The sequence below is a fragment of the Lathamus discolor genome, chromosome 1 (assembly GCF_037157495.1).
Source record: "Lathamus discolor isolate bLatDis1 chromosome 1, bLatDis1.hap1, whole genome shotgun sequence".
Taxonomy (NCBI): Eukaryota; Metazoa; Chordata; class Aves; order Psittaciformes; family Psittacidae; genus Lathamus; species Lathamus discolor.
In genome coordinates, this window is record NC_088884.1 from 109,770,594 (window position 1) to 109,914,772 (window position 144,179).

The following is a 144,179-nucleotide window of genomic DNA, read 5'->3' on the forward strand; positions in this document are numbered from 1 at the left end:
AAAATCAGAATTTGATGCCAGAATAGGGATTTTACATTAAATTTGGAATCCTAAGTGTCCGGCTGTGGATTTTTCTGTAGTATGGAAAAGAAATAAGGACAGATCTCTTAACATCATTGCACCTATTTTACAAAAATGTTTTTATTTATACATGCAAATACAAATTTTAAGATTTGGCTTGGGAATGGATTTTTTTCCAGATACCAAAGCTGGAAATAACTCCTCCACCTCATTTTTTCCCAGCTGAGTACTCATTAGCCTCAGGTGACTTTCATATGCTCAGGGGTTTTGTCATAAAGCATTTATTTTTGATAGAAAAATTTGTTTTTAAATACGGTATAAATAAATGACATACATTTAACATAATTGCCCTCTAGATAGAAGGTAGATGCAATCAACTGATTGAACACAAGTGAAATCATTATTAATATAAAAATGTGAATGGAGGGCAGTAAACTGATCCTTGAATTTCATTCTTGTTTTGTATGAAGTATTTATATGGTATCCATTGTTTGGATTCTATAAATAGCACACATTTATGAGTTGGTGTGACTCCCAAAAAATAGCTCTACACAGCGATATTTTCTTTCCTTCCTAAATAACCTGAAGATTGTCTGTAAGTGTTCAAATCCTATCATTCATCTATATGATGAACCCACAGCTGCTTTGTCTTGCTGTTGTAATGGTATGGAACATATATATGTTCTTCAGTCAGATTCTGTTGTGGAGGCTGATTTCAGGATTTCTGTAGCATCTAGAAATATCTACTTCACTGAGCTTCGTAGAGAATTTTAGACAGAAAACTGCTTATTTCTGGACCTCGATTTCTCTTGGGCACTGTCTACAGCTGTTTTATTCAGCTACGTCAAGACTTGTGGAGCAATAAAATATCTATCTATGGACAAAATGGGTCTCCAGCATTAGTACCTAACTGCAAATTCAGGGCTTCAATTTTGGGTGTAGGCATCTAAATGACACATCACTCTTCACTCAACTTTGTCTTTTCTTTTTCTCTCTTTGAGATCTGGATCTGTGTGCTTCCTTGACTCGGCTCAGGGTGAGGAAATCAGTCTAATTGAAGTTGTAACTGGATAGCCCCAACCAAGGGTTACATTCCTATGCCTAATGTCATTCCGGTTACACCAGTGATGAACTTAATGCAGGTTTAACAAACATTGCCCATCTATAAAAATGTCTTGTATAAAGCTGAAAATCCCTTCACCCAACTCATTAAACAGCCTCCATATTGAAGTCAGTGACACCTTTTTTCCAATTTGTAAACATTTGCTTCTTGCTTTAAAAATTCCTGTTTATGATGTATTCAACTGTAGATCTCATCTACAGTCCAGGGTGAACTGTATAATAACACCCTTTAAACATTGCAGTGTCTTCCCTCTAAGCTCTACTGGTTCACTTGTGTGAGCTTCTGCAAGGGCTGAGACTGTTTCCTCTAATACTTTTCATTAGGTCACTCTTTCCTGATAAACAGGACCATGTCTGGGCTAGCACTGATACCGAAGATAGTTGTTGCCTGCTGATAAGGTCCCATAAATTCTCACAGAATTCTTTAAACAGCAGAACTATCTGGGGCTTCAAGTTTGTTCACAGCGGCCCCAGAAATATTTGACTTTCTGGAGGGTTGTAGTCATGATTTATATCTTCTTTATATCTACCTTGAAATGCTGGACTTCATGTGGACAATATTGTCCTATGAATGTCAGAAAAAACAGAAGCTGCGCTACTGAACTTCTTATTTCTTAAAGTCACTGTGTCTCAGACAGTGTGTTGTGATCACTGGGGATCAAACAGGAGGAGCCTGCGATCTTTACAATTGAGTCTAATATCCACCTTGGTGTGACTGATGTCCTGTCAGCAGTTAAAAGCAGCTTTTCTCCTGGCTTATGTAAACATTTAGAAAGAAAGGCACCACAAAAAGAGATCCATCTGCAAAAGGTTTGAGAAATACTGCTTTAGAGCTTGTATAAAAAATGGCACTCAGTTTCCCCAAAACTGATGGTGTTCATGGTCTAAACTCTCAGAATAGAGTCATACAAATGAAGAACCTAAGAATTTATTGAAGGAGGTTAAAAATAAATCCCCAGGATCTATCTGAAATATCCTGACTGTAAATGTCTATTTTGAAGGCACTACTCATACACTTCCCGTTCTTTGTGAAGTTCTGAATTTGTTTTGATTTAGTACAGTTAACTAGACCTACGCAGTCCGAGTTCGTTTCTGAGCTTTTCAAGACTTTTCATCCTTTCCTCAGTTTACAAATCAAGCAGGAGACTTTCATTAATAGTTGTCAGAATTATTCTTCCTATTCCCACATCAAAACTAAACAATTGCCCTTTTCAGTGTATCCTCCACACTTTGTTTTTCTGCTGTCAGATAGCGCAACATAGCTGAGGGGAAAAAACTCAGTGCGGGTGATTATTACACATTACATTCCGTTATCCTTGTTTCTGTCCTTAGCACAAGAAATAAAAAGGATTGTGAGACTGAAGAGAACTGATAAGAAAACCTGCCCCTTTTTGCTTGGTGAACAAAAGAGAAGCAGGTGGAAAGCAATTTGCACGTAGCCCACTGTTAGCTGCTCCCATATAGCAGCACCCTTTAGCATGGAAGCCACTGTTTTCATTTTGTGATTGCTTCTATAGAGTACTATCTTGAGAAAATAAATCCTTTTGTGTTTCTTTAATGGTGCATTCGACTTCTATGCCTTTCTTTGGGCTCAGTTTATTTAAAGCTTCCTGAGCATTGAATCTCTGGTATGTGAATAACCTCAGGCAGTCCAATTTGTCTGGAAGAACACCTCCAGTTATTTGTGTTTCTAAAATGGCATATATGGAAAAGCAGGCTGTGAAAAATATCACTGCATAATAATGTTATATAATTGTGTTTACCATAAAGAGAGCAATGTGCTATCTACTCTTAATTGCCACTTCCACTACAGTATCTCAAGGCACAGATCTTTCTTTCAGCAGTACTATTTGTTTGCTAAAACAGTAACTCTCAGTCAGATAAATGGGAATTAAATGCAACCTCATAGTCATTTTGTATGTGCAGTATTGGGGCAGGATTTCAGACTGCTTCCTTTAGCCATGTGTGTTTCCCTTTTGTGAATAGCTGTGTTTCTGGGAATACCTAATGCACAATGATCATCTATATTTTGTTGATAGTTGCTTTCTTGCATTAACTTCAGTTTTGTGGGGTTTGCCTACAGGCGGCTCATGACAAAGCAAAAGGTCAGGCTTTGAAATGTGCATTGCAGATAAAAGCTGTGTGTAGGTGTTAAGTATTACTTATTCTGTGTTTTCTGTAGTATCTGCACAGTGTGATCACTCCTCTGGCTCTAGTCATCTATCAGGAGCAGGAAAAAAAAAAAAACAAAAACAAAAAAAAGGAATTCTAAAGAAAAGGAATCTGAGAACAAACCATGCCATGTGAGAGGCCATTTCAAACCATGTTCTTGTGCACAAGAGCAGTGACCTTCTCCCTCTCAGTTGTCCCCATGGCTAAGACCCACTAAGATCTCAGGAATCACTCAAAACCTCTCTAAATGGAATACAAGCCAGCCAAAACTAAGATGTCACTGTCTGGGCTATAGCTGCCCATTTTGCAGATCCTACCTGTGAAACTTTCTTTAGGATGTGTTGGTTGAGATGGTACCACGGGGTAGGCAGATCCTGCAGAGTGTCTGAACCAGGGATCTTATGGGACATGCTGCAACTCCCATCTGCAAGGGAGGTGGCCCTCTGGATCTTCTCCAACAGGTCCATGTCTTTCCTGTGCTGAAGATGTGGGATCTCACAAGAGCAGAGCAGCAGAATCATCTCTCTCAACCTGCTGGCCATACTTCTTTAGATACAATTTAGGATACAGTTGGCCTTCTGGACTGTGAATGAGCACTGCTGGGTCATGTTCAGCTTTTCATCCACCAGTACCCCCGAACCCTTCTCCTCAGGGCTAGTCTCAATCCCTTCATCCCCTAGTCTGTAGTTGTATTTGGGACTGCCCCTGCCTAGGTGCAGGACCTTGCACTTGGCCTTGTTGAACTTCATGAAGTTCACACGGGCCCACTTCTTGCGCTTGTCCAGGTCCCTCTGGATGGCACTCCTTTCTTCAGGCATGTCAACCACACCACTGCGCCTGGTGTCATGAGTCTTAATTTAATTTTATCTCTTGAATTTTAATTTATTCAGCTGGGACTAGATCTCATTAAAGTACTCCAAAGATATTGACTCTGCTTTTGTCCATAAAGACCAGTTCTTTTTGTCTTAAAATATGAGAGTGTAGTGCATATTTGCAAAAGGAACTTAAGCTGCATTCTAAGCTGGATCCTTTTGGACAAAGATAGAGAGATTTGGGATTTCTGCACATAGACTAAAACTATACCTGAAAATATAGTTTACTGTGAGAACACAAGCTGAGTTAGAAAAGCAGTGGGTTTTTTTTACAACTAGTAGGAATTAAACTTTAGTAAAACTTATTAATTGCTAACTTATTAATTGCTAACTAATTAATCCACAGCTTTAAATTAGTAATGCATCTGACAAGAATATATAATGTTCTGGACTATCTTTGAAGTTTACAACTATTTAAACTTTTTCCTTATTAAGAGGGCTCAGCAAGGTAAAGAGAAGTGACATAGGAGCAGAAAGCTGAAGGAAAAAAGAGTAAAGTTGAAAGGAGACAGGACAGAAAAGTGAGTTAAGCAGCAGCAAAGGAAAGGGAAAGAGGCTTCCACCAATTCACCTGACTATTAGAGCAGCTTGAGAAAAATATGTTCAAGCTGTGAAAGGCAGCCTGCTACTGGCATCAGCAGCAGCCTTTAAAGACACAAGGGAGAAAGCAGAAAAGCTGTCATGCATCATCCCTTACAGTACTGATTCGCACCTGCTGTTGGGACAGCCCAACTGGCAGTGGCAGCTGCCTCAGTGGCAAAGAGGTGCTGCTGTGTTTCATGCCCAAGGCTGGCAAATGGAGCTGTGCAATGACAACTGAGTGACCCCGTGTGCACTGGACCAAGGGGCATCCCTTTCACTGAGTGCAAAGTTACTTTCTCCTGATTTTCATCAGGTTCATGCAGGTGTTTTTCAGTTGTTGGGGAGGTGTGTGGGGTGTGGGGGGGTGTTTGGTTGCCTGGGGTTTTCAAGCTTCCGTTGAAAATAGATCATTGCAGGAAACAGTTATTATGTCAGCTCCTGAGACACTCACTATTTTTGGATACCAAAACTCTCTGAGTTTTCAAAAAGCATCCAAGAGAAGAGTTGGTGCTGCAGTATGTGATCAACTTTGTCATTCTCAGAGCTTTCTGCTTATTTACAAAGTAGCAGTAAAAGTTAATAGCGTATGGTTTGAATTTCAGCACTGTCAAAACATTACTTTATTTTAGCAGACTTGCAGCTATTTTTCAAGTGTTAGCACCAAAGATTCAAGGCAAGTGACAGACAGCAGATAATCAAAACACATATCAGGGTCTTCTGTATGCTTCACAGAGGCAGGCATAGCATGTCAGACACTGGTGGGAGAGGAGGTGACCAGAGCAGCTCCTGCTGGCCAGCTCTGGGGTCTTCCTAGAGCAGGTCAGTCAGCTCCTGCTCCTCCCACCCACCCTGTCCTGCCTGCTTTGCAGCAGTGGGTGTCCCTTATCATCTGCTTCTGGCGTCCCGCACCATGGGACTGTTAGAGACATCTGGAGCTTTGGAGGGAGTCAGGGCAGCTAAGCAAACTTCAGCTACAGCACTTTCATTTAGATGCATTATCACCTCTTATCTCTAAGCTATATTAGATGTAAGGGTCTCTCTGCCTTATCTGTTGCCAAATAAAAAGGGAATCCAGATATTCTGGCAAGGCTGGCTGTAGGAAAAAAATCTAAAGAAATACAGACAAAAAAGGCTAGAGACAGCTTACTACTAGTCCCTTTTTTATTAAGTGGATTCACTGGAGAAAATGGTTTATTTTAGGTTATTCAATTTTTTCTTTGTCTCTTGGATGCCAGAATTGCACGCAGACAGTGGTATCGTAAATGCTATCCTCCTCCTTCCACTGAATTGTCAGAAAGGCAGCATGTCTGTCAGGTGAGTACAGTAGAAGAAATTGCCAAGTTGGTTTTGAAAAGTTCAGCAAGAATGCAGAAGCTGGAATTACAATGCTTCCACAGGTCCCTTCTGCTACCTTCCTGTTTCACTCAAATAAATTCATGCATTTCAGTCCAGTTGTGCATATTGTGCCCGGTGAATGTACCAGGTATTTGCTACTTCTCTATATCCATTTTTAGCAGCAAAATAGTACCTTTCTGTTCTAAGTTGGGATTTCAAGTGAGAGACGATCTCATGAGAAGCTTCAGCAACTGGAAAGAGCAGTAAGTTAGTTAGTAGTCACGAGATGCTGCTGTGAAGAAATGTAATCCCCACAATTTAAATATTCAAAACACAGCCCTGCAGTTTTGATCAGAAAACAATCTTTCAATTTAGATTGTGCTTCCATCCAGACAGCTGCACAATTTTGGTCACAAGGGAGGGCTGTGGTTTTGTGCTAGCAGAGATGTAAGCAAGGCAAAAAGAAACAAAGCCAAATATTTTGCTACAGTATTTTTCATTGCTTTTTAATAGGTCTCCATAGGTTTGCTATAGTACAGTTGCTATAAATGCCATGCATTTAGCCAGTCCTATAAACCTGTTTAAGGAATCAGAGTAGACCAGATGTAACTCTTCATACCTTTTGCACTTAGTTGTCTGATAGTAAATAGAATTTGCTATCTATTGTTATCTGATTATATAACCCAAGCTTGGTAGTCCTGCTAGGCACTGATTTAAAGCTGAGATATTCAAGGTCACAAATCTACCATTTACTAATGTGGTCTGTCAAGTGTTGAGGCATATTTATGGGGAAGAGTGGGAGGAAGTTTGTGCATTTCCAGTGACTCTCTCAGACTGCTGGTCAAGGAGCTTTGAACACAAAATTAATTTGATTTTATTTTTAATCCCATTAATGTCTGCCAGTGCAGAAGTGTTTGTTTCTTAGATAAACTTTTGAAACAAGCAGCCATACCAAGGGGAAGACATGAGGGGCTTGCATTTTTTTAGGCCATTGACCTCCCAAGCTTCCTGTCATTCACACTGATGGAAGTGTGCAAGGAACTAACCCTGGTTCAAATGTCCATCATACTTTGCAGGCTTTTTTGTGTAATAAAACCTGGAAGTTGCTTAGCCACAAATATCTTTATGTCCTGGAAAAAGAAAACGCATCTTCTTACTGATTATGGATAAAATGGTATGATAAGCATCTCTCTATTTATTTATTTATTTATTTTTTAAAGAAAGATAGGATTAATGGTGAACTTTTCAATGGAAAAAGCTTGCTGAGCCAGACCAGCTTTGATGCCAGGTTCTGTAGTGGAAGTAGAAGATACCATAATTTTCAAATTATTGCTAGTTTATTCCTTAATTGACAGTACCATGCACATGGGCAAAATCCACCTTCACCACTGGGACTATGTAATAGGAGTCAGGATGTGGTTTTGTCAGGACAGTGCAGTAAGAGTTATGGCAGCAAAAGGGATGTTTGCATGCCTGGAGCAAGAGGTAAATATCCAACCCACCTAAAGCAAAGAAGGTACTCGTTCATACTGCAGAGCCTGTTCACTCTGGAGAAAGAAGGAAAGTGTCATTGATTTAATTTCAACTGAACTATTTAATTAACCAATAGTTAACAGTTAATTATATTCCACTTAAAACACTGTAGGAGATAGTGGAATGACACAGCATTTAGCTGTACCTAGTATACACTTATCTAATATAATACCCTTCAGCTGTATATAGTATCCAGCTGTATATTAGGTTGTTAGGACTTTTTTAATTTCAGTGTGCAATTTGTGAGGAGAAAACTGCGCAGCAATTCCAGAAATGTAATTTTGCTTTCATTACTTGATCCTTTCATATTTTTCTTCAGTTGCTATCCTATTTTGTCTTAAACACACAAGTAAGTGTTGGGTTCATCTCCAAAATATCTAGATGTCTCCTGGAGATACAATACAGCAGTAAAAGGTAAACAGTAAAAGGTTGCCCAGAGAGGTGGTAGATACGCCATCCCTGGAGACATTCAAGTCCAGGTTGGATGTGGTTCTGGGCAACGCGATCTAGTTGAAGGTGTCTCTGCTCATTGCAGGTAGGTTGGAGTAGATAACCTCTGAAGGTCCCTTACAACTCAAACTATTCTATGATTCTAAAAAGCTGGCTGGATGGTTGGGCCCAAAGAGTGGCGGTGAATGGAATGAAATTCAGTTGGCACCTGGTCACAAGTGGTGTTCCCCAGAGCTCAGTACTGTGACAAGTTCTGTTTAATCTGTTTATCAATTACTTGTACAAGGGGATCAAGTGAGTTTGCAGATAACACTAAACTGGGTGTTGATCTGCTGAAGGGTAGAGGGATCTAGACAGTCTGGATTGATGGTTTGAGGGCAGTTGCATGAGGTTTAACAAATCTCAGTTCTGGGTCCTGCACTTGGGTCATAGCAACCCCATTTAATGCTACAGGCTTGGCGAAAAGTGCCTGGAAAGCTGCCTGGTAGGAATGGACCTGGGGATGTTGATCAACAGCCAGCCGAATATGAGCCAGCTTGTGCCCAGGCAGCCAAGAAGTCCAACAGCATCCTGGCCTGTATCAGCAATAGTGTGGCCATCAGGGTCAGGGCAGTGATCATCCCCCTGTACTCGGCACTGGTGAGGCTGCACCTCGAATCCTGTGTTCAGTTCTGGGCCTGTCACTATGAGAGAGACGTTGAAGAGATGGATTGGGTTCAGAGAAGGGCAGTGGCGCTGGTGAAGGGCCTGGAGCACAAGTGTGATGAGGAATAGCTGAGCGACATGTGATTGTTTAGTCTGGAGAAAATGATGCTCAGAGGAGGGAGACCTTCTTGCTCTCTACAACTATTTGAAAGGAGGTTGTAATGAGGTGGGGGTCAGTCTCTTCTCCCAGGTAACAAGAGATAGGACAAGAGGAAATGGCCTCAAGTTGCACCAGGGGAGGTTTGATTGGATATCAGGAAAAATGTCTTCACAAAAAGGATTCTGAAGATTTGGTGCTTAGGGACACGGTTTAGTGGTGGAGTTGTCATTTCGGGGTTAATGGTCAGACTTGATGATGTTAAATATCTTTTCCAACCTTAACAGTTCTATGATTCTATTCTATAAAAATGCCTATCTGTAATTAGCAGAAATGTGAGTTCCAATCAATACTTATTTGGGATCACCCAGGAATGATCTGTACTACTGCTTTCAGGGACAACTATGGGCACTGTCCTACAAGAACAGCTAATACAGTTTCAGCCCCAGTTCTGACTGTTCCATTCAGCTGTCTGCTTTAACTGTGAAAAAAAGCTTACTTTCAAGTACAAGTTGGAGAAGAATATCTACCCTGTGATATTCGCTTCATACTTTTTTCTGGAAATGGGAATGGAACTGAGCCAGTAACAGCAAAAATCAGGTTTTTTGTTTAAGAAGTTGCTGTAAATGGAAGTGTAAAGTGCTGGGAATATAAATTTCTAAATAGCTAATGACATGTGCTTACAAGATACTATCTCAAGAGCAGGTAAGAAGGGGCTGGGATCTCCTCTGGCTCACTGATCTTGGCAAGGCATAGATGGGGGCTCCACGACTCGGTTTCCTTGCTCTGTTAGAAAGATAGGACAAGTCCTTGGTACATTCAAAGTGTTATTCTCCCTGTGCCTAGATGGCCAAAAGGACAAATTCAGCTTGGTGGTACATGCAGTCTTCTGCCTAGACAACAGTCGTCTCTTCCTGTCTATTTACACAGGAGCTGGAGTGCTGTTCGCATTATGCTGTATAACTCGCACCATGATTTTTTCATACAGGTAATAACAAGGCAAAATCGCTTCTTATCCATGGACTAAATCCGTAACTCAGGTATCTTTGTGCCCCTTAGATTGCTGAAACTGCCTGCTGAAAGTGAAATACGTAGTCTGTACGGACACAGACGTTTATGGCTGACTGGTAATATCAAGTCTTCAGAGAGAAACATTTTGCAAGCAGATGGTAGCTGCTTTCAGTTGCCTTTAACCAGGAGATGAAGGGACCAGCTGGAGTCTTGCTAGTGCTTGAAAAGCAAAGGCAGCCACTCATTGACATTTTCCTGAGCCACCCAGTTTCCAGCAAAATGATTTTTAGTGTCCGTTCTGCAGTGCAGAGTTCCAGCCAGGAGCTACAAGCCAGCGTGCAGAAAAGGAAGAAGAGGTTTTATTGGCAGGGACTGATACTGGTGTCACCACTGGCCGTGAGCAGAGGAGTTGATTGTCATGTAATCGTATGAGAGAGAGCCATCTAATTCAGGAATTAATTCTTAGCCAGGCATCCCACTGACAATGTAAAGTGCTGACGGGGCTTCTACACTGAAATGTGCAGTAGTTCAAAAGTAGCCAGCATGTGCCTCATGAAATCTAAATTCCCCTAGTGCAGGATGGGTTGCTGTTATTTTCAGACTGAAAACTGAACAGCAGCCTAATTTTTCCATGTTACTCAGGAATATCAAAATTTCTCTGATAGTTTAGTACTGTTTGCAGATTGTTATGCTGCATATAAACGTCTGGTTGCAATAAGGTACAATTGCATGGCAACTGGAATTGCTTGGGATTCAAGAACAGAGTTTTTTTCAATTATATTCTAAAAAAAAACACAAACAAAACCCACCCAAACCCCAAGAGGTTTTCTGCTTTTTATTTGGACAGCCCCCTCTCTTCAAGCATCAGGTATGTCCCGGCCAGTCTAGGAGCAAATCTCAGTCCTTCCCCTTTCTGCTTGCAGTCATTCTTAATGACTGCTGGCAGTATTTTGGCCTCTACTGAAGTACAGGTTTTTAAAGTAATAGAACAGATAATTTTGGAAAATGGCTGGCAAAAGTTCACAAGTATTTGTGCAAGGGCACTGAGAAAATAGTGCTGGTTTGTAAATACTGCCAAGTGTCCACTTGATTGCTGTCTGGAGAGCAGACTTCTGCTCCATTCTTTTGGAAGCTGTGAAGCAGGGGCTGAAGGAGCTCTGCTGCAGTGCTGCGCTCTTCTGTAAAGCCTCTCTGTGGTCTGTGCACACCATCACTTGCATAACCAACGCCCAGCTGATCACCAGATGGCCTCTGCAGAAGCAAGAAGATAAGGTCAAGATTCTTATTTGTGGGTAGACACTGTTTCCAGTCCTGCATAATCAGATTCACTGTGCACTAACCGATTTCCTAAGGCATAATGTAATTGATGGGTAGAAAATTGCTTATGTTATTACCCTCAAAGCACTACAAAGGTAAGCAACTATTCTCAGCATCCTTCTTGCACAGAAGCAGACTAGAGATGTGCATTGTTAGGCACACAGGTTCTCCATTCACTCCCAACAGCCACCGCAGGGTAGTGGTGTCTCCAGCTGGCTCGGGAGGGCTTAGTTTGCAACAGAGTGGATAACATCTGTGTGTTGTACTCACAACATCATGAAGTGCTGAATGTGCTGCAAAACAGGTTGGAGAAGCTGAATGAGTAGTAGAGTGGTTGCTTCAACATTTAGTTTTATGCTGCAATGGTGAAACTGCTACAGCACTAGCAGCACTAGCTCACCTGAAGAGTTTCTAACTCAGGTACATCTGCACTATTCTGTTGTTGTGGCAGTGGTGCTGGCCCAAAAGGCGTAAACCCTAGCTCATCTAAGTCTCTATCAGGAAGCTAATCGCTGAGCTGTGCAGCTTTCAGCATTAGCAGTGATAATGCTGCTGCAGCTCAGCCCTCACTTCTGCTGTGTGTGGAATGTACGCAGCAGGATTGCACTGGAAGGAGTTGTGTCTGGGAACTGGATGCTGAAAAGCATTTCCAGGTGGTTAGAAGCTCCAGTTAGAAACTGCCCTTCCTGCATCAGACTGGCACAAGGCTTGTACTCCTCTGCCCACAAGTCCCCACAGAATCCTAAATCCTTCTCTGCTCCTATCTCGTTTTTGCCTCTGCAGCAGCTCAAGGCCATCAGTCTGCATGTGTATGTGAGTGTGCAGTACTGCCTTCCATAGCAGTACCAGGTACCTGGATGAACAGGTGTGCTATTTCATCTTTCCATTTGCTCAAGGGCTATTTTTTTCTTCCTCATTCTAGGTGAGGCAAAGGATGCTTGCTACTCAGTGTTTGTGTCACACAGTGTGCTGCTGGGGAAGAGACATGGCATTTCTGGTTGCGCTCATTTAGTAGATGCGGTGAAAAGAGGAGGATACTTGGAGTACCCAGAATTGTCTTCTCTGTCTTTTTTTCTCGTTGCAGATGAGTTAGCAGTCACCTTAAAGCCTTCAGAGGTTCACATCAACGGGCAGACTTGAAAAAACACTAATAGATTAGATCCAATTATCAGCTTCAAATTAGATGGCAAGAATAGTCTTCAGCTCTTCTTCCAGATTCAAGCAAAAGTTAGGCCAAAATACTGATTGATTTTGCCTTTCACCATCAACAGAGACTTGTAAATGTCCTTCTTGCATGTCCTATAACTGTGGGTCGTATCTTTCATTGAAGTAAATCACCACGTTTCTTTCTAGAAATATGCCGCTTCACACAAAGCGCGAATGAGTAGCACTACTCATGAACATGTGCATATGTTTGCATCAATGCGTATCTATTTCTGCATTGTTACACACTTCTGTGCCTTTTCAGTCCTGCATTTTTGATCTCCATAGACTGCAGTAATGCTATTTTCTAGATTATACACTGCTTTGCTGAATTCCTTAATACACTTTAGAAAATGAATAACAAAATCATTAGACGCTTTGCTCAGAATTAGCTGGCATTTGTGATAGCTGTGGGAACTACTCAAGATTCAAAGAATTAAATTATCAAGCCATAGGGACCAAGCTAAAGCAGAGCTGTTCCCCACAGCATCCTGGCTGGGGACATTTGCCATTCCATGGGAGGCAGGAATTTCAATTTTGCAGGTGCAGAAATAGATTAAAGCATTATACCTTCGACACAGGACTTCAGGTAGTTGTAGATCCAGTGAGCAGTGGAGTATACGTGCATGTGGAAAGCTAAAAGTCATGGTCTAGCAAGGCAGTCTTGGGTGATGATTTCATTGAATATACCTCCCAAAGAAAATGGGACAGAGGGCTATGGAGGAGCCACCAGTGGTCTTCTGCAGAACCAGGAGAGAAAGAAATCTGTGTGTTCTGCTCGCAGAATGCCACCATCACAACAAAGGAGAAGGTTGTGGTATATCTCATGAGGAATGGTGTTTTTATAGTATTCTTAATCACATATACTGAGATGTCAAACCCAAATCGCGACTATTAAATGAACAAAAGTGTGAGAAGGAGCTATTGCAATGGCTGAATTCATAGGTCAGATCTGCTTAATTCTGTATCTAATTGTGTCTAATTGTTGTCCTGTAGGGTGTGATCAAGCTTTGGGTGAATAAAGCCAAGAACAGGGTCTTTTCACTGTATAAAACAATCACATGCTTTTTGCTAGGTGGCAGATCAAAACCATAGTAGGTATTTATGTTTTTTTACAGCTTAACTTAGAGCCCTGTTTTGGCACAAAATCAGGACATAGCTCATTCAGATCTTTGGCCAGCTAGGAATTTTTACCTTTGATTTCTATCCCAGTCACAGTTCTCCTCATTTCTTTTCCTTCCCCAAGCCAAGTTTCAGTTAGCATATCATGGGCAGAGACTTGGACCCCTCAGGACAGCATTTAGCTGAGTGTGGAAACCACAGGGGGCTTTCTGGGCCACCAGGACTGCTAAATAGTCCTTTGGAACTAGTGCAGAAAGAGTTGAGCAGCAAATGGGGAGTTTGTGTGGCTCACGTTCACAGAGGCATACCCAGGCCTATCTCAGTTGCAGTAGCTGCAGTTGTTCCCGTTAACAAGTCTCAGATGAAACCATCTGGTTTTACAGTTGACAAAGGCTGTTTGTGCAATGTCAGTAGTTGAAACATAACATGTATGGGTAATTTTTCCCTCAGTTTTAGTGTGCTATACATTTTGTGAAAGCAAACCGTTATAAATCTCCATTATGTAAGGCTGTTTGAAGACACTCTTAAGCTCCGCGAAAAAAATCTCTTTTAATTACATGATCAATTTCTTCCTTTAGTGTGCATTTTTTCTCATGCTGCATAACTTTCTTTCTACCACATTATCTTCATGGGAGGGTAAAGAATAGCACTATTTACCGTCCTAGGATTACAGTTCCATAAATAAAACATATAGTGAGAATTACCACATCTAAATAGGATTAGCGTTATTTTTCTGCTTATTTTTTAGGTGGATTATTTTTATATAATTTATTCTCATCCACCCTTTCTGTAACAGAAGCTTTAAGCTCCTCACCCTCTTCTCCCCTTCCGTTGGCTGTTGGTCATTTTCTTGACACAGAAATTGCTGAATAAAGCCAGAGGCCAGGTCATGTATGAACAGGATTTGAACCTTTATTTCTATTTTTACTTTTACTTTAATCATAAATAAACTTTAAATTCTTCTATATCTCTTCCATTCTTTCCTGTGCTTCCCATCAGGAAACATGATTTGAAGCAGTTCAGGTAGGGAAATGTGCCCTCCCTGAGGCTGAATTCCCCAGAGGGGTTTTATGGATGTGCCTGGAACATGCTGACCACCAGGCCCCAAGCATCCACGACCAGACAGAGAACTGAGACATAAGCAGTGGGGAGTCCTTGCTTGGCCTTGGCCTCAGCTGTGGGGATGGATGCTTTAGGGAGTGCGGCTTGAAGCTTTCACTTCATTTTAAATCTAGGCTGGTGGGAATCCAGTTGGAACACTTTAAGTAAGAACATACCCTAGAGATAGGGATCACAGCTAGCTCCTGTCTCACCAAATCAAACTAAAAAGCTCCAACAGTGTGTGCCTTTGCCTCGGTACCTCCCTAGAAAGGGTGCATGGAGGGCTTTGTGCAAGGCCCAGACTAAAGAGGCTATTGGGAGATGCCCAGCATGTTCCTTCAGAGGACACATGCGAGAGCTGGTTTTGCAAGTATGATACACAAGCAAAAGTACGAGTTTGTTCAGAGGAGCTTAGTCCCAGAAAGAGAAGTACAGAAGCAATGGGGATACTACTGCTTCCAGGGGTAGGTGGCAGCTGGGAGAAATCTTGAGGGCACCTACCTGAAACATACAGCCACCACTGACAGTTCTGTTGGACAATTTCATTGTGCTCCCGAACAAGTCTGACATTTCTTAGTAAAAACTTTGTTAAAAATCTCAGCGAAAAGGAGAGAAAGACACTATTTTGCTTTCTCAACACCCAGGAGTTTTAAACGAGCTGGTTGAGAACCTTAGTATTTCTAGGATGAATTTTAATCATCTTTTTAGACCAAGAGGAAGCTCCAGCACTATGCCAATGTTTACAATCAGAAGATGGCATGACCCAGGTGTTTTCGACTGCTACTTCTCATTCTGACATTGATTCTCAGTGAAATATTTTGAATGCGATACAAGAAGAAAATAAAGGGAGAATGAATGGGTTTATAATGAATACTTACTACTACTACTATTAAAGAACTTAAATGGGTACTTTCATATTTGAACTAGATTGCTACATAAAGATAAATTTAGATGGTATTGGTATATAATGTACTGAAACATCTGTTAAGAATTTTTCTAGATCTTATATAATTTTTGAATAATAAATAGGAATGCTACAAAATTATCATAGGATGTCTTAAAAGTAAGATAGAAGACAGGTCTTCAGTCATGGCTACAAGCAGGTAACCATGAGTTCCTAGAGTGGTCAGCTGATAACTGCTTTTTGGCCACTGACTAACTGCCAGTACCCAATAAAGTTTAGAATGACAGCTACACGGGGCTTAAAAGCCATACAGAACGACATGGTTGTCTGGATAAATTGAGAATAAACTAAACAATAATGTAGGTCTTAACCTGAAGTTTATCATACAAATCCACAATCTGGGTGCAATTTAGAATGAAGATGAGGGGAAGAAACATTCCTGCAATCCAGAAAGCAATGTCTCTGTAAAGGGCTGGAAGAGTAATTTGAGCTGCTTAAGTAATAAGCTTTTCTTTGACTGGGCAGAGCCTAATGCAGTCCTTAGATATATAGACAGAGGTAGCTCAAATAGCAATGAAAAGATGATATTTGTGTTTGGCAGTGGAGAGAGCACTAATGGAATACTGTGACCAGCTCTGTCATTCACAATTCAAGAAGGATATTGGCAGAGAAGAGTTATGAACACAATTAAGAAGCTGGAAAATATTTATTATGGGCAGAAAATCCTGGATCTAGGAGGTAGCATCTATTATAAAAGAAAGTTAAAGGGTGACTTATTTGCAATCCATAAGAGTTTACAATTGCAAACCGTTTTGGTGATGACTCTCTGCAGCCTTGAAGCCAGAAAAATGGGGCTAGAAATAAGACACAGGGTTTAACAGTGAGGCTGTCATTAAAATTTATGGGAACAATTTTTAAAACTTTATTTTTAGTTGTTTTTCTTTCTTTACAGCTACACCTACATGAGAGTTAACATGGGGGTTGCTGCTCAAGAGTCACCCTTGTTGACCTTGAGCGCTATGAATCTGAGAAAACTACTGAGAGTATCTCAAACAAAATGCTTGGGTTAAAATTGCATACTCATAAATACAAGCATGGGGTCAGGGTCTAGATCAGTTCTTTACATGGCTTTGAATATTAAGAAAATTGTTCTAGCCTGGTCACATGCACATAGAAAACAGGCATCTTGCAGCACACCGGCTCTCATGAGAGATACAGGAACATTCCAGTGTTTAAGGCTAAAATGGAAAGGAATCCAATATTGGAAGTTAAAAGGGTTGGTTGGGCAAAGAACATGGGTAAGGCATAGAGAAATAATAACAGCAGAGAAGCCAAGTAACTTTCTGCCATGCAAGGAGGTCTGGGAAGAGTGGGGTTTCATATAAACACATGAGGGTGAAATGAATCCTAAAAGGAAAATGGATAAGGTGAGGATTTGTGTTAGGTTCCCTTTTTATGCAAGTGTTCTCATTAATGTAAGAGTAAGGGAAACTGCATATGATATGAAAGTATAACTAAGTGCCCTAGAGGAAATAGAAAAAAAGCGACATAAAAAAAGCTGCATATGATAACAACACAGGATTTGGGGTGAAAATATGCAAATTAAATCCTTCAGGCAGAGGAAAAGATGGAAATAATCCAAAGGAAGGAAAAGTTGTACAGACCAGCTATGCAGAAAGATAAGAAATATGCAAAGATGGGAGCACAGAGCCAGTGAAATGAGTCTGCAGTGTGATATGTTGGCATAAAAGATGGCATTAGCTCTGTATTTCAGGTGGAAAAACACAAGCTTAGGGTCTAAGCTCCTACAGACTTTCTACTGTAGGAAGGCTGCTGCAAGTTCCCAGGTGCAGCGTCAGGTGAAGTTGACCTGTTAATGTTCTGCTTCCTTGGGAACAGAAATACCCCTCTAAAAGTTGAAATATCAATAATACATGGCAATTTTGGAGTAATTGAAATGAGTTCAAGTAGGACCCAGATGTGGGTTGAAATACATTTGAATTAGAATTTAGCTGGAGTATTTTGATATTTTACTGGCTTTAGCCAAACCCCCCTTTGCACATTGAAAAGTGATGTGGATTGAGTTAAGGCATGTTGCTGAAAGTTATGGGCTGAAAATGAGGCTTAAACTGATCTGGAAATCTGGGCCTTCCTTGGTTATCAGACAGGGAATTTCCCTAGAAAGATTTTAACACCATTTTTGCCAGCTTATACACAGCACAAGCAAAACTGTGCAATAAAGAAAAACCTTGTAGAGTCAGGGAGATGAACTGGATGACCCACTAGACTTTTTCCATCTTTAACTTGGAATGACTTTATGAAAGTCCTTTGTCAGCTCTTCACTAGCTTTTGTGCACTTAGCTCTGTCAGCCTGTGGTTTGGGAAGTTAGATTCAGATACAAATTCCAATCTCAGTCTCTCAGAAATCTAAAAATAGAATAGTTGAGAATGTATGGGCTGAATTATGGATCAAATGTGTCACTGCAGGAACCAAGGACAAAATCTGTGACACCAAACTGATGTCAAAGAAAAATTCTCTACTTGACCATTTCTCTACTCATGGAATGCATTTTACATTCACAGAGCTCCATCTAGACCAGCTAATTAATCCTCACAGGATGCCAGTGGATTGTTACTTACACCTCCATTTTTCAGACAGAAAAGAACGTTTAGAGCATCTTTTCATATTACAACTGAATGAAGAATACAAATTATCTTGCCCATTGCCCCATGCTAAAGTCTCCAGTCCATACTGCCACCTAATGCCTGTCTAATATATGTGAGAAAATGCAGCAGGTGCTTTGAAAAACAAATGAAGTAGATATTTTCTAATTATCCACAATGTTTAATAGTTAAAAAGAATTATATTATACAGGGGAAGGAAAAGCAGGAGAATGTGTGATATGAGGATGGTCATTGCATGGAGAAGCATTGTTTCCTCCTTTAAGAGGCCACAGACAGACTTCCTATGCTGGTTTGGTACAAATATGACACCCAGCAGCACAGTGCACAGCCCAGGCTCTTCCTTGCCTTTTTGAACATTAAACATTGCTATCAGAACTCCTGGTTGGGGCAAGCAGTGACTGGGAGGAGTTTCTTCGTCACTTAGGGGGCTTCAGGATCGATATTTGCTGCTATTGCTGAGGCAAACATTGGTGTATGAACTCCTCCTTTCCGGTAGAAGAGGAAACTAGGCCAGCCTATGAATTAGAAGTCTTCTCAGACACCTCAGGAACCCATGAACCCCAAGCCGTCATTTGCAATTACAGCAGCTGCTTTGCCCCACATATTGATGGGGCCACAAACATGTTATGGGACCACAACGCTGAATTGCTGCTCCCTTCATAGCAGTAACTTCTATCTCATCATCAGTCACAATTTCATCAGTTTTCATATCTGCCACATGCAGTTATGGTATCTATTATTCACGGATTCAGCCATAGCATGGCAATATCCATAGCTACACAGGCCTCTGTGCTGCCCCTAGATTGCTTGCGGCTGCTGAAGCAGGTGGATGCATCTGCACTGGTTCTGGACTAGTAGCAGACACTTTACGCAGCTATCGACTGGACACCTGCAAGTCATAAGTGTCCTTGTAATAAAAAGATGTGGCATACTTGTTGCACTGAGTTAACATTATGATTCACTCTCATTTTGTACCTACCCTCTGGAATAGCTAAGGAGACATACTTATAACTACAGTGTGCAATTAGCAGTTGCCCAGAGGCAGTATAAAGCAATCATAACTCTATTTTCTTAAATTCTGTAGCAGCTAGAATATTCCATTAGGACCATATTTGCATAGTCATGCTACTCATTCGGCAATTTTCCTGTAACTACTAGGTTTTGTTAGTATTAGGTTAATAAATCCTGGTATTTTATTGTCCAGGCAGTGCTAGCAGCTTTGCCGCTGGAAGAAAATAAGGGAAAATTAAATTATGTTTTCATCTTCTTGTCTTCCTTATGGAGGGGAAATTCTGTTTCTTTAAAGGGGAAGGGAAGGAGGAGGAAATCAGGCCTATAGAAGCACCCTATGTTTTTAAATACAATGTGCCGAATGCTGGGATTTGCTGACAGGCAGGGGAACCTTTCATAGTGAATGCCAAGCTTTTACCATTGGAGAATATTTCTAATTGCCTTTCTGACCTTCATTCAGTAATACCTTATTAATGTAACAACTGACTTGTCCAAAACTAGAAAACTATGCGGAGAAATGTAATTCTATACCTTTGAGGATTTGGAGATTTCAGTCTGATTTTGCCCTAATTCAAGTGGAAAACCAAAACATTTTGACTCCCCCATGACAGCACTGAAGGCATGCTTAGCTTTGACTAGTGTCATCTGCTTAGCAGACTCTGCTAGAGCCTTCAGTCATGGAAGTCCCCAAAACTTTTGCCTGCCGGGGATCTGTATGCCAGGCAGATTAGCTTCCCTGGCATCTTTTCCCCAGGGAAGATCGCTGCCAAGTGACTAGGAAATGGGACAGGCAAGAAACCTGCTGAAGAGATTTTGATGCTTGCTTTCTAAATTTCACATTTCACATTCACATTTGCAAAGCATTTCAGGTTCAGTTAATTTAGCAACTTGTAATGAATAGAGAGTCCTCTCTGCTCTGCCCTCCCCCCAGGGGTTCTAATCTTACCAGAAGATGGCTAAAATTACTGATTATCAGCTTTCAGGGGAAAATGTTGGAGAGAAAAATTCATAGTGTAATTTTTAAAAGGTAGTGACTGCAAACTTTCCCACTGGAATGTTCATACTCCAAGAAATTAGGTTATTTTTCTGTTTCAGTATCTTCCAAAATAGGCCAAATTCAGTTCTGGAGGAAATAAATATATTTATTTCAGAAGAACTAAGGGTCCCTAGAAGTCAGTGTTTTTTTCTAGGACAGTCCTGTGTTGTAATTGTTGTTGTTGATAATAATAATAATAATAATAAAGCAATAATAACAATAATAATTATGATAGTGACTATTATTATTATCATTATTGTCATTATTGTCATTACTGTCATTATTACTATTATTATTTCCCTTAATTCTGTATGGCAGTCCCACTATGGCAGATAATACGTGACCTAACAAAAAGTACTCCCTACCTCAAAAAAGGTAGATTTCAGGCAGACAAAGGCAAAGAAAGGAGAGGAAGAGAAACTGAAATTCTTGCATAGGACCATATGTATCGGCCTTATCGGTCCTTAGTGGACAGCTTCCAACATTCCCTCACTGCCACTCAAGTTTAAAAAGAAAACCTTTTTGATGGCATCTACCCGCTCTTCAGAGTTCCACGGTGAAGGAGACGGCGTGTCAGTGCTCTGCTGCCAGGATTCCAAGTGCATTCCCAAGCACCCAATTAAAGCAGACAAGATAGGTACCAAAGGAAAAATAAGTATTCGTCAGCCACCACCTCATTACAGAACCGAAGCGCCTGCTCTCCTGTCAGAGTCACTGAAAGGTTTTGCAAATGCGTAAGCGCATAAATCGTGCCTGCACAATTACAGCTACCATTGCTCAATGCATCTTGTTAGCTTGCTTTTTAAGTGTAGTAATTAAAGGCACAAGTGAGGATTGTGCAAAATTCAGAGATACTGATACTAGAACATGGACTTTTACAATCCTAACAGTGCTTCTGTCCTCCACATTTCTTGGTGGATATCCTCCTTTGCCAATCATTTTTCCATTCAGCTGTTTACTAGACCTGAGACAGAAATCAGGAAGAAGCAAAATCCTGGTTTTGCCTAAAAGTGCAGACCCAATTTCTTTCTTGCGCAGTCAGGTAGATATAGTAGTCACTCACATGTTGAGACTTTGGTACGTTTGATATCCTATACCTACGAGGCAGCAGACTTCAATTTAGGTTATTTATAAGGGATCAGCCGTAATTAGCTTAAGGAGTATATGCTAGGCTTGATCGTTTTATCACCAGTTATGTGGATACTGTATTGTATAATAGGAATTCTCTGCTTTTTGTTTTGTTTCTGTTGCTAAAACCAATACGTAGCAGTATGAATGGTGCTGAAGTGGCAACTGTGGTTTGCAGACCTCCTCTTTTCCCACTGGTGGGGCAGAGGATGTTTCAGATTGTGGCTTCTACTTAGGCCTTTAATTGTTACTATTTTGTGCTTAGAAGTAGAGTAGAGAGCATATGTATTTCTGAGTCTGGTAAAAGAAACTGAGATCAAAGGGTTGATCTTTTTCTTCTCAGTGACGTTGCTGTAACTAACTAAATTACCTGGGAATGCAAAGATAACAGATACAGAAAATGGATTGGAAATGTTTCCAATACCTTAATACCTTAATGAAATTATAAACAAAATGAGCATTTCAGCCACACACTGATTGTCCCTCACAAAGTCACACACAACAATCAGCACACAGTGCAAAGCACAGGAGGAGCGAGGGTTTAGGACAGTGATCAGATTCCATTAAGGAATAAAAAGCTAATTGCTGAAGGTTCTTGTCTCAGCTTCATCGTTGATGAGCCTTAATACCTTCAGGTTTCTCAGGTCATTTTAGGGATCAACAGAAGGGAAAAATCTTTCCATTATAGGTTGTTGGTTTAAATATAATCACAGTCGCTAGTGACTGGAGCACATCACTGACAGCAGCCTGCTGGCACATATGGCTGATGCTGGCAGCCTGGCTCTGATGAGATGAACTTCCTGATCAAGAGATCACTGGCTTCACCTTCACTGGCAAAGAAGGGTTGTTGCTGGAAACTGATCTGCCTTTCAACTTCTGGAGGCTAGTATGATCATGCATGCTGCTTTTGCTATTTCTTTTTTGGAGAAAGATGATTTGCCTTCAGTCCTGAAGCCCAAGCCTCTCAAGGACTCCTCACTGCCTTGCTGAAGGGGAATTGCCAGTGCAACAAGAATCCAATTCATTTGCAAGTGCAAGAAATCTGGCTATGAAAAAGTAATACCCACAGACCTTTGTGGAATGAGTGAAAACACACTTTCTGTGCCAAAATTCAAATGCCACTTGGCATTTTGTCTTCAATGTGGAAATTCAGAAAATACTGAGCAATTCCACAGGATCCACCTATTACTGAATGAAATGGAAAATATATTTGCTTCCCTCAGAGCTTAAGAAGAATTTAAGTGCCCATTGAAGCTATTACTTGCTTCAACTGCTATCTTCAGTGGGGAAAAACATGTTTTCACCTGTGACCTTTTAACTTTATGGCTCCTTATAACCATAACCCTTACAGACTGAGTACCGCATATTAACGCAGTGGGAATATATCAGTACCAACTCTGCCAGTACCCAGGTGCTTTCATGTAGCTCGTAAAAGCCTGGCACCTTTGTCAGCAAAACCCTGCTTTGTAAAATCTGGGTTGCTGCCTTTCTGGCAGGGCTGAGAAAGTTGTCGGCAGCCAAGCTGCACAGGAGAGCACCTTATTGTTCTGCTTGTCAAGTACGATGCCGAGATCATTGCCTGCATGCTTCAGTGCACACCTCACAAATTACAGCTGTACCTGCATGTGGGTTTAATTAGGTACGTTCGCATACAGGGGAGCTGAAGCATTTCAGTGCTGGCTCTGGCAGTACCTATTTGCAGCACTCTGACGTGGAAAGAAAGAGTAAAAGGACTCCTTTACACAAGAATGAGCAAAAAAAAAAAAAAAAGGAAAGGAAACCTACAGTTAAAGCTGGTCAGTGCTTCCCATTATCGCATCTGCAGTGCAGGCTGAAAGATCCACAGTAGTAGCAGGGGCCTGAGACATGCAGGGGGATGGGGCAGGCCAGAGAGAAGTGCCAGTGTGCTGGGGGGAGCCCAGGGCAGGCATGTGGGGCCAGAGCGACTCTGGGAACAGAACCAATGACCTTGCAGCTGGTCTACAATGGTATTTTAAAACCTGTACATTTCAAAGGTGTTGGATGAACATTTGGATTATACTAAGATATGTTATTAGGGACAGAGGGGAGTGCAGATCCAACGGAATCAGCTGAATTTATGTGTGAACATCTGGGACAGGATTCTCTATTAGACTTTCTTGTGTTTGCTAACAAAATTTCATCCAGCCTTGTTCTTTTTTGTTCTTGTTTTTCAATAACTAAGGTTCATGATACAGCTGTGCTCATGCTGTAATCTAGATAGATCCTACATGTCTATGCCTGGCTCTAACATTACTTTTCATAAATTTGCACTTGATTTGTCTTCTGCAGTTAGGTCTTTGTGCCAGTTCTATATATGAATTATTTGAATAAATGAGATATTGACCAGCAGATGATGGCCTCAGTTCCCTAACATCTGACTGAGGTCACCATTTGTCAGCGTGGCTCTGAAAATGAAGTGAGGAGAATGAAGAAACAGATGCTGGAGCAAGGCAGTCATGACAGCTAGCAGAAGGACAGGGGCTACACATACGCTATAGAAGACCAAAACCTGCATTTTCTTCTTCAGCAGCAGAAGACTGGCTGAGTTGTCCCTGCAGTTTGAGCTACCACACAGCTTTTTGTAGAGATGGTTTCTCCTGTTAGAAAAAGAAGATGGTGACCTTCCAGGCTGAAACTGTAGATGAATGCTTTTCCAAAGGCAGTAGGAAAACTGCCCTTAGTTTCAGCTATCAAAAATAGAAGGCATGTCTATGACTGTCTTGATATATATAACATATAGCACTGAATCAATCTCTGGTCCTACTTCATTTCAGTATTATGAACAGTTTACAATATGCATAATACTACTTTATCATGTGTCCTGTATTTTACAAAGTACCTAGCAGATATTTGACATTAAAGGTAAGTGTTGTTTATCTTTAATAAGGTAAAGCAAGGTTTGTGGCTGTTTAAAACAGGCATAGAAAAGAAATTAATTTTTTTCGTAAAGTATTTCTTGGCAAAATATTAGTGGTGACAAAGTTCAATTAATACAGTTGTTTAACATTCTCCCAAGGATGGTTTCCCATTTCCTTTGCTTTCCTTTCTCTCCTCTCTCCACAGACCCTCAGTAGTTTTTGCCCCTGCTCTTTGCCTTCTACTTCAGAGCATAGGCTCTTCTGAGGAAAAAGCACAGACGAGAAGAGTTTGCCATTGTTTTCAAAAGGGGCTTGATTTGACTCCGGATTGTCTTTCTGGCCATCACAACACAAGAGTAAGGGCTGAAAGAAAAAGTCTAGGAGCTTTTATGGAAATTCAGGGCTCTATTCTAAATGCGCTCAGGTGCAGAGTTTCACAGGAAATTTCCAAGGGTCTTGCCAGGCGGTACAAACCAGAAGTACAGTCTCACAATCAGTTTGACCACTTTGCCTGAGACTGAAAATGATGATTTCCTTTGAGCAGTGTCGAATCCAACAAGTGCATCTGGCTGCTGAGGTTAAATGTAGCCCTTGTGAAAGCCAGTCATTAATGTCACTGGAGTTACAGCAAGGATGTATTTAGGCCAATGTGCTTAGAAAAATTTGTGGTGTAGAAGTACAAAATGCCAAGAGTGGTTGAAAGGTTCCGGGGCATGTGTGTGCAGATGGGTAGAAAGGTGTGATTTCTTTCTGCTTTGTTTGATATTTGGCTTTTTATTTTGTTAGATTTTTAGAGTAACAATTTATCCTATACTATTTCTATTCTGTTTGTCATCTTTATTCCCTCAACTATGCAAAAATCAAGGCTTACTAGTTTTGGGTGTATTGAGAGGTGACAGGTTTCAGGCCACTACATTGGGAAATGAAACTGGAAACTCTGTAGAAGAAATGCACCATGAAAAAACCCTAAAAGGCTGCTATTATAAGAGGGCTGAAGAACAAATATGAAAAAATATATCTGTGTTTCCTATTTATTTGAGTGAATCAGTAACTGTGACCTATATAAGCTGTGGGTCTGATATGCTACAAGATCTCTTTATCTAGGTACTAGCCACAGTATGGACACATACAGCACCGGCTTCAGGGCTCCTGGGGGGACACTTTAGACTGCCCATGGCAAGCCAGTGTAGAAGCTTTAATTTGTAGATGCCAGAATGCTGTTATTATGGGAGGATTTTCTAGTATCACTCTGCAAGTGGATCGAAATCTCTCCCATCACTACGTGTAGACCATAGTAATTGTGTGCATGAATATTAATTATCATGGAGCACAGTTTCCCTACCAAGGAGTCTCCCCTTGGGAATGTTTAGCTATTCTAAGGTAAATTCAAGGTGATCCCACACCCCCTCTTATGTGTGAGAGCAGAAACTATACCCAAAATGCAGATCACGTGCATCAATAAATGCATCTCAGCGAGAATAAGTCAGTGACACGTCTTATTCATTTTAGTCTCTAGGAGGTCTTCATAAAACCATTTAATGAAAACATGATTTGGGATGCTTGCACTGGATGTGAAGGTGAAATAGGGTCCTTCCCTACATTGCTGTCAGCAGAGGAAAAAGCTGTGATGGAGCTCATAACACACTTGGACCAGCTGATGTAAATTGACCAACCTCCACTGACTTCTACACAGCTGAAGTGGTTGACCCTCAGTAAAAATCTGACCCAGTAATTCTGGCTCTTACCCAAATCTGTCTTTTATTAGCAAATGACTTTCATGAAGTACCTTTATCCATCTTGTGCCCCTCTTCCTACCGAACCATTTTCCAGAGCAGGACATCCTTCAGTACAATTAATTTCTCTAGGTTCATTCCCCTAAGATTTATAAATAAGAAGTTGCCTAGGCAGAGCATTGTATTTGCTCTATCTGCTTTAACTCTGTAAGAGCTGTGTTGCCCTGCACAAAAAGAAATAGCCTGCAAGTACCTAACAATACTCAGGACAGTACAAGAGATGGTACTGAGTAACGAGCTCAGCACAGCTTAAACATCCAATGAAGCCTTGACAAAAGCCTCCCACAGTCCGCATCTTACAGAGCCAAACTCCAAATTGTGTCTTGGTGCAACAGTCATGATTCTTCCTGCCAAACTGAGGAGGAAGCAATGCTAGGAGCTAGCTTGGCAGCAGGACCAACTTGTTGGGGTTGGGGTTTCCCACTCCCAAGACTTGCACTTGCTTTCTTTCTGTTTAGCGCAGGAGAGATTTGGAGTGGGCACCAGGGAAGAAAGCATGCTGGAAATTGCTGTACAGACTGTAGGAATTAATTAAACCCCACTGGAACAGAGAGGGAGCAAGAGAGAGTGTTTCCGCACTCTGTGCCTAAAATCCACCCGGGAGAGCGTGACAGAGCTTGGGTGCTCTCCCCTAGGGCTGCTAAGGGCTTTATTCAGTGAAACTGTCGCAACCAACAGGGACTTAAATCCTGCGTGGTAGAGCTGCTACTGGATCTATCCCTGAAGCAGCAGCCTGCAGAAGCACAGCCTATCTGGCCCTCAGGTGCAGACACTGGTGGGAGGGGAAGGGGGCTGTGAGTGGCTTACTTGGACTTTAGCAGTTGCTGGCACCTTTGCCCAAGGCTGGTTTTGGGGCTGGTCCTTACCCAGCGATGTCCAAAATGCAGGCTCCACCAGAGGGCACAGCCACCCAGCAGGAGTGGGGAGCTGGGGCAGCAGCAGAGGCAGCAGCATCAGGAGGATGCTGCTGCGAGCAGAGATACCCCAATAGCTCGAAGGGCTGGCTCCTGCGGATCCCAGCTACATTCTAAAAGGAACTGGGGTTTTCCTTTAAAAACACACTGCCCCTGCTACTTTCAAAAGTGGCCCAGCATCTGCTTTTGGCATCAGAGCACATAATCGATCACCTGGGCAGGGCAGGTGAAAGGAAGATAGCACAGCCAGAACGTCACTTTTTTCAGTTATTTTTACTTACTTTTGACCTTATTTTGGATGTCTGCACCAGTCAGGCTTCTTGAGGGAGCAGAGGAGGGTTACCATTTCTTCCCACTGGTACAGTACTAGAACCTGGGGTAGCTGATGCGAGGTCATGATTTATGACTCAGATCAGAATTTGACCCTTGTTCTTTATTTGCAAAAGCCTTCCACTTATTCAACAGTTACCCAGTGACCAGTGTGTTTCAATGATTAATTTTCTTGTGTTAGAAGAAGCAGAAAAAAACCCACAAGCTCTAACTTGTAAGATGATGATTTTTTTTTGTAGCGGTTGTGCCTAGTCTACCTGTGAGCTGTGCGGCTGAGGGGGGAGTATGAAGACCTTTCCTCTCTGACCTGGGGCAGCTCTGTCCCCTTTGCCCTCCATTAGCCTGTGCAGCATTTCTCAATGAAAAGAAGAGGAAAAAGAAGAGGAAGGGAAAAAGAAAGGGAAAAAGAAGAGGAAGGGAAAAAGAAAGGGAAAAAGAAGAGGAAGGGCATCCCTCTTTCTTTTGAGCCAGCGTGTGCAGGGAAACTGATACACACCCTTCAAGGAGGTATAAATCAGGAGATGCACCCTCCCTGTGCAAGAGCTCAAGGAGCCCTTCTTTCTATGATGCCTCCCAGTGCTCACTTTAGAGCTGCATTATCTCATTCAAGCTCTCCCTCTGTGGTGTTATTAAAAGCACACTTGAGTTTTCTCTATTTGTCTCAGTAGATCATCATGGCAAGCACAAGCGTTGTATTATACAACGTGCCAGTAATTAACACCTAGCTACAGCTCTGTGGCATCTAGGTCTTTCTCTAACTGATGACCACGAGTCAAAGACAAGCATTTCTACTACTAACAGTAAGAATATGGCACATTTTAATTTTGTGGACAATGTATGTAGCAGATAAGCAACATAGTAATTATGCTTTGTATGTAAAATAACACTTTCCTTCTAAGTCTCCTCAAAGTTTTAACACTCGATAGTGAATTTAGTCTGGCTGTATCTGCCGTGATGGAAGAGTTCTCAGTTTTGCTATTCAGATCAAAACTGAAGCAGAGAAGGGACTTTTCAGAAGTATCTTGGAAACTGCCATTGACCCATTTAGGCTAAATGAATAAAATTCTTTAAGTTCACAGTTTTGCGGTGTAAGTGTGAATGCTATTTGTGTATGACTGTTTGTGGGGCCTGACTGATGTCTAATAAATATTCTACTGATTCCTGTAATTAAGAATAGGCACTTTGACCTTTAGAGCCCAAGACATGAGTTTCTGGTGACACAAGTTATACACATACAGAGCAAGTGATGAAATTTCCTGTCTTCTGGGTGTTGGTTTGAACAGATGAGGTTCACAGATAAGCAATGCATTAATTCGCTGTCCTTCTGAAGGAAGCTAGTGAAGAGGCCTGGATGGAAATGCAAAGAATCTTCAGTTGGTAGGGTCCTCATGGTGATCAGTGGTCATATGTGACCTTCGTATACTCAAACCTTTGTTTGATAATCATATGGGCATGCCGGAAAACTCACCTCTCTTCTTGGAATTATCCTGGAAAAGGGAGAGGGAAATGACTGTAAAAAGGAGTATGGGATCAAAGACAGTGGTATATTTCTGTTTCTTCCTATGGAAAGGCAATTCTTATCCTTGGAAAAATCTTTCCTGATATCTGACCTTTAAAAATGCTGAAGAAACTCATAACTTCGTATTTTATCACCCCCTTTTCACATGGAGTAATACTTAAACAGATATATTCACATACTACCTTATGTCCATGTGACAACTTATGGCTTACCCCCTAATACCAGAACTCTGAATCCCCCAATTTCCCAACTGGAATCATTTCAAATGGAGCCCTCTCCCACACAGAGTGCAGGTTAGCCAAGCTGAGCAAACCAGAACTTGCCTCCTTCTGATCAAAATAGTCAGCCTAGGGCTAATCTGTTTCAAGCACTCTGCTCCTATTAGTGAGAAGTTGTTCCTGCTGTAAGTTTGCCCTGCTGCAGGCTTATCCTTGGTCAACACCTGGCTGTAGCAACACATGTTCTCCAATTTACAGACTGGTAGATGGGTGACCACTGGAGCAGTAAAACAAGATAAAAACAAGCAGATAGCTGAGACTGAGAAACAGTCTGTCTGCTCAGGAATACATAAACCCAAAGAGAATTAGCACTTCACATTTTAGCACCCTTGCCATACTTAGGTGTTTTTTCTTCCACTGCCCATCCTACAGCCTCTGGGCCAAGCACTCTGTTGCAACCCACTGGCTCACTTTGCCCCTTTGAGGGAGCACAAGGTGACATCCCAATTCCCACCATGAGCCACACTACTTTCCCCTTCCACAGGACAGACCTGATCCTTCAAGGAGCCGATGCAATTCACTACACAAGATATTTATTTTCTTTCTGATTTTTTGTTTGTCTGGGGTTTTTTTAGGTCACGTACCCACCCACTGTAGTGAGCTGAATCAGCTGACAGAGGGGTGAGAGGATTGCCAGGGCTGGGGAAGCAGGAGGAGTGCATGACCAACAGGAGAGCAGGGAGCAGAAACTCCCCTTCTGTGGCAACCAGCAAGCTCAACCCTTCCACCCAGGCAGACTCTGCCTGATAGTGTGGCAATCAGCTGGAGTGCAGAGAGCAGGATGACTTGTTATTTTGGAACACTCCCCAAATAGCACTCATCCTCCAAATGACTGGAAGATGCCAAAAGAGTCATTCCTGTGGCTTGTCTCTTGGAACGCAAACAGCTTGTGGCACGCAGGCATGGCCATGTACCCAGCTGAAGGTGTCTGCTTCCACAGGTGGGTGGGCGGGCTAGGGTATCCAGAACATCCTTGGGACCAGCAGATAGGACATGGGATTTATGGGAATAGCTGCTGGAAGCCAGAAAGAAGGCTGGAGGACACCTCAAATGGCAGTACCAGGCACCTCTCCCCCTGAAAATGCACCAAGATTGAAGTCACTGACATTAGAGTCCTCATCAATGACAAAACCTATCTCCAAATACACTGATAGAACACTGCCTGGGAGAAGGGGTACTCCTTGAGTAGCTTGAGTAGAGGCTTGAGTAACAGCGGCAGAGCCTATCTACAGACTTCCCCATACCTTTGGAATAGCAACAGCAGGCTGAAGATACAGTACAAAAGCTCTCCCTTGACCCTATTGACTTCCTACAAAAATCATATTTCTTCATGTATTCAATTTAATACAAACATAGAGCACTTTTTCTTGCTAACAAAAAGCACTTCTGAGGCCGGAAAATACCTTTGCAGTCCCAAAGATGTTCAAAAATATGTTTAAAAATTAAAGGCAGCCTTTTAGAAAGAGATTCTCTGCACAACTGTGCAACCGCTTTTATGTACAACTTTTCTTTCTTGTACTCTAAAGTGCATGCAACCCTAAATCGCAAAGTAAAGTTATTCTATAGACTATTTTTTCAGATTCCAGATGGCACAGAGCAAGTGACTTTGCTACATAAAGCAAAAGATTTTAGAGGAGGTGACCACAAAGATTTTCCCAGCTTTTGTATGCCCTTCATTACTGACTGCAGGATTAGTCCATCTGATTAATTGGAAAAAACCCCAAGAGAAATACTTTCCCATTTTCACTTTTGAAGAATCAGCCTAGGCATCTTTTCTTATGTTTGTGGTGATTTTTTTTTTTTATTTCCTTAAAATACATACAATCAATATTTGTAGAATTAAATGTCACAATATTACATGGAAGAATGAGACTTTCTTTTTCCCCTTTGAAATTAGAGAACCTTTGTGCATACCTGTATGATCTAAGCAGCAACAGGGAGGCTAGGCAGCATAACTGATGACTGAGTCTTGTCCTGCATTTTAGTAATCTCTGCATGGGATTTCTGTAGCACATTCACATTTGATAACAGTGGTAAGTAATAATAATGTTAACAGGACTAATTAAGCAATAATTAACAGGAATTAATCCTGTTATTGCCTTCCTGCTAAAGGAGACCAAGTGATGGTGTTCATCTTCCAATGGGCAGCGAGTGGGCTGAGCACTATTTCCAAATCCCACTGGAGACTCCATTGCCTCAGACAGCAAGTGTGCCACCACATCTTGGTCCTGCTGATGGCAGCAGGACTTTCCAGGGCACTTGAACCCTGTAGCAGAATCATGATCTGTATGTATTGCAAGCTGTGACAGTTGGGATAGAGCCTGAGAGCCATTTGGCAATACCATTGTTGCATTATCGATTTTTTTTTAAGGAAGGGAGTGAACGGAGAGATAACACTATCAGTTGTGCTGGTTCTGGAAGCAGCTAAACCTGCACAGAGCAGAAACAAGTGAAAAGTCCAGGCCTGCTTAATGACACTTTCCTAACTGCAGTTGGCAAGCAAGCTCCATGCTAGAGGCTGAAACTGCAAAGAGAAAAGCCTCACCACAGGATTTTCAGGGTGCCCAATATTTTGCTCTGCAGCTACTTCATCAAAGCGCCAGTCAGCTTTTTGCTTATTTCCAAGACTGTGAAATATTCAGAAACAGGCTTTAAAAAAAGCATCAAAGTATGAAAAATTACGGAAAGTTAAGGTTGAAGTTCACACACTTGTCGTTATCTTTGTATCGCTCCACTCGTCAGTGAAAATATACACATACCCACGCATAAATAGGCACCTATAATAACATCACTAATCACTTGCAGCAGTGCTTTCTCCTTCTGTGGCTCTTTTGTATGGCAACATAAAATTAAATTAGTCTTTAGAATGTGATTGCACAGACTCCATTATTTCAACCACCTTTTCAATTTTTAATTCAAATAAAGAGTAGTATATAGTAAAGTCATGCAAATATAACATCAAAAACCTCTAAGACAGACATTTAGCATGACCTCAGCATGCAGACTGAGGTGGTTCAGTGTAGTCATCCAGCTCCAAACTGACGTGCCCATGTTTGAACTTTTTGCCTTTCACTTCTCCATCTCGCGTCCTTCCCTTACAAAACAGATTATTTTTGCTGACCTCTCAGCAATGAAAGTCAAATTATTTTCTCTCAGGTTTACTGATACTGTTTAACCCACAGTCGTAGGGAAGTAAGTACACTGCTGGTGTCATGATCTCCCTGGCTTGTAGGGGTGAAGCAATCTACAGGTCCGCAGATGTACTGGCAGATAATGTAGAAAAAACCTTGTGTCTTTTGCTTATGAATGAATACCATCTGGGATATGCTTAGAACTGCTACTAGTGAACGCAAAGATGGGAAATTCAGATTCTGTGATTTTTATGGAAATGGCTATAATGAGGCAGGTCTGGCTGTTGGATTGCATTTTACGCACAGGACTTCATGTGCTTTGAAACCACAGAGATTTTCCACTTCTTGCCGCAAACCACGGCCTAGAGCTTCAGCACAAATTGAAAAATGCTCCTTGCCGCTTATGGCTGTGAAGAAAATACTGAGAGGGGCTGAGGATGTGAACCATGTGACGACAAAGATATAATTACCCCACTTACTACCACAGTGAGCTTTTATCTGGCCAATCTAAGCCATAGCACTGACAATGAGGAGGAGCAGATTGTTGTCTGAGCTACCCACAAGGGCTGCATGCTGGAGTTACTGCCTGCCCCTGAGGTGTGCTCTGCAGGCTGCTCCTGCCCATCATCTTTTCTGCTGTAACTGGCATGAGCTGCATTAAAAATATTGCAGAACAGCTTAGATCTAGGTGGTTACAGAGCACAGCACTGGTTTAAGTACATGATCAAGCTGGGTACTATAGCACGAAGGAATGGGAGTATGTTGAGCCATAGGTTATTTTATAGACCTGAGAAAGGACACAATAATTATGCTTTATATTCCCTTATAACATTTTGATGTTGATTAGTGCTTACTGTTGATTTATTATGAGCTGACACTTTGTGAGTAAAACAGTTTGTTCATAGGGTTTGCTTAGGCTTAGCACGGCATCCATCCAAGCAGCTTCCCAGCCGTCTGTGATAGAGACCAGGAATAATGCAGCAGCACAGACTAACCCAATTTGCAGGCCTGGCTTGCCATGTAAACTTGGCCTGCCCATAAACATCTCTTGGCCATTTTTTGTTTATTCCTTGGCACTTTCTGAAACTGTTTTTTTTTTGTTAGGACCACTCAGGACCAGCTAGTAATCCTAAGGAGGTCTCTTATTAATTCTTGATATCAGCTCCCATTTTCTTACCCAATGGCACCACCTAATTGTTTCCCTATTATAGGGCACACAGGAGAAGCCAGTTTTCTATGGCTTCCATTGTTTGTATGTTGCTTTGCTTTCAAATATGGCAAAATTGAAGACAGAGAGATAGATTGAAACCTTTAATGCATTAATTGATACGGCTGAATAAAACACAACCTTTCAAGCACACAGGCCTCCTTCAAGTTCTGTTTGTTTTAGTAATTCATGTTATGTTTAAACCACAGTGTCAACTCTCATTGCCACTTACTATATCTTATGTTGACTTGTCAGCAACATACCATCCCATTTCCCAGCAGCTGCTAAGAGTTTAGTCGAGACTTAGCTATACATCAGTACAACAAATTATTCAAAATTACTCCTTACAGCAATAGAAACCTAACGAATTTTGCAATAAATTAACACTGTGACACGGAAGAAAAAGTATTTGCTTAGTAACAGGAATGATAATGGTAAGGTGCCTAACTTAATTAGACAGCTCTTTGTAAATCCTGAAAGAACCTGCTTGCATTACTCAGCCAAAGGGTCCTGGGTAAAATGGAAATGGCATTAACTTGTATCTGGTAGAAAATGCAGCATTTAGTCGCTATGTCTTCTATACAGCTTTAGAAGACATACTAAATGAAAGGAATAAAAACTAATGCTCAACAACTATTTACTGATCAAGATGGGCACCCTGTAGAAAAAAAAAAGGTATGCACATGTATGTATGCAGTGGGACTTAGACTGTATTCCCTGTCTCTTGAAACCACATCATTCTCCCCACATCCTTCCTTGTGAAAGGTATTTACAACTTTCACTTCAAGTTCCTGCTTTTATGTGAGAATTAAATACATTACTTCAAGAATGATTACATAAAAGTTATTTCCCCTTTAAATAGACTATATCTTTTTTGTTGACTGCTCTCGCCTGCAGTTGATATAAGCAACCAGAAGCAGGGCTTAGAAACTCCTCCAGGCCCAGAAGATTTTATACATTCTTCCATTGTCCACACAGATTTCGTAAGTAAGTGACCCTGAGCTTTGGTATTAACTTGCAGACAGATAGTCACATGCTAGGGGGAATTTTCAGGTAGCCCTCATGAGGCCAGGACAGGAAGAAAAGAAATATTCATTGTAGATTGTTTAACCTATGCAGAAGTCCTGTGAGCTATCGAAAAACTGGAGAAGTCCCTGGTGAGCTTTTGAGATGCATATGAATCTCAATGGGTTTAGCATTTTGAAGCTGCTAATATATTTCCCCAAACTGTTACAGCTGATTTTCAAGCATTGCTGGGACTTGGGTCTACATGATGGCTTGCAGAGTCAGCACTCCTGAATGAGCACCCAATGCCACATAGATGCCTTGAGTCTGGATGGCAGCTGCGTCCCAAGATAGGTATTTCCAAACAGAAACCCTGGGGGCAATAGTCAACCTTATCTGAAGCCCTGTGGCCATCCAAACCCTAGAGGAGAACTTGCAATAGCGTTTCATAACCTTCAGCTCCATCCTGTGCACTGCACCAGCTCTGGCACCGATTTTAGGAAGCTGCCACTGTAAGGGAGCAGGTCTCAGGCCTTCTGGCTACTTTGCCATTTCAGGATTTCTAAAGTCCATCCACGCACTCTGGAAACTGCATTTGGGGCAGTTCTGTTCTGAACAACTGTTTTCTGTCAGAAAGAAACTCACAGACCATAAACTTCAATGCACCAGATACTCATGAAATAATCAGATGCGATAAGCCTTTAAGCCACACAAGTTTCTAATCCAAAATAGTCGGGAGTTGCAGAAAAAGGGATACTGATATTTTTCCCCCCCAGAAAATAAGATTTCTGGTAATGGTCTCTCTGTAACAACTCCACTTTTAAGACAGAAAAATATTTTGCCACTCATGGGAGTAAATAGAACCAGACACAACAAATATTCTCACAAAAATGGAGCCCAGATTTCCTTGTTTATTTCCTAGTCATTTTCAAGCGAAGAGCATTGACATACAACAGCATTTGCTGTACCACACATTAATTTCTCCATCTCTCTGTATCAAAGATATTGTTCAGAAGGATGAGCAGTATCACCTTGTAAAGAATACAAGAATGATTCGTGTCAAGAACTTGGGCATCATTGTTACCAATGCACCTGTGACCAGTGTACCATGTGCGGGATGTATAAAAATGACTTTGATTATAATAAACGTTGCTGTCAATATAATGAAGGGAGAGAAGAAGAAACAAAGGAATAGAATAGTCTTTAATCATTTTTGACTGTTAATAAGGTTTTGTTTTACTGTTTGAATGCTTTAAGGAAGGGGTTTGTGAAACCTATGCTTTGACTAAATAACCATATAAGGATAGAACTAGGCCTGTGATTAAGCTTGTGAGAAACGATTCTTTATTAATAAATTACCAAGGGGTTCAGCACCTCTTCCAAGAAGTTTCTTCACCGAAAAGCAGACCTCGGCAACAAGAAAAGAACAATGAAAAGGGGCCACATCAGCATCTGGGTACAGATGAAGAAGGGACTGGCTGAGACCCAAGACCAAGAAGTATAAGAGACTGGACCCAAGACCCCGGTGTGCGTTTTGGTGGAGCAGAGACTCCCCTACGCACCCAGCGCTGCTTGCTTATTGCCTCTCAATATTAATCAATTGTAATAAAGTAATTAAATCAAACTATGGCTAAGATGGAATTTTTATAACAACCTGAAGCTTTTAATGGAGCAAGTGCTGATGCACACTGTGGTGAGGACATCTGGAGCTGACACGTCCATGTGTAATCCTGCAGGAATTATATCTAGCAGAGGAGCAGGTGATGTGGGCCAATATCTGCCATGGGCAGCATTTAACCTCCAGCATGATGGCAAGGAGCAGTTCCATGGCTCTAGCAGACCTAGAGCTCTGTAGCTGTGAGGAGCCCTTTACCCTGAGCTTCATCCAGCCATCCAATGTCATGTGTGGCGGTGCCGAAGATCTCTCCAGATGTCTTCACCCATCTGCCTTGTGGTCCCCATCCACAAAAACTGCCTGCCAGTGGAGATTTGGACTTTTAGGGGCACATCCTTTGGAGCAGGAGTGCATATGAAGCCAGCTTTGCCCAAATACCACTCCACCAGCAAGTTCAGTAGCCACTGAAAGCTGATGAGAGGCAGTTTTGAAAATCCCTGCAGCTCTCAGAGCCTCTCATCTGGAAAGCAAAGCTAGCGCTATTGCCCTTCCCCTTCATCCTGCCTGTACAGACAGTAATCATTTCGAGAAAAGGACTGGAGGACCCTGATCTGTTGAAGGCCTTTGGGTATGATAGCAATAAATACTAATTTAGCACCACCTTGCAGTTTCAGTGTGAGCATCATCAGGTTCGGTGTTTTGTTTAAAACCCCCTGTCAGGTGACAATGTGGGAAACTCAGCCCTCATTAGGGAAAAGTTCTAATTGTCAGGAAAAAAAAGGAGAGAAAAACTGAAGAGCATGACTGAAGTCACGCCAGTCAAATGCAAGCAGGAGCATCTGACTAGTTGGCTGTTGACGTCCCACAACGTGAGGGTTGTCTCCTTGCTTCTCTTTCTCCTCCCCAGTGCTTGGGTTTAACGACATTAAACACTTCCATGTTAATGAGAACTGAAGTCCACAAGAGACAAGAGCATGCTGACACTTGCTGGATCTGCTCACTTTCTTGACACAAAAGCTGTTCTCCTCCTGCCTTCAGACTGCAAGCTCTTTGGGGGCTGGGGCCGCTGTTTTAGCCCAACTCTCATTGTAAACCACGTCCCGAGTGCTGCCGGAGGAACTCAGCTGGAGACATCAGCATGTGGTAGATGAGACGGGAAGGCAAAATTAAGGATCCATAAACACCGTGAACCTTAGCTGCCAGGTGATAGTTACACACGGGGTCCCTGCCCCATGCTGCCCCAGCCGCAGGGCAGCATCCCAAACGTGTCTGTGCAGAGCGGGGAGCCTGGGGCTCTGCAAGACAGTGACCAGCGTGGGGACACCCACCAGCACCCCCTTCCCTGCAACACCCAGGGCCTGGCTAGGCAGGGGGCAGAGAGCCCAGCGCCGCTGAGTGCGGCAGTCACCGCAGGCGCACATTGAATTCAAATGCAAACAGGGCTCGGGGTGTAGGCTTTTGGGGGGCAGTGTACGCGTTTGCTTTGCTGGCTAAACCTCAGCTTGCGCCTCTTTATTTCCCGGCTGGCCTGGGAGGGCGCGCAGGGCTCTGCGGTAGCTATTCAATACCGGGGTGGGGGCTTCCGATGCCTGTAGTTATTTTGGAGGGCCTGGAGGGGTGTATGTGTGGGGGGTACCCTCCGTGCCCGCCAGGAGCGCAGCCCCGGTGCGGACCGGCGTCGTGCGCCGGGCAACGGCGGCGGGTACGCGAGAGTGGGCGGGTGTCCCGGGCGGTGGCGGCGGGCGGGCACTAAGACCGCACCGCCCCCGGGCGCTGCGCGGCGGCCGCAGAAGAGGAGGAGACCGGCGGGCCCGGGAGGAGAGGCGCGGAGGGGCGCGGAGCTATGTTAAACCCGGGATACCGCTGAGGCGGGGCTGGCCAGGCCACAGGCGGGGGCTCTCCGGCGGCGGGCGCGCAGGGGCCCGGCTCCCGAGGCGGCGGCAGGCAGCATTTCGGCGCGGAGAGCGGCTCCGCAGCCACCGGGCCAATGAACATGTCAGTGTTGACTTTGCAGGAATACGAATTCGAGAAGCAGTTCAACGAGCATGCGGCCATCCAGTGGATGCAGGAGAACTGGTGAGTGCCGCCCCCCCGGCCCCGCCGGTCGGCGGGGAGGCGCTGAGCCCATCCGGGTGCGCGCTGTGTGCGCCCGGCAGCGCGGTGCAGCGCGGTGCGGCTCCTCGCCGCCGTGCGCGGGCACACGCGCGGGCGCTACAGCCGGCGCTACCTGCGCGCCCGTGCGCGGGGCCGCCCCGCCGGGTTACGCAAGGCCAGGGCATCCCGCCGCCGGCGGTGCGGTGCGGTGCGGCCCCGTGGGCTGCGATGCGGGCCCGACCTCCCGCCGCCGCCTCCTGCCGTGCCCCGGCCTCCGGGTGGCCCGGCGGCGCAGAGTCGCACACGTGCCCAGGCTCTGCCCTCGGCCTCCCGTGCCTCCATCCCTGCCCGTCCCTCCCGCTCGTTAAAACAAGTTGCGCGCTTGCCAGCGCTCCCCTCGGAGCCCCTTTCCTTCCCGCTCCCCTCCCCCAGCTCCTAATAAAACTTCATTTGGAGCCATGCGGCTATTAACTTTCCCGGCGTATGCAGGGAGCTGGGGCGAGCTGAGCCGCGGCGGGATCCGCCGTGCTGGGAGCTGCGCAGAGACTCCGCGGGGTTGCCCGGGCTGCGACGAGATGGAGCCGCACGGACACACGCGCACAGGCACACGCAAACGGACACACGCACGCACACAGCCTTGCCCGCCGGACGGGAACGCTGTGCCGGTAGCCTGCTTGGTGCCGCACACTGCCCCGGCGGCACCCCTGGCCCCCGGCGCGGTCCACGCTGCTCCGTGGGCCTCGGCTGGCAACGTGGAGGGAGCGCCCCGGCTGCCACTGCCCTCTCCTGCGTCGTACCCCGTGCCGCCCTTCTGCCGGGATCTCCCTCTCCATCATACGTGCCCGACACCTTGCTTCTGGCATTGGCTGTCTGCATGGGTCTTGTGTTCACACCTTGCTTGTGCTCCCTCGTGCTTTGCTGCTGCATTGTCCCCAGCCACCCCTGACCAGTCCAGTCTCAAGCTGTCTTCTGCTCCCGTCGTGTCTCTCCCCAGCTTGCCCCCTGCTTTCCCATTGCCCGTATGCCCTCCCTCAGCGGTGCCACCTGCCCTCTCAGGTTCCTTCAATCCCTGAATCTCCCAAGTGAGGAGCTTCCCAGTGCTACCCTCAGGTGACGATGGCAGGGTAAGACTGTCTCTGGGTCCAGGCTTTGGTGCCTATGTTTGCAAGGTAGAATGGGCCCAGATCCTAGATGGATCTCAGCCAGGGACTTGCTAGAATCCTCCGATGACTCTTCTCAGGGCTTCTAAATGCGGTATAATTAAAATGACCCTTTAAGTGTGTGTGTGCCTCCATTCCCCTGCAGGTGCACTCATTAGCTCTTGAGGGTTACCTAGTGTCACTCATGTTTCAGGAAAAAGGAGGCAACATAGATACTCTTGGGCTGGGAGCATTGGATGCTTCCCATTTTGTCCATGTTCCAGAGAAAAATTGGCATCAGAAGAGGACAAACTGGTAAAAGAGGACGGGGGGGGGGGGGGGGGGGGGGTTCCTGAGTGTGTTTTGTAGCCAAATAACTCAGGAGAGATGCGGTTTAGATTAAAGAACATAACTAGGAGCCAGTATTCCTGTGTCATCTTCTTGGCTCTGCTGCGCTTCATGGCATGACCTTGGGAACATTATTACATAACCTCTCCTAGGCCTCAGTTTCTCCAGCAGGGAAAGACCAGAGGGGTAGGGAGTAATAATGCTGAAATGCTCTCATGAGGTGCGTTGATGACTTCGGTAATGTTTGCCGAGTGACTTGAAGATGTCAGGTACTATATAAATGCTAAGCAGTGTTAAAATCTCCCTGGCAGTCTCATGTACTGCAGAGTCTCCAGCTGGGACTCCTGTAACGCCAGGCTTTCTCTTCCCAGCTTCAAAGGAAGAGACCATCAGTTTTGTGTTGCTGCTGTACAGCTAAAGAGGCACAATGGTCTGTGTGCGCATGCTTTTCAGTCTAGTTTTGCCTTCTGTAAGGGAACTGATTCCAATGGAAGTAAAGGAGAGCAATTTAATTGTGGCCTGAGAGTGTTTCTGGAAGTGAAATGGAGCTGTGCCCACTGTCATGGCAGACTTGTCATCAAAATGCTGCTGAAGACCCTTTGGAGTTTTAGGTTAAATTGTGTGGCTTTGTCTTCAGGATATTCACTTGCTTAATGAAAGCTGCTGTACCAGCACTTGAATTTTGTGGGGGAACTTAACTGGTAAAATGCATCAGCTAAGGGCCATACAAGAAGGCTTTTCTTCTTCATATCAGGTTGACACCATAGGTTTGCTTATGCAGACACTGATGGCAGTACGTGGCTTCTTGACTTTGTAGGTGTACCCTTAACGTAGGCGTCATTAATGTAAGAGCATTCTAAGATGAGGTTGTTGAGTAGTAGTTTGTAGGGCTGAACACAGTTGTTCGTTCTTTGGGGAGGAAGGTGGACGAAGTGGTCTTGCTTCAGGAAAAGCTAGTAGGATTTTATACCGTAATCTCTATTTAAATTAGGATGCCATACTATTACCATGTCTAACGTGGAGGTAAACACATTCTGTAGGTGTGGCATTCGTTATTTTGCTTAACTTTAGAAATCTTTCTTGATACTGTACAAGGCCATAAAAACCCCTAGGCTGTGAGGTGCTGGGGGCTGAGGTGGCTCTAAGGAGTTGACCGTGTCTTTCGGATTTTGAGAAGAGTCCTTGGATTCTGACTAGCTCACATATGAAGATGTAGGCCAGTTTGAGGAACGACGTGGATACCTTTGCATACCCTCTGGGTTCTGAGCTGGTTAAAGCACTGACAAGCCCTTTTAATTATAACTGTGCAAGCCTAAACCTGGAAAAGCTTGAACGCAAAGCCTAGGGGTAGCGGCATACCCCCTGGGTACTGGTTTGATTGGTCTGGATGGATCATGGTGGCTGGTTCTGTTTGGCCAAAGCTTGTCCCTCCTTTGCCTCTGTCCTCCAAGCCTGTCCCAAGGTCCATTGCTCACTGGGGCAAGTGCATGCCCTCTGCACTTGCTGGTCGCTGGCACCCAGGTTTTTCTTCAGCACAGCCCCAACCTACTGTTTATTTCCTCACTGCATCTGCCCCTGGAGATCAGCCCTCTGAGGCTGACATGAATGGAGCCTGTCTGACGGTGAATTGGTCTAATGGCAGTGAACGAGGTCCTTCTTGCTTCATTCCAGATGTTCCTGCTTCACTTTAGAGAGGCCCCCATCCTGCAGTGTGCATTGCGCGAAGACCTCTTTAGAGCCTGGGCCTCAGTTGTTAGTGCTGTAAAGAGGCTACTGTTTTGACACAGAAGAAAAATGAATAGTCTGTTCCCTGACACTTACAAGCTGATATGTTTTGTGCTTTCCTCAGTGCATAGCTTTATGTGTATGTTGCCCTTATGGTATAGCCCCCAGATTGCCTGGTTCTCCTGAAGAGAGGCATGAAGGGCAGAGCAGGGTTGCAGGCTGCAAAGGCAGACCTGCACACTGCTGGTCTGAGAGTGAGAGCCACCCAATTAGTTGTCTTTCCTAAACAAGCGATGGTGGGTTTTCAGGAGGTTGAGGAGCTAAGGGGTTCGTTTAGTCTCATGAAATTAGTTAAACTTTCCCATATTGTGGGAAGGCTGTTGTGGACGTACCTTTGCATATAGTGCCACCAGGTAGCTTTTAATATGTGACACAGTATCAAGATAAGATACACTATCTTACTGTACGCAGACCATGGGAGGTTTGATGTCAGTATAATGAGGAATAAGTCAAATGATTATTAAGATAATTACATACAATGATTTCTCAGACTCTCCCAGCACCTCCTCACAAACGTCTTCAGAGAGGGGAGGGGGATCACTTAAATAATCTGCAAGGGATTTCCCCCACCTTAAACTGCTGCGTGAGAATTAATGTAGCTCTAGTCCTTTATCTCTTGTGCATAAATACATCAGTATTCGTGCAGAACATTCATCGTTCAGTCAGACATGCAGCAAAAAGGGCTGCAGCACTGGAGTCCCGATTCCGGGCTGCAGGAAGCGAGGCAGCAAAACCTGGCTGGTGCTTAGGAAAAGCAGATAGTGACAGCAACGCACGAAGGCAGCAGTGACCGCCGAGGTCCTTCCCATCGTGCTGCAGAGTGCCAGGTTCGGGCATCAGCACGAAGTGACAGTTGTTCCTGTTATAATTGTCTGGCCAATAATAATTATCTTCAGATGTCTGCTGACGAGGGGCTCGCCAATGGGGAGGCAGGAGGCCTGTGCTGACTGCGCCGAGATTATCTGGGCGAGATGACGTCACGTCAGGGCTTGCCTAAAATCACAGAAACTTTTCCTGTGCTGCTGCTCAGCTGCTGCTGCAGAGCGCCGGGCATCCCTGCTCTCCTGCCCTGCCCTCCTGCCCTCCAAAGGCTCCCCCCCTCCTCCTTTTCTGTGCCCCTCTGGCTTTTTCCACGCCTGTTTTTCTCCTTGAAAAGCCAAGGTTTAACCCTTGGCAGCCAGCAGCACGCTCACGGGTAGTAGCAGGAGCTGAGCTGGAGTGGAGGAGGATGAGCAGGACGGCAGCGGAGCTGGTTATTCCCCAAAGATGCTGTGGGGCTCTGCTGCAGAAACCGTCTGTTTTCATCTGTGAGCTTCCAGTAAAGAGAGAAGCACTGTGTAAAGACAGGCAGGCATTTTTTTAGTTTTAAAGGTCTGTGGCAGCTCAAACTTGACTCTGAAATTGTGTGAGCCTTAGATGAGTGTTAAATGTTTGTGTATTGAAAACAAACATCCAGGTGCGGGGAGTTATTTTTAACATCTGTTAGCAAAAATATTAATGTGGCAAGGGGCAGAAAGTACAGCCAATGCTGAGAGCAGTTTATCCTTTGGTGTGATCTTTTCAGTCAAAACTGGAGATAGATGTTGCGGAGCAGAGGGTCAGGTATTTTGGATTTGAAACACACTTGCCTTTTAATAATTCACAGAAGCACCATCGTCCTAGACAGATTTGTTTCCTAAATGCAGAACAAGCTTCCCGCATCCACTTAAGCTACTCTTACCTCATGCAGAAATCAAGAGTGAGAGGCTGTGCACGTACCTCTCCAGGCATACGTGTGTGGCAGCCAAAAACTGATGTAAATTACTTCCTTTTTTTACCCTCTCCTGAGCTCTTGCTGAATGCCAGAGAAGGATGTGGAGGGGACACGACAGTCACCCTGTCCTTCTCTCTGTGCTGCGGCAAGGGCTCAAAGGGAAGGTGTACGAGTTGCTCTTTACCACAGAGAGACTGTTGTACTTGAGCAAAATTCAAGAACTGAGCCTACCTCCACATTTCATCCCCCAGAGGGGCTTTTTTCTGTTCTTTCGCGCAAACTGTCCATAAAGTTGACAGGACAATCAGTGCACGGGAGTTTTGGAGATGTAGAGATTAGAGGATACCGCTTCTTTGCCTTTCCTCTATCCCTCAGGCCTTTCTGAGCAAAAGGCTGATACAGTGGAGTATAACAGGGCTTTGGCTCCTTGAAAACATGAGGACAGAGCCTATGGGGAACAACAGTACATGTCATTTCAGAGTTCAGGTATTTTCTGTCTATGTGTGGGGGGAAGAAAAAGAAGGAAAAAGACTGTGGCACAGAAATGTCATCCTGAAGATAAATACATGGGTGTTTTCTGGGTTCAGCCTACCACTGAAACGTAGGCATTGGCCTTTTGCTTACTCTATCCCTAGAGTGTGAACACATCTGTCATCATGTTGCTTCGCTAATTTTTGAGCCTCTGAGAGTGAAAACATCTCTTCCACTTTGTCAAACACCATGTGCCTGTGGGAATAATGAACTTGTAAGAATGGAGCAAGAAGTAATTCAGGAGCTTGCCATTTCCATAAGAGAATATGAGCATTCGGGAGCGTTTCGGTTTGGGATGAGATGTGGCATGCTATGTCTTGGCACTTTTGAAAAAGTAGCTGATATTGTCAAGTAGGCATACACCGTGAAAGCACAAGGGTGTTTGTGCAGGCATGGGCTGAGTAGCAAGTGGTGGCACAAATCCCTGGATTCGGGGTGCTTTATGAGGACGGGTGAAGGAGTGATGGGGAGAAGCCGATTTGCCCTGGGACTAGGGTGCAGGGTGCCCAGGTATCTCCTTTCTCCTCTAAATGGCCTGACCCTGAACCACAGGGAATTTTTCCCCTGGCAGACAGTCTTTTCACCTTGTGGCTGCTTCTGCTAGCTTATGGATACAGGCACCCATGCAGAGAGAGACAGCTTCCTTTACTGGTTAAATCCATGTGAAATTGGTGGCAGGGGGCACCCCGTGTGCTGGTCCAGCTTTCTAGCCTGCCAAGCTATAGCTTCACAGGGATGTGGTGTTAGGGCTGTTGGAGTGGCACCAGGCAGCTATCCTTCCTGTTACATGGTAGCATCCCTGCTTCATCAGTCCTGGCAAAAGTACAACCTGCAGTCAACCTCCACAGGCTCTTATGCACCACAGGCGAAGGCAGCCTGAGCGCAAAGCACATCTTTGGCCAAGGTCATTGCCCCGTGTCGTGAGGACAGCAGTTTTTGTGATGGCACATTAATTGCTGTTGGCTGTTTTGCAGTCAGGTCGCACATGTTTCTGGGCTCCTCCTAGTCACCACAGTGGCATTCCTTTCCTGAATGCCGGGTTTTAATCATACCTTGATGACGAGCCACTGTTTTTACCTTGGTGAATTTTGTCTTCCTGTTAGTTTTTCTGAGGCAGACACTGTTATGTGCGTATCCCTTGCAACCTAGAAAAATTAAAAGCTGTCCAAAAGCAGTGAGTAAAATTTACATGGGGACATCCATTTTCTCCTCCTCCCTCAAACGGGCACAGTCTGGTTGTCCGTAATCTGGTAAGAGTAGCACTCTAGACAGGCTACAATGATTTGTTAGATCCTGGTCTTTTAATGAACTCCGTGCTGGTGGATGTTTCCTGCTAATGGGGCTCAGGGTAACCAGGAGATCGCTGCATGTAACTCATTGTGTGATTAGGGGTCTCGATTACTCCATTTTCTGCAATACCTGACATAAGTGGCCTTTTCCCTGACCTCCTTGCTGAAAACGCAGTGAGCATTCATGTTCAGTACATCTACTGCTCCTTAAAAAGTCAAACATGGTCATGTTCCCGTTGGTATCAGCAGAGAAAGGTCCGGCAGAGTATTTAACTCTCAAATTTATGTGCTGTGTTTGCCATTGGTCTCTTCTCTACAGCCATCTATAGTGGTACTGGGAATAAAAGGATGTTTTGTACTTTTTTCCTCCTTTATGTCATTGCACAGTCTCTGCCCCTTGCTCAAGAGTCTATCCCAAGCCCTTTTTAGCTGACTTTGATCTGCTGACTCTTAGTGACCAATATAGAGATAAAAAAGTGGAAAAATTTGTAAGGGAAAGGCTGTAGTATTTCTGTCTTTGTGACTGTTAGCACTGGCAGGCTGGTACCCTGGTGTGCTGGGGTCCAGGGAGGTAGGACAAATAGATGGGGAATGCAGAGACCCTTCTCTGCAAGGGGATTATCAGTACGGAGCTGGAGACATTGGAGGGTATAGAGCTGGGGTTTCTTTTTTTTTTGCATTAGGGGAGTTTATGGAGCTTTCCACAGTTTTGAAAATGATTTTGTAGTACAGGGTCCATTGGGACTGTAGAAGGCAAGATGATGTAGAATACTTTTTGGAAAGCCTAATCAAGAGAGAGTTTAGATGCTTTCTTCTTTTAATGGAAATGGGCAGAGGTTAAAACGTTATTTTAAAATGTAAATTAGTGTCAGCTAGAATGTAAAATAAACTTTCCACTGTCTCAGATTCTATCAAGATGTGAGCTATTTGTGTAACCACATTACCTGCAGACTGCTAGCTAGTACTTTTTTTCTTGTACAGCTGTTTTGTCAGCCCTCTTGAACCTTGTCTCAGGTTGGAGTAGAAGGGTTTTGTATTTACTCTATGGCTACACAGCACCTGGCACATCAGTGTACTGTCCCTGACTTATTTAGGAGCTGGGAGCAACGTGGAAGGACTCCAAAACCATCCTGACCTTGGTTTAGTTAGAGAAGGGACCCAGATCCTGCAGAGCTGACATGCTGCAAAATGATGAAATGGGCAGATCTGGCATCTGCTGAACAGTCCTTGACCTCTGTTGGGAAGAGCTGGTATTCAGAGTTGGGAAGAAGAGGGTGTGATGAAAGTCAAAGATTTACCTCATGCCAGGGGACCTGGGGCTTTGCAGAGTACATAGAGTGGTTTATGCACTGTGAGGCATGCAGGGGAATGATGATCAGTACATTTCTGATGACATGGGGAGCCTGACTTCAAGCTGAGTGCAGCTGTAGCCACCACGTACAAGTTAGGCATCAGTCAATCAGACGCTGTTCTTCAAAAGGTACCTGAGTCCCACAGTTTCAATAGAAACCCAGGACCTGTGCCATCTCTGGAAATGGCTGATTGTGCTTCGGTTCCAAAGGTGTAAAATGGGAAACAGTTCCTTCCTGGGGATATTCAAAGTTGTTTTTTCACCATGTCACAAAGGTGATCCTGAGGTTGTAAGACCGGTATGAGTAATTACATTAAAACAGCACAGAGAATGTGATGGTCTTACAGCATTAATGTGAAGCTGTACACTTGTACTAGCACTGAAGAATGCTTTTTTCTTGTAAAGGATGTTGTGTGAAGTTTGTTTCCTTGATTGTGGTAACTGAGGACGCAAAAAAGCTGCTGTAATATTTGAGGCAAGGCAGGTTATTGTTGGTGTCATGAGATTAAACTGCAAACGTCCAGACCATTCCTAATTGTAAATTTGTGGAAGAGGCTGTCCTTCATATAGTTTAATAAAACTTCAGACTGTTCAACAACTTCTGATCATAACTTTAAAATAGAATATTTAAAAGTTGTTGGCAGTTAGTTTCAGCATGTGAAGCCTGCAAAGTGAGTGAAAAATGAATTGGACATCATCTATGATTGATTATGAGCTCCTCAAGTTGAATGTGTTGGTTTTGCTATCTGATGGCTTCAGTTATCCCTGGACATAAAATTTGAGGTCAGTCAAGATCATTATTAAGGACAGGTATTTGCCCTGTATAAACACCAGAATGATATCATTGTGGGGTATGATCTTCTGGCTAATAAAATAGTCTGACTTCTTTTTTTATTTTTCCTTTTTTTTCTTATTTTTCTTTTTTTTTCTTCTTTTATTCTTTTTATTTAGAACCCTTAAGAGGTACTTAAGTTGACAGTAAAATCCCCCAAGTATAAGCAGAAGCAGGATGCCAGAGTTGTTGTACTCTCCCATTCATGTAGTGGGTTTATTAACAAATGTTTTCAAAGTCTGGCTTTTTCCTTATATAATTATCCTTTTAGCTTCAACTGGGAGCTTTCCCTCTAGGTCTCCTGTTGTGCATCTGCTGAATGCAGGTCCTCTGTAAACAGTAATGGGGATTTCGTGGTTTCCATTATATGAATGTCCATGCAGCTGAAAGTCCTGGGTTTTCTTCCTTTTTGCTCTCTCTGGAGAGGCTGGCTGTCCTACTCCTTTTCCATGTGTTTGGAGGTCACAACCAAGAGAGATGTTGGTTATTAGCAGCAAATTCTGTGGACATCTTACATCTGAGTTCCTTACTTCTTGTTTCTTCATCCTTCTTGGCTTGATAGCCAAGCAGAAAACTCCAAGCTATGAAGTACACCATGATGATCCTCTTGTCTTCATTAGCTGCCTTCACTTTTACAAAGACTTTTGCTCTGCTGTCATGGTAGCTCTGGGGCTGACGGCTGCCAGGGCCCAAGTTAGACCTCAACCCCTTTTCAGGGTGTGGATGGGGACCTGGCCCTTGTGCACAGGCATCGCCATGCTTTGGGTGACTGACCCAAACCTGGCAAAACCTGCTGGTGATTTCATTGCGTTTCCTAGGTAAAAAGAGAAGCCATGAGGTTGGGCTAAGTGGAATGGATGAAAAGAATGCATAGCATTGATAGCAGACCCCTGATGAAACAGTTTGTTTAACAGGTAGAAGTATTTTGAGATGCATAATGTTGTCTTTACATTATTTTGTGAGGGCATTTCCCCATTACATTTTTTCATGAGATGCTACTGTTGGCCGCTATCTGAAACAAAATACTGATCTGATTCAACCTTTGATCTGACCTGATCACTCTTGTGTGCTTTAGTACCCTTTCTTGATCACATGTCTGATAAAGAAAATACTATTTTTGGTACCAGTCACAACAGAACTGTGTGGAAGTGACATTCCCTCTTGCAGTGGCTCTGTGTACACATACCATCAGTTTATTTTGTTAAATCATTATCTGCTGTTTCAGAACTCTGTAAATATTGTGGAGTTAAATCTTACTTGGATTGGCACTTCATGCTGAAAATGCCCAGTGATCTAACATATTGCAGCATTTCTGGGGGTCTGATGCTAGGCAGAGATTGCCCCTGTGCAAGGCACTGGCCAAGGATGCTATGAAAAGCTCTTGTGTTACCCCTAGCAGCCTGGGGGGTTAGTTTAAGACTAGTAGTACCCCAGGCAGACAAAACCAATTATTTTTGAAAAGGTGTAGATAACTTACTGCTTGGGCTGTCAGAGCCCGATCTGTGCAGCTACCTTGCCACCATCTCTGTAATGTGGGTAGTTTTGCAGATGTCCCATTGGAGTGAGGACAGCTCCAGACAGCCTACACCATGGGTAAAAATAATGTTATAGCACTGAGAGGAGTCCTTGGAGTCCTCAGTTAATGTGTCCCTGTTCGCTGACTTTTAGTATCACATGTGATGGGTTTGGGTTTGGGTTTTTTTTGTTTATTTTTAAGAATTTCCCATAAGCTTTCCAGCATTTTCCAAGTGCTCTCCTCCTACGTCAGCGCTCACATCATGGACGCATTTCAAAATTTAGTTTGGAAGATAGGATCAACACAGGTGTTCCTGTTGCAACATTTAGAGCCAGATTGTCGCAAGGCTGTTGTATGCAGGATGCTCATGCTTGTTAGGAAATGAAAGAAAATGTTTTACTGAAAGAAGCATTTTGAAAACCTGGCCCAAGGTGTTCATGAGAGGTGGTCTTTGTGTAATGGTAGCCCTGTATAAAGACGGTAGTTACAGTGCATACCTTTCCCAGGTTCTTCCACGTATGTCTTTTGAGCCTGCTCAAGAGGTTTACACGTCTGAGATCCTGATATTTGGTGATTACAGGTAGTTTGTATTACTGTTCACTCATTCAGTCATTTGAGCACCCTGCAGGCACCGGTGATGAGATTTGTCTGACCACACATAGTCACCTGCTATGTGAAGTGCCTGAGTCATCTCATCCTGAAATAGGGAGCCAAGAGAAATAAGTTGCATCCTAAAACCATTCCCTTCTCTGCACTGAATATGAAGAGACTCCTAGGAGCTAACTGGACCACAGCCATTTCCAAACATCCTTCTTCCTTTCTCTCCCACCATGCATTTTCTTCTTTTCCAGCTATCTATTTGATTTTTCCTTTATATGACCCTTTCCCCTCCCTCTTTCATTTTCTGTACATCTTTTTAGGAACAGTCAAACTGGCAGTGCTTTAGGAACAGTCAAACTGGGTGGCTGGAGAAGCCCTCTGTGCTCACATAAAGTAGCCCATGCAGTGCAAAACTGCTGGTGTGTGTTCTGGAGCTGGGCTGATGGAGCTGGGCAGTGCAGACCTGGCCCTGAGTTGTCTTTGGATGAACAGCAAGAAATACTGCATTGGGGTAGTCCGCTATGATCTTCTGATGAAGTCACTTGGTACTTGATTTCTGGAATAGGGCAGTAACAAAAGAGGAGTGCTTACATGTAGCTTTCCTCAGCCCCTGTCATATCCTGGTATAAAAGGAGCCTCTACTAAAAGCCACTTTCCAGTCACTAGCTGCAAAAACCCTAAATAAAGTCTATAATAAAACTTCTGTTGGCTTCAATGCAAGAGATTTAGTTCCTAAACTTGTATATGTTGGCTAAATGTAATGTAGCATCTGGTATGTAGAACGATTATGACAGTTCACATATTTTGAAATGGTCATTACCGTAAATGGAATAATTGGAAAAGATGCTAGAAGAGTATGAAGATGAAGAGATTGTGTCTGCATTTAGGAAAAAATACACGCCAGGCTGACAATATGGGCAATCCAGAGATTAGAGAGAAATAGTAATGATAAGAGCTATCACAGCTTTTTCTTGTGTGGTGAACAAGCAGAGCTCCTCCTTGTGCTTTCTGTAGTAGCTTGCCCTTGATTGAGACAAAAAATGGGCTAGGATAACAAAAAAAGGATCTGTTAGCATCTGTCGTGTAATGGCGCTAAAGCTGGGAATACAGATACTGGTCTCAGCCTTTCCAAATACTCTTTCTTGCCTTAGTAGTCCCTGTGATGCTGCTGTGATGTCATGGAGCATCTTCCTCAATGAAACGCTGACAGCTTCAGGATAGGCACGCAAAGTATGTAAGATGCCGAGAGTGGTCCTTTGGTATATCTCGATGAAGTCCTGCAAGTATGGTGAGCAGTTTTGACTTGCATCAATTAAAATGGCGTATATGATTGGGAGAGGCTCGTGACAGACCGCAAGTATCTTGCCTACACTTTTACAATTACATTCCAGCATTTTGTCTTCATAGGCTGTGTCCTGATGACCTTAGTTACGATCCGTATTTACTGCTGGCAGTGAGTTAGGGCCCTTTCCATTAAATTAGATCGTATTGTATCTATTTACAGGGGAAGTGAATTTGGCTTCAGACATGTTTAACCCATTTGCCTTGTTTAAAATTTCAAGAATGAGTCTTGACTTGGTGGAATTTCAAGTAGCTCTTGTGTTGTTAAAATAGCTGTGTATCTGGAAAGAGGGACAGTTGTGTTCAGTGTATTACCATGGAGGGTTATGGTATTTTAGCACCTAACGTCTCTACTGAATACCACAGTCACATTCTTGGTAAGTTAGATTCTTTAATGACAGAAAGCTCTATAATGTAACATTCCTAACAACAGAAGGGGTGCCTTGGAAGTGGTGGATCTGCACAGCTTCCAGGGCTGCTCTGAGAGCTGCCCAAAACCACTGCTGGAACAGTTTTCAGCAGTAGAAGACTTGCCAGATTAGAATGACCAATTCCACTAACTTTCATCCGAGTTCTCTCCTCTTAGCTCCCAGGTACTGTATGACATTAAAAGAAAGCAAAACTTTGGTTCCCAGCACTTTTGAGAGAGTCCCATTGCATGTACAGTAAACAAAGCACATCAAACATGATGGTACACGATGGTACCCTCATGTGTTTTCTCTGGCTGCTGGATGAAATTATGCCCCTTGAATGTCAGCCAGCCTGTGAGGCAACAGGGACAGCCTCCCTGTCACCGAGATTGCATGAGGGGGTGATGTCAAGGTGGGTTGCTTTGGGTTTACTGGTGCTGGAGTAGCTTCCCAGGGTAACTTTTCCCCATGCCACGCAGACGCTACCAGTGTTACAGATAGGTGAATTGGCTGCCTGTGCCAAACTGTTCCAGCTGCCTTGCCTGGAGGCTACCTGCATGGCCTTCCTGAAAGCAGTCCCAGAGACAACATGGCATGGGAATAATGTATCCTTTGATATTGAGAGCCCATGACAGCATGTATAGGGAGGTGTTCATGGCTCATGTGCCCAAAACATTGCACCCCTGCAGTCTGAGTGGTTTCCTTCTAGCTGCACAAGTGGGGACAAATACTCTGAATTATGAATAAGACAAACGTGCCTCTCAGGCTGGATCTCAAAGTCTGCTGTGATAACACCCTGTGATCTGGTCCCTAGACTAGCCTGCTCAACCTGCTTCATTCAAAGAGTAGGTAAGGCATCCATCCAGAGAACTACAGGCTTTCAGGGACTAGTGGCTTTCACTATTACGATTGGGGTCTGGGAGTCATCGAAGTCAGTGAGAGACATGCCTGTGACTTGAATGGGAAGAGGATATAAATTTCTGTGCATGAGCACATAAGGTGGCTCTGGCATTAGCTGCAGTTTTGATTCAGAGAGAGATACAAGTGTTGCTGAAGTCAGAATAAGCTGCCATCCTGCAGTAATACCTATGATTTGTATGTAAATGCAGGATGTGGCTGTGGAATCAATGGTAGTATGTGGGGGATCACTAGAAAGCAAGATTAAACTGAAAAGGGCTTGTTTCCCTTACTGGCTTATGTGCAGTCCTCCCTGTGCAATTGCTCCTCTTCCAGAATAAAACTACCCATCTCCAGTGTTGAACCAGTTAATGCAAGCAGGGGCTTAGGCTACTTTCTGCTGTGCTCTGGGGTAGTGACTGTACGCTGGAGGAAGCCTTGCAGAACAGAAGGGGGAAAGAAATGTGTTCAAGTCAGGGTGTGTTGACTCACAGGGGGCATTTTGAAGGTTATGGATATATGTTAGGCAGGTATTAAATAGCTTTTGCTTTATAAATATAATTTACAAAAGCAAGTATCCTCTTCAGAGCGCCAGAGTGTATAAGGATATGAGTTAATTAGTCTGCATTTTCAAAGTGGTAGAAAACCAGAATTTAGATCAGAAAAATTGCAAAAAATTTTGCTGGTGACTTAAAATCCAGTGACTTTTGTAAAACTTCCTGGTCTTGTACCTGCTCTTTCTTCCCACTCACTGCTTTCTGCAGGTGCGTCCATTGAACGTGGTGTGGTCATTTGTGATGTGTGTGACTCGAGAGAGGAGAGTTCAGACCTGTTGTCCGATGGCTCACTGCAGAGGGGCAGGTCCACCCGCTGATGGGGCAGGTTGTGGTGGTCACTGTGGCACTAAGTTACTTGTTTTACAGAGAGCTGTGGGCTGGCAGGAGGATGAGCCAGACCACAAGCTAATTTGTAAACAGGCTCAGCGGAACATTTCTTGGCCTGCAAAATGACCAGGCTAATCCTGCAGCCTTTATCATGACACCTGAGGCAGCAGCACAGCCAGCCTCTTTTGCTTTACCAGATTCCCATGCTCGCGTCTCCATCTTTCTAAACATGGCACAGATTTTTTCACTTCCCAGACCTAAGAATGGGGGAGGGCAATGGAAGAAATCTGCATTAAAGCCATTGCCATACCAGTATGAACATGCAGAGGCCCCTTGGCAAAAGGGAGGGGGGCCCTCACATGGGGGTGTTGTGTTGTCCAGGTTATCTGGGATGTAACTTTGCAGTGAGAACAACCTTGCGGTGCATTCAGAAATGCTTGCCTGACTAACATATTGCTTCCATTTGCTGACTCACTCTTGCACTGCCTTTTCTTTCTTGCTCCCTGAATGTGTTGATTTTTATCTCTGTTTCTAGGGCTGTGTCCCAGACACTGTATAATAAGTGTGTTTGTGTTTGGCTTCCGTGGAGGTAGGAGGCATCTACATTTGGATACAAATGTTAATATAATTCACCCGTAAGTGAATAATAGCAACAGAATACAGGGGCCTGACCCCCCCTGCTGCAGCATGGGTGGGAAGGCTGTGAAATGCAGCTCTTGGGGCAGAGCCATCCGCAGCATCAATGCTTGGGACTTCGCTCCATTCAGCCTTACTGCCTCTTCAGGTCCTGCTCCGCAACAGTGTTTTGACCTATTAAATTCAGCCTCATGCTTTCAGCTGTAGAGGACACTAATACAGGCAGCCTGTGCCTGAAAGTCCTTTCAGGGTGGGAGCCATACATGGCCATGGCTGATAACTGCAGCAAAGCTGCTGATTCCCCACTGCCCTGCTTTTCATGGAGGCATGTGGGTGATCAAAGCCCCTGATCAGCACCCGCCCTGGACATAGGGTGCTCCTAGAAGAGCTTCATCTGGCTCCTGTCTGGGTGAGCTGCAGCAGCCCTTCATTGTCAGAGCCCTGCTTGCTTTCCTGCTTTGATCTTTCACCTGGAGCCATTAAATGCCCTTGTCTCTTGCCACTTGAAAGGATGTCTGTTCTTAATGTGCAGTGCCTATGTACTTCAGGAGGTACAGCTCATTTCCTGCATGTCTTCTCAAATACCAGTGGTCTTAAGCGACACTCCTAAAAATGTTTGAGGATCCAGGTTAGCATGCAAGGAAAATTACAGCTTCAGGGTTTTTCCCTTTACAGACTAAGTTCCTAGGCTTTGTCTATGGGTATCCCAGATGGCTGCAAGTATCCTGTCTTCTTAATCTCTTCTGAACAGGCCACCATTTCTTTTTCTTGTCCAGCTTGCTGAGGGCTAGTTTGAATCCCATCTCATTAAGTTGCCATCACATAATGCTCTTTTCTCTTGTTTTAATCAGATGATGTCCAATGTTTTTCCCAGCAATCCTCATGCGAAGAGTGACATTGCATGGCCAATTACCAGGGAACTAATTGGCAAACAGCTTCTTCCCTCATGGTTCAAAGAGCATTATCTGTGCGTTCCCAGGAGATCGTACCACACAGCATCACCTTGCAGCTGCATTGCTGCGAATGAAGCGTGCTTTTTTCCTCCGTGCCGGTTCCTGCTCATCAGTTTTGTGTCAGACTGAGAGCAGATGGCACTCCCCAATGTCACGAAGCAGAAGCTAGCACTGACAGTGCCTTCAAAACCCTTTCTGCATTGAAGCTATAGCCCCTGTGTGCTGGTTCTGCATAGCAGCAGCTGAACAGAGGCATCCTTCTGAGTGCCCAGGCATGGTAGTTTTGCTTTAAGGAACTTCAACCTGGAAAGGGCTGCATTTCTGGTTCTTTTTAGGCATGATTGCTTTTCTCAAGCCAAACTATTTATGGCATTTCTTATTGCAGGTTTCAGTATTCCAGGTTCAGTGAAATCAGTGATATTTAGCATTTAAAAACAGAAATTCTAAGTTTGAAAATCTTTGCATTTTTGATTGTGACTTTTGTAAGTGCTGGAGGCCATTAAACATGCAGCTTCTCTGGTGTCTTCTGTTAGCTGTTTCTTCATGGTGGAAATCACTGTCAGCTTCTTGAACCAACCCCTGAAAAGCCGCCAGGCATTTTGGTGGCAAAGCTAAGGAACTGTGTGACCAGCTTTACTCACTTTCGGATTTACATTTTTGTCATTGATTCTGAATGCATATTGGACCAAATACATAAGCAAGCAATATCAGGAGGGTGTGTGCTTGCATTCTCACACTTACTGATTCTCAAAAGCAGTGCCTAGCACCTTGGACTCATGCAGTGAGAGTTAAATGAGAAGAGCTGTTGTTTTAACATCTTTGTCTGCAGCGTGGCCAATGGGATTCAGTGCACTCTCAGCAAGTTTGCTGGTGACACCAAGCTGTGTGGTGTGGTTGACACACTGGAGGTAAGGGATGCCATCCAGAGAGACCCTGATGATCTTGACAGGTGGGCGATTGCCGGCCTCATAAGTTCAAGGCCAAATGCAAGGTGCTGCACCTGGGTTGTAGCAGTCACAGGCACAGATACAGGTTGGGCAGGGAATGGACTGAGAGCAGGACTGCAGAAAAGGACGTGGTGGTGTTGGTTGATGAGAAGCTCAGCATGAGCTGGCAGCGTGTGTTCGCAGCCCAGAAACCAACCATATCCTGGGCTGCATCAAAAGGAGAGTGACCAGCAGGTCGGAGGAGGAGATCCTGCCCCTCTGCTCTTGTGAGACCCCACCTGCAGTACTGCATTTAGCTCTGGGGCCCCCAACACAAGCGGGATATGGACCTGGTCAAGCAAGTCCACAAGAGGACCATGAAGATTCTCTTGAGGGCAGGAGCACCTCTCCTATGAAGACAGGCTGAGAGAGGTGGGCTTGTTCATAGAATCATAGAATCATAGAATAGTTAGGGTTGGAAAGGACCTCAAGATCATCTAGTTCCAACTAGATGCAGTCCCTGCCACAGGCAGGGACACCTCACACTAAACCATCCCACCCAAGGCTTCATCCAACCTGGCCTTGAACACTGCCAGGGATGGAGCACTCACAACCCCCTTGGGCAACCCATTCCAGTGCCTCACCACCCTCACAGGAAAGAATTTCCTCCTTATATTCAGCCTGGAGAAGAGAAGGTTTCCTTATAGCAGCCTTCTAGTACCTAAAGAAAATGGAAATGGAGAGGGGCTTGTTACAAGGGTGTGTAGTGACAGGACAAGGGGAATGGCTTTAAACTGAAAGGGGGTAGATTTAGATGAAATGCTGAGAAGAAATTCTTCAGTGTGAGGGTGGTGAGGCAGTGGCAAAGGTTGCCCAAGGAAGCTGTGGCTGCCCCATCCCTGGCAGTGTTCAAGGCCAGGTCGGACAGGGCTTTGAGCACTCTGGTCTAGTGGACAGTGTCCCTGCCTGTGGCATATGAGCTTTAAAGTCCCTTAAACCAACCCAAACCATTCTATGATTCTATGATTAAATTAGTCCTTCTCTATCCCAGCCTTCTTTGAATTTGTGTTATATTTACTGGCAAAGAGCATCTGGCATCATCTATTTGTAAATCATAAATTCAGATTTATTTTACCCAAGTAAACAGAAACCAGTCCTAGAACAGACAATAATACGAGAGCTTTTAAAAAGATGCCTAATCTTTATCAGTAAGTGGTAGTGTGTACTCTGTTGGCATCTGCTCTACTAAGATATTTCTTCATTTCTGTTGCCTAAGGTGAGCAATAAGCTTTTCTTCAGCATGGCACTCTGTCACAGGATGGGGTGGGCAGTGATGCTGGAGAAAATAAACTCTCTTCCAGCTCCAGACTGCAGCACCTGCTCCTGGTAACATTTTTATGTCCCCTTATGCAACTGGATGATGAATTTCTGGGATGAATAGCTGCTTCTGTGCAGAGTTTAAAATGGGAACCAGGACTTTGCCACCTAACTTTCAAATACTCTGAGAGTCAAGGAGGAGGCTTTGTTGCCTTACTAGAGAACACTTGCAGGCTGGAAACTATAAGTCTCCTACCACCCTGCTTGTGTCCCAGAACTGCTGGCCCTACAGCTTTGTGCCATATCCCATCCACAGCCCAAAGCTGGCAACTTGGCTTTTTGTTTAAGTTGAGGGAAGATATTTGTACCTATGGAAGAGGCTTTGGGCTGTGGGCAGAGTCAAGGAAATATCCCTATATTACTTATATGGATGGTTAGGCCAGATTTTCCAGCTGTTTATTTTACAAGCATGCTGAGGCATCTTAATGCAGTTAGAGGTATTAAGTCTACGTTGTTAAGTTAATTTTGATGACTTTAATAAGCCTTTAGCATTTATGTTTAATCTAGTACTACTTACTGGCCTACACGGTATGTTAGTATGTTTTAAAGCTTCAGACTTGGCAGCTTGCTGAGAGAGTACTTGTATTTCCCAGATATTTGGATGAATTTCTTTCTGCTGTTGTTAACCAATGGAGACTTCAGCTCTGCATTTGGACTAAAATTTAGAACCATCTACAGAAGGGAGCCTGATGCTGTAGTTGGAAGCAGCATCATGGGCTGACTTTGAAAAGGGTGCCTGTGTGTGTCTGCCAGGCAGAGGCAATGGGTGGAAAGCTGATGGAGAAAGAAACAGATTTGGTTTGGTTCAAATGAAGCATAAAACATTGTACCAGCCAAGGAGGTCTGCGAAGCTGCCCAACAGACCGTACGACCTTGTTCACTGAAATGAAGCTTAGTTAGGGCTGCTTCCAGCCTCTTCAGATTCACAGGGAGAAACATCCTGCTGGTTACAGCACAGCAGAAAAAGTATGAGCCACCATTTCTTTCTGTGCTGTTTGAACATACTTGATTTTAGGATGGGAGTGCTTCTCCAGCAATGAAATTTCTGGGCTACATTAACCTTTAATCTGCTCTCTACTAGCTGGCAATTTCTATCCTGATTTGCAGTGATTAAAAACTAATCTAGCTAGGATTTGGTGGTACTCCAGGATTCAGGCATTTTGATCTTGTAAGTCAGGTTTTAAACTAAATGCACATTACGTGCACATCTGCTTTAATTATAAGATAGAATCAGTCTTTCATTTTTAAAGTAAAGATTAGTCATGATACTCTGGTCTATTCAGAATTTCAGGTGTATCACTGCAGCTAAACAATCAGAAAGCATCTTCCAACTGACTGTTCCAACTGACTTTGGAGGGGTACCTTTTGTGGTTGGTATCAGAAACATGTACCAGAAGGAGCTTTTAAGCCTCTACCTGTGGCGCTGTGATTTTGCTATTGTGTTTCAGGAAGCAAACCCAGCTCTGCCATGCTTTGCTGAGGCAAAGCTTCCACTAATGCCATAGGACAAGTGTTCTTCTTTACGGTGAGCAGCTGGTTAAGAATGCTAACTTAAAAAGAGGAGATTCAAAGCCAGATAAAGACCTGATTCTCTTACAGAGATAATCCTTACATGATTTTCCCAAATATTTTGTCAAGTGTTTCTGTCTCTTATTTTCTTAAGTGTACATTGACACTAATGCCTGCTGACCTTCCTTGGATCAGCTTTCATCATCTAATAACCTGAGGTAGTTTGTGCACATCCTGGAATTTAGATATTTGGCTTAATTATGAGTAACTACCTCTCAGTCTCTGTTCAAATTTGCTTGAGTCTAAAGAGGTGCTGATGTGCTTATGCCACAGATGTATTGCAATCACATTGCAGGTACTTGCACATGACAGATACCGTACATTAGCTCCTCCCCAGCTATGACAAAATACTTTTGCACCAAGGGGAAGCACTGGTTGGGGTATTTTCCATGCAGTTTTTGCAGAAGTTGCACTTAAACCTGTTCTTCTGCAAATATTAACACGATCTTAGTTTTTTATTAGTATACCATAATTAGTATGCCTCTAAATTCTTCCTGGCAGTTTATTAGTTCGTAAAGGGCTGCAGCATTTTCACTGGTTCAATTCAGTGGTTAAGGCTAAACCATCTAACCAAAGCTGGAGTCTTCAGTTCCTGGTGTCGGTGCTCTGTCCATCTGACCTTCTTGGCTTGCTCCTCACCTTTTTCAGGTTATGATCTGTTTAGCTTAAAATATCTTTTGATCTTTGGATTGTAAACAAAGGCAGAAATACTTCTGTAGAGTGTCCACCCTTTGTGGAGAGAGGTGTGCCATTAACTGTTTTGTGAAATAGCTTATCCCAGTAGGCCTTGAAATGTATTTAAATGGTAATCCTATTTCTAACCCAGGTTAGGTAAATAACTATGTTTGTATTTTGACTTCTCACCAAAGGTTAGTGCGTTATCAAGTAGGCTGCAGTCACACTAATGACAAATACTGTTTTAACACGCTTGAGTAGAAAATGGTGCCATCCTCATGTAGCACCATGCCGTGTATCAATTTTATGGCACTGCTCAAAAGCAAATGTAATGAGCATTACTTTATACAGGGTTACTGCACACACAGGCACTGGTGCATGGGGATAAACAAACCCCCATTTCCACTTTGCTGTGTGTTGGGCATACTCTGTGGTTTACAGCATCACATTTTATTTGATACCAGCCTGGACTATGGTCACGCGTGAGGTGGTACCATTTCTCTTGAGTTTGGGAGCTGCTTGCAGTTCACCTTAGGGTGAAGAGCCAACAAATCTGCATGCAGAAAGTGAAAGATTTAGGCTCTGGTTTTAACTGTATTAGAGTTTTTTAATATTGAAGGTCTTTTGATTTTGATTCTTACTCTTCTCTTACAGCGAATGTGAACTAGATCTAAAATCTCAACATGCTGTGCACTCTGAAGTTTAGTTAGGTTCATTTCATTGAATTCAGCAAAGGTTTCAAACCTTTCAGGGTTGCTCTTTCCAAGTGAAATGTAGAACAACCACTATTACTGTTCTTTTCTATAACTTCCCTAGTGATGTGTTAAGGCAGTACATTTTTGGTGTCACTTGGGTAACCATGCTATGAGGTTAATTTGGGAGACTTGAAACAATTCTTAAACTTGTGCCATTATAGCGATGTGGGCTGGAATATAGTAGCAAAAATGTCAGCATTTTGCTTTAATCCTTTTCCTCAGTCACGACCAAGTTTTGAATCAATAGGTAGGAAGTGAAGCATAAAGTACAGATTTCCAGACACAAAAAGCACAAGACCATTTCAGGTATTAATGAGATGTGAAATGTTCTTACCTTGCAGGAAAAGCTCTCCAAAGAAAGATCACTGTTGTCTTTAAGTTATTCTGTGTGTGCATTCTTTAATTAGAGCTGATCTCTAATACAGTTACTGTTCAGTTACAAAATAATCATTTTACTTGAGACACTAGGCTTTCTTCTCTTTTTTATTCCTTCTTCTTCTTGCTGTCCATGGAGCCCACCAGAATAGCTGTCCTGAAAACAATAGCCATAGCAGAGTAAATATAGGTACAGTAGCCTTTTCCTAAAGCAAAGTTTTTCCTGCAGATAAAGTAAGGTAAAATCAGGTAGACAAGTCCCTGAGAGCATTGAAGCATCAACACATAACATGTGAGAATCTAAATGCTCTGCATGGGACTTTGCATGAGAATTAAGTGTGGAGACAGACTTAGCTCTGTATTTAAATGGTAATCTTTTAGAAGGTGATAAAATTGTATCTTTGCTTTTATCTAAGCTATCACAGCTATTTCAATTACAACAGGCAATGCAGTAACCTGCACGAGTTGGTGTGATCACACTGGAGTACCCAATACAGAATTACAGTAACTGTGCTTTACTATCTATCAGTAGAACAATGGATAATCCCAGCTGCAAACTCATGTAGACACTGGGTGCTCTTTCTACAGTACCATACTTGCAGAACTGCACAGAATCAATCTGTTCTTTCTGCGCTTCCTTGTCTATGTGGGGAGAGAAAAATCACAGGTTTCTGATGTTTTTAGGATCAATCACTGTTATCACAAAAGGCAAATTTCAAAGTCATTTTACAAAATGGTAATGGATGAAACGGCTGGCTCTGAAATTGTAGTTGTTAGGATGATGACATAACTACATTAGATTTAATTCAGTTCAATATAGTTTAGGCAGTTAAAATAGCTGGGAAATAAGCAAGAAGACTGGAGAATGAGTCCAGGGAAAAAAATTCACCAAACCTTCCTGGTCAACATCTCAAAGGCTTAGAAAATTATCTTCTTTGCAGGGGATTTCAAGCTGCCATGTCCTGCAAGGCCAGGAGGAATTCACTGTATTCTGTCTAATCTTTCTAGATCACTCTTCATTGCTCCCAAGTATAAAGATGGTTAAATCTCAATGTGCTTAATGGTTAATAGAAAAGGCCTTGTATATTGAAACCTTTTCCTCTGAGTCCAGGACAGAGAGAATTTAAAAGGGTAGAAGACAAGTCTTTAAGGTGCTGTATGAACCTCTCTTTGCAGACCTCATTAACCTGGGCAGCTCTTGGGGTTTTCCTTTATATGCAGCTATGGGGTTTTCCTTTATAGGGGCCCTTCAATGTTGGGTTTCATGTAAACAGGAAACAATTAGAGAAGTGTGGTGCTCTTATTTCCATTGCATTTCCTGTGCAAAACTGTGGGCTGAGACATTCAGGAATTTTCCCCTTAATTGCACCCTTGGTTGTGTAGGGTGTGTTGATTGATTTTTATGTTATGTCCCGCTTCCCCCACCTGCTTGGAACTGATTCAGGCAACCCACCTTATGTAATGAGAGGTGTTTCAGCTCAGTTTGCAATCTGAAGATACTGAGAGCTGGATTCACTGCTTGGTTACGCAAGAGTTGTTGCAGAGAGATTGTGCCCATCTTGCCATGTGCGGGAGGGAGGTGGCACGATATGAGCTCAGCCCCATCCTCCTTGCAGGCATTCCCAGAGAAGCATCGGTGTGATTACAGCTTGTGCTGGCTGCAGGTAGTCGCACTGCGTGGTTGGGGAACCGGAGCTACCCATCCCAGCCCTTTCATTTCACAGGATGATGTGTGTGCTGCACAAGTAAACATTATCGTGTATAATCCTCTGAGCTCAGTGGGATGAGCTGCTCTGTTTGCCTCGGGGCTCCCTGTTTGTTGCAGTGTTGCAGTAGTAATGATGTAGCTCCAAATCAGAAGAAAAGACCACCTGAGGCAGGCAGGTTCTTTGAAAGTTTAGTAGATGCCAGCGAAATGAAGCTAGGACATCAAGGTATAAACCCTTGAAAGTTCAAGGAATTTGTGCATAATTAATAGCAGTAACCAAAGCAGAGCAGCAGGTGAACATCAGTCTCAGCTTTCTTTTGGCAACTGCTTGATATGTCCATTTTCTTAACTGAGAAGAAGTGAGACCAAAGGCAGTGTAAATGCTATCCACCTCGACTCATGATGCCACTGGTAAGTTTTATCACTGGCAATGATCTCAGAATTGTGTCTTACTTTCATTTGGCCTCAGAGATGCATTAACTCTGATGCATCTGATAGATGAATTGGACTGCATATACAGGAGCTAGAAAGCTGCTGGAATTGCCCAAGAGGACTTAGATCTTTCTAGAACTGTGTAGTGCTAATTCAGAATAAGACAAAGGCAGTGGTTCTCTGTGTCTCTGAGGGCTAAGAGAACCATGTTCCCTGGTTCTCTAAGTCTACCTGAAAGTCTACGATTAAAGGCTATAGGTTTTTGTAATACTTGCTGGATTATTCATTTGGATTATTCAGTATAGGTAGTTGTGATGTATGGATGGATGTATTTACATTTCTGAAAGGCAATTTTTATGGAGAAACAGGGAAATAACACAGTACAGGATTTACTGCCAAAAAAGGCTTTGTAAGCCACAGAAAGGAAAAGAACAAATAAATACTCAACTAAATACCTCAAAATATTTTCTTCTTTTTGTGTAGCCGGTGATATGTGCACTCTCTGGCAAGTGGTTCTTCTAAGTAGTACTGAGACACGTGTGTGAAGATATGGTGATTGGGCTTCGAAGTTCCTATGTGAAGTGCCACTTTGCTTCTGCCCATAAATTTTCATTAAAACGTGTTTTATGATAACCTGGCGAGAATTAAGAGATTGGATTCACTGCTACAGAAAAAGATGCCTTTCAAATCTATGTATGTGGTGCAGAATTCATCTTTTTACATAGCTGTATTGAAGGGATGGTATTTATATTACAGCCTAGAATAATTGCAGGAAAGCAAACAATTACATTTATGCATCTAACATTTTAGAAGCTCAGTTTCTTACCTGTGTTTGCTGAATAAATGTCACCTTGCTGGAGATTGCACAACCAGGTGATGCCTTCGCTTGCACAATCAAGAACAATTTAAACATGCAAGAGGACAAAGATAAAATTGGTTTTGTAACGATAAAGCCAAAGGCCTTTATTTTTGTGCAATTAAAATTTCACCTCGGAATTGCGTAGTGAATTGTTTGCATGGCATTTCCTTTGATTCCTCATCCATCCTACCCTGAGAAGGACATGTAAAAGATGTGTTAAGCAGATGCTGAGCTGCAGTTTATTTGGAGCCCTTGTGGGCCTTGGTGCTTGCTTCCAATGGGGCAATGATGAAAGTCTTAGGTTGTGCTTTTAGTTGTAGCCATCCTAAGTCTTTCTTCTTTGATATTTCTTCCCAAGGGCTGAGAATGACCTCCAGTCAAACATTTGTGGGTAGTTTAACGATGTCACAGTTTGTCTGGTGCTGCTCAGCTTGTGAGTGCTTTGGTATTTCTTATTCATAGCCAAGGCAGAAGAAATCCCAGCTTTTCTTGATATTTTTCATCTTTGGCAAAGTGCTTTGTAGAGAAAGCAAGCACACAGTGTTTATGGGCTTTAATGGTACATACAAGGGAGGTTCTGTGATTTCAGAGAGCTTTCTTGGAGGATGTGCCTCTGCATCAACTGTTACTATTTTAGGCAGGTCAGGTTTTCCTTCCACAAAACATGCTCAAATCGATGTCCACAGAGGCAAACATGGAAGAAAGGCAAAAGATTAGTTTGTATATTCAAAAGAAATTTTGCATATTTCTAGCATTGATAATGTTACTGGAGGGATTGGAGAAGCTGTGAAAGAACTGTCAGATTATTTACGGGCCACTGAAGATGCCCTGTGAAGAGAAATATAAGTATTTATCCAAACTCAGCATGTTAGCATCGGAAAAGAAAATACATAGCACTGAAGAGCTTGAAAAGTGTGGCCTAACAATGGTCTGTGCCTGAAGAGGTGAAGTTCTATGCAGAATGATTGTGATTAGTTCCTAGATTAAATGTGAGGACTTGAGATACTCAGGAGGTCGAATTAGATGATGGTCCTTTCTGACCTATAAGCTGAGAATGAATGACCAATTTTGAACCTGAAGTGTTATCTCGATCACACTAATATAAACCCACACCAAACAGTTTAGTAAACACATGGAAAGCTACAGAATGAGAGCACTGTAAAATGTTTTGGCACCTTGGGAGATTTTGCCCTTTTCATAAGTGTTTCCTATCAGTTGTTCATGAGACGGTCACATCTTCAGAAAAATCTTGTATTCTTCTAAGTCGCTACCTAGAAGCCTTTCATGTTGAGTTTCTGGAATTTCATGAGCGAGACAGGGTAAAAATATATTAATCTAACTGCCATATACAGGTTTTTATTTGTAGTGTTTCATGCATTATCAGCACTGATGGTGACATCCCTGGGAGGGAGATAGGGCTCGTTGCCACATAAACATCTGCTGGGGACAAGCTGCATCGCTTTCTTTGCTCTTGCTCACTGTTGTTCACAGGATCGGTTTGAGTGTATGCTTAATCTGTTCACTACTTAGTTTTATTACATACTATGTATGTAGCAGTACTTAAGGATAACATTACCTTGCATTTCCCACTGGATTGTCATGTTCATTTACTTAAATCTTTGCCCAAGTTGGATCAGCCAGAAGATGAAGCTCTGAAAATGAGGAATTAAAAAAAATAATTGAGCTTTAATTATGAATAACAGATCGTTTATTTTTTTCTGAAAGTAAATAATGTTGGCAATGGGTGAAGCAAAAGAATGACATGGTTTTGATCAAATACTGCTCATCAGAGCTGCCACTTGGGTTTCAGAAACCAAATTTTCAGCTAAGATAGAACTAGATCCTTGAAAAGAAAATGATTAAACCCTTGTGAAGTAAGTTTGCATCAACATGCAATTTTCTGCCTGATAGCTTGAACTGAATTAAGTGCTGCCTAGTTTCTTTTCCATACGGCACCAGTTTTGAAGTTTAATGATAGCAATTTAAAGGCATCTTTGCTGATTCCTTTGTGGGCAAGCACAAAAGAAGCAGGCTGGGGGCATCACATCTGAATGCTGTCTGCTCTCACAGGAGTGATGAGCTGAGTCTGAGGGGACAGGTTTGGGTTTTTTTCCCAATTAAATGCCATCTTCCCCCAGTACTTCCTAATATCAGCATACATACAGTATATGTTTCCCTTTCACACAGTGCAACACATAGATGGTCAAGATAGTAAATTCCACAAGCTTATCTTTTGTCTTTCAGTAAAAAGCCCCTTATTGGCCTCTTCTGGAGCAAAGCAGGAAAGTTTATGGCAGGCAGAAGAGAGGAGCGTCTTACATAAAAGATGTTTCCACAGTCCTGCTCAGCTCTGGGCCATCTCTGCTGGTGCTCTGATCTAGCAGCAAGTGACCTCATGCTCTCTGCAGGGATGCAGTGACTCAGTAGCAGACAGATCCCTTATAAACCACTGTAGTGCTGATTGGCAAGTGGTCAAACACAGCAGCCAGCGGGGATTTGAACACAGTGTCTGCAGTTGAGAAAATGAATCAGAGGCAAGGAAAAAGAACCAACCCTTAATTGCTGGGAATTGAAAAAAACCCAACAAAACAAAAACCAGACATGCAACAACCTTAGCACAACACTGATTTGCTTATTAAGAAGATGTCTGCATCTCTCTTCCTAGTAATCTCATCCACTGGTATTTGGTATGTCTGATTTTTGAAAGAATAGGATTATTTTTTAATGAGAAACAGAACAAAATCACTGTGTTCATTAGTCAATTGTTGTGGAAGCAGGCTGCTTATTTTAGTTTATTGTAGGAGTAAAGTATGCCGTTAGGTCAGCAGAGACTAGCTAAGCCTTGTAAAGCTGCTTATGTTGTATTAGAGAACCTGTAAAGTAAAGGGAGGGTCATTATTTCTTCAAAGTTATTTCAGGAATGTCACTGTGAAGTGCAGAAGATCCCACTTTTGAAGAAATTTAAAAAAAAGGGAGGAAAGAAATCATCTCAGTAGAAAGATCTGTCAGTAGGAAAACAGTGCCAAAGCTTGCTGTTTGAGGAAAAATATAAATACAGAATGAAACGCCCCATTTCTCGAGAATCAAAGCATAATATTCAAGCAGTGCTATTAAAAGTGCACTTTTTCCCTGTCGAGTCTCTGAATTCAAACAGATTCAGTTTTGCTACATCAAGATAATCCTTCTGTCACCTTTGCCGTGTAATATCAACGTGTTTCAGAAGCAGCAATCCAGTCTGTTTGGATTGAATATTAGAGTCAGGAAACAAATAATTTGAATGTGGTTCTACCTAAGATGAGAACACTGTCTGACAGCCTGGCTTCGTAGATAAAAGTACTAGCCGCTCATCAAGATGCAGTAGTTATTCAAAGGGTTTTTTGATTTGAGCCTTTTTTAGCTCAAATTGGGGGTTTTACCAAGAGAGGCTGTCTCAGACTGGGTGAAATCAGGGGTTTGCTCAAGGACCGCGAGGTGACTCTGTATCCCAGCTGGAGATGTCTAGCGTGGAGCAGCAGGGATGTTACTGAAGGGTGCATGTGTAACGTGGGAAAAAACACATTTGATTTTGTTGGTGTGGACTTTGGAGGGTTCTTAACTGATTAAGGAATTGTTTGGATCTTACGGCAGCAGAGTAATAAATGTCACACATCTTTGTGTGAAAGCGGAGGAAAAAAACTGCTCCTGCCTGAGCCACTAACTATGGAATTAAGGCTCCAGGACATAATGTGAAAGTTTCACTTTGAAATGTGCATGAAGTGAGATGCTTAACTTAAAATCATAGAATAGTTAGGGTTGGAAAGGACCTTGAGATCATCTAGGTGCAGCCCCCAACTTTGCATACCTACTGCTGTCTCAAGGTTTCCAAAGTGTCTAATGGTTATAATACCTCCTCAGTAGGTTCCTAGTCAGAAAGATCTTGCCATCTGACAACCACAGGCAGGTGCAGTCACTGTCCCCTGTGAAAAACAAAACGACACTGCTCGATGAATTATTCTTGGCTGTTTCTAGTATTGCCAATTGCTGATGCCCAGTCATGTATGTTGTATGTGTGCGTAAATATATGACAGCCTCCCAGTTAGATGAGTGATTGATAATCCATAATTGCATTTGAAAGAGCGCTCCCATCATAGTGTCTTATCTGCACAGGCCTGGGTGATACTCAGCAGTTCTAATTTCGTTTTCCATGGCCAAGAAGAATGGTGAAGGTTTGTGAGATCTCTCATGGGTGCTGTCTTGCAGAAGATAATCTAATCCAAATAGAACTATATTCTTAGGACACTAAAAAAGGGGAAAACTAAGATAAGTTTGCCTATATTTATTGCATTTATTGCATATATTGCCTATTTGTTTCGAAATATGTGCTTCAGGAGGAGGCTTGTTTGGGATTTGTTACATGGCTGTGTTGTGACTCAGTATAACGGCGGGAGTCAGATGGCAGTGTGAAGGCATATGGTGCTGGAGGTATTGATACATAACCTTGGTCAAGCCAATGTAGAATTATGAGAGACGGATTGCCATCCTGAGTGCGGTGCTTGAATTTCTTCTTGAGTAATTATATTGTGCCTACCCTCCCAAAAGTTCCCTATGAAAACTCAATCGGTTCCGGTTCCTCTAAGTCCTCGAGCAAATAATTTTGTTGCATGTCACATTTTGCTGTCTGTGAAGAGGTAGCAGTAATTTGTAAGGCTTGCACTTGTGTGCTGTCAGGGTGAATTTATTAATTTTAGGATATGCTTCTGTATGGGCTGAATTACATCACTACCCAAACAGAAGAGTGTCATGTTTTAAAAGAGTGGATGCAGTATGTGTTGGCTGCTGTTGATGGTCCTGTGTTTGGTTCTGGTGTTCTCAATATAAGAAGCACATGGAGCGGTTGGAGCAAGTCCAGAGGAAGGCCATGAGGATGATCAGGGGGCTGGAGTACCTCCTGTATGAAGGCAGGCTGAGAAAGTTGGGGCTGTTCAGCCTGGAGAAGAGAAGGCTGCGCAGAGACCTCATAGCAGCCTTCCAGTATCTGAAGGGGGCCTATAGAGATGCTGGAGAGAGACTCTTCCTTAGGGACTGTAGTGACAGGACAAGGGGTAACGAGTTAAAACTTGATCAGGGGAAGTTCAGGTTAGATCTAAGGAAGAAGTTCTTTACTGTGAGGGTGGTGAAGCACTGGAACAGGTTGCCCAAAGAAGCTGTAAATGCTACATCCCTGGCGGTGTTCAAGGCCAGGTTGGACAGAGCCTTGGGCAATATGGTCTAGTGGAAGGTGTCCCTGCCCATGTCAGGGGGTTTGGAGCTAGATGATCTTAAGGTCCTTTCCAACCCTAACTATTCTATGATTCTATGTGTAAGCTTTTGGTTTGCTAGGGTGGTGATAGGGTACAGTATACCAGGAATAACATGGTTCACCTCTTAAATGCTTTTCTGAATCTTATGAGTGACTGGTTAAAACTTACAAATAGCAAGTATGATCTTAATGGGTTTAGTATTTATTTGTTTTTCCAGTTCTCTTTAGAATTGTACTAAAAGCAAACAATATATGCAGTGAGTCAGAGAAGCTAACTGTAGTTAGCACCAAAAAATCCTCAACTTTTCCAACTCAAATTATTTCTCTTTTTGCCTTCATTGAATTCACTGCTGGTGAAAGGTGCTGGGTGAACAATCCTAACAGCTGCACTTTTCTGACCTCAGCTACGTGAAAGTAGCACACTGCAGCGACCTTTCTCCGCTTTGCTTTTCTGCTGGTTCTTGCTAAGCATGGGCTTAATGCTACCAACTTGTCTTGCGCAGCTATCGAATAGTCTCCAGGTAGTAATGACCTTTGGTCATGGTGGACATGGGCCAGATTTGAACTAAACACGCAAACTGTAAAATGACCTGTATCCCATTACCAAACCACTATCCAGTCTTACTCATTAACATTTTAGTGGTGAAAGTTCAAATGAGTTATTTCATTAATAGTCATGAAACTAATTACATTGAAGTGCATCTGTCAATAGTACAGGCAACCGACTTTTGTGTTTCTGAATAAATTCTGTCTGCGTTAGGAAATGTTATTCTGCCTCTTAACTGAGAGAAATACATTGCAAATCATGAAGAGGTATTAAAAAGGAGAATGAAGATGTGTCCTAAATGTGATATGCTTGGTGCTGCAGTTCCCTAGTGCAATATCAATTAATGAAATGAATAATCAGAAGTGTGTTTGAGTAGAGGAAGGGTCGTGGGCAATATTTGTACTTCATTTCTTCCCATAGGCACTAAAAATTCTGCAGGAGAGGAAAGGTTGGGGGACAGGAGGTTTGTCATTGACTTGGATAAAATCAAACTCAACTCAGTATCAAGATTAATTTGGATATGTAAAAATGAAACCTAGATAGACTGAGGAGATCTGACCAGAGCCTTCAAAGTGCCTATTTAAGTGATTTCCATGGGAATTTGGCATCCGATTGTGGTTGAGGACAATCATCAAATTTTCTTTGCTCAAGATCACAGGAGAGTTTGTAATAGAGGAGCTGTAGTTTCCTGAGCGTTAATCCAGAAGCCCAACACTGCAGTGACTCCAATTTGCCGAGGGTGTGTGAATTTCTGCACCGCATCATTCCCGTACCCAGTATAGCATGTCAGGTCAGGTCTGGTCCCAATGCAGGCGGGAGGACTGTTACTTGCTGTTGCTGTCATCCTTCCTTTCCCGTGTCTTCCTGAACATGCATGTGCTCTGCAGACACCAAAAAGGCACATATTTGGAAGTAACTGCTGCCTTTAAGAATGAAAAACAAAGTTGTCCTCAGTATGTGGTCATTTACACTCCAAGAGTTGTTCATTTGGGCTACTGAAACAGCCTGTTCCTCCACATGTGCAGATAGATGGGGGAGACTCTCCGTGTGAGACCCAGGAATAGGTGTAGGCTAAAAGTGGTTTGTAGACATGTCTCAAGGGTATCCAAACTATTAAGCTCTTCCCCTACAGTCACAGATTGAGAGTTGGCTGGATTGAACACAAAAAGAGAGTTCTTTGCTAAGGATTATCCAAGAGCATGGTATTTATAATCTTAGACCCCATGAGAAATTAATTGCTCTACAGTCTAAGATACGTTTCTGTCTTTTCTAGGGTAAGCAAATGGAGGAGGAGAAAGGGCAAGAAGTCATAAATCTGTTTCTGCTACTTCTTGCCATTGGAGAGCATTCCCCTACAGAAGGGAATCAAAAGCGAAGATAGGAACTTGGCCAGATTTTTTTTTGTACCACAGTCTCCTGTCTGTAAAATGCTACTGTACTTTTCTGGAGAGAAGTAAAAGCATCAGATAGTGTGAGCAGTAACAAGGTTACACAGGTATTTAAGGTAGATGAACCAGTTTGTATCATAATTACAGCCTGAAGTCAGCTGCATTTACAAACAGCCCACTGTTAGGAAAAGTACTGTATGAATATATAGTAAAAGTAACTGCTAGTCATGACTGTGAATCTATCCATATTAATATGTCTTTATGAGTCTCAATGCTGTGGCATTCTGCACAGGCATGTCCCTCTTGGCTTTACTACCTATTATTTTTGTAGTGTTTAAAGGCTCTAGCAAACACAGCTGCGTTAGGGAGACATTACAGGAGATGGAGTCTCTCCAAAGTTAAAGATGGCAATGCAGACATTGAAAATATCACTGTGTATTTGTTTATATCTGGGCAACTAAACCGAGGTACTTAAATTGACCTACAGTGAAGTTAAGGAGATGGCACTTACATATGTATCATACACACTCTATCCACTGTGCTGTTGTAAACCAAAGATGAAGCTCAGTTACTTTTGCTCCTAGTAAGTTCTGGTTTTATTTCTGTTCTTCAGAAATACTGTACTGTAGAGAAACCTGCTCTAGAGTAACTGCAATGAAGGAGTTAGTGCAGATTCACAACACAGCTAGCCTGGCACCAGTGCAAATATGGTCTTATAGTATTGCCACAAATGCCAGTGAAATGAACTGTAATGGGTTCAGCTGTGTTGGACAGGCCAAAAATTATTAGAAAGAGACAAACTGTTTTTTCTCTAATAGAGGGCACCTTGCTCTTAATTTTGAGTGGAATGTTCCTCCTGGGATCTTCTGAGCTTGCCTCTAGAGGAAGCTGAGCCATAGTGGGACCAGGGGTGATGCCTCCCTCCTCCATGCAATGAGTAGGAATCACATAGCATGATCTCCAGGAAGCAGAAAGGCAAGCCTGCAGTGATATCTGTCCCCTTCTTGCTTCCAGCTGACTGTGCTAAGAGTGCAGAGGTTGGAAATGGCTGGGATTGACTCTGGCAGTTGACCAAAGCTGGAACATGGTCAGATATGTAGTTCTCCTCTTCAGATACCTTTGTTTAACTCACTTTGGGAAGCTGTGGCATGTGAATTTTTTGGACGGGGAATAGCTTTTTCAAATAGTTTTTTCAAAACAGAGTCAGCAAAGAACAGTACTGAACGCTTTAGAGGTACCACAAGGATCCCCAGGGAAGTGGAACAGATGTTCAACGTACCTCTACCTGTGAAGAGGTCACACAGAAGGAGAGATCACTGAAAGCTGGTCTGTCCTGTAAGAAAGGTTGTTTAATCAACAAGTTGTGGCTGCCCCATCCCTGGCAGCGTTCAATGCCAGGTTGGACACGGCTTTGAGCAACCTGGTCTACTGGAAGGTGTCCCTGCCTATGCAGGGGGGTTGGAACTGGATGATCTTTAAGGTCCTTTGCAACCCAAATTCTATGATTAATCAAGAAAAAATATTGGATGAGGGACTTGCGGGAGTAAATAAAGATTGTTAAAGTTGTCAAGTTCTGCTGTCTGTGTCAGGGATGGCAAGTGGCACAAACATTATCTACCAACTAATATGCAACTTTTCCAAAGTGCTCCGAAACTGCAGGGAATTTTATATTAATGCACCTGAGCTCCAGACCAGACCTAAGCATTTCTCTGGTAGTAAGAGAGAGATGCAGTCTTGCCTAGCATCTGTACAGTTTTACCACATATTTTAGCAGCGTTTGGCCTTCTTGCTGTGTTATTTCCCAGTGCGCCAGTGCAGATAAAGAGGACAGGATACAAATATGTTTGTTACTTGACAGGCAGTAGACGAGCTTTGCCTGCCGCATTTATGCGTGGCTTGGAGTTGCTGAGCTGTATTTCCCAGGTCTCTAAATAGATGCTTTCTGCCCAGATCATGCCCTAAGCAAGGGTTGTTCCCTCCCCTCCCTTCCCAGTAAGTTGCAGTAACCTATGAGCATGTCCAAAAGAGCAACGCAACTGATGAAGAGTCTGGAGCACAAGTCTTAAAAGGAAGAGCTGAGAGAACTGGGGATATTTAGCCTGGAGAAAAGGAGGCTGAAGAGAGACCTTATAGCTCTCTACAACTACCTGAAAGGAGGTTGTAGTGAGCCAGGTGTCAGTCTCTACTCCCAAGTAACAAGTGGTAGGACAAGAAGAAATGGCCTGAATTTGCAGCAGGAGAGGTTTAGATTGGATATTAGCAAAAATGTCTTCATCGAGAGGGTTGTCAAGCATTGGAACAAGCTTCCCAGTGAAGTATTTAAAAGACATGTAGATGTGGTGCTGAGGGGCATGTTTTAGTGGTGAATTTGGCAGTGCCAAGTTAACAGTCAGACTTCATCTTAAAGGTCTTTCCCAGCCTTAATGATCTTATAACTTTATGATTCTTTCTTGTTTTCCTGATACATGTATGGTCACAGCTAGAGAATTATATGGACAAGCATAGTGTGCTGCTTTTGTGTGTGAATTTTACAACTGGGAGCAAACACCAGCTTGGCAGCTCTTTTGCCTTCCCTTTAAGGTTGATCCGTGCAGGTCTGTCTGTACCACCTCAGCCTTGACCTGGGCTGAACTGACCTGGAGTGAGAGTGTGACTCAGTTAATTCCCCTTCAGCTCTTTTAGCGGCTACTGCAGCGATGGCTGAGGCTGCCAAGTGCCATCAGTGCAGTGCTGTCCTTTAGCAGGTCTCCTGGGAAGGGGGTTGAGACTACTAAAGACTGTCAGCATCAGCTGGTAAAAACTTCTAATTACCAGGGCTTCCATCTCAGAAACATACTGTTATCTGTAAGAACCAGGCTCCCTTTCTCTTTCCTTTCTGCATACACAATTTAGGACCAAACTGTGAAATCTTTACCCTCTTCTTACTCTGTGGTAATACATAACGAACTCATGCCACTGATCCAAACCAAGCCAAAGAAAAACACGCTCTTACTACAAGTGACATGTTTACTAGAAATGGGCTAGCATGTTGTTTACTGTTTAGTTCCCAGAAAGACAGTCAAATTGGTGCATTGATGCAGCAACACATTTCAGCCAAACAAATGAAAATAAGGAAGAATCCATGCATGGGCGCAGCTTGGTGAGGTTTTCCGAGTGAGGTGTTTGAACATTGGGTTGCCTTTCGAACCAAAGCCCTTTAAACTGTGTGTGTAGCTACAAGGATGCAGAGTGCTGAGCAAAGTTGGCCCTGGCTTGGGGCTGTGTGAGAGCCTGGTCTCTGGTAAACTGCAGTGCTTCCTTGTTCTGCCAGCAAGAAAGACAAGCACGTGGAGGAAGGGAAGCGCAGGCCAGTGAAAAGACTACACTTCTTCTATGAGTCAGCCCCAAAGGAATGTTAATTTTAATTTATTTGGTTTGGGTTGAACTAACAGCATTTAACCATGCAGCCAAAGCCCCTGTGTCTATAGAGCACTGTGCTAGAGGCAGGCTTAGTAGATTGTCAGGGGCCACTTTGGGATCCCTGCTGCCTCAATTGCCAGAGCAGCTGCAGCTGCTCCAGCCTCGTCAGGGACCTTATTTGAGGGACACTGTGTACATCTTGCTCAACAAGTCCCAGCCTTGCAGCCTCAGGAGGTTTGCGTTGGTGCTGCAAGGGAGTGAAAGGGAGAAGCTTTTGCAAATTAAAGGTGCCAGGTTTGCATGCACCTTTGCATGCAAGAAGTGAGAGTTCTCTGCCACCTCCTTGCATCACACCCAGCCATACAAAGCACCATCGAGCCTTTCTTCTCCTGGGTCTGTGTTCCCAGTGACCTCTTTCAGTACAGTCATCCTGGAAGTAAGGGAGTGCAGGCAGGACTGCCCAAGCCCAGTTCTATTCTGTAAGGGACCTGCAGAGTCATGCAGCTCCTCACCTGGTCTTTAATGTTTCTTTTTGCCCCAAACTTGTTAAGCCCCATCTTTGACGCAGGCAAACCTTTTTGCACTTGGGAGGCAGAGTCTCCCAGAGTTTGGATATCCTAATGGTTGGGAGTCATCTTCCTGCCTACGCATAGCAGTGGCTGGCGTCTGCGGGTTTGTTCTGGTGCCAAGAAAAGTGGAAAGATTATGTGCGTTCCTCACCTTCCCCTTTGCATGAGAGCAAACTCAACCTGCCAGTTTTTTTTAACAGACATGTAGCAGGGAAGAGTTGTGTGAGCCTGGGTAAGGCATCAGATCTTTTAATTTAAAGCTTGTGTGGCTAGCATGCACTGAGGGTCAAGATGGTCTTTCAAACCTTGTGAGATCAACCACCCGCTGTGTTTGTTGTGGTAGATTTACCCCAGCCTGCATGCGAGAGACTGTTTCTTTAGAGTTTATCGTTTCAGATGAATGCAGAAATCATCAATCGTTTAAGACACTGCCTCGTTCCCCCTCCCCATCCCAAATTTAACAGGGCTGAAAGGTAAGACTGTATGTAAGCAGAGGCAGCAAAGTCTTTACCCAGTCTTAAAAATTGAATTGGCTTGCATAAGGCAGCTGAGGTATTTTTTAAATGCAGAGAAGCATGTTTCCTTTTCATTTGTTAATTATAAAAGAAAATTCACCAAGGAGAATCTAGTTAAACAAGTCTGGCATTGAAGGGCAGAGAGAAAGAAAAAGGATGTGCCTTCACTCTGTAGCTGGTTGACCCAACTCACAGCCATGACCTAGATTTAGTTTCCTTCAGATTTTTATTTCTATGTTTTTCTCCATTTTCTTTAGTCCAGTCCTGACAGCTTCAGGAAGGACAGCAGAGCCCTGTATTTTGCCTCTGGGCACACCATGAAAACAACGATTTAGAAACTTTAGCATAAGGTATGGGCTTATTTCATGCGACATACACTTGCAGTCCCAGGAGCAGTGGTCAGTGCCCATTACTGGCAGCTGGCTGTAGGGTCTTTAATATCCCAGCGTTCTTGCTGCCATCCTCTTCCTCAGACCCACCAGAGCCATATATTTCCCCAGCCCAATTTACTATTTTGTAAAATGTTTAATTTGGTGGAAGGAGAGATACTTCCTTTTCTTTTCACAGACACATTAAGAGGCAGTGGGGGTTGGAGCATTCAGGCAGTGCTGGAGGAAGCTGCCCTTGCAGGAGGCTGACGTGAAGGTGCTGAAACATCTCACACAGCTTTGACGTGCATGAGGAAAGAGCTACAGCTTTTGGTCTAAAATTGTGCCCCCAGAGAGGCTGTTTGGAGAGCTCATGAGTTTTGCTGGGGAACCAACTAAACAGTGAAGGACCTCTCCTTGTATGAAGGAGCCCTAGTACTGTTGGATTCAGGGTTAGCCCCACATGCGGGGAGTTTTGTAGGACTGTTCATGCTGTCCAAAATGGACTCGTATACAGGAATAAGCCATGCCAGCATCTCTCAGGACATCAAGCCTGTATTGTGCCACTTTTTAGTTTAATTCAGTTGATTTAGTCTTATAGCAGAACTTCACATTTTAATTTTGGCTGCAGGACATGTACCAGAAGGTTGCTTAATATGCCATCCCTATGGTTTAAGCCACTCTGTGGTTATTTAGAATGCCTCAGCATACCACAGTGAGAAAGAGAAGCAGCTGCTTGAGAGCATTTATCTGTTGCTTTGTTGGATAGCTGCAGCCACTAAATTCAGATGGGCAGCTTTTTCTTGGTTTCCAGGAGCTCTCAAACTCTTGCTTATTAACACCTCCTGTCATCATCCACAGGGTTTAGGAAGTCTAATAGAACCAATTCATTTTCTTTCGCTTTCTCAGAAAGGTGTCAGTCTAGCACAGGCTGCGAGCACCAAATTTAGCCAAATCACTTGAATGTAGTTTTACTCAAACGTTACAGTCTTTCTGTGAATGCAAATGTAGCAGTGCAGTTGGGTTAAGGTTCAATTACATGGGGCCTCATTCTTGCTTACTTACCTGTTCAGTGAGTGAGCCTATTTACTTTAATTATTATTTAAGAGATCCATTTAGCGTGTTACTGGTATTAGTATTAACAGTATTATTTGGGTTTTATCTGGAGTACTGGTATTATTTAACAGGTGTGAGTGGGAAGCAGAAGTGGTATTTATTCTTCTCACCATCCAAGCAAACGGGCACATCTAAGACATGGATAAAATATCCTACAGTTCGATAGGGATTTTGGTTTATATCAGCACAATATTTAAATGCACAGACAGAAGAAGAAACAAGCACAAGCTGATTTAAGTAATAAGGACTGGTACTTTTGTGACTGAAGACTGGTGAGGTTCATCATCTAGTTTGTAGTCGTGTAACACCCTTGTTTTATTTAGGGCAAAAGCTGCCAGGGGTGGGGCGGGATGGGTGGAGTGATGGCTGTAGCACGGATCCAGCATTTTTCAGAAGTGTGGACAGAAGCTCAAAGCTGTATTTATAAGAATTCAACCCACAAAAGAACGAACTTGTGCAACCGCAGGTTTGATACGATTTTGAACAAGTCATCAGTATCGTGTGAGGTTGCTGAACGTCTAAGGCAGGGAGATGCTGATTCTTTTTGCTGATACACTAAGTAGCTAGAGGGACTGAAACTTAAACTGTAGGCTGAAAAGAAATAATTTGCAATGAATCACAAAACTGAATGTGTTTTTGCTTGGCCCAACCTATCATGCTTGCTAGCCTGTGCTTGGGTGAGGGATGTAGGAGCTCTGCTGGGATTGCTGGTTAGGGCATTGGAGCAGCGCACTGGGCTCTGCCCACTCAAAAGGGCCTCTGCCCAGCAGGATGTTGTGCTGCTGACAGTGCTGAAACTGCTGAACCAAAAGGCACTTTGAACATGGACTTTGTGCCTTCTTGGTAAAAGACAGAGGACTCGAATACTTTTCATCAGAGGCGTTTTCTGCTGCTTGTCCCTCTGTACACGCAGTCACCTCAGTGATTCAGGCTAGTGAGAAGGAGCAATATGGAGGGCTGTGCTGGAAATTTCCATGTGAGCCATTGCACCCCTGCACTGTGCTGCCCATGTGAAGAGAGCAGCTCAGGGCCCCAGAGCACCAAAACAGCGGTGGTGCCCAAGACCATTACTGCTGACTCGCAGTGCAGGTATGAGTTGGCCCCAACACAGCAGTACTGTGTCCAGGATGCAGGCAAACACAGGGGCACTTGTCTGTGTTTTCAGTCATTGTTGCTGCAGGTCAAGGTCTCCAAAATATTTTTGTTTTCAGTAGGACAGAGTCCCAGTGAGCTAGAGAAATTAAAGTGAAAAAACTTGGCAATTGGGCGGGAGGGGATTCACTGGCATAGGTCCTTAAAATATGAGTAAACGTTTTCCCCTTGGCGTTTTGAGTTCCAACACTGGTTGCCTTTTGCTGGAGTGAAACGTCAGTTCAGACGCAGTGTAATTGTGAAACTCTCTGATATGTATTTATAGTGTGCTTACATTCATGAATCTTAAAGCAGACTACAGCTAAAGGGAAAAAAGCCAACAACCAAAACTGAAAGCAGTGAACAGTAGCAACTGCCATTTGCTCTAGGGTATCATGAAAGTGGAAAAACTTGTTGAATACAGAGAGTTGCAACTTTTTCTCTGAGCAGTTAGGTTAGCTGGGTGGCAAATATGCAGTTGTGTTGATCATTACCAACCTCAAAGAGATAGCAATTGACTTTCCCAAGAATAGAGGCTTGTAAAAGCAAGCTATTGTTAACGTGTACTTGATGCACAGAAACTGGAGTGCCCAGCCCATGGAGTCTCTGGTAGGTGCTCGAATCCCACTGGTTTAGCAAGAAGGTTTTGAGATGCCCATTCTGAGTATGTGTGAGTTGTGCGATGGGGTTGGCTGGTGCAGGAGCAGCAACGGTGACTGGTGCCTGAGCATTTCTTTGGTTCGGCTGCCGGCACTAGCTATGGTGGGAGCACCTCAAAGCTCTGAAGCACCTCAGGGCATTCTCGGGGAAAATGGTATCTTTGGGAAGATCACTTCCTTCCCCCTCTCTGCTACCCATCAGATCCTGCACACAGGTGCCAAAGGACTCCAGTATTCCCGTTGCAAATGAAAGGCCTCTTTATAGGCCAGCCATAACTTAGCAAACCTGCCATGGAGAGAAGGTTGAGCAGAATCCACAAGTTATGGAGGTAATCAGTGGCAGGAAATTCAATTAAGAAAAAGAATAGCAAAAGGGATATGTTTGGGGATGTTTAAACAAATTTTGGTTATGTGACCTTTGGGAAAAAACAAAGGTCAGATGTTTATTTAATTTCTCTACCTTTGTGGGTGGCTATTTTTTGTTTTAAAAAAACATATCTGAAACAGTATCACTGACATGCTAACAGGCTTTCCTATTCATTTGCAGTAATCTGGTCCTCCCTTCTGCCCCTTCACAGCTATGGCCATTAAATTCAGACTACTGTTGTATTTGAATTGTTTAAAAACATATTCCTGTTCCCTTGCTTTGCTCCATTTGTCTGCCTGTCCAGAAATGCTGAACCACAGAATCACAGAATCCCAAGGGTTGGCGGGGACCTCATGAATGTCAATTACTGCTCACTCCTGGTAATGCTCTGTTTCTTTCTCACGGTGTCATGTATGCAGCCACTGCTACTGTAGTCCAGATTCATCACCTTGTTTGTCTGTGGTTTCTTGCCTTTTGGCATCTGCTATCTTTTAACAGATTCCCTGTGACCAAGATTTAGCAGGAGCTAGAACAGAAAACTGTGTATATATAACACTTTAATGCTATACTTGCTAATCCTTTAGTAACCTGTACTCTTTATACCACGATGGAAAGTGAAATACTGCTAAGCAGTTTAGTATACCATCTAATTAGGTGAGGGGGTGGCTAAGGGCAGGATGCAGTCAGCCAAGCCCTCACAGCTGAAAGCAAAAAGAGAGATTCATACTCTTTAGCTGGGAGAGCTGGCGGGTCCTGCCACCTCGAGAGAGAGACAAGGGAGCCCATGCCAAGTGTGAAGGTGTAGGCAGAGGTGGAAAGCCCGAACAAGCTGTCAGAAACATATTGCTGACAGGATAGAGATAAGCTATATTAGTGCTGTGTACTTTGTACTGCATTGTGCCGCTCCTGCTGGTTTATTCCAGTTGTTTCAGGACTGCCAGTGGGATGTCTGCAGGAAACAACCAGAAATCAGCTGGCCTGTGACATTTAGTTGAGGAATGGGTGCTGGTGATTGTAGACTGTTTGCTTGTGTTCCTCTGGCCCATCTTCATTTCCACTGCGGGTTTAGGAATGTCATTCTGCCTTCTAAATTTTGTCTGCATCAGATCCTGAAACCTCAGTAACTGGAAAATTCCTTTTACTGGTTTATCACTGGCGGTATTTCTCATGGTGTTTTATGTTCTCTCCTCAAATAATTTTAATTGGATCCAGGCCAGCTTTCCTCTTCCTTTATCTTTGAAAGAGTCTGCTTTAAAGGTACTTCCTTCACTGATTTCAAGTAAAGCGATTCTGGGTTTAATGAAGAAGCTATAGGTCATGGTCAATAACATGGGAATCATGATGGACTGAAAGTACTGGGAAATTCATCTGCTAGATTAGTTTGGGGACTGAAGACTCCACTGGGAATGGAAAGCATAAAAATCTTCCGTAGGTAGAGGCGAGGTTCAGTTCATGGAAATACCATTTAATCATGAAACCCTTACATATGTAGTGGCAAGGTTTAATTCATGGAAATGCCATTTGCTAATGATAAGGTAGCAAGCTAATGCATAGCTGGCTTCTCTGCTGGTGGACGTGTTGGGCAAGCTGCAAAGCATTGTGTTCTGAGGAGGTAACAGCATGTAAACCTGCCTCCTAGCTACTCTGAATTGCTCCCTATTGCAAGTTTCGAGCACTTGCTGAAACACCTTTGTATTTGTCCTGACCTGCTTCCCAGGTGACTAAGAAGGGAAATGGCTGTTTATCAGGGCTCTTTGTTTTAGAGAAGGAATTGAAAAGATTATAGCCAAATTGCCCCATTTTTCTCCTGGATTTTGCTAGTTTCCTATCAGTCAGGAACTAGGTCCAGGTTAGTGGCAGTGTTTCCATTAGCATCCTTGTCACTTGATCTCTCAGCACTAGACAAGGGTCAGATGTCCTTGAAGGTTTTATTTGGTACATCAAGCAGTCGTTGACATCGTGTGTCAAAAAGTACTGCAGGACCAGTCAGAGCAAGCAGTTGATCTTCAGATGACCTGATTTTTTTCATGCAAGGATGCTGAAAAATATTCTTCCATTTGCTTCTCTACCAAAATGCTGGTTTTTATGAACTCCATTCACCCACTTCTCTTCCACAGGGCATGTGAGCCTTTATAGGGTTTGAAAGCAAGTCCTTTCATTCCAGAATTCCATTACTGCAATGTCACTGGGACCGGTATCCCCTTTTAATCAGATCTAGGCCACAGAATGGTGTAGCTGGCTTGCTCTGATCTGTCCATATGGTTTTAGGTTTTTAGATGGGGAGCAGAAGTGTAAGTGTATATTCTAATTCATTATGCTTTTCAATCATCCATCTCCTTAGTTTGGTTTCCTCTGGGATAATTTAATATTTTCCAGCACTGAGAGAGTTATGTGATCCTTTCCATAAGGTGGTCACCAAACCCTAGCTGTAAAGGCTTATTTGTACGTTACTTTTGGCTGCCCTGTTTCTAAGGTTGCGCTCTGCTCCACAGGAGAATCTTACATGTCTTTTTTGGCTGGGAATGCTCTCAAAAAAATCAGAATGGTTTTTGTTGGGGTTTTGCAATCTGCTGGCAGTTGTAGCAACATCATTTTCTGAGGTTATATTGGAGAAGGTTGGAAGGGAGCAACGTCCACTGGAATGTCTTTGAGGGTGGGTAAGTAGAAAAACAACACACTGCTTGTAATCCCTGCCTTTTCCATGTTTTATTTTGAATTACGGCTTTTTTCCTACTTAAATATTTTATTAGGTCCAACAAACATTATTTCCAAGACTATTTACAAGTTGCATTTGCAAAGGTGGAGAGAGCTGATCCTAACCACTGTGGTGCATAGGCTTTCCTGCAGGAGCAGGGGCAAAAGTAGCTTTAATAATGTATTTGTATTGATGTGTTACTTGTAGTGTTGTGTCCTGTTAAATAAATGTCTGTCCCCTGAGCAGTGAGAAAAGCAGCACTTGTCTATATAAATAACATATGTGAGTTGCTTCAGAGATCTTTCCAGATCTGAAGGCCTTACGCTGATGTAAGTGTAAGTGTAAACTTATTAGGTGTCATAACCATTGATTGATTTGATCAGATAAAGCACATCAAACGAGTAAGGCATTATGGAGATCTAGTTATTTTCATGCTATGTCTCTATGACATACCTCCACTAGCATCTTCATTAACCACTTTCAGGTGAGATGTGCCTACAGAGTGCCTTCAACTGGTAGACATATAGGTTAGTAGGCCCAAGTTCAGTTGCAGTTGTGTTTACTAGCTCCAGGTCTTTACTGTGGAGGCCAGAGGTTTAAATTTACATTGATGGAATTAAAAGTGAAAGTACTGTAGCTTTTCATCAGAACTGCAGTGCCCATGACCTACATTAGTTTCCCTGCTCTATGCTGTCTCTTTACGGACTGCTTGAAGGACCCAGCAAAGCCTGGAGAAACCCATGGCGGATCCAAGGGGACACTAAGATACCCTGCTTTATCATCAAGTCTATGTATTAAGAACTAGGTATGTTGTCAGAGTGATACAGATGGATATAGCAGAGGCTTCCAGTACAGGAGGAGTTTCTTTGACTACACTGACCTGCTATGAAGACTGTTAACAGGGACAGGGATGGTCATTGTTTTGCCAGTAGGCTCCATGATTCTTCTGGGGCCGCTGTCAGTTCTTAGCTCTGGTGACATAAATTTTGGGGGGCTTTTGCAAAAATGGTTGTTACTTATGATCAGTGTCAGTAGCAGTAGGTCAGATGCTGACCCATCTCTGTGGAGGAGTGGTGGCATTGAGGATGGAGCGATGCAGGCTTCAGCACAGGCTGAATGGGGTTAGCTGGGTAGAAGGGTACAATGGGGCTCACCCCAGCAATCCAGCCCACTGGGCTGCAACTTGCACTGCTGTTCGTGTGAGGTGGAAACTGGAAGATGGCTGTCATCACCGTGAATACACCGTTAGCTGCCATCTGCACTGACTGGGTCACCATTCAAAACATAACTTAAAAGTAAAGGAAATCTGGGGCAGAGCTAGAGAGGAAGCTGATTTGCCTTCAGTGGTAACAAAATCTTGGCAAGCTGGTTTCAAGTCCCAAAGTTTTGGGGGTTGTTTTGGTTTCTTTTCGGAAGCCCTTTCCATTTGAGGAGTAATTTTCTCTTGTAACGTTGCTTATATTTGGAATTGTAGCTTAGGGATTTTTAAGGGTGTATGGTTTGTTCGATTAAGGCAATATGAGGCTTAGAAAGAACAAAGGACTTCATATACTTCAGAATGGAGTTTGCCACTTCTATGTGGAAGCAAACAAATAAAAATAAATTGTCCCTAAATTTTAACTTCAATTTCTCACCCTTAAGCTTCTCTTACATTTTCCCATTGCAAAGGGACAGCAAGCAAAATTTGCTGCTGCTGTTTTCATCCCTAGCTGCACACATTTTAGTTTATAGGCGGTACTCTGTAACATATATATTCTACAAGCATGAGTGTGACAAACTACTGGCAAACACATTTCAACAGAAAAAATGCAACCATCAGGGAGGTGCAGGACATGAGCCATCTTCCGCAGTGCCTCCACACTGCTGTGCCCTTGTTTCTCCTCTCTGTAATTTTAGGGCTGTTACCTGCCCTGCCAGTGGCATGCCTTGGGAGTGCTTTCCTGCTCCTGGGTCTGATTAAATGTGATGTGGGGGGAGGCTTGGTTGGGCACAGCGCCTTGCTCCCTGGGAAAGATGCCCATGCAGGTTGGCTGGTTGGGAACTGGGGCTGTTTCCAGCTGGCCCTCCAGCTGGACCACAGCAGGCTGTGACCTCATGATACACCATAAACACCAGCAGTTTCTCTGCTCTTCAGAGTTACCTGGCTTGGTAGCTCTCATCTTTCCCGCTTTGACCTGGGCAACAGGGGGCCTGAGCGTCTATCCCTTAGCTCTGCTATTAGCACTTATGGGGCATGAGAAACACATCAAAATCCTTCTTGGCCAAGTTGAGCCTGGGACAGTTCCTGCAGCAGTCCCTCTGGCAGCCTCCCAGTGCTGTTTCCTTACTTTCTGTGGGTTAAGGAGTTGGGCAGATACAGGGTACTGTCTGGCAGTAACAACATGAATTGGGTGACGGGAACAGGACCCGGAGAAAAGGCAGATGTGGGGGAATAGCATTCCCTGCCTGAGATGTGCTCCCGGGGCCCTGACCCTTCTTCTCCAGGGTGCCTTGTGGGGAGCACAGACCTACATATCCAACAGTACCTGTCATGAGGAGACCGAAATGGTCTTTTGGGAGGCAGGCTTTAGAAATCAAGGGATCAGACTGGTATGAGATACATCCCTGTTTATTCTCTGATAGCCTGTTACATCAAAGACCATCATCGATGAGTCACCCGTGTGTGTGACTGTCGTCGTTACTGCTCTAAATATAAATGTCAAAGGATACTGAGCTGTAGGAATAAATCAGGCTTCATTGGCTTGTGTGTATCAGACAGGTCTTCCTTTTATGCATGTCCTTCTCTCTCTGTTATTAAGGCTGGTATGGTCAACAGGAAACAGCTGCAGAAACTCAAAGCTAGGAGTGCAGGTTATATTTTCATATGCAGATCTGGGATAGCCACACATTTGATCTCTTTTTGCTGGTTCTGTCAAAATTGTATCTGGGAAGAGCGAGAGAAAGGTTTGTTTTGACAGTATTTCAGAGGTAGAAACACTGAGAGACTGAGAAGCGTTTTCACACCCTTTTTTATACATGCAGAGTGTATGATTTTTAAATAAGCACCAGAGAGAAAGTAACTTTGCCAAGGCTATCAGTCACTGCTTGTAAGCTATGGACATGGGTACGCTGTGTGATTTACACTGGTCAGGTTAACTCTCTTTAATTAGGCTCTCTGGTTAGGAGTTTCAATTAGAAACACAAGTGATTGCTGTTGTTTTCTGTTGAAAGCTGAGAGAAACTGGTAAGAAAAGTCCCCTATCTTTCATCTTACTGAGCATCCTTTTCTCTTTTTTTTTCCCCACAGTAAAATCTGTTTTCTTAAGTCAATAAAATGATGATGAAGAAGGCCAAAAGAAAACATTGGGAGCCTGAAATTGCCTGTTTACTTGCCAGAAGCACTCTGCTCTGGCAACTGCAGTGGTTTAGGGTTTTTTTTACCTCTTGTGTTCCGTTTCCAGCATATGAAGAAGTGGTAATGAGCTTAAGAACAAGCTCTGCCTGTGCAAAGTAAATGCATCTTGATAAAAAAAAAAATCATTTAAAATCCCTATAGGATGTAAATAGAGGGGCCTAACACTGATTCACTTTACTACTCCCCTAATGAATGCTGTTATGAGGATAATCCTGTGTTACGTGTTAGAGGATAGTTAAAAGATGTATGATAAGGTTGTCCTTTGTGCATTTCTGCAAAGGTTTTCCTTAACGATTAAAGAAAATCCCATGGAAAGATTACATTTATTAGCACGTATCTCTGTTTCAGTTTGCTCATTAACATCAGAGAACTCTACAATAATGACTCAGGCTTCTATTTTCAAGGAAGAAAAATTACAACAGTGCGTCTGTGCTGAAACCACTTCCTTCAGCAGCACTGCAATATTCAAGGCTATTTCACTTTGCTTCAGAGACACTGGTATGTCTCATGCTACGGCACCTGAGGCTCACCCTTAGGCTTTGGCCCCTTAGTTTAGAATGCTGTGGCAATTCTTACACTTGGAGCATTTTATAAATAACGTACTTCTGGGGGAGTCGGGATTTTTTACTCCTTAGCTGTCTGCTTACTGTTGCTATTCCTTTCTATGTTGTGTTTTCCTGCCTGAGGCTGGATGGTTGATCTCTGCCTGTCACTCCTTGGTGCCTGAGAGGGCTTTTCTGGGTAGGACTCCCTGGCTATGAACAAGGAGAAGCTTTGTTCCTGGTGGGGTGGAGTTCCTCTGTGTTCCTTTATCATCCCCAGGTTCTGGCTCCCTCTGCTCAATTTTCTTTTCTTCTTTCCTGTCTCTCTTCTACCATGGGGAAGATCTAGTAAAGAATTTCAGGTTCTGAGAGTGCCCAAACCTTCATCCATCCTCGATAAAACACATCACCTGCCTTTACACAGTGCAGAGGGACAAGCAGAGCCCACAGGCTGTGGTCCACGGGATTATACTACATGCCCCTGTTGTAGGATTTTTGCAGGAGAGAGACCAAAGCTCTGTGTTCAGTGTGGGTAGCCTGAGCCTGTTGGTGTGCACATGGGTGCAAGAAGCATTAGTCCAGGGGCATCAGCAGCCAAGGGACTACGAGCCTCCTTCTTTACCATGCTGTTCCAGCTTCACATCCATCTCTTGACCCCAGCCCCTCTCAATTGCTTCCATGCTTACTGTTGACCCTTTTTCTTCTGTTTCTCTCATCATGTCAGCTGCTTCTGCCTGTCCCATTGCCTCATGATACAGCCACCTCTGTGCTAGCATCCTGGGAGATCTGCGTCATGTCTTCATCCTGTAGCCCAAACTCTTGCCTTGCTTTCTTGTAGTTACCCCTAGCCCAAGCAGAGCATTTATGGGTTCTCCAGAAAATTCCCTTTTGGGGGAAGGAGCTGGCAACTTTTGACAGGGAAACATGGAGTTGTATTCAGTAGAGAGAGTACTTAGTTCCTGAAGTCTGAAAATGTAGGAAGGTGGGAGACAACTGTGAGAAACAGAAATGCCAGAAAAATGTGGAGGATTTGGCAGCCCTGTCTTTATGTCTACATGTTATCCTGCAGAACAGAACTGAAGACAAACATACGAATGTGCTAACATTGAAGTTACTGGATGCGAGTCTTGCTACTGAATTGCTTTGGGGGATTTTTCTTTTTTTTTGTTTCAAGGTTGTTTTTGGTTTTGGTTTTTTTTTTTTTTTTGGTCATCATTCTGCTCTATTTAGTTCCTCTTCAGAAAATAGTAATGAAAAGTTACAGTGCTCCAGAACAACTCCAAAATTCTGTCTTTAAAAAGGCTCATTTGGTATTAGCTGCCTTTGGCTAAAACCGTAGCAAATGTAACTGAATGCTGTCAGATTGCCATTGCTTTGCATCACCACCCCAGGAACCAGACTGTAGGCATGAACCTTTCAGGAAAATCCATCATAAAAACATTGGTAAGAAGCTGGTTAATACCAGTCTAATGCAGTTAAACAGATTATCTTAAGAGTACATAGCTCTGCAACCCCTTTGTAACTACATCACCTGGACTACCCAGTTCTTTTAACCACTATTATGCTGCAGAGGGGAAGATTCAAAGTCATTTGGATGCAGAAAGTTATGAGAAGCTGTCAGCAGGTGTCAAAACAGAGTGATAATTTCAAAATCAGCCTACTCAGTAATTCAGTATTGTGCTTACCTCTGACAGGAGGTGATACTACTGCATCCCTCCTTGTCTGAAACAGTTTACAGCTGCTCTCCGCAGTTCACGTCATGTGTGCAATCAGATCTTCCTGTGTCTGCCACCACCAAGACAGCTGTATGCTGAGGGAATACCATTTATCTTCATTGCAAATAATGCTGAACTCATTACAAAGCTGTTAAAATTGACCTAAAATCTATCTGTTCTAATTAGTATAATGGAACTATTGACCTCAATAGACTGAACTCACAAAAAATAGTTTCAGTAATGAGAAGCAAAACAAAATGTTACTTGGTGTAAGGGTATCTTGCCCAGGAAGAAGTAGGGTATCTTACCCAGGAAGAAGGAGTCAAACAGAGCACAGTCCTGAGCTGCTAACTCATTCAGACTGGTATTTTTTTCTTGAATTGGAACTGAAGTTGAACCATTACTTTCAAGTCTTACAGAACTGAGCAGCTTCGTACCTGCCTGCCTTCCCACAAAGAACCTTTAGCTACTGCTCTTAAATCCTGACCTCCTCCTGTGCCAGCCTATGCAGCCCACATCCTGTTGGCAGCTGCATGGCAGCACTGTGTTGCAGTCTTTTTCCCTGCACCATCCTGCAGTGTTTTTGGTTGCTTTGGATCTTCATGCATGGACCAGTGCAACACAGACCTTCCCTGTCTCTGGCATGAGGGTTTCCCACTGCAGTGCTGTGAGGTGTGTGTGGCATGGGGCTGCAGGGTCCCTCCTCTGGGGTTCCTGCATGTGACCTCGCTCGAATGGCCATACGTATATGTCATATATGAGCATCTCCATACCTCATTGTGTGCATTGCCATCTGTCTGCACTGAGCACTGTAAGCCCAGATTCCATGGGACTGAAGGGGCAGGAACATGCAGAGGGGATGTCTCTCCTGATGCCCGGGGGCAACCAGGACAGCACTGCAGGCTGTGGTACAGCCCACCACACTCCCTCTGCCTTCCCTTACTTATGCCCAGGTTGGCAGTGAGCTGTTTCGCAGGCTGCTGCTGAAGAGGCTGCAGAGGGAAGGAGGTGGGAATGCAGTCCAACTTCACACTGAGAGTTTGTTCCTGTCCCATATCCCATAAATCCTGTCTTAACAGTTAGGCAGCTTGGTATGAGCAAGTTTGAGTTGGTTCATCACTACGCAAACTGGTTAACAAACATTTACTGATTTCCAACCAAGCTAAACTGCAATCAGATTTGATAAATGTGGTAATTCTGCCCCTTCCCTGACTGAAAATCAAGAACATAGAAGTGAAAATGAATGTTTTTTTCTTTATTATGATATGAGTAAGGGCCTATGCTTTATTGTTTTCAAAACACGGTTGTTATAAATAGTGCCATGGCAATTAGACCATCTCAATGCACAAGGTGAGAGGGTGGGGCCTGTAGCCAGCATGGATGCTAAAGCTCACCCAGGGGACCACAGGCACTAGGTCTTCGTTTCTCAGTGCAGAGCACTGAGCAGTCGGATTTTCATGCAGTTGCCTGTGTTTTGCAACACAGAGCTATAAACATGTCAGTAGAAACAGAGGAGTTTCTAAGTAGACAGAAAATGGCATGCTGCTGTATGTATACTGATATGCCTCTGTCTCTTTGGACTTTGCTTCTACTTAGCTTTCAAACTCACATAAACTCACTATTTCCAGTGAAGGCTGCATGTGCTTTCCTCATACTTTCTATCAGATGTGCTTCTATATCTTTTCTTAGCTTTCGTGGACCTCATGGGAGGACCCTTATCCACTGAGGAACTTGTGATCCATGCACCAGTTGCCTTGAGCAGGTGCAGGCACGTAGTGTGCTGTGCCGTACTGTACTGCACATACTGCTTGGCCTTCCGGACCATCCTGTCCTGTCCGTAACCCTTTCCATGGGGTACCCTCAGCTGGCTAATCATAATGGAAGAGCTTGGAGGTGGGACCTACTTGGCACTATTAGGCACCACAAGCACATCGTTGTCTTTATCTTGAGGTGAAGCAACATAATTTCATAGAAACATCTAACTGAAAATCCTATACAGAACACAATGCAGGTGAACCTTGCCTCTGACAGGCAGTCTGGGCAGCATGCCATGCCGTGATCACAGGTTGGTCTGGTGCTGCGTCATCTTGGGGTTCCAGTGTCATAAGGATCTTGTTCCTTGCTGCCGCCTTGTCTGGGATATTAATGAAGTAGTCAAACCTTTATTGAGAGTGTTTGTGTTTCTTTTTGGGGGTTCAAAAAGAACCAGCATCTCTTGGTGCGAAGCCATAGTCCACTGATACTTGTGAATATAATTATAGATTTTTTTAGGGAAAAATCCATTCCTAAATGTATACCCGTACAGTTAGGCCACCATTAATGTTGCAGATCATTAGGTCTTAGTCAGTGTATTATTGTGCTGTGTGGGAAGGAATCCTAATCTGAGTCTATTTTTGACTTTTAATGGTTGTTTTACAATGAGTTATAGTAGCAGAGTTCAAGTGTTTGCTGATTATTGCTGAGCTGGACTACTATCAGGCAGTTTTAAAAATAAAACTTGCAATTCTAAGAGTATCATTGAAGTTCCTTAAGAGAGCCCTGCTTGGCCTTTAAGCACAGTCACTGGGTTTCCTGAACTGGTGCTCATAGGCAGGGCTTGTGCAGCAGGGCAGTGCCACCCAGCATGGTCACTGCTTAATGGGGCTATTGACTTCTTGTGGTTCTCCGCTTTTCATGGAGTTCTTCATGTCGTGATGCAGTTAAGTGCCTTCGTGGAGGAAACAATGGGAAACTAAATTTCCAGGTAGTAAGGAGCCTGCAGGAAACAGAAATTGATATGAAAAAGATAAATGAACCACAAAATGTGATCAGCTGGTTCACATATCAACTGTGTTGTGCTTGCAGAAGTGTGTCGGCTCTGCAATGTCTGTTACGTTCCTCACAGAAGTTCACTCTTCAGAAACCAGAGAAGAATGGGAGCCAAAACTGGCTGTCTTTTTTCAGAACTTCCCCAGCATCAGTTTTGCCTGCGCTTGGACCTGGCCTTGTGTGCAGGCATGTAGGTTCATACGCTAACAATAACCTCGGCTGGGCTGCGGGAAGGTCACTGAAAGAGTTTCAAGGAAACACACAAGCCCTTGGCAGTTATATCCAGATGTAACTCTCTTGTCTATCTAATGCTAATTAAATAATTGACAGGTGTTTTTGTTTTTGTTTTGCAGGAAGAAATCATTCCTGTTTTCAGCTCTGTATGCTGCCTTTATATTTGGTGGTCGGCACCTAATGAACAAACGAGCAAAATTTGAACTGAGGAAGCCATTAGTGCTCTGGTCCCTGAGCCTTGCCGTCTTCAGGTAGGCATTTCTTCACACCAACTGCCTTTGACAGTAGTCCATGATGAGGGTTTGGGGTTCTTCACATACAGCAGCACTGCTAATGTGACAACAAGCTCACCCAGAAATGGCACTTCTTTAGTTTTGCTATTCAGGGTTATGTCCTGATCTATTCCTATCACTGAAATGATCCCCTTTGACTTACCAGATCACAGTGTTTGAAGAGGAGAGAAATCAATAAGCTTCTTGAAGAACAAAGATGACAATAAAGTGAGGACATAAGAAAAAGCACGTATCATTGTGATAAATTTACTGTGCAAGTTGCAAAGGAAAATAAGCTTGTTAAGATGTTACTCTTGTTTTCACTTACCAGTTATTATTGTATTTACATGGGTGCATATATGGAATATTTAGTCAAGACTGTAATCTCCATTAGAGTGCTGTAAACCTAAAGTCACTGCTTTGATGACACATCAATTAGGCTACTGTACTCAGAATCTGGCTTCTGGTTATTCTATCACAAAGAGCTTGTGAATGTAGCCGAAGGGTGGCTTCATGGCAAAAGGCAATTTTTAGTGATGAGCATCTCTAGCTGTGTGTCGACCCTATCATCGAGTATGGGGAAAGTCAGGTTCAGATTCTTGATAGTCGCTGAAGTCAGGAGTAAAACTGAATTCCACTTTATCTGCTTAATATGGTAAGTTTTAGTGAGACTGAAGACAAATGAACAATGAACAAATACTCATAAAATAGCCCTTGAAAACACATGAACTTGTGGTACAACTTACTAATAATGGTACACAGAAGACCTGAGGATTGTCTTTCATTTCAGTGCCCATTGGAAATATAAATTATAGTTCACTCAACTGCATAGAAACCATTTGCAAACCATTAACACTGATACCTGCATCATTTTCAAATATCAATATAGCAATTGCCAATTACATTAGTTCAAAAGTACATAAACCAGGTTTGCTTACTGCGCAGCTGTGAATGGTGTATAATTTTTCACAGGATGGGAATAGTTTGAGCTGAGTTTCTACAGATTAAAGTTAAGCATGAATGGAGAAGTTTGCTTTCTTTTGTGGCTTTTCCTTTTTTCATCCAAAATTAGTTTATCCCATTGACACTTTCTGAAACTCTGGCAGGGGAAAATAAATTGTATTTCTAAGTTGTCTCATCCAGCTGGGACATGCTAACAGCAGAAGGGTATGTTGGCTTGATTTTAATAGGTCATCAATACCTTTAAAAAAATATATCCTGGTGCAGACAAAAACTGCTGTGAAGATTCAGAATTTCCATCTGGTTGCATTTGATGCTGTACTTCTGGTGTGTGTCTAATGCAGTTTTACTGTTAGGGTCCTGTAAGCAATTGTCGCCATTTGTTCCAGAAATGGCTGAATTTCAGCAGCTGTTGAACTGGTTTCTTGATGGCATGTCATTCGTGGATCAGTTTGTAAAGTGATTTGTAGCCAGCAGGATCCCAAAATGCATATTCCAGTAACACCTTCTTACTGAATGTAGATGCTAAGAAATAGCTGATTTAACACAAAGCTTTTGTAGTTTAATTTTGAATCCAAGGGGAAGAAGCATTATTTCAGAAGCGTCCTCTGCATAAGGTGTCTAAGACGAGTTTTTAAATGACATTATTTTGAGATGAGTCTGTGGCTTACATTCACAATGTTGGATTTGTAAGCAGTTTCAGTAATTAAGTTCCGCCTGAAATCATAACCTAGCAAGAATACACACTACGTTGTGAATTTGCTGTCTAGAGGGACTTCAAAATCGATGTGTTCATTAGTTACTAGTTGGAGTTTCCCATCATGATCATACGAAATAGCTAAGGCATGGGCAGAGTGAGCTGCTGAGTGATGCTGGGTGAAATCTAACATGTGGACTTCATGTTTTTTTGAGCCACAAGCTTCCAGGCTGAACGTGCCACAGAGACCACAGAGACTGAACAATGTAGGCATTTGATCTGAGCTCTATTTGTGCAGACAAGAATCAGTGGCCAGAAGGGCACAGTTTGAGAGGAGTTCACCACTGCAGGGTTTGCTTTCTCTATCAGCTCCAATAGCACAATTCAGGGACAAGTGTTCCCCAAGCACTGTGGAACATACCCTTTCCTCTGCACATTGGGAAATAAGGCATCAGGGTAGAGAAAGAAGGGATGAACAAGAGTGTGATAGGTTTGGAATACACAGAAGCATTGAGCATTTAAACTTCTGGATTTGCTATCAGGGACCAGTTGATTAGGAAATATACATGGCTATGCTTCGAGGCACTGAGTAGTATGCAGCAAAGTGAAGTAGGGACGGGGAAAAATAATTTAGTGATCCCATACCAAACCAACCCAGACACAAAACCTCTTGACTTCTTGCCCAGAAAACAGAGGAAATGCAGAATATTAATTAAAACCTGAGGCGAAGACTTCTTATAACAAGTATTATTTAGAACATCTATCTCCTGGTATTTTACCACAGTGTCCTTTCTAGGGCCATCGGTCACTTCCGGCCTTATTGACTCTCTGAGCAAGCTGCACTAGACTTTGAATGCTGTAAACATTCCAAGTAACTTGGTCTTTTTTTTTTTCTGGCTCCTGGCATAACTGTCTGTTTCATTTACATACGCTTGTCCTGAAGGACGTTTCTGCTTCCTCATAAGGTTGGTGAAGGTAGATTTAGATGGCAGTGTTCTGCCTGTAGGCTTGCTATGGATCCAGAAAAATGTTCCTTAACTTTAAAAGGACTTCCTTTTTGGCTTTCTGGGATGCTGAAATGCTATTACTTTTCCGATACCTTGCAGAAATTCTAAGTAATATATTGGTCTGCCTTAAGTGGTTGTGCTGAGGAAGAAAAGCCAGCTTGGAGAGCTCTCAATTTTATGCCCTAAGGTCAGTGTGAGGGTTTTTTCTGGAGTCTTGTTTATCTCCTTTCTGACACTCCTACCATTATACCTGCTTCAAAAATCGTCAGAAATAGTAACACTTAGCAGAGGCTGGAAAGATGTGGTTTGGGTTTAAAAGAAAAATAAAACAAAGAAAATTGCCTGCCAGGCAATTACACGGTCCCTCTTCAGAATGTATCTTTTACACTTTGCTCTTGCCAAGATCATTTAAATGTGGTAGCAGCCACAGTAGGAAACTTGCCACACTTATAAATAAACAAAACAACTACACCACCCTACTGAGCTTGTTGAGCATTGAGAAGCTTGGTCAAGAGTGACTTTTGTGTCAACACTAGCAGCCAGCAGGATTTCTGAGGCAGAAAAGCAGCTTTATTTCCCATTGGAAGCGTTGACAAGTTTTGAACATTTTGTCTCTGCAAAAAGGTTACCACTCCTCAGTGAAAACTTCCGTAGGAGCAATGACAGTAAATCTTTCTTTTCACTTGGAAACTACTGTGAAAACATGATCTTCTGAAATCTTTGGCAGAGAAATTAGTTTGGGATATTTTCCTTGGGTTGTTGGGTTGGATGTTCTTTTCTCCCTAGCAGGTTTGTTGACTTGTTTCAAGCATTCCGAGTTTATTGTTGCCTGAAATGTTTTCAGTCTTTTGTTCTGTTTTCTACACTTGAATTAAGTGGTTTTGGCCAGCCTGGTTATCTGCTGAGGTCCTGAGGGGGCAGCTCTGTGCCGCTCTGTGTCAATGGGAACCTGCTGTTACAAAGCTGACACAAAAGTTCATTTTTCAGTCTCACAAGACCCCAAGGAAACTGTTGCTGATTCACCTCTACATGAAAGCGACAGTGAGCCCTGTATTTCTGAATAATTCCTGTGGTTAAAAATCTGCAAAAACACATTGAATCTGAGTTGCCGCTTTTATATTCATGCCACTTTGAACATAAAGTTAGGGTCATTCATTGAATTTTTTACTGAGAGTGTATCAGAAGTGTCATACTGGCACCTCTAGGAATTAGTGAAGCTGTGACCAGGATTGTCACAGTAGGATAAAAAGTCATTACTTTATGTTTTCATTATATCTCAGCTGGATTTTTGTAATTCCTTTTGTAGCCCGTAGAGTCTCTGTATGGCTATCATCACTATCAAGGAGCTTAAACATGTATTTGATCATCTCATCTTCATACAAGACAGCAGCATGTCACCATTTTCGCTTGCCCTCCATCCTTAAGAGGCTGCCAACAGATGTCTCAGGGTCAAGGCACTAAGTAATAATAGCAAAAGGTTGTCTTCTCCAGGGAAAGCTGTCCCATCAATATGGGAGTTGAAGATGCTAAAACATCCAATGTGATGCAATGATTTGTAGGCAGAGGCTAAGCCCAGCTATGGCTGGTGCAGCAGAGGAGGGATTTTCTCTTTGTCTAGCCAAACCACACAGCCATAATGCTATTATCATCACCTATGATTGCATAGATTCTAACCTAAATTCATCTATGCTGTGTAGCAGTGGTGGAAATCAGTTGATCTCAATACAGGCTTTCCAGATGTCTGTCTTCCTGGGAAACAATTTCTCTCAGAGTAGTAGGAATGGTATCAAATGTAGCTAAAAGGTCACTAACTGCCTGCCACAAAGATAAGCAGAGCCTCAAAAGTAAAGTATTCCAACTGGTCTTATACTTGAAATGCAAAACCAAACAGGCTCACTGAAAGAAGGTGACTCACTTTACTCTTATGAGACTGATAGGAGATTGATTTGATACTGCAAGCACAGCAGCATTTTGTAGAAGGGTTTGTGCTTGTTCCGCAGACAGTTCCTGACAAGGCAGTCCAAAGCACATCTTAACGTGAGGCACTCAGTCCTAAGCTGAACTGAACGGAAAAGACTAAACATGAGTTTAAAGAAAGGATTTCAATTGGTTGGATGTATGACTCTGAAATGCATGCTAGTTATCATGATTGTAAGTGGGAAAATTGATGAAAAATCCTTCAAATTTATGTCTGTCTCAAGAGCTGCCGTTCAGATATACTTGCCATGGAGATTAAAACACAATTTCATATGTTGCCGAGCAACCCATGAAAATCCTGAAATACTCTGAACTTTTATAAAGGTTGTGACAGTAGATTCAAAGAGAATACTAATTACTGAAAAGGGCAATATTTGCCAAATAACATTACAATTAATAAGCAGCATTTAAGGTAAATTAATAATCTCTTATAAATCTAAAAGCAAGGGAATTCCATGTGAAATAGTCCCTGTATTTGTAAAGTGTTAAGGCATATCCTCAGTAGGACATTTCTCAGAATGCAAATTAGTAAAATGCTTAATATATACCAACTTAACAATTTTTCTCTATATTACCATGTTCATCCTTATGTACTTACGTGATTTTCTTATATAACAGGTATTGGAAAGATCTTTTCATTACCAGTTTGGAGCAAAAGTTGAAAGTTGGGTGAACAGTAGGCATTCAAGATGATTGTTGAGAAGACAAAAATCCCTTGGATGAGTCTTTATCAGTTTAAGAAGAAAAATCTATTTTCTGTAAGCTGTACTGTAATCCCAATAGGGAAATGCAAGCAGTGCTATGTTGGGTGTATTCATACATTACAAAACAAATGCTAGCTGGCATTAAAAATCAGTGTAGGGGTGATAAAAATATATAGACCAAGAGCAGAAAAGTACTGTCAAGAAGATGTATCACCAGTATGTGCTTTATTTATTCTAAGAAGATCATCCCATGAGAAATACCTCTATTCCCAGAATTGTAATTGATGCCACATGACAAAGTGCTATGCCCGTCCAATTGTGAAATCTCACCTCTTCATTCACTCTGCTGCTCCTGCTGTGGAATCTGTTGTGTCCATCAAAGCAATTTTGAATGTAAACCGGTTTGACTATTTTTACCTAATCAGGCCTATTTAAAAGTAAACTAAGGATCCACTGTGAGGCCTGGCTAATGCTGCTCTACAGGAGATATGGATAGGATCTCTTGGTTTTCAGTGCTAAGATGGGCCTCCTTCCTTTAAAAACTTTTTTCTCTGCTTGCTTGCTTGTTTGTCTTCATTGCTGGAAAACTGAACTTAGCAAAGTGAATTCAATATATTACTTGGAAAGCAGCTGTTGTGCTTGTTTTGCCCCTCACTCTCACAATCAATGAGTGTTGATAACTCAGTTTGTCTGAATTGTATCTTTCTCATGTGATCACCCTGGCCCAGCTGACAGGAGCCATCACCCACCACCACGCAACATGAATGTAGTACTCAGAGCAGAGTCCCCCTGGGAGTGAGACTTTCTCTCTCCATTTTAAATGGGGAGCAGTCTGAGAAGTGTATTTGAGGAAAACAGAACATCTGTCTGGTTGCTTAAGAAGGGAATTGTACTGGAGAGAAAGTAGATAATTCATTCCAAAAAAATTAAACCTCCCATCTGTCCTCCTGTGGCAGCACTTCTGCATTTTACTGAGCCTTGGTACTTTGTTCATGTGCCTGGTGAAAGGTTCTTCCCCCATGCAGAAATCCCTGGGGAATAGAAATCTCCATGTATTTTGTTCTGAGTAAGTCCGCAACAGCTTGTGCTTGTTTAAGACAGTGGGAATAAAACACCGAGAGGTGTTAAGTGGCATGACCCATCAAATCCAACATTGCATCTGCAGACGAGCATGTTAACAAGCACTGCCTAACAGAGCAGTGTTCACATACAGGGCTGCACATGGGTGTCAAGCAGAGTGTCCGTTTTGTGGCAACTTTAACTTTTTCTAAACAAATATGCATCCTCATGGGATACCATTCAGCATCTTCCCTGTGTTGCTAAACAGATAAAATACATATTTGTTGTTTACTGACTGTAGGCAAATCCCTGAGATCTGAACTTCTCTAGGTGCTTGCAGGAGTACTGCCTTGGTGAGGACAAAGTGAAAAGGAAGATCAGTGGCTCCAGGCCTGTAATTGCCATTAAATTTGTGTATCTGAGCAGCTCATTATAACTTTTAACTTCTTTAAGCCTTTTTTATTCTGTCAAATGCTAGCCTTTTCCTGTAGCTTAGGTTTTGCTTACTTTGTTATCTGCCTGTTTTACAGCTTTAGTGATGACTGTTGCCATTGGTTGCCTTGATTCTCTGGTAAATCTTTTACTTTATTACTTTTTGGCTTTGTTTGCCTAGGATAATTTCAAACTCCTGAATACATACATTTAAATGCTATACATGACAGTTACTATACCAACTTGATACATTTGATCCTGTAAGTATCTTTACTTTATCCAACAGAAATAGATGTGCCTCTTTTTTCGGATTATCATTTAAATCACTGCAATGAATTACAGTTGTTCTAAAATTTTCTTGAGATAATGTTGGATACTGAGAATAATTCCAGTAATGACACAGGAACAAGTGCAAATGCCCCTGAAGCATTCATTAAGGATTGCTTAAGAGGTACACTGTGCTTATGAATCCTCATGGGCTACTTTAGAAATCCTGAGATGGATTCCTTAATTCTCATGAGATTTTGTGCCAAACACAGGACTGAAGTTGAAAATTGATTTTTTTTCCCCCTGTCCTTTTGAGTAATTTATCCACGTCCAAACTTGCTGAAATAAATATGTAAGAACTGGGAACCGTTTCATGAGAGAAAAACATCTCCCTGAGTATACAGCCTTCACAGGGTGCCAGGGATCTTCTGCTGCAGGAAAGGTCCAATTATTGTTTAGTGATGGAAGAGTGAGTTATAGCTTCAGAAGTAACAGCTTTCATCAAGAAATATTGTTCCGGCAAGTTGTTACCCTCCATGTGTCAGATAATCAGGGAGCAGCATCAGGTAACAGCACATTGAGGAGGGCTAGGCTGGATGATAGGTAATTACTATTGATTAGCTTGTAACTCTTCTCTTTGGAAATCAGATGAGGCATAGGGAGGCACAGGTAGAGCTGAAAAATTACTTTTTATTCATTGAAAGCACACAGTGACATGTTTTTCTGCAGTGTATGGTTACATGGGTGTCCCTGTAAGCAATTTATGCTCTTCTCATGTTCCTAGGGTAAAGATGGAGTGCAGCTGCCCTTCAGCCTGACCACTGCTCCTTGTTTCTCTCTACCAAAACCCAGTGGCCCTTGTTTAGCCACCGAGTGCTCTCTGTAGAAATCTGTGCAAGTATAACCCTTTTTACCTCTGCTAATTATCTTCTCTGTTGCAAAGACCACTTGTGGGAATGTAGCCCTGGCATTTGTTTTTCTGCTATGCTTTGTAAGCACTGCAAGTTCTTCCACTGGACCACAGAGCTTTGCTTTATTGATTATTTTTGTACTCTGCTCCTCTGGATTGTCTGAATATAGCTAATCCCAAACAGAAAGAAGGCAGCTCTGGGGGATCAAATTGCATTTCCTGGAGAGGGAATTCAGGCTCCGTGAGGAGGGACTGGAAGGCAGTAGCTGTGGTAGATTAGATTGATTTTTATCCACACATATAAATAACCCTTCTGAGTAGTAGTTGCAGCAATTGGCAGAATTGTTGAGCTTACCACTTTAGCAAGGGAGAATCAGATGGATTTTATTCTGCTGTGGTGTTAATGTGATTAAAATCTCTAGATGGCAGTGCCCATTGATCCAGAGCCCTGCAGAGATGTCACTGTTTGGGTATGCTTAATGAGGTCCCTGGAGAGGGAAGGAAGAAAGTTGAGTCTGGTTTCTTTCCAGTTTTGTCAATGAAAAGGACAAAGAAGTGGTTCTGGGAGCAAGGTGAGTTGTGACAAGGAAATCTGCCAGCAAGAGGGAAGGGCTGAAGGGAGTGGCCCCACAATGAATGATTTATTGCTGAGGACTGAAAAAAGGGCTCATGCAAGGAGCACAGTATCTGCTCTCACTTGAAAGCCACAGAGTGAGCTGTCACTTTAATATCTCATTTCCCTCTCCAGAATTTATCACATGGGAAACTAATAACCACCCAGGCATGTATGCATATGCTTATGGATATATAAACCTGCACAAATGACATATTATTTCTTAGAGCCATGTAAAATATTTGCACAATTTTAAAATCACTCTGAGCTGGCCTGGCTTCAGGTTTTTGGTCCCAATGGAAAAAAAATAAACTTGATTTGCATTGAAAGGCCTACTAAAAAGACATCTGGATCAGATACAGTAGAAGGTCTGAAAGGCAAGGCTTGTGTGTTTGGTTCAGTGATAGGGGTCTTTTTTAGAGATGGAAGGGGAATTCAGTCAAGTTTTGCTTTGGGATTTTGATAGGACTGAACCCAAACTTCAAAGTGAGAATGAACTTATCCAAAGAAAAGTCTTCTGCCAAAATGAGTGATAAAAACTGTGAAGATCAGCACAACGTTTGCTGACACGTGGCACAGAGAGCTAGAGCTCCCCATTATAAAACACTTCTACTACTGCTGACCACAGGGTTTTAGGGTGAGTGCCACACTGAAATAAAACATATGTTATTCCTCATTTCCCACTCTTCTTACCCTTTTTTTTTCAACAATGTTGTGGCTTGGACTCCTCCCTGAATGAGACTCCATCACCTTCAAGAAGAACAAGGGAGGACTTTATGTGATCTGCAAGACCTGTGTGTTAAGGGTAGGTGTCAGGATGATGGAGCTAGGCTTTTTTCAGTGATATCCAGTGATAGGACAAGGGGCAATGGGTGTAAACTGGAACATAGGAGGTTCCACGTTAACATCAGGAAGAACTTCTTTACTGTAAGAGTGACAGAGCACTGGAACAGGCTGCCCAGGGGGGTTGTGGAGTCTCCTACACTGGAGATATTCAAGGCCCGCCTGGACAAGTTCCTGTGTGATGTACTGTAGGTTACCCTGCTCTTGCAGGGGGGTTGGACTAGATGATCTTTTTAGGTCCCTTCCAACCCTTGGGATTCTGTGATTCTGTGATTCTGTGTTCTCCTTCCCATTCAGAAGATGGGCAGGGGGAGAGGCTGAGGAGAAGCTGGGCAGCAAGATGTTAGAAGAAATGTTTTGCTGTTGGGACTTGTTGAATTCTTGGTGGTTTAATGCCCTTGCAGAGATGGTAACTATTTGGGGAAGTATGTTTTGGAGGCACCCAATTCTGTTAGTCAGAGCAGTGGATTATATAGAGAGAATATATAGCAGGCATATATAACAGGCATGGTACTTAATACAGCATTCATATGGTTCCTGCTGCATTCTCAACTATAGCCTAAGTGTATTTCCAAGCTTTTGAGTCAGTCCTGGGATTTTCTGTCACTCCCTATAAAGAACGATATCATAAACAAGATAGAGCAGAGAGATGCAGTCCAGCATCTGAAGTGTGTTTTCAGTGGCTTCCCAGAGCAGACTAGCTGCTCAGAGTCTGGTGCCACATTTTGAACTCTGTAGTACTAAAGCTATCTGGAATGACTCCTGCCTTCCCCAGTCTTTGTTTTCCCTCCTGTGATTGACAGCAATGAAATCATGTCATTAAAAAGAAAAGTGGAGGAGAGACTGTCTTAGTTGCATCATTCACCAGTCCAGTTAAATCAGCATGGCCATGCAATCAGCATAGCTGACCTGGAGGAAGTGGAGGCAGCTGCCTGCCTGTAGAGTGAGCCATGGAGTAGCTCCTGTGCAGGAGGACCACTCAGTACAGACACAGGAGCTCAAAGCAGGGAAGAGCCACAGAGAGTGCATGCCACTAGTTATTGCATACAGCTCCTTGAAGAAAATGGACATTATCAAGCAATGCATTCTCTCATCTGGAGAAGTACAGTTGCAAGTGGGAACTACAAGCTTTCAGGGAGTTTAGGAAGCTAAAACCATCTTTTCATCTAAAACAGTTTTGAAAATTGTGCTCTTAATTACAATAGCACGGTCATTATGAAGGATATAGATACCTTATGGCCTTTCAGACACATGGGCTGAAGAGTTTTGTGTTCTTTTTAAGTGATGAGATTAATATAAGTGCTCTTAAATAACTACTTTGTTAATTTTTGGAAACGTGCTTTTAAAGGTGTTCAGTTACCATAGGGAGAAGATGTATCATGGGACCAAGGTGGGGTTTTCATATTTTTTTCTTGTTTCTGCTTTTTCATATTTTTTTCTTGTTTCTGCCCATTGTAAGAAAATAAATAGTGGTCCCAAATGATTTTATCAATAGGCTAGGTGTTGGAGAACAAGGGAGTTACTATGCTTTGAATTATCTGTTAGCAACTGAATTGTAGTAAATGAGCACGTGGTTGTCTAAACCCAGTTACAAAGGGGTAAAATATGGTAGCACAAACCTCCTTCCCTGATTTTACAGTTCTATGCTAAAATTTGTATTTACACTGAAATTGCCATAGACAGAATGAGCACGTAAATAGTTACCATGGTTCATCAGTATCAGAGGAGAATCAGTAACATATTTCACATCTGTGCCCAAAGTTGGTTTTGTTAGAGGAAAATATGGTTGCCAGCGTGATTTATATTTTTTCCCCCAGCAAAGTGCAAACAAACTAGAGCAGAAAGGAGTTCAGCTGAGGTGTGCAGTAATGGCATGATAGTCTCAAGCCCCAAACACACAAAAAGTGAGCATTGCAGTCTTCTGCAAGACTGACTTTGAAATAATGAGATTTTTTCATTTTACAGTGATGGTTCAGTGTTCTGTTTTTCTCTGTAGCTGACTCACTAGTTTTGTCTTCAGGCTTTTCTTTCACAGACTTTCCTGCATAGACAAAGGGTAAATAGAAGCCTTTTAAAATGAACTTCCTACAGAATCAGCTGCTGCTGAATGGGATTAAAACCTACTTTTTTGTAGTTCTATCAACAGAGGGAAATAGTAAAGAAAACCAGGATGTTTTAAAGAATATTGGCATTGAATTTTCCACCTCACTAGCATGGTTTTTGTACCTGCCTATGTTACAAGGAGTTAGGCACCCCCCAGTGTGGATTCTGATCCATACCTGATTTTCTTCTGGAGTTCACTGGTGCAAGTAAGTGGATCAGCAGGGAGCATTAATACAAAACAACTGCAGTAGTTAGAGCAACAGCAAAATTCTCCCTATTAAGGCAGAAGAATCCAAATATTTCCTCCTGTGGCAAGGTCAGCTGCAGGGGTCTGGTCCTACGCAAATTCAAGGGGAAGGACAGCGAGGGAGAGGTAGAAGCAGGGATGCGCTTAAAACTCATTCCGAAACTCATTCTCTGAGGCTTGTGTCCAGCTGTGACAGGCCAAATCCTCCCTATTTCTGGGGGGAGGTAGTTGCCCAATGTGTCAAGGAAAACAGACGGAAAGTCGTAGTCTTGCCTGAGTCTGTGTAAGGCACGTCTGGTCTTCTGGCTAGGTCAGGAAGTTTTCAGCTATTTGTGTTTCTAGGGCAGCACAGCTTTGTAAACTGTGCTTCACTGTATTTTTAGGTCTTGAAAGCATGCTGCCAAAATCTCAGATGTGCAGACAATGAAAATGTGATGTTGAGAGGTGTAACAACAGATTTTATGTCTAAAAATGATTTATCTTTAAGGATATAGGTGTACCTTGGGTAATTAAGATGGAGAGTTTGGGACCTGGAAGTTCAGAGAATAACTTTCAATAGTGAAAAGAAAATCTATAGCAGGCCGAAGGACTCTGAAGAAAATTTGTCCTTACTGGAGTGTGTTTACTGTTAATTCAATAATACTGTTTTCACTGATGCCCAGTGAGGTCAGACCTCTTTCTGCTTACCTCAGATGGACTGCATGGGTTGGGCACTGAATCACAACTCATGATGTTGCACATCATTTCCCATTCTGGCTCAGGCACAGATTTTTGACAGGACACTTATTTCAGTTTGCGTCACCTGTCTGTCTTTGAAATGGATCTTATGATTAGCCACCTTACTGGGCTGTCACAAGAGTAAGGGCCGTTCAGGACTGTGAAATATTCACTGTTGGTGAATATTCACTATTTGATTAACACATCCAGTATGTGGTGAACACACTATTGGTGTATTCACTGTTGGCGAATACAATGCTGAGAGTTTTGGAGATGCCAACACAGACATAGGAAGTCTGAAAGAAGTTAGGTCTGAACTTGAAGAGACCGCCAACTTATGACTAGCTTTGTACTTAGCAGTTTGTCACACAGGGACATCTGACCTAAAGCGGTTGCTGGCCTGAATATTGTTGAGGTGTTGGTAATTCTGGGACAGCCCAAGCTAGAGCTGCTGGGTCACTTGGCTGTTGGAAAGCAAACAAGACCAAAATTCTGGTATGGCAACAGGAAGGTCTGCTCTGCGGAGAGAATGGAGATGTCCTTTTCATCACAAGTGGGTTGGATGACAGGGTCTTCTGGGAAGGTACTTGGATCAGTTCTGGGAGGTAAAATAGAGAAGTGCTTTGCAGATGTTTTATAAGAACAGCCTGTCTGCAGGACTGGGGCTTCTACTCTCCATCACTAACCTTGGTGTTGCTTGGAAGCACTTCAGAAATGTTGAAAGATGATGAAATAACAGCATAATTACATTATTTTCTTAGCCATTTCTTAGAAAAATAACAGTTGGGCTAAGTTCATCAGTTGTAATTTGAACAAGCATCTCTAGGATTTCACGGTAACTCACTATTAAGAAGTCCACTCTTTAAAATGCTCGTAGAATGCCTCATAAATATTACATTCAGAATTAAGAGAAACCAAATCCATGGTCACTACTATTCATTTTCAAACTTTTTTGTCACTTACTTAGATTAATACTGTGTTGCTTCACTGACCAGGAGACTGATTCATTTATTTTGGAAGATGAAACCCTCAGTTCCACAAATCTAACAAAATAATTTTAATAACCAGGTGCAGACTTACAAAGCTGGTTCTTCTGGTAAGTTATCAGTTATGAATATTTCATATAGGCTGTCCTTATGTCGCACTGACCATTTAGGATGATGGCGCCAGATCCCTCTCTAGGCTGCTTTTCTGTGAGATTAGAAGACATGTCATATTGCATTGACTTAGGCACAGCTCTCATTAACTCTTTGAGATCACAATAAGAGTCATTAATGCTGTGTAGGTTACTGAACAACAGCCAGATGATCTCTTTCAGTCATTGCCCACATTTCATTTCTACTTAATGATCAGTTTCTTAATGTTATGTTTTCTCACTGTACAGTGAAAGTACCATGATTTTGCAATCACAGATAAGCCTAAAGCAACCTTATGGTTTCTACACCTGTTTAAATACAAGAAGATCCATGGTTTTATGGAACTGCATTTGAATACAATCAAGGCAAACTAAGACAGGAGTCACATCTGAGATAACAGTTATGTAGTCTGTCAATCTTTTATTGAAACTGTATGTTAAAATTGTCATAGGCTTAATTAATTCCTTTACTCTTTTGGAGAATTTAATCCATCTGGAAATCCCAACTTTTTTAATATTGCACCATCACGTACTGCACATTGCCCAGAGAAGGTAGTGCTGCTCCTCCCTTCCCCAGCAAAGCTGGCCAGATGTGGGTGAATGTGTACATCACTGGAACAAAAAAAAAAACCAAAAACCCACAGAAAGAGTTAAGAGGTGATTTATTTAAATAATTAAGACATAATAAATTAAGAAATCTAGCCAGTCTACAGACTCCCAAGAGCAGCTTGGGTGTTGGAAAGCAGAGCAAAGCAGTTGCGAATTGCCTGCATGACCCACATTTGCTCTCTGTGATACTCTGTGAGCATGTGCCCATGTACTTCATTAGCCAGGAAATGTATTCCTCACTTGCCCTTTGCTTCCATATGCTGGAAGGTTGGTGTGTGACAGGAGGTCTTGCCGATCCCCTCCCCATGGAGGAATGAATGTCATGTCTGTCAGGCAGGCTCTCGGGGTTTTAATTCTTCTCCTAGCCTTGAAACACACTGCATGTCTACCCACAAAATGATTTTGGCTCAGTAGGCTTTAAATAAGCACCAGTCACTAGTAAAAGTCACTACGCTGTTGGTCCATAATTCTGGTAAGAACAAACCATACCGCTAATATGCTTTCCTCATTTGACACCACCGAGATGGCCTCTTTTACTTGGACATTCCCTCTCATTTTGGCTCAACTTTAAGAAGAAATTACCATCATTACAGCCATATCCTGGGAGAACTGGAGAAAATGCAGTTTCATATGTTTGGGGTTTTTTTTACAGATTATGAGGGCAGACTCCCATAAAATCTCCTTATTTAATTAACAAAATCTTGTTTGACAGTCTTCTCTTTTTGGCATAAAGGTTAGCAATTTCCCAGAGTACTCTGCTGCTGCGGGGCCTGAAGCCACCACAAAATGTAAGCACAGATTTTAGTTTGGGAGCAGGCCAACAGTTCATTAAATCTTTCATCTTTCCCACTGGTTTGATAGTGTAATCACCACAGCATTAGCAAAGCAGCAAGCACGCTGTGATCTGACTACTTCACCTGTCTATACAGATAATAGTTTATGTATATCTTCTTATAATACCGCAGTGTATATGGCATGCAGTCGCCATACAAATGCATGTTCTCAGAACTCCTGCCCTGTCTGCTAGGTAGGACCTGTCCTCATGTGCTTCCTCAGTGGAAAGGGCCATTTCCCAGTGCTGGTCTGCCAACTTTATCTGAAGTCATCTAGGAAAAAATAATTCTATACTAAGCTGGGAAAAAACATTCTCTTTGCTGGTTTGCAAGGCAAGGAGTCCCTTCAATGCTTGCATGCTCTGGAGGTGCCTCTCTGTCTTTTGAGTCAGCCGAAGTGGCTGAAGCAGGGTTTTATAGGAGACAGATAGAAATCTACAAACAGTTTCATTTCCAGCAGCAAAATCCATCATTTCCTTAAGAAAGCTGTCACCTAGCCCTGTCACTGCTGTGTCATCTGCTTGGTGCATATCATTGATGGACTGGTACTTTCGGAGTATGTTTCATGAGACTGAAGAAGGTAAGAGTGATTTGAAAGAAGCTCACCCTTATCAGGTGAAGAAAAGCTCTATAAATACTTCCAGAGAATTAGAAAGCAAACCTACCAGTTGTGTTGCAAAATTGCTTTGTTATGAACTTACTTTTAGGAATTAATCAAAGAGCACAGGGAGTAAGTGGCTGAAAGCTGTGAGATGTTCCTTCACATGGAGATGTGCCCCCCTCGGTACATGCTGCTTGACAATACCAGGAGTTTCTGGGTTTCTTTACTGATATGGGGGTTACTGCTCTATTGGGGAGTTCAGGGCTGTCTGATGAAGGTGGCTTCAGCTGCATTTCTTTTCAAGAAACTTAGTTCAGAGAGTTGTTTCTCTAATGGCAGTTTTCTCTGTGTTTTTTCCCAGTATCAGTTCATACTTCACATTTTTTCTGTTGCTTGGCTAAGCACATAAATATTCTGCTGCCCTTTTACATTAATGCTTTCTCTAGGCAAGCTTTTGGACTACCCTCCCGCCCTGACCAGTCAGACTGAGGGGTCACTGTGCATCCTATGCTCCTGTGCCACGGCGTTAGCAGCACGACTTGTTTCTCTTTTCTGAGGACGGCAGGTTTTAAATCAGAAGGGCACAGAAAGGCCTTTTTATTGTGTTAAGAAACCAGCTCTTCAGCAGCAGAAGCAAAACTTGATATGAGTGCTGAAATGTTCCTGCTCAACAGAACAGAAATGTGAAGGTGGTTTGATTTATCACAAAGGAAGGTGTAAGAAACTACACATTCTTCACCTGCTGACCCTTAAACATCTCTTGAATTCGGACTGCTTCCTTTATAAAAAAAAAAACCCAAAAACACAACAAAACCCATCCAAAGAACCTGCTTCCTATTTATTTCTCGCTGTTACAGTACAATCAGGCTGCAGTCTGAGAGCTGGGATTGCATGTATAAAGTGATGTTCGCTGCTCTCTCAGGAGCACTGTCTGTTCCATGTGGCAAGGAGGACCACATGCTCTCCACCACCTCTCCTGGGGCACAGACTCACCTGCTGGGACTCCTGTGAGTTGCCATGTAAGCAGGTTGGGGCAGAATTAAGATTTCCTCTCACCTACAGCCAGGCCCCAGGCTGGGAGCTGGACCCGGATCCAGTGGGAGCTCTAGCTGGGTGCCCGGCTGGCCCACTGTTTGCTAGCCCAGCACACCCATGGCAGAGGATAGCCTGACACCTTGGAGACTGGTTAAACCAGCTGGGTTTTGGGCCTGGGTGTTGAACAACATGTGGGTCTGGGTAAGGAGGGCATTGCTTGAAGTCCCTGCCAGCTCTTCATTTTGTGCAGCACAGCTGTCTCTGGGCTCCCTGCTGCTCTCTGCTGGTGCTGTGTATGTAGGATGGCATGCTTTCGAGCATAGATGCTCCACTTCCAAGACGTAGCTTGTAGCTGACATATTTTACATTCACCTTAGCCATAGTCAAGACTTCTGTCCCCTTCAGTGCCATCCTTGCCTAGTTCTGCAGATAGAATTTTCATGGGATGTTTGGTTAGTTGAAGTTGTTTTGATAAGACACAAATGAGAGCAGAGAATTTTGGCTCTGTGATTATCACAGCACTAAAATAATTTAGGAAATGTTGCTATATTGTGTGTTGAACTTTTTATTTTTTTTAAGTGTGGAGTCACATTCCCTGATGAATTCTGCAGTGTTGGTCCTGGGCTGGAATGTCCAGAGGTGTCAGGAGACAAGTGCAGTGAAGGGTCTGCACAGAAAACCACTCTAGCAAAAACAGGCATTGGCCTTCTTACTGCGAGGAGGAGCTGAGCCTGCTACAGGGGCAGCTGGGGTTGAACTGCCGCCCTGTCAGGCTTTTGAGAAAGAAGTACCTCAGTCTCTCCTTGTTAAGTGGGATAGAGGGAACAGAAAGCCCTAATAGGCTTTGGCCACTAACTCCTGCTTTGTCTTCCCATCAGCTAGCTCTCCAGCCCTCAATTTCCCTCCTTAATGCTGACCCTAACCCACACATGGGACGTGTTTTAAGGCCCTCTTTATTAGGTTTGCTTGGCAATGTTCTGGTAGCGGTGGGGATACAGGGGAGGCTTCTGTGAGAAGCTGCTGGAAGCTTCCCCGATGTCTGATAGAGCCAGTGCCAGCTGGCTCCAAGATGGACCCGTCACTGTCCAAGCCCATCAACAATGGTGGTAAATGCCTCTGGAAAACATAGTTAAGAAGGGGGGAAAAACCCTGCGCAGCTGCAGCCAGAGAGAGGAGTGAGAACATGTGGGAGAAGCAGCTCTGCAGACACCAAGGTCAGTGAGGAAGGAAGGCAGGAGGTGATCCAGGCACCGGAGCAGACATTCACCTGCAGCCCATGGTGCAGCTCATGGTGAGGCACTGTCCCTCTGCAGCACATGGAGGTCCATGGTAGAGCAGACACCCACCTGCAGCGCATGGAGGATCCCACGCTGGAGAAGGCGGATGCTCAAAGGAGGCTGTAACGCTGTGGGAAGGCCCTGATGGAGCAGGCTCCTGGCAGGATCTGGGGCTCTGTGGAGAGAGAAACCCGTTCTGGGACAGGGGAAGAGTGTGAGGAGTCCTCCCCTGAGGAGGAGGAGGAGCAGAGACAATGAGTATGAAGTGACCATCAACCGCCATTCTCCATCCCCCTGTGCTGCTGGTGGGGAGGAGGTACAGAATTTGGGAGTAAGGTGTTAAGCCTGGGAAGAAGGGAAGGGTTGGGGGAAAGTGTTTTAAGATTTAGTTTTTATTTCTCATTATCCTCTGATTTGATGGATAATAAGTCAAATTAATCTCCTCAAGTTGAGTCTGTTTCTCCCGCGACAGTAATTGTCCCTGTCCTTACCGTGACCCACAGGCCTCTTGTATTTCCTCGCCCCTGTCCAGTTGAGGAGGGGAGTGATAGAGTGGCTTTGGTGGACACCTGGTGTCCAGCCCGTGTCAGCCTACCACAGCCTCAATTGTAAACAGATATGTGAGGGAAAATTATTAGTTTTTATTTTACTCATGAGTACATTTTGATCATATTGTGGGTAGTAAAATATCAATTGGGCAATTGGCCATTTGTTAATCTACCAGAGAAGTCAGTGCCTGAAGGGAGGAGAATGTAGGACATTTTGAGTCTGAATAGATGAGAAAGCTGCATTAGCTGGTGCAGTTCATTTCTGATCAGTCTCTGTAGTTGCAAAAAGGCTGTAATTGTACAGTAATTTACTGCTACCTGATTTCTGAAATCACTGCAAATGATTCCCACCAGACAGACTGCTTTGGTAAGCAGTTCATTTCAGTACCTCACAAAAGCTACAGCACAGAGCAGGGCGAGGACAAAATGAAGCAGAAGTGATTTACTGAGCAAGCAGTGTCATCACTGCTGCACATCATGTCTTTGCAAGATAGAAATTTGTTGGTTGATCTTACCTTACAGAACAAACAAGATTAAGTGGCAGAGGCACAAAAAGCAGTCCTGGCTGTCCGGGTCCAAGGAACATTTGCAGGCATGCATTAGGTCTTTTTCTGTCTCCAGTGGCGTGTGCTTGTTGGCAAGGTAGTGTTTTGGCGTGCAGCGCATCTCATAAATAGCTACCTGCTCATGGCATCTATTTAGGTAATTGGATCAGTTTGCCATCCCCCTTACTTATGAAGCCTTCCCTTGTGAATTATTTGAAACTTGGTTTTTACTGATTAAAAATTCGGATTACTCTGGCTCACACCGTGTAGAGCAGTAGCTGGAGTCACTTCTTCTGGAGTCATGGAACTAGAGGAAGCCACCGTCCTGTGTAATTACAGAAAGTAAGTGTGGGAGTGTGAGTGCGTGAGTGCACTCCAAGGAGAGCTCTGCAGTAGCTGCTAAACAGAAAGTCAGGAAGAATTAATTACATTGGTATAATCTCAAGGACAGCAAAGTGAAACCCTGTAATCCCCACAGGACAAATACTCTTTTGCTCTGTTATCAGTCTGGATTAAATCCCTGAGTTTCCATACTCAGTCACTTATGGTTAGGTCAACATTTGCCTGGTTTTCAAACAAGCAGTCTTCTCAGCTGAGTTAGTGTTGATGGCACAAAATTCTCTTTGGTTTTAAAACTTTAATAAGGAGTGATATTTTAGAAAAGCAGTACAGTTTCTGTACAGAGAAAGCTGTATTTCTTGCAGCTATTTGATTTCATAATTTAGAATTTCCTTTTTCCCCCCACTTGAATGTCAGAGGTATTTGCTAATTGGGGAACCAGTGTATCATTAGATATTCTGAATGATCTTCCTCCACCCAGTTTTTGCCACCACCCAAAACACTGGAGCAAGCAGCAGCCTGTCCTGACTAGCTTGAGGAGTTCACTGCCTCAGGAAGTGATCAAGATCACATCTCTGTCAGCATCTCCTCTCTTCTTGCAAATGAGAAATGTAACTCCTGAGAAAAAAGAAACCAAAGGCATGTGTTAAACACTAGAGAGAAGACACAGAACGAGTTGCACCTCAATTTCAAAACTCCTCCTGCAGGCTTTAGCACTCTGCCGAGTTAAAAGGACCAATCTCCAAAAGACATAAGAAAAGCATGTTGAGAAAGCATCTCTGGGGGCGAACAGCCCTACACAGAGAGCATGTACTACAGGTTGCGTACTTGATGAGAATACTGCACTTTCTTGCGTGCAGGCATAGATGAACTTGAGGCACTGCAACAGCTATCTTGCCTAAGCCTGGGAACATGTTCATTGCTTTCTGCTGTGCTGATGGGAAAGCTGGACTTGGCTAAATTCCTTCGGTACTCCGATACCACAACAGAATGGTTTTTTATTTGCATATAGCACCAGAGGACTCATCTGGCAGTAGAGACCATGAGCACCTATCATGATACAAGTAGCAGATAATACTGGTAGCTTCTTAAATGCTCACTGTAGTCTGAATTTCCTGATGGCACAGTGAAATCTCAGACACTGAAATGTAATGGTGTGGGAGTCAGGATGGTAACACCTCTCCGTCTGAGCTCCATCTGACAGAGTCTTAAGAGCACCATACAGCATGGTACTCCACTTGGTTGAGGAGTGCTGTGGACAGCAGAGAGCAAGGTGCATAGCTCCTTAGCAGCAGGCAGGTTTGACTGGGTATGTCAGTGCTGCAGATTTGGAAAGCTAATTACTTTGTGCAAAAAATATATATAAACTTAAATCAACAGCTTTTATGCTCGGCAGGCTTACTTAAACCATGATCAACTCTGATCAAGTGCCATAAGAACTGCCACAGGCTCACTTTTTGAGTCTGCCTTGATAATTCTAAACCACATTTTTAAAATAATGCTGATTTCACAAGACAAGGACAAGTAACAGATAATCTGTAACTTCGATGAACTGTTCCTTATTTCACACACGTTGCATAAATGGTAGCTTGCATTGCCCATGTGTCTACACGTAAGTTTTAGGTGGCTTGATTTGTTTGCTGCTGTGTGATAGTCACAAAAGACGCCAAGGCAGAGCAGGAACCAGAGGATTCATGAGTAGGACAAGGCCGCAAAGAAGTTAAAGGGGAGCTAAGATCAAGCAGGGTAGTGGCAAAGGAACATATAATGTAGGCATAAAATGAGATATACTCAACCCCAAATGAGATTGGGTCTTTCTTTGCTCCATTTTTCTGAAAGCTGCTTGTTTCACCCAGTATTTATCAACTTCTGAAGGGCCAACAAGTGACAACGGTAGACAATAGGCAAGCATGTCCTTGCTGTAAAACAGTGAGGCAATTCCTTCTGCAGAGCTCCTTGCTGCTGAGACAGAAGCCTTTGTTCCTTACATCAGCTGGATATCTTTTGTTATCTGAACCTGTCTCCTCTTTGATTGCACTAATTAATACCATTGCAAATCTCTTGATGTTTCTCATTTACAGAACGCTGTTACCTTACACCTCACTTTGATGAGATGTGTGTGAATCTGCTGTTTACAACTCCATTCAGCTAGTCAATTCCTCTGTTAGCAGTGACCTGTTAAGAGATGAAGGTAGCACGTGCACCAAAACACCAGCCCTGACTGACACCCACCATCAAAATCTCTGCACCCTACCCGTGCTTGTCTGTGCTCAGAGCTCCTGTGCGTGTAAAGAACACAAGGCAAGACAAGAGAAAATGCTGAGGAAATCAGAAGAGGGAATTGGTCGATTATGTTGATAACAGCTCTTTATCAACTCATTTCTTGTAGTCTCCCAGCTGTCAGCATTAAAACTGTGCGTGTTGTTTTCAGCTGAAGTAGATGTCTCCCACTGCTCCTGAAAAGTGAAGGGTCATTCCTGTAGTAATGAAGTAAAAATCACTGACATTACCATTCCAGACTTTCACCAGGGGATACAGCTGCAGTCCAGTTTACAAATCTGAGCTCTGAATAACTCCCTAGAAGCTAACAGAGTTGCTCCAGCATCAGGCTCTCTCAAACTTATTATTTCAGCACATTTTAGCCTTTTCTCATGATGGTTTGAAGTGATGGCATGTAGATTTCAAGTGTCCACTCAACTTTCTTCATTTTCTCTTTCTGTTTTGAAGTATATTCGGTGCTGTTCGAACTGGTGCTTATATGCTGTACATTTTGATGACCAAAGGCCTGAAGCAGTCAGTGTGTGATCAGAGTTTTTACATTGGACCTGTCAGCAAATTCTGGGCATATGCATTTGTGCTAAGCAAAGCACCCGAACTAGGTAAGTACCCTCTGTCCCTTTCTCTTGCTATTCATATTTAAAGCAGAAATAGCTGTGCAGAAAGCACAGGAAGGGTCTCAGCGTTGTCAAAATCTTGTTTTAGTCTTAGAAAAATTGAGCAAACAAAACCAGCCCCAAACTCTGCATGTTTTAGTCTCTAGAGATTAAGCTTGACTGAAGTTAGAGCAATGTGCAGTTGAAAAAGCCTATTCCCAGCCAAGGGATAAATTGCAGTGATTATATGTAACAGGGCAGTCAAGAGGTAGGAGCAATTTGGTCCATACTTTTTCCTCAGCTACTTGGAGGCAAATCTGAGTAGCATAATTGGCAGTCACTAACCCCATAGGTACAGAAGTGAAGGGTGGGCAACAGCACCTGTGTCAGGAAGAAGCTTTGAGTTAGGTTCTGCCTCCATTATGCAGCATTCATCCTTAAACACACATGGAGGAGTACAATTATGAACAGTAATGTGCTTCCTCCCTAAACACTGAAAGCTGTGGCTGTCTGCTTCCTCCAAATAGAAACCAATTTCCTTTAATATCCCTAGCTTTTCCAGACCTGATTCTTATAGACTCCCCTCTCTCCAGCTCTTTTTTTTTTTAAGAATACTTATGATATACATGCCAAAGCCAACTTAATAGGAAGTCTGCATATGTTCTCATCTCATGGCTTATTAGTGTCAGAAAGTATTGTTTTGGGAAGGAGCAGCCATCAGTTTAGCAGCCCCCCAGCTTTCATTTTGGAGGATGCCCTTATGAAACCTCAAAGGGCTGTAGCACTCACTGTGTTCAGGTGTACAGCAAAAATAAGCCTTTACCTTTCAGCAGAGAATTTGATTCAGCAAATTACAAGGACAGCAATACATCAGCATAACTGGAGAGAGACAAGACACTATTTGCCTTGCTGTGTCAGAATCTCTTGGTTTCATGCTGTTTACTGCAAAACCACAGAAATCTACGTGTTAAAACTGGAAAACAGCAGCTAGAACTGCACAGCACCAGTAAATTGAGCATATGATTATTTATTAAAATGTGAGTCAACATCTTACAGCTAATGAAGTAAACAGTAGCATTACAGCTTATTACTGACCTTGTGCAGACGGTGCAGTTTTGGTTCCACCCATCACTAGTATTCATTACATGGATTTCCTGGGATGGATATATGTAGAAATAAGTTTCCAGATTCAAATCTCAGGGATCTTTTTGGAAACACCGTGTCTGTAACAGTGGAAAACAAGTAGCATATATATATATATAGAGAGAGACATATCTAATTGAGCTGCTCAGTGCAATAATGAGAACCAGAAGGAAGGAAAAAGCAGGAACGAAAAATAAAGTTTACATTTCTACAATAGCAGCATGAATTTGCAGAAAAGGATGTGCATTTCAACATAAAACAAATTTCTTTCTAGAAGCATTTTTTCTAGTAATTACATACCTTTTGGTACTGTAGGTTGCATATGCAATAGCTTTTTGCATAGCTCAAAAAGATCTACTACATTTAACTAGGTTCAGTTTGCAGGTAGGCATTTGAATCTGAGGACTTCAGATACTGTGCTGCATCCTGTTGAGCTGCATTTCTCTTCTAGTGACAGTATCTAATGGACAGTCTCCCAGTCAGAGTCGATACAAGTGCATCCACCTGCCTCACCTCAGACTTCAACAGATGATGAAACTACAAGTATAGTGCTACCAAGTAAACCTATGGAGTTTTCAAATGGGTTATCCACACAGGAAAATGTGTGTATTTTGGTTTTCTGAAGATTGCATAGAGATTAGGAGCCAAGCTAGCCCTCAGATCAGACAGATCTGAGGTCAGACAGATCTGATCTCAGTTCTGGAGGTGAGCTGGTGGCTCCAAAATAGTGTGTACTCCAACATCAGCAAAAGGATGAAAGCGCTGCGGTAATTACAGGATTGTTCGATATGTTTCTCATTTCCTTCCTTTTTTTTTTTCTTTTTTTTTTTTTTTTTGTGTTTTGTTGCAGGTGACACAATATTCATTATTCTTAGGAAACAGAAGCTCATCTTCTTACACTGGTACCATCACATTACTGTGTTACTTTATTCTTGGTATTCCTACAAGGACATGGTGGCTGGCGGTGGCTGGTTCATGACCATGAACTATGGAGTACACGCTGTTATGTACTCTTACTATGCCTTGCGGGCTGCTGGCTTCAGAGTTTCACGCAAGTTTGCCATGTTCATCACCTTGTCGCAGATCACTCAGATGTTGATCGGTTGCGTGATCAATTACCTGGTCTTCTCCTGGATGCAGCATGGCCAGTGCCATTCCCACGTGCAGAACATCATCTGGTCCTCTCTCATGTACCTCAGCTACTTTGTGCTCTTCTGCCATTTTTTCTTTGAGGCCTATATTGGCAAAACCAGAAAAGAAAGGAAGGTTGACTAGTGGTAGAAACGAGAAGCCATAGCTCAGGGTCATCAAGAAAAACAAAATTATAAGAAAAGAAAATGGCACAAGGAAACACATATATGTATGGTGCAGCTAAAACTTGGCAGCTTAGGGAAAGTTAGCTTGGTTTAACCCAGTAAGTTTATGATCCTATCATGGTGAGAACTCACTGAATTCTACTCTATCTCAAAGGACTGCTGGTGAAAGACAACTTCCTTCTTGTACCTGTCTGCTCTAGAAAAGAAAGGAGAAAAGAAAGAAGAATAAAAAAAAAAAAAAAAAAAAGAAAAAAAAAAAAAGGAAAGAAAAGAAAGAAGAGAAGAGAAAAGAAATGAGGGGAAAAAGGTTACATTAAATAAGTATTGTGTTTCCCCAGGGTGGAGGAAAGACTTACTTAAAGTTTCTAAATCCTTTCTAATATTTTTTCAGCATTAAACTTGAAGAAAACAAAGCAGAGAGGTTACAAAAAGAAAAACAAATCTGCCTGTGATAACAGCACGATTGCAGAATTAAAATCTTTTCCATATAGGGTTGATACCTTTAGCCAAAATGAAACCCAAAAGGTTGTTTTCCGCGTGGAAGGTGGCTGAACTCCACGCTGTGGTCATGTATGGAAAAGAGAAGAGATTGATTTCTCCACTATATACTCTGCTAGGGGAGCAGATCTGGGATGCAGAGTTGCCTCCCTCAGAAGGCAGAAAGGAGCAGTACTTTTACAAGAGTTTAATGTGAAAAGATGCACTGTTGCAATACATATCTCAGAGAGTGCATTTTCCAAGTGCATTTTTCACTTAAAAGCAAGGAGTTTTTACAGCAGGATAAGTCATAGAGGGTTAAATCAATCAATATTTGCTAAATTACCAGGGGCTAATAGCAGAGGGATGTTCAGGAAGGAGAGGGAGGCAACTGTCCTCGTGATTTTTAGAAATTACCTGTTAATTTCCATTTAACCCTCAGCAATACTGAATTAAATGAGGGAAATCAGAAGAAATCCTAGTTAGCTGGAAGAGAGTGATGTATCTGCCCACTGTTTTCAGAACAATGCCCCATGGTACAATACGGATTCTATATTTTTGTGGACACAAGGATACCTGCCTGGGTGGGAAGAGGTGTCAGGACTGTGCGACATTGGGAAACACTGTGCTTCTGCATCTGCCTCCTGGGCAGTGCAAAGATGTTCAAAGTGCCCTCCTCTGGTCATGTGGAGATACTACTACAAAACATACTTGGAATAGGGTTTTCTTGAGATTTGTGTAGAGAAAAAATAGTCTAAACGGAGTAATTTTGCTGCAACAGCTTAACTCTAAAGTCCAGAGAGAATTGCCCTTCATTAAGTACATCTCTCTGCAGAATCTGTACTGTAACATCAGACTGACCACTTCAGAAGATGCTCTTTCTTCTCTGAAGTCAGCTACAGATATAAGGAGAAACGTATTTCACTCTGAACCTTAGAGAGTTAGTTGAGAACAGCCATATTCTGTCAAAGACAAGTAGATTGCATTAGCTGTGATATTCCAGTCCTTAAAAAGCCAAATAAAATGTGTAAAAGTTCCTAGTATTTCAAAGACGCAAGTATGTAAACTTGATGTTAATTGTGTTAATGTAGTATTCTAAATTGTATCAGTTAGGTAGTTTAACTAAACAATTAGAAGAACTAGATCAACAAAATAGGGACTGCTGTTCTGCATAGAATATACACACACCTATAACTACACCCATATACACATTCTGTGAATTGTCAACAAGAAAAAAAAAGCCCAGTGGCAGAGAATCACATTTCCTGGCTAATGCAAAAGATTGTCATTATCTTTCTTGCTTTAATTTGAGATTGTACAGTACAAAGATTTTTTTTATTATGATTTTTAGCTTTAATTGTGCTGTCATTCATGAAACAGAGCTGCTTTAGTATCCTGTTAAGAAATGACAAGGGCTTTTGGTGTCTCATTCTATACAAAAGAAAAACAAATAAAGCTACATTCCATGTTATGTGAATGGTCTAACAAATCAAAAAGCCTTTGCAGGCTAAAATCATAATTATAACAAGCAGAAAATGAGTTTACATTTGTGTTATTTAAGTTATTGATGTGCTGACGTTATTTTATGGTACACAACAAATAGCAAAATGTGATATGCAGTAATGAAGCTATGATACTCATTAATAGGACTACTGTATACGTGGAAATATTAGACAAAACCTTAAATGTGCAAACCATTTTGTTATACAGCTTGGGAGTAGATAATTATAATGCTGAATAAGCCTTTTTCCTCATGCTTAATTTTGCCCTGGCTAAGAAGCAGCTTAAGACCAGTTGAGAGTGGAAAAGGCAAAATTAAAGTCAACTGCAATTAGATGAGAAGTCTTAGTAGAAGCTCACCATCGTGCCATTTAGACCCTCAGTCCTGTGTGTCTTAGGTCTTTTAAATAAAGCAAGAGGGGTTGGAAGTGTTCTGGCATCTGAAGCTGAAGTTGGAGCAGAAGTCTTGGACCCTGTGAAGTCAGTGGAGATTTTGCTCTGCTGTGAACAGAGCCGCTGTGTCTGACTGCCTTTACCTGAGCAGGGTGGGAAGGAACCGCACACATCTCAGGCTAATTTGAGGCTTATGGCTAATGATTTGAAACCCCCTAAACTTTATCAATGTGAAGTAACACCACAGCAAGGCAAGGACTCCTTGCTCCTAAGTTTAACACGGGCAGAAAACAGGGTGGGTTGCAACCAACCTGCCATGTTTAGTACACTCTTTTCCTAAGTTGCATAAGGGAAAAAACACACCTGTGCATGCTGGATGGCAATTCTGGCAATGCCAATACTGACTTCAGCAGAGCAGGGATTTCACCACTCTTACCCCATCCTTCCAAAGCCCTTGCAGGCACCATTGCGCTGTTCCCAGTGCCTGCTCCATCACATGCCGAGCACCCCACCAGCCAGGGCCAGGCGGGCAATGGCCACCTTCCTTTTTGCGGCTCCTGCACAGAATCCAGCTGGAGTGACCTCCTCAAGGCACATTGCAGGTGTACCCCTGGCATGCAGGCACTGAATTCAGTGGATGTCCTGGCAGGTGACTAGGCTGCAGGCAGGCATATGTATAGGGAAGGGGCAGCAAGGTCAAGCACACAAGGGACAATGGTAAATTAGGGTACATTTATTGTCACACAGGAAATTGGCTGTCACACTGCCATTTGCTTCAGCAGATGGCATGTCACATGTGCATTTACACAGGTCCTATAGCCCCAGTATAGCACTGGGCTTTTCTCTAAGCTTTTACACCGGAGTGGTACCTGGCATTAAAGAACTCGAGGATAAGACAAAAATCAGCTTACACTGCTTTTCTTACTTCTTTTTTTCTTCCTAAAACATGCGCACATGATATTTAGACTTTGCATTTAACCCACTCACATGTACTTAAATACTGGGGCAGTCAACCCTAATGTAATGACACCTCAACAATAACACAGCGTTCCAACCCATGAGCTAATTGGGTCCTATTTATTTCCCTTGCTTTGAACCTTGGAGTCACACTTCCAAATTTTTCTGCCTGCTACCAGAACCCCTTTTTTTCCTATATTATTTTAAATAAAGCTGTAATTCTGTTGCATTCACACACATCAGGGAATTCAAACTTTATGTAAATTACCAAGCATTATGGGACTTGTGACAGCCATTACAGATGCTGGAGATGCTGTTACGGGATTCACTATTGAAGTCAAGGAGAGTTACACTAGTGATAAGGTCAGTCTGCCGGGGTCAAAGTCTGTTTTATATTTTGATGCATTAATCCAATGTACTGAAATAAAACCAGAAAGGTTGGTATTGATTTACGCTTAGGCAGCTGTGAAAAGAATTTGGTTCTTCCTAAACACTACTGCTGTGTAGTGGATGCTCCAAGGAAACTATATTCAGCTATTTAAGTGAAAGAACAAAAACTTGGGTAATTCTCAGCCTCTTTAAATTGTGCCTGTGACAAGAAGGAAACCTCTTGTGCTTACAGACCTTCTGTAACTTGGAGTCAGAAATTATATGTGTCTGGGCTCACTGATAACACTCAACTAAGAGCAGCTGGCTCCAAAAGAGACCTCTCACGAGAATCTCTCAGTAAACTAATACAAGCTTTTACTTACAAGATAAGGGCCAAAGTGTGCAAGAGGAATCACCCAAAAAAGCCAGTCTGGGTAGTAGGAAAAAAGTATTGAGCAGAAGCTGCTGAAGAGACAAGGAGGGAGAAGCCCCATTCCAAATCCCAGGAGAAGGTATTTCCAGGCTGAGCACTCACTCCTTCTCAAGATGAGGAAAGGCAAGGCGGGAGGAGAGTGGGCTCCACAGCTCCAGGTGCCCAGGACAGGCTGAATGATGGAGTAAGGCTTGCATGAAGGGGTCCCTCCTACAGAAGTGAAACAGCAGCCTTTGTAAGCAGTGCCAGATACAACATATTAGTGCAGAAATATCTCTAGTAGTTGTAGTTTATCCTGTACTTCAGAACCAGTAACAGGAGTATAACTTGTTTATATACAAATCATAAACACATACTTCAAATTATAAAAATTGCCTTGATCAAAGAAGAAATCAAAACAAATTGCAGACCGTTCTACTCATAAGTTCAGGACTTGGTCCAGTGCCTGCTGAAAGTGAGATTGTTGGTGAGATGCCTAGTGACTTCAGCAAGCTTTGCTTCAGCCCGCTGCATCCTAGTTGCAGAGGGTGATGTGAGACCTAAATCCCCTTGTTTATTTAGTGGTGACATGAACCACTTGGGGCATCACTCAGGCCCTGACTGGGGTCTTTAATCATATTTTCTAGCCTAGCATCAGTGAGCTCTCTGAAAGGGAAGATACACAACTCGGAATTGTCGGTTGGTTTCTGTTGTTTTATTTCAATACATTTTCCATTCCATGTATTTTATGAGAAGCAAGCTAAAGGACAAGTCCTCATCCTGCTGTTGTAAAGGTCCCGTTGCAGTCAGGGCGACTGCGAGCGGGCACAGAATCCTTTTGCGTACAGGCATAAAGGCAGGATCAGTGCCTTGTTACGGACTTTAATTTCTAGCAGAGCAAATACTACAGGGTAGGATTTGATTTCTGAAATTAAACCAAGTGTACCAACACAAATAAGATCTGCACAAGAACTCGAGAGCTGAGGGGAACCAGGGCCCTCCCCAGCACATCATAAAGCTCAGTGAAATGCTGCATGAAGTGGGGTTAGAGCATATTCCCCAATGGGTATAAAATAATACTCCCTTGAAACAGTGACCTTTCTGAGAAGTCTCACTTCTGTCCAGTCCTGGACAGCTTCATGCAGGCCTATCTGCTGGAAAAAAACCCAGCTGTTATTGACTTACCTGCTTTCTCAAAAGAGCCACTACATGCTTGAGGCTTTTGGGAGCCTTAAAGCTCAAGCTAGATTTATATTCAGAATTAAAAGCAACCTTAAATATGTGTACAATAACTAGGAGAGAATAGTATGAGAAATATCTTTATTTTACCATTTTCAAATGGCTATTTCACTACATAAAAGGAAGTTTTTATTTTTATTTTTTGGGGTATGTTGATATTCCAAAATAAAATTTTAACTTTTGGTTCAAAATAAAACCTGTCTCTGTGTTTTATTAACATCCATTTTGTTCTCTATACTGACACCAAGTCCAGCTGTTGAAAACGTGAAGTGGTTCTCCAGTTATGAGACTACAGCGTGGCTACTCTGTCTTTCACTTCCCAGCAAATCTCTATCTTTTGTGTACCACACATAGACACATTATATGGTTTTTGCTTGGTATGTATGTTTACACATGCATCTCTGTATGATACATACTCATATCACACAGATAATCAGCGCTAGAGTGTCCTGTTTCTACATGCTTACATCTAGGAAATCCTAATGTCTGCATCTCTGATAAGAAACAAAGTCCCCATCTATCATGATACGTTCTGAGCAGGGGACTCTGCAAGCACAGCAGCGCTTGCCAGCGAGCCCAGCCAGCACTGTCACACGGCTCCCGGTGGCACTGTCTGCTCTTCAGCGTTTCTGCACCAGCCTTTTTCTGAAGTCATTTGTCCTTTATTCCCTGAGCACCACTTTTAGCCATCCCCCTGCCTGCAGCACAACTCGTGCAGAAAAGCACCCGTGCTGAATGGTGGGCACAGCCACCACCCCTCTGCACAGCAAGAGCATTTCACAGCTTGTTTTCCTCTTCACATTTTGTAGTCAAACGAAAGCAGTCTATAAAGGAAAACAAAAGCTTTGTTATCCCTTATACACAAGTCAATAAGGTGACTTGCATCTATTGCAGAACTAACCAAAAACTGAGGCAGGACCCAAAGTGTAAATATTAGGGCTGCAGCATATCCCAGCTGAAACCCCACCACTCCCCCTCCCCATGGAAAGGTTTCCAGCCCCATAATAGGTTTCTAAGCAAAGGCAGCATGAGCTGGAGGTGGAGGGAGGAGGGTAAAGCAGAGTGAGAAGACCAGGATGGGCATGCATGGGGCTGTGAGAGACCCTGGTGATCTACCTGAGGAATGGTTTGGGAACTAGCCCACGGAGCAGCCTGGAAGTGGAGCAGCAAGAAGAGAGAACTGGACATGTGACAGGGATGTGCTGCCTATTATCTTCAGTATTATCACAGGGAGCGTGGAAGAGCCAATGTGGCAAAGCAGAGGGGAATTTCCAAGGTAGGCAGCAGCTCTGATGTTGGGAAGAGCTCTAACAATAACTAGGGAGAGAAAAAATTGGATTTTTTTTCAGGCTTCTGGTGAAAAGTACATTTTCTTGGCTCCACTGCCTACCTCTGTATGCTTCTGACAGCTACTTGTGACCAGGTTGGGTTACAGCTGTATTTGAGGTAGGAGCAGAGATTAAGCCTGTAAATCCTTCTTTCATTAAGGTTCTGTGGAAAACAGAGGGGTACAGCTTTTGTCGATGTACTACACACTCTGCCAGTACCTTTGGCAAGGCTGTGGGTAGGGAGGGTCATTCCACCCAAGCATAAATGAGCTCTCCTTTCTAGTTTCCTCTGTCAAGGTGCCATGACTTACAGTGACCCTGTGCTGAAAGTCCCCAGCAGAATTGGTCATCGTGACATCCCACCAAACGTGGCCTGCCATTTACCCAGAAAGATGATACTGGGACAAAAGAAATTGCGTCATGCTTGTCCTTTATCACTGTGTGGTCAGGCAGGTATCTATCACCACATGACTCTAGCAGTGCTCTGTTAGTTGCCATCCTAGCAAGAAGAAATGCTTTCTGGCCCAGAGCAGGTGAATGGCCAGGCATGAATGACAGAAGCTGACCCCATGCAATAGCCCAGCCACAGAGCAGGTGACATGAGGCCACAGCTGCTGCTTTCCTGCCTGCTTGTCCTCGAGCACAGCACAGCCTTACCTTCAGCTATACTTTGCCCCTCATGCATAGTGTTTGCCTCAAAGACAAAGCTGAAGTGTTTCACAAAGCTGACTGTCCATGCAAGCAAACACAGATTTCACAGTAATGCTGAGCTTAGCCAAGGAGTTTCTTCAGGCTTTGCCATATCACTTAATGTGAAAATACTGAATAAACATTCTTTGTCCATCCTTCTCCAAGCAGCTTCATGCCCTCTGTGCTCGCTCAAAGTGATGTGCCCACAAAATCCCTTCTCTGGATTTGCCACCTTCCAGCCCTTTGGAGGCCTAAGGGCATGTCAGGGAGCAAACCCTTGCAACTGCTCTATCACCAGCTCAGCAGAGAAGGCTTAAAAGGAATTACTTATGTCTTTCACAGAAAAGGAGTAGGCTGCATTGCTTAATTACTGATCTGGGGAAGGCAGGTGAAGCCAGATGAGCCCTGCTGTGCACAGGGCTCTGTCTTGCCTACGCTGCTCTTCAGCTTTCCTCTCTGCTCTACACAATGAGCCTAAAGACAGCCCCAGGCCCTGCTGCTTCAAGGACCACGCCAGGCTTAGCTCCATGGCTTTGCTCAACAGATTTGTCCTTGTTTCTGAGCTGCCCTGGGCTAGCTGCAAAAGGAGGACTTTTCCATCCATCTGTAAGAGCACTGGCTTCAGTCCTCATCCAGCTATCGGCAGCTGCAGTTCCCTAAATTACATTTACAATTCATTGCCTGAATCCTTTCTGCCGCTGAGTTCACTGTAATTCTTCATGCCCCAGCAATGCACCCAATGCTGCTGGCACCATCACCAACCCATAGGGCAGATGATGAAGAAAATTGCACTAAGCTTCTCCACATCCTATTTTGCACCTCTAATAGGAATGAGATTTCAGAGTGTGGTGTCAACTTTCCAGATCATGATTAGGGACGCTAATGCAACAACTCACCGTTAGTAGAAATACTGTGTTTCCATGCAAAGTTATTGAAGAAGTACCAGCACTTAACTGTGTCAGCTGCAGCTGGTGCAAATTTAGTTTTACCTGTTAAAAATGAGCCACGTGGCTTCTTGTGTATTTTACATCTTACTCATTTAAGCATAGAAATAGTACCAGACGAAGTTATAACAAAGCTAACAGTAACAGAAAATATCAATTTTGGAATGTGTTGTATAGGATAGTTTATTTTTGCTGAAAAAACCTTAAAGGTCACACATAAAGGATTTTATGGGTCAGGATTTTTATTCGGGCAGTACAATGCTGGCACTTACACCCAAATGGTGGCACTGGAACTGCTGAGGGCATTTAAACCGTTTTCCCCAAGCATTCATTAGACAGACAGCTGAATACAGTTAAGAAAGACTTTGCTGTTCTCCTCTCCTGCTTTCTCACTAAAGCTTTCCTTTCAACATGACTGTATCTATGTAAGATAAACAGATCACATGTAGGCTGACGACCATTCAGGGTATCTGTAAGATAGGTAAGGTCAAAGCTGTTTGGGGAAGTGCTGTTTGCTTGGGAACATTTATTTTGTTGTGTAACAGAGGCTAGGTATAGGGACATAAAAGCAGTCCAGGCCTGTTATCACTCAATAGGGTTGTGCATCTTATGAATGCAACTCTGTGCCATTTCGGAGTTTAATTCACAGCTACTGATCCCTGAAGAGTTTTAGGCTGGAAGGACATTACATCACTTCAAGCATAACTCATAAAACTGTTGCTTTAGGTAGAGCTTTTGCAAGCCCCAAGTAAACATCACCTCACCTGCCCCACATGCTGGCAACCAGCATGAAGCAACGATGGAACATGGAGCCACACACAAAAGCTAGAGAGAGTGTGTCTGCAGCAGATGTGCTGGGTCTGCCCCCCCAGCTGTGAGAAATACCCATCCCAGGGGGTCTCTGCCTCTGTCTGTGGGCAGCAGCTCCCCACAGTGGGGCACACAGTTGCTCCCAGGGAGCCTGGAGAGGACCTAGCCACCCTTGGCCATTGGGCTGACCATGAGGTGTGCTCCAGGGGTGCTGTTGGTGGGAATTCTGCCCCTGGGCTCACTCCATGCATTTTTTAGGTTGGCAGGAGAGGACCTTGACTTACCCACGCAGAGTGACTGGAGCTGTTAGATGCAGCTCAAGTGTGTGGCTGCTGATGCTGAGGATAGCATAGATGTTCTTATTCTTCACAGGGCTTATTTAAAACAGAAAAGGAGGCAACTCGGCTTCTCAGAAACCCCTGCTGGTTTTAGCTGATGGGCATTCAAAAGAAAACTGGGAAAACTACGACTCAGTCTAAGGTCTTGGTTCAATCTGAGCTCCTCTGTGAACTTCCACCCCACTTTCTGCTACTGCAGCCAGCCTTGTCAGTACCAAACTATCCAGCGCAATACACCTTGTGAGGCAGGAGAAAAAACTGTGTGAGTTAAATATTTCTAAGTATGACTGCACTCAGGGGAAAAACTTCCAGAGTATCTGCTCCTACGCAATATATGACTCCTCAAGAAGATACCTTTGAGCTGATATTTTCTCTCCCTGATTCTAGGCTCATTTGAATTAAATCAAGCAAAACCTGTTCCTTCAAACAAAAGAAGAGCACGAGAAATGAGACTTGGCAGTTGGCCAGAATCCTTGCATGCAGTGTGTAATATTGGTAGCTTGTATGGATTTGCAGACAGAGGCTGGGAACACCTGGCTTGCTCAGTGTGAGCAGATCAGATAGAAATCCCTTGTTAGACAACTACGAAGGACTCACACAGCCTTCTCACTGGGTTGCTTTCTTCCCTGCAGCTGTAAGCAGCTTCAGCCTTCCTTTGCTAACTCACTCATTGGTGCTGTTTTAAGTGGACAGCTCTAGCACCCACAGGCTGCTCACTTCTTGCACTGCCTTGAGAAAGTATTACTTGCTCATGCTGTGCAACCTCAAGATGTGACTTCTGTCTGTGCGTCAGTGAGGGAGGCAAAGGGCATTCAAAGGGCTTTGCTTTGAGCAGAAGTGATTCATTTGTAGCAGTGAAGGAGGTGGCTGCTGTGTTAAAGCTCTGTACTGTCCTGGAGAGCAGCAAGAGTGCTGGTGGCAGGTCCTGTGTGCTGATAGGGGCTCCAGACCACATGCATGAAACAGTATGGCTCAGAGAAAGAAAGCTTGGCAAGGAAATGCTGCATTGGAGCCTCAGAAACAGAGACGTATCTGTCTCCTAGCATCATACAACATCACAGGGAGGATCTAGTGAAGGAGCTGTCAAACACTGGGCAAGAAAAAGTCTCCTTTCCCTTCCACGTCCCTCAGCAGAGCAATGCTAATCAGCTTGAGGGTCTTCCTCTTTGAAATAAAAGCACTAAGTGCTGAACAAAATTAAACCACTTCAGATGCAAAACAGAAAAAAACCCAAGTTGCTGGTATTTCGAAGAGAGCAAACAAGGTGTCATCAGTACCCCAACAGTCTTTGTTTCACATGCTGCAGCAGCTCCAGTGCTGGGTGCTGGTGCAGCCAGAGCTGCACAGAGAGGCTGAGCAGTGCCTGTGCTGGGCTCTCCAGCTGCCCAGGGCTAATGCCCACCAGGGACTGCTGGCATGGAGCCGTTTTCTTCAAAGGTAACAACTGAGTTTGTTCTTAACCCCAGGAGGTTTTTAAAGGAACATATAACCTCCATTTTGAATGGCGGCTCACTGCTTGAGAGTATCCTACCCAAACTTTGAACTTGCGGTGTTGTAAGAGCTGTAAAATGGCAGCCAAAGTATACAGTAAGTTTACAAAGTATGGTTTTGTTCCTGATGCTGCCTTCAAAAGAGGGCTCATATAACTCTGCATGCAGGATGCACTTGTCACTCCTCCATGAATTCACTCTCCCAGTGGGAAAGGTCTCAGCAGTTAAAAACCCAAAGTTAGAACCATTCAGGTGCCTGCAGAGTGAACTGTGTTCATCAGACATAACGGCTTGGTTATTTTCTGCTGTTGCTTTTACTTTTTTAAAGTTCAACAATAATGGCAGTTTAAAAGAAAATATTGAGGCTGTTGCTCAAGTAAACTGTTCTTCACTGCTACTGATAAGCTTAATTCTATAGTATGGCGTGCACTCCAGGTGCATACTAGTGTGTTGTGTTTCTGTAGAAATACTGTATTTCTGTTGAATATTGTATGATATTTTTTACCTGTAGAATATTGTATTGTATTTCTATAGACCTTCCTTTGTAAACTCTCATGCACTGCAGTTCTACACACAGCCTGAGTTCCTGAGTCATCCCCTGCTGAAGAGGAATGAAGCACACAGGTTACATCTAGCTTTGTGTCTATTTGAGCAAAAACTTCTCCCAGTCTAGTTCCTCTGTAACACACTGGCAAGTCTAGAAAATGGGAAGTGATGTAAAAGAAATGAGTTCTTTTCCCATATGATGTCCAATGAAATAATAGAAGTGTCACCTGAACTCTCTTCATGTGTCCTAGAAGAGGCAGGTAGAGAGGCTGCTCATGTCACTTCATCACCACCGGGTGTTCTGAAACAAGGCATCTGTATCTTCAAAGCAGGTGCTAGGACTGCCAAAGGCCCAGGCTGGCTGGGCACTTTTATCCTCTCTGCTGTGGGGAGGTAGGAAAAGTGAATCTGAGGCATGTCCCCAAACAAAACACAGACATGAAAGTATTAAGAGCAAACGCTTTGCATGTGCTGTAGCCTACAGAGCTGTGACACTGATATTGCAATGCACTGAACCAGTTCACTTATCGAGTTCTGGATGCAGGATTATTTATATCCATGGCTTAATGACTCTGACTGCTTGGTGAAATGCATCTAAGTGCTTGTAGCGGGTCAGTTGTGAGCCTGCTGTTAGCCACAATATGTTTGTTACTAGATTAGTTTTTCCTTTCTTTCTCCTGGTAACACTAGGCTCATATGCAATTACTGATGAGCTCTCAACATTGTTGGCCCCATTTATGTGTATCGAACCCAGTTATCATTACTCTCACAATCAGTGTTAACTAGACACATTAAACTTTTCAGACTTTCTAGTTTTTACTGAAATTGTCTGGGTAAGACAGACACCATCTGGGTAAGGCAGTGGTTGTAATTCTGTGGGTCTCCAGATTTTAAACTATTTATTTAATAGAATCATAGAATGGTTTGGGTTGGAAGGAACCTTAAAGATCATCTAGTTCCGACCCCACTGTCACGGGCAGTGACACCTTCCACCAGACCAGGTTGCTCCAAGACCCTTCCAACCTGGCATTGAACAATTCCAGGGGTAGGATATCCACAACTTCTCTGGGAAACCGTTCCAGTGTCTCACCACCCTCACAGTGAGGAATTTCTTCCTAATATCTATCTAATCTAAATCTGTCCTCTTTCAGCTTGAAGCCATTCCCCCTCATCCTGTCACTACATGTCCTTGTAAAAAGTCCCTCTCCAGGTTTCTTATAGGCCCCCTTAAGTTACTGAAAGGCTGCAATATGGTTTCCCCTGAGCCTTAGCGTATTTTCCAGGAGGGTCTGCTTCATGATCTTTCCTGGCACCAAGCTGAGACTGAGAGGCCTGTAATTCCCTGAGTCTTCCTTTTTTTTTTGTACCTATAGAAGCTTGTTGCTCTTAATGTCCCTGGCCAGATTTTGTTCCATCAGGGCTTTAGCTTTCCTAACCTGATCGCTGGCTTCTCTGACTATTCCTCTATACGCTTCCCAGGCTACCTGTCCTTGTTTCCGCTCTCTGTAGGCTTCCCTTTGCCTCAAATAACTCTCCTTCAAAGTTCTACTCAGGTATTTACAAGCTACCTCTTTATTTCATCATCATTGTCTATTCCTTGTGTTGGCATGCTCCATTTAGATGCTTTTCACTGGTTCCAAAAAGTAAGATAATTTTATCTACCAACTTTCGTAATTCTTTATAAGAGCTGCAAGCGTGAAACTTCCAATCCTGCTTGCTGTTTGGTTGAGCCATTCCAAGTCACACTTCCCTGTACTTACTGACGTCCATGGCAGTAGTCACGAATTGTGCAAGAATAATACAAACAGTCCATGAAATCGTAGAGACTGTTTATACTGTTAAGCAATATATACCTTAAGGGGATAATAACTATAGAGGGATGCATAGTTAGAATAACAAAGTCAAGTTAAACTACAAAACTTTTAACTTTAGAAAGTAGTGTTCATTGCAGAATGACTCATCAGCTTTTTCTTTGTCTTCCACAGCTGAAGCTTGAGCTGAGTACTGTTATAATGATTGTTAACTGGAAATCTTCCAAAGCAAATGTATAGAAAGGCCCAGAAGAATACATTTTTATCTTTTATCTAAAGCTAACCTCTACATCAGTCATGTAAATGGTAGAATGGAAGACAATGTTTCCCTTTAAAAAGAGGTATTTCACATACAGGAGTTATTTATGAATCCTAAACTCTGAAGTAACTTTTGCATCATCACTGCTTCAACTTGTTTTCAAAGACACAGTGAAAATCTTGATATCATAATTAGACGGTAGCATGTAATTACAGGATTTGTACAACTGACTCTCTAAGCATGAACCCTCTTCTAACAAAGTTCTTGCTGCTCATTACTTAACTCACATGTCACTTGAACACAGTTGTCCTCACTTAGCTAGACACCTCTCTGCAGGCTGGCTAAATGGCATGCACAAGAAATGCTCGAAAAACCTCTCCTGCTTTGTGAGACCGTACTGGTATTGCCAGTATCTGTTCTGCTTTGCAAAATTACCCCAGACACACAGTCCACATGCAGGCTTTCTACTGACCTGCCTTTCTCTGTTGCTTCCAGTCCTTCCAAAACTCTGGATTTGAAAGGCAAAGGCACTGGATTTGTCACATCTGCACAGTCACGTTCTGAGCACAAAAAAAGGGAGAGTGGGCTCTGCAGTGGTCTGCAGTCCTACATCTATAGTGCACCTGCTGACCGGTGACTGTTGTTCTTCACAAGTTCCTTCTCTCCAGAGGTGGTATTTTGGGGAAAGAAAGGGTGTTTAACTTCCTTCTGACAGCTGAACCTGGAAACCCTAAAAGCACTTTTTTCCCCTCTTAAAACTTTCTGGAATCTGCAATCTCAGGAAAAAATAATTCACAGCTTTCATCGCAAACTTGTATCCTAAACTGCTTGGTTTTCAGCTTTCTGGGCTTGAACCGCAAGGGAGCTTAGTTTTGTTCCAGTGCTAACCCTCTTCCCATCTCTCTGGCACCAGGATTTAAAGGAAACTTTGAAAAAATGATTTTTGTTTAAGATTGAAGGGAAAACAATCTCCATTCCTGCTTGGGACAAACTTCATTCCCATGGAGGAAGTCATCAGGTAGTTGCTAGGATGCCCTTGCTAAAAGAGAGCATGCCTGAGTGAGAAGCTAGGAAGCGGGGCGACAGACCTGTTGACAAAGGCGCTTACTTCAGACACAAAGTGTGTGGAAGAAGTTGGCCTCCAAGACTTTTTCTGAGATGCTTTCCAACTGAGAAACACCATGCCCTTCCCAGCATCGCCTTCCTTTTGCCACAGAGCATGAAGGCGAAGCCTCACTGCCGGCCTCCCATCCCCTGCCAGCAGCACAGGGACAAGCAGGTCAACATGAATACATCTTGGTGTTTGAAAAGCCTTGCTTCTCGCTACCAAGGCAAGGCCTGCCAGGGAACCATCCTTTACCTGCAAGCAGAGCCTGCGTTGCTTAGTCCCTGAGCAAAGAGGAGCAGGAGCAGTAGCAGCCGGCAAGCTCACAGCAGTGAGGACTGCTGCAGGCTGGAAAAGCAGCCCTCAGTTTCAGCAGCCAGTATTTTGTCTTCCTAGGAATAAATTTTGTTACTAAACTCTTGGCTAAAAGTGGAGGGCTCCGATCCTAAAATCACAGCATGCCTAGGGTTCTGCTATTGCAGCTTGGGAGCCCAGCCAAGGTCCTGAGGTAGCTATTTTGGAGTAGCCGGAGGCCCAGGGTTGCTACTGCAGGGGGAAATTAATTGCTTGGGCAGGCCAGCCTGCAAAAGGAGGCCAAGCAAGCCAGTGCACAAACCTCTGGAGTAGGTATCAAAAGGGCTTTAATTTGTCTGCCCTGATGTCATTTCATACTCTGTCTCATGAGACTCAGTTACAGGACCAAGGAAGCAATACTTCCTCAGGCTCTGGAAAGGAATTGTGTTATGTTTGCATTTCTATGAGCTTCCAAGTGTGTAAAGGGATATTCATTTGGAAAGTTAGCCTTGATGGAAGGAAACACACGAATATTCAGCAGGGAGCAAGGAATGTTTTGTTATATATTCCTTTTCCTTCCTCCACACATAAGTCTATTTTAGATTTTCTGGACAGAATTTGAAGAAAGCAAAAGAAGCAAGTTTCCATCAGGAACACTGTTATAATGAACCTGTACAGTGGAGGCTGTGGATGAGGTGTAATTCTGAGCATGCTTCCACCAAACAGTATGGCCCTCTGTAATCCATGAGGAAAGCCTACATGTAGGTAACATGCAAAAGCTGGAAGAGAAAATGACTGGGAGAATATGACTGCTAAGAGCTGCATCACTTCCAGAGGAAAAATACCTGTTTGACAACTCTATCAGGCAGCCTAGTGAAGGGGAAAAACCTCACATCCAAAAAACTTCTTCCTTTCTAGACAAAAGAGCTGAAATCAGGTGGGAGCTAGGAAGTGACTGCAAATGAATGAATAACAAATATACATGACAACGCGTGTCATCAGAAGAAAGTGAATGTCTTTGTGGCTTTCTTTAATCATTCAGGTATACAGACCTTAAGAGGAGAGCAGCAAACGTTTTAAAAGGGAAGGAATCTATGTTTTATCTTGCTGTGGAAATTAAAAATGAAAATGAATGGATGCTGCATGTTGCAGTTCTGCATTCCTCCCTTACATTGCCTGCCAGGCAGCTCAGAGCAGGCAGCTGCAGGCTGCAAAGGGCTGGGAGCAGGCAGTGCATGAACTGCATACCTGTGTCCTTGCATAAGTAAAAACCCATTGCTTTCCTATTATGCCTGGAAATAAGGGTTAGGCAAGCAGTCATGGAGGAAGTTGCCCTAGGAACCTGAAGGCTCCCCCTTCAGAAGGAGGGTGGGAGGCACACATCTAAGCTGTGGGTCTCTATACTGACGTAAATGCTCACAGGCAGCACAGCCACAGCCCTGCACTGGAAGCACAACCTGCCATGGAGCCAGCCAGCATAACCAGTTGCTGGATGAAGCTGGGCTGTAGCCCTGTTCTTTCATAGCAATGTGTAATATTGCTGTGAAATAGTCTTGCTGTGTAATAATGAGAAATGCAAAACTAATCTCAACAATACCTTGGATGCTCCATGGGACACCAACCTGAGCGCAGAGACCCTACTAAAAGCAGTGTGGGGACTGGAAAGTGACAGCTGCCCTGTTTTTCTTTTGCATGAGTGAAAGCAAAACTCCTGAATTTGCTAATCAGCCCACTTGACTAGCTGGTGAAATGTCAGTCCCTCGAATAAAAATTTACAGCCTTCAGATTAAAAAGAAGTCATGTTTCTCCTCCTGCCTGCAGACTTTTCTCAATGGAGTTCTCAGAAATTCTGCTGGAAAAAAGGTTTAACTAAACTGAATTTCCTCCCTAAATCCTCATGCAGCAGGACAAGGTGCCAGGCACTAAACATGACAAACCCGGAGAACAGAAACTGAGTAAGTGCTGGCTCAGTGCCGCTTGCCCCACGGCTTCTCGAAGCAATTTGAGTTCCATCTTTCTTTACACACATTAAATAGCTGTTTCGTGCTGGATTGTCATATGTTACTTGTAACACCAGAGAGAGTTTGCAATGGAGCAGCTCACTCAGTGGCCTGGTGGACCTGGTTTTCCTGTGTAAATGACCATAGTTCACATTCCTGCTCCTTTAAATGTATGTTGTATATTAAAGGGAGGGCTGTGCATGCAGAAGCTGTGAAGAAAACCTGCTCTGCTCACTCTCTCTTCAATCAGTGGCCCAGGGGGCTGTCTGATTGGTGAGTAATGCCTTCTCTTACCAAGTCTGGTAAGAATCAAGCAGAGTAGGGTCTAGCAGCAGCATTTCCCACACCTTTGGGAAAGCCCTGCCCAACAACCATGCTGTCTCGCTTCTGCTTTTGCCCTGCTTGGTCACACCTAGCAGCCTCACATTGTGGTGGTTTTGTGATTTCGGGGGTGTATAACAGAGTAGGAGGTGCCCACATAAGCTGGTAGTTTAGAAAGTCAGTGCAACTGGCTGATAGCATCAAAACAGACTTGATCCCTATGGTGAGGGCTAGCTACTAAGCCAAAAAAGAGATGGCAAGGCTGACAATATTTTTCCTCATGCTACATAACACAGGACAGCCAAGAAGTCCGTGGGGAGCTACACACTCAATGTAAATCAGCAGAGATGGCAGCATCCCCTTGAGAAAATGCAGAAAACTACATTGAGGCAAAAGGATTCCTAGACCAGTTTCTTCACTGGGGATTAAGTGCTCCTGTGTCACATTTTGTCTTTAAAGTTTTTTCAAGCAAAACATCTATATATTTCATAGATTAATATTACATAGTGCTGTTAATAATGTTTCATGAAACTTTGTCCTTGGAGTAAGGAGCTACCCAGAAGGACAACAGCCCAAAGGGACAGACTAACCCTTCAGAAATGGTGATGGCGGAAGTGGGGCTTGTCCTCCAAGAGCATAACCCTGCTCACCCAGTGTGAAGACAGATGCACTGAGAGTGGAATAAATGTGGAGAAGGGTGGCGTGAAGAGCAAATAGAGGCTCTAACTAGAACTTGGCTTTCAAGTGAGCATGAGTTCACCTCACAAGATGCAGCCAAATACTACAAATTACTATCCAGCACTTCACATTCCTTTCCATATCACATCTCTCCTGTCTTCTTCCCTTTTTCCTTCTGAAGTGCCAGCATAGCTTCCCAAAAGAGGAGGAAGGGATTTTGTCTTGGGGTTTGTTTTGGTTTTTAAACCTACTGGGGGAGAAAAAACCCAAAACACACAAACCCAACAACAATCGTGCATGTGTTTGAGAATCATAGAATCATAGAATCATAGAATCATAGAATCAATAGTTAGGGTTGGAAAGTACCTTAAGATCATCTAGTTCCAAACCCCCTGCCATGGGCAGGGACATCTCACACTAAACCATGCCACCCAAGGCTCTGTCCAACCTGGCCTTGAACACTGCCAGGGATGGAGCATTCATAGCTTCCTTGAGCAACCAATTCCAGTGCCTCACCACCCTCACAGTAAAGAACTTCTTCCTTATATCCAATCTAAACTTCCCCTGTTTAAGTTTGAACCCGTTACCCCTTGTCCTATCACTACAGTCCCTAATGAAGAGTCCCTCCCTAGCATCCTTGTAGGCCCCCTTCAGATACTAGAAGGCTGCTACGAGGTTTCCACGCAGCCTTCTCATTTCCAGGCTGAACAGCCCCAACTTTATGAGCCTGTCAAGCCTCATTGTCATTGTTATGACAATGAGAAGCTCTCTGTAGAAATTAGACTGCAGAGATATTATGGGAACTTTACTCAAATGCTGTGAAATTGTGCTATTCATTAATCCTTTTGTTCAGAACTCATCTATTCCGGGCTAATGGATTGTGAGGTTTTTCATTCTGCCTAAGAGGAAAGGAAGCAGGTTGCTTCCTTATAGCTGTTTCCCTCAATATAGAAGAGACCATACATTGTGCTGTTGGCAGAGATGGGCAGTTATGCAATGATGTAAGGAATTTTAGCAGAATTAAGTAATTTTTTTTCTAAATCAAAGGCGTAATCTTAGATTCTTCCCTCCCCAGAAAGGACCTGAACAAGCATGGTAATGTGTCTGCAGAGTATTATGAACGGCATGTGTTGCTATTAGGCAATACATCAGCCAAGAGACCAGCCTCCTGAGAAGTTAAACACTTAGTTTCTGCAGGTCTATGCACTGCCACTAAAAGAACTGTCATAATCAAATTTCTCTGCTTCAACTCACAGTGCCAGGAGACCTTTCAGCATTTTCTTTCCTTCCCATTTTCCCTTTCTCTCCTTTCTGAGGAGTCTTTGTATTGCACAGCTTGCAAAGTTGTTAAGACCAGAACAAAGTAGAACAAATCAATCATTTCTCCATCTTTAATGAAGTGATCAAAGAAAGAATGAACATATGTACTCAAAGTGAAGTGGATGCTCAGAGGTCTCAACAAGACACTCTTGTTTGGGAATAGAAACCACTATTTTTCTTTCTTATGATGCAGGTATTCATTTTCCATGAATCTGACAAGAAGTATATTGAAGCAAATATATCTTTCCTAATAGCTTGGCTATGACATGGAATCTCAGCAGCTACATTAAAAAAAAAAAAAAAAAAAAAGAAAAAAAAAGCCATATTATTGATCCAAAAATAACTTTAAATGACAATGCTAAAAAATGATGAAAGAGTCCTTATTCTAAGACATCACTCAGTTACAGGTAAAACTGTAAAGATCTTGCAAATGGAGCAAGATCAAAGAGCATCACTAGAATTAAGTTCGTAGCACTGACTACGGTATCTGTGGGTAAACCACAGCAAATTAGATGTGGTCTGTTTGTCCCTGGCCTGAAACCTTCTTCAGGAATAAACCATCATTGCTTACCTTTCTATTTTTAGTTCAGAGAAAAGAGTGAGGAAGAGGAAGAGATCTGGCCCCTAGGCCTATCTATGAACCTGCTAATACCCCTAGCAAATGGGGTATTGCAGCATACTGGTGCAGGAATTTAGTGGGTAATCTGGGACAGTGAGTTTCTCCTTGGTTTTAATCCAGCCAGGCAGTACATCCACAGCAGTGCCACACAGTAGCACCAACTCAGTGAAGCTCTGAGCACGCATTTGGCAGTTGAAGTTCTTCCTCCTCCAGCCTCTTTGCTCTCAGTGCCAGGCTGATGGTGCTTTAGTCAGCAGGGTCTTTCTGCCCTAGGCACGCTCTACCCAGAAAACTTTGAGGTGCTGAAGATGTTTCCTTAATGCCTGCCTCTGTCTGAATTAGTATTTGCAAGCATCATCTCAGCTGCAGGGCTAGTTGGGCTTTGCTATGAAGTGTTCAGGTCTTTAGCTGTCCCCTGCTCAAAAGCAGGCTATCTGGTTTTATATCAAATTTTGATGGTAGTCATATAGCAGGTATGCTTTGAATATATCTTCCCTCCTTGTCAGTGTACCAAACCATAACACAGGCTGAGCTATTTTGTTAATTTGCTGTGGTATAATTTTCCCCTTAGAGCAGCAAACCACAAAAACAGCTTATAGGAAATCTTGGCAAAGTTACTGCCATTTATCCAAAACCAGCAACTATTCACTGTGACAAAGAGCAGAAAAGGGTCAGTGTTTTGCCACTATTCCTAAGTTAGAGATAGCAACTCAATCACTAACACATTATGTATCAGCTGAGATTTGATTATTTTTTTTCCAGTGATCTCCTTCCTTTACCTTAATTCTTTATAAACACATCTGTGGATAGGTGTAAATTTTGAAGAGGCAGCAATAGTTTTATAGTTTTTCATATATTATGGTGGCTTTCAGTTGAAATCATAGAATCATAGAAGAGTTTTGAGCACGGTGGGGCATCTTGTTCTGTGCTGTTCAATCACTTCAAAACTTTGCAAAATATCACTCACGGAGCTTCTCCTAAATTGTGAAAACCACATCTCCTCTAGAAATGAATATGAAACTAATCCTGTTTTCAAATATAAGCATGCACATATATTTCACAGGATGTACAAAAGCTTTTCTTTTGGGGATATTTTTCACTACTCATAGTCACATTTTCGTTTGCCTAAAGAAAATCATGTTTCTTGATTATAGCCCTGATTATTCATAAAACAGAAAGCCCCACAGTTTCAGTGATGCTGGTTTCTCAAAAGTGCCATTTTAAGGAAGGCCATTCAGAAAGTTTTGTTTTGAAGCAGACGGGTGCTTTGACCTTTTCAGGCTCATCTATTATATTTCAAAGCATCCACAGAATGGGTGAAGGATTTATAGAACACACTGTTTCAAAGATAGGCATAGGGTAATGACAAGAGGAGAAAATCACTGCACTCTATTGCAGGCCTAGGCTGTGGCGTGGTTTTTCCATCACTGGGAGCATTGAAGAACATATTAGAAAGATGTGATAACAGAATACAATATTATTTTAAGGGTAATTTGCCTTATCCTGAAGCAGAAATAACCAGGCAAACTATTACATTACCTTTCAGCCCTGTGCTATTTCTATGATTTTTATTGCAACCCTCAATGGGTTTTTCTGGCATTTTTTCCAAGCTAGATCTGTCCAAAGCATTTGCTAAGAAACATAAAACTCATGATTACCAAGCTTGGTAATAATGCTGCAAAAGTTCACTTTCTAAAAATGAACAGATGAGTTTTATTCCAGAGGATCAGATATGATGAAAAATGTGTACTGTACTTGCAGAGAACGGACGAAAGAAACCCTTAGGCAGTTACTAGACAAAATGGTATTAAAAGCATAATCAATCTATATGTCATATATGAAATCAATAACAAATTATAGTAGAAAAATGTAACACTCTAAAAAGCAACCGGTATTTTTCCAGTTGTCACTCTAGGCCAGCGATGGTGTCAGAATTTATATAGATTTTCGATAGCAAGTGTTAATGTATTCTGTGCTAAGTATAAAATTGGTGCCAACTTTTAATTTTTTAGGTTTTTTTCTTAACATAATGGGGTATCTTGTGTCTTCTTTTTATCTACTGTGTTTCAGCATGGAGACAAATAATTAAACCACTGCCATAACTTAGATAGCACAGGATTACACCTGAAGAATAGGTTCCAATATCAAATTATAATGCATAGTCTTTATGCATGACTGAGAACTTGCTATAAGAAAACAACATGTTTAATAAGCTCATTTACTTGCTTACATACATAGGAAGATTTGGAGTTTGCTACTTGCAAACATGCCTGAGTAGGAAGAAAATAACTGAGTCAGAAAAAATAAGCTGAGAGAAGCACTGTCAGATTTGGATTACTTGAATAAACTATTCTGTGCTAACTTGTTATTCTTTGTGGTTCTAGTATAATTAATACAAACATAGATTCCACTCTGTCACAGGGAGTCAAACACTTAAAAGGGAGAAAGGAGTGCCAAAAAATTCGAATCACTCAAGCGTTTTCCCCAACCAAGCACATTCCATCTCAGTTCAGAATGGTATCCTTTATCCATTGTGGAAGCAGCTCGCAACTTTTACCTGTTTCACCTTTATTCCCGTGTATAAATCCCTTGCCTTGCAGAATCCTAGGTCCAAAGTCTCAGATAGCTTCTTGGATTTTTCTGTCAGTGTATGAATTTCATGTTTAAATTTTTTGCCAAACTGATAATAAATACAACACACAGAAATGTTCAGGAAAAGTGATCAGTATGAAAATCAGTTGGAAGGGGAGAATTTTCTGAAATACAGAGTTCACCTTCCTATCAAGTCTTCCATTGCAGCAGCCATGGTCTTCCTACAGCACTTTCAGCATGGCTTTAAGGAAAGCCCCACACTTTTCTCCTTCTTTTCCCCCACCCCCAATACCCTGAGGTGTCCCTCAGGGATTGGTGTTGGGTCTGATCTTGTTCAACATCTTGGTCAGTGACATGGACAGTGGGATTGAGTGCGCCCTCAGCAAGTTTGCCAATGACACCAAGTTGCGTGGTTCAGTTGATAAGCTGGAGGGAAGGGATGCCATCCAGAGGGACCTTGACACGCTTGTGAGGTGTGTTAATGCCAACCTTATGAAGTTCAACCACGACAAGTGCAAGGCCCTACACCTGGGTCGGAGCAATCCCAGGCACAGCTACAGATTGGGCAGAGAAGAGATTCAGAGCGGCCCTACGGAGAAGGACTTGGGGGTGCTGGTCAATGAGAACCTGAACATGGGCCGGCTTTAGTGTGCGCTCACAGCCCAGAAAGCCAACCGTATCCTGGGCTGCATCAAAAGGAGTGTGACCAGCAGGTCGAAAGAGGTCATCCTTCCCCTCTACTCTGCTCTTGTGAGACCTCACCTGGAGTATTGTGTGCAGTTCTGGTGTCCTCAACATAAAAAGGACATGGAACTGTTGGAACAAGTGCAGAGGAGAGCCACGAGGATGATCAGGGGACTGGAGCACCTCCCGTATGAAGACAGGCTGAGGAAGTTGGGGCTGTTCAGCCTGGAGAAGAGAAGGCTGCATGAAGACCTGATAGAAGCCTTCCAGTATCTGAAGGGGGCCTATAGGGATGCTGGGGAGGGTCTCTTCTGTAGGGACTGTAGTGACAGGACAAGGGGTAACGGGTTAAAACTTAAACAGGGGAAGTTTAAATTGGATCTAAGGAGGAAATTCTTTCCTGTTAGGGTGGTGAGGCACTGGAATGGGTTGCCCAGGGAGGTTGTGAGTGCTCCATCCCTGGCGGTGTTCAAGGCCAGGTTGGATGAAGCCTTGTGTGGGATGGTTTAGTGTGAGGTGTCCCTGCCCATGGCAGGGGGGCTGGAACTAGATGATCTTGAGGTCCTTTCCAACCCTAACTATTCTATGATTCTATTTGAGGGGGCAGTGCCAAGAAATCTGCAGGTTGCAAACCTGAAAAGCTGTGTTTACAACAAGAAAAACAATCAGAAGTACCAGCAAGTACAAAAAAATTAACACAGTTAAGATGTGAAGATAAATCTGCCCAAAACACTTATCACTATATGTGCAGCAGTATATAACAACTTCAGAAGATGAATGGCTCACAAACAGCAGCAGATTAAAATATACGTTGTACAGGGACATTCAAAGCCAGCAGGAGTCACGTCTGGATTTCAATACCCAGGGTCACTCCACAGTAGAAGCCACCTTAGCTGAACTGTCATTTCTCACTCTGCACCTAAAATGATGTATACCAAACCTTCAATCATGCTGGGAACATTTGAAAAGATACTAATGTTTTGGTCATAACTCAGATCTGCCTCTGCATGAATGCCTACATTTTTTCTTAACTAAATTATCAGTGGCTGAATTTCTGAAGGCCAGCTGTGAGCAAGGAAGAGGTTGCCCATGGCTTTGCACAGAGGCTGGATGACTAGAGGAGGAGTTGTAAAGCATGTGTATGGTTACTTGAAGGTCTGGCACATGATTTTGGGATGTATAAATGAAACCTGAAGAAGATGATGTACCTACAGTGGGGTTTAGTGGTGAAAAACAAGGTCATAAGCTTGTTATCCACTGAGGGCCTGCTTGAACAAATGACCAGTTTTCATTTCATGGAGCTACAATTTATCATGTGCAGGCAGCTAACTTTAAAAATCAAACAAGACCTTTCAGATGAATAAATAAAGCTTATTCTGTATCACAGACGGTCATGAATTTAATTCTAAAACCTTTTGAGGTTTTTAGATTATTACTTCCTTCAAGATCTTATCCCTGCTGTTACATTTCAGCATGAGCATATTTTATAGCAGTTACTGAAACATCCTGTAATTGGGAAAACAGAGTGACAATGGGGAACATTTTGTTATCAGACATAACAACACGGCATCAGTCATCTTGAGATGACTTGTCCAGGCACAAATGATAAATGCCAAATGTCCTCTGCATCACAAATTTCATCTAATAACGTCGTCACTGTGTTTACACACTAAGTGCTGTAGGTGAATTCTGGTCTGACCGCTGTTTCCTTCTGCCACCTGGGTGTTAAGAACTGCACACACAAAGCTGTCTCTCTTCTGTGTGAAAGCCCCCTCTGCTGGACCAGGCTGACATGGAATACGTGAAAATACCAGATAGATCCCACTTCCCCCCAAAACGAAGCAATTCTGTATCAGCTGCCCCTTCTATAGGGAGCCCTTTTCCTGACTGATGAAATACAAGTCACAGAAGTGGGCAGGTTGTCTAAAATGCAGGACGCTTTGATGAACACATACCTCAACTATCCCATGCATGAGGTGAGCAGAAGGCCTTTTCTCCAATTTTTGGAGGACTCCTGTGTTTCAGGCTGTTTCCCAGTGGCCAGCCTCATGCCAAGGAGGTTCTGACCTAGTCGAGGGAGATGCCACTCCCCAAGAGACATTTTGTACGCAAAACTTTCATCTTTGTGAAGGTGATCCTCCGTATAAGGAACATCTAAACTGGGTGAGATGTCAGAAGCTGGGAGAATAAAACCAACGTGTTCCAGTGAATTGATCATGCAGCTCTGCCACCTGGAAATCACTCAGTATTGGAGAAGACACAGAACAAAAGTAAAGATTATTATTTTCCTAAACACGAGGTTAAAGAATCATTTACTCTGTTCACAGAGAGATACTGAGAAATAAATTGGTAGCACTCTAACCTCCTTGCTCTGGTTTAACTCAGTGTTGCATGCATCCCCTTCACCCGATGGCCTCTGAAACCAAAACAGTTACATTTGACAGGTCTCCATGTCTATCTGACTCTTTATATGAGCTCCATCGTTACAGGTTGCCTTCTTTCAGCTAGATCTTGACTCAAGGAAAGCTTCCCAATTTTCCCTTCTCTTTGCTAGGAAGCTCATCCAGCATCTGAGCTGCGCACCCAGAGATGACTCCTGTCCAGGTACTCCAGTAATGTGTTCATTAGCACACCAGTTAATACAGCTGTTTTCAACAGGCTGCTCTCTATAGCAGGGCTAGCTTTTAACATGCAAGAAGCGAAAGACCTGTGGGTTCTTGCTGGACAAAACTGGATACTGTTGCCACCTGACTTTGTAATAGACCAAGTTATGCTACCTCGTCAGTGTGAATTTTCCTGTCAGGCACTTCTGCTTAAGTAGTTAATGATTGTACAAATCTATGAGTTCAGCATCTAGCCTGCCCTCAACAAAGTCATTTATACAACCTCTGTGAGGTTCTTCCTGATGGCTAGTAAAAGGAGTTTCACGTTTCAGAACTAACAAAATGGATTATTTTCACCATGCAGTGTTTTAGAACACATGCTGAAAATGGCATTTAACACAAGCTTGTAAGTGAGCCAGTGATGCAGCCACTCACTCTGACTTGATAGAGACTAAATACGACAGTAACTAACACAAATATGGGGACTATGGTGAGTTTGCAGTAAATCTGTACTACACATGGCTTGCTGGAGTTGTGTGATGGCATCTCACTAAGACAAAAGAAGATGCATTCCCAGTAGACAAAGGCAAGAATTGGTGAGGAAGGGTCCACAAACCATTGAAAGATGAGAGCAAAAAGCATCTGAGACATGACCCCCTTAATTTTGTGAGAACTTAAACAAAAGGAATGTGAGGCAAGGTACTCAAGGAAAGGCTTACAAATAAAGTTTTGCACACGGAGTGTTTAATAGAGGAAGAATTTTCGCCAACATTTTCAGTGCAGGTAAAAATGGCAGAAGGATATCAAGATGTGGGTGAAGAAAGGCTGATCCATGCGGATGAGGTGGCACAATAAATAATGTCCCTTTGCTTTGGCAAGCACATTGTAAATCAGTGTATGAATCTGAGACTTCAAATGACTTATTTTCTGGAATATGTGTTCCACAGGGACAAACTGTGAGATAAGACTCAACTCTGCCTCAGATATACTTCTGTCACAGTGGGAAAAAGTTACTTTCTCTTCCTGACCCCACCACCTCTAAACTGAGAATAATCCTCCTTTATCTGACCTTTGCAAGGATTAATACTCTGAGATTGTGAGAGCTCAGGTACAGTGGCATCCTGAAAGAAATGAATATAGAGCACTCCTACCAGGCTTTCTGCTCCAAAAATGAACATCCTACCCCTCTGAGACAAAAGAAGATCCACTGTTTTCCACTTTGCTGTTGCAGTCATTGTCTCTCCCTGCCACTGATCTGAGAACCCGGGTGGAAATCAAACAAATCAGTAAACCCCACTTCAAAGCGCACTTTTAAAGCTGGTCTTTTTGACCAAAAAACCCTCACAAGTCTTGGTCAGCAGTGTTAGCTAACATAGTATTTCCTAAGTTCCTTCTTTAAATTCTTTGAAACAGAAGACAAAAGAAAAATCAGGCAGAATGTTATGACCAAAACTTTCAAAACCCAGCTTCTTGACCTCCAAACCTTGCTGAAGTATGAAACAGTGCAGCTAACTTTACCCTTTTGTCTTCTCCTTCTCCCTATGCACTGTACAAATTGGGCTCTTTCATTCCCTTTGAGCAATTTTTTGCTTGGACTAAGGATGTGTCAAAGGGATCTCATCCCACGTCATTATCCCAATTCAGCCACGTGGAAACAGCTCTTTTTCACTCTGAGCTTTCACCTACTTGAATTTTAAACCTCACAGTTACGGCTTTGTGTAATTTTTGATCGGTTTAAATTCTATCTTTCACCCACAACTGGAGCTGAAACAGCTCATTCTCAGCAAATAATGCACCCCATGATGTAAGGATCTCTTTCCATCTGCAGAATATTTGAGACCACTTGCAACATCCTAAAATGTATTTCTTGTTCTACTGCTGCCAAAAACGACTGTTTTGTTCTATGAAGTTTTAGTTGTAAACAGCATCCTGCAAACATCTACACAAGCATTTAATTTACCAGTTATTTCAATAAGAACATGTGTAATTATCTACCAAGTAAATAAATACTTAATGTTCCAGAGTAAAGCTTGCTCAGCTATTACTGGTCACACTTGGGACTGGTTCCAGCCCTTTGCTGAGAGAGCAAAAATAGTTGTGTAGCTTACGTACATTTCTGTTTCACTGAATACTTTTGCATTAGAGTTTGAATTTAACTCTTCTCAGATATTTTCCCAACACAATTTTTTACCAGAGGACAAAACCAGCTATAAAAGAAGGTGCCAAAATTCACTCAAATATTAATTCATAGCAAACATATTTTTGCAATATCCACTTTCAAGCATATGGCTATATAGCCTCAGCCAGCAACAAGGCTTCTCATTGATAGCACTAAGGTCAAAACCTTTATGATTACATTACAGTGCTTACATCAGCTTCCTTCAGAGAGAATAGGAAGGCTTGTTAACAGATTCATAAAACCGGTGAAAAGATTAACCCAGTCATGCAATCATATATGTTTTTACTGGATAAATATGCTTTTAGAACATGCTAAATAACCTGATCTGTGTTTACTGTTACGTACTGAATTGAGAATTGAGTCAGTTTCACCATATATTAGGACATATATTTTAGATCCTGAATATCAGCATTATAATTCAGTATTGCTTTTATTCTACTGGGTCAGGTTAAACAGCTCCTGGATTCCTGATTATATCAAGTAGTGAGGAAAACCAACACATAGAGAAACCAGCTCTCCGTGTTAGCATGCTACAGAACTTGCCTTCACACTTATCTGAAGTGACAGCCCCTCTGGGTATACACTCATTGCTCTCCTTTATTTAAATGCTACAGCTTCTTTCCTTTAAATGTGCTTTTGAATGGAAGACCAAACAACTGCTGTTACATCCTAATTTAATTTGTGTAAAACCTCACATCCAAAGGGTATACTCGGTAAAATGAAAGGGGATGTTAGCACTCAGTACAAATGCCCCAAACCCAGCATATGTGTGATATACCTCCAGTGGAGTTTTAGAGACCCATTTCCTGGCCTCTCTACAAGATGCGCACACTGACACTGAGAGACACTGAACCCTTTGGCAGACTAACCAGTTAGTTTTAACAGAGTTACAGTTAATTCCTGGTGATCCATGGGCAGATTATCTAGTTTGCAACTCAGTGGGGTTCTGCTTTCCCCAAAAAGCCTTTGCCCACCATTTAGAGCCCAGCATTTTCATCAGTCGCCAATATTCTGCCAACATTGCTGTTTATTGTTATCTACCAAAATCTTGAGTATATGTAACTTGTGGCTAGCCCCTTTTATATGGTAGGTAATGCTTTTTTCCACTTTAGCCAATTTATTTCCTATTAGTCCACAGGATTAAGAACTACCTGTGCCCAAACACTTTTTCCCAAACACTTTTTTTAATGTTTTGAACAAGAATCTTTAAATTTTCCTGTAGGCAAAAAGAGCTTCTTTCTAAAGTAAACCCCTCAAATCCTCTTTTTCCTCCAGGTACAAGTTTCTGTAGAGAAATTAGATCAGTTTTATATCTCTTCAC

General features: G+C 43.0%; 1 protein-coding gene across 1 annotated transcript; it reads left to right on the plus strand.

Annotated features, from left to right (window-relative positions):
* The first annotated feature begins 37,852 nt into the window (after positions 1-37,852).
* On the plus strand, positions 37,853-116,921 carry ELOVL6 (ELOVL fatty acid elongase 6). The gene is made up of 4 exons (XM_065690230.1): positions 37,853-38,154; positions 89,958-90,089; positions 112,296-112,447; positions 114,435-116,921. The coding sequence occupies exons 1-4, from the start codon at positions 38,066-38,068 to the stop codon at positions 114,857-114,859; spliced, it is 798 nt and encodes a 265-aa protein (XP_065546302.1). The 5' UTR covers positions 37,853-38,065; the 3' UTR covers positions 114,860-116,921.
* The last annotated feature ends 27,258 nt before the right edge of the window (positions 116,922-144,179 follow it).

Coding starts and splice junctions, on each gene's coding strand:
- ELOVL6 (XM_065690230.1), top strand. CDS start 38,066: ATGAACATGTCAGTGTTGACTTTGCAGGAATACGAATTCGAGAAGCAG. Junction 90,090..112,295: donor CTGAGCCTTGCCGTCTTCAG/GTAGGCATTTCT, acceptor TCTGTTTTGAAG/TATATTCGGTGCTGTTCGAA. Junction 112,448..114,434: donor AAGCAAAGCACCCGAACTAG/GTAAGTACCCTC, acceptor GTTTTGTTGCAG/GTGACACAATATTCATTATT.